The sequence below is a fragment of the Convolutriloba macropyga genome, chromosome 3 (assembly GCF_964194025.1).
Source record: "Convolutriloba macropyga chromosome 3, txConMacr16.3, whole genome shotgun sequence".
In the NCBI taxonomy this organism is placed as follows: domain Eukaryota; kingdom Metazoa; phylum Xenacoelomorpha; order Acoela; family Convolutidae; genus Convolutriloba; species Convolutriloba macropyga.
Window position 1 is genome coordinate 68,520,171 of NC_134470.1, and position 144,179 is coordinate 68,664,349.

The window sequence follows — 144,179 nt, forward strand, 5'->3', positions numbered from 1 at the left end:
GTTCAGACAACAATTTTTTTCGTGAATTTGCCATGCACAGTCTGTTTTGATTCCTTTCTGTGTTCATACGAAAGTCGTAATACATTTTGCAATTTTCAAAAAAAATTCTGAATTTTTGGACGATGCACATGAATGATAATTGAAAAACTCGGGAAGTTGGCAAAATCGAGGGTTTTGCAGACAAAAACCAGTAAATAACAGGCAAAACCAGTGCAAAACAGTCAAAGACCAGTTAAAATGATTGAGATATGAAATCCAACAGTGAGAATGAAGTCCAGCAGAGAAGGAAACGGTATGCCAGAGGGCATGTCTTAAACTCCAGAAACGTTTATAACAAAACTGTATAAAAAAATCATTATGATAGTTTCTGTAATCAAAATTAATTCAATTGTTATGCCTCTTGTTTTTATGTAAGCTTGGCTTTTTACCGGTTTTTTGCTGAGAAGGTTTATATTACTCTGATATGAGCGCTGATCAGAGAGTGAACAGACTGAAAATCAATTCTAGCCAGTTTTAAAATTCAATGCTGATTTTCCTGTACAGTCTTTGCTATTTTTTGTCTGAATTTACGATTTTCGTGGTAAAAAGTGACATGATCAGAATAAGCTCATAATAAAAAATACAGACTGAGAAATACTATAATTCAGCGCTGATTTACATTGTTAATTACTATGATCCGTGAAGCTAAAGTTTTGCAAAAATTGCTGTTAATTGACCAGTTTCTTCTATTCACCTGACGAAAATCAAAACTTATACTGGTATAATAGTTGCCAACATTGGACCTTAACAATTAGAGTACAGCTCAACGGGAACGAGCTTGCAAAAATTTTTTGAAACCACAATGAGAACAGGCCATATATGTTAACTATCAATCTAACCACAAAATGAACCAAATATTGTTCCTTAGTAACCAGAATACGAACCGTTAAATTGCTTGACCATAGAGACTTCCTCGATCGTTTGAGAGCAAACTGGTCAAACTTCAGTTCATTTTTATCAACTTAATTTAAACCACTCAATGTTAAACTCATTAAACTGAGGTAATGTGCTAACAACTTCTTACCTAATATGTAACATTAAAATGACTTGGATGAAAGCAACAAAAGGCTGATAGCTGATCATTGTTTGTATAAAAGTGAATTCATCTAAAACTTTATGGCTGTTTTAAAGCAATATTATAACGGTTTAATTATAGTAATGACATCTTAGCGGGTGTGTGACAATTAGGCTTCGGGTTTGAGAATAAACCACGAGAATGCGATTTTAGAGATGGATTTGTGGAGGTTATTGTTCCGTAAAAATAAACTTAAAGGTAAACTTAAAATAAACTTAACCTCAAATATGGGAAAATCAACACTAGTTCAAACTTTGCTCAACAAAGTTTTAAAGAAACTTAAAATAACTAATATGAATCACGTGCTGCGGTGTGATCAAAAAAGTTTGAAACAATAGCCAAACTTTAACTATTTTGTTTTATAATCCATATTTTACGGAATTTCTATCCTCCTTTATTAATCGTTCCTATAAATAATTATCTTAACAAGTATTTAGGCTTTTCGGGAGAAAAACTGTGTTGTGATTACAAAAAATCCAATCAAGTATTTTTTAACTTTCAACCAAGTATTCAACTTCTAAAGAAGCTCATGTACTTTTTTTACAATTCGCGATCAAAACTCGCAGCAGTGATCAACTATTCCTACCCTTGGCTCTGTAGTTCTGATAGATATGTTTATTGGCAAAAATAAAATTTTTGGGCACCTCTGGGTGTTCTGTTTAATTGAGATAAATTGCAGATTTGGATGGACGTTTTTTTTGCTCTGAAAGAAAGTTTGAAGCAATTATTTGGGCATTGTTGGTCTTCGTGATGTATGTTTTTCTCGTGATCTTTTTTCGTCTGACTGACTGGATTTTTCATCCTCTGATTATTTAAAACCTTTTAAATTACTACTAATCTTAAAGCTCAACAAAATCTGCAGAGGAGGCAAAATTTTTAGCTTAGAAAGCTCTTTCGTACGTAGTATTGAACGATAGCTGATTGTATTGAATTTAGCTGATCTTTTAAATTTCGAATGTTAGTTTTTGAGACCTAAACAGTTCAGTTTAATGCGCGCAAATATAACGTAAAATTTGAATTCAATTTTTACGTTATAATTGCGCGCATAAAAATGAACTGTTTAGGTCTCAAAAACATTCGAAATTTAAAAGATCAGTTAAATTGATGTGCGATGAACTCGACGGGCACCTAAAACTAATAGTTTTAGGTTCTCGTCAAATTAAAAAATTTACTAAAGTATTTGTTCTAAACGAATCAATTAAAATGGTTTTTGTTAAAAGAGTTTAATAAAAAAAACAGCATCAAACCTTTATCGTCGCTCGGAAATTCTAAAGGAAAAACCAGTCATATAATACATCAAGTTTTCAAAGAAAACAGATTCCGGCCTTCTGAGTTTTTGTTCTAATTTGTACCTCAATCTTAGAAGCTCTAAACACTCCAAAAATGCTTCTTTAGGATAACGTTAAATGTTTATGTTTGAATTACCTTTGTAAGTACATTTTCAGCTAGTAGTTACAGTTTTGTAAAAAGACAATCAACAAACTTACAAGGTCTCTTACGATTACTCATAACAACTTGTAGCAACAATATCAGCCATGTGGTCTTTTCTAAATGCAATTTGTCCGTTGACCATGTTCATTTTTCCTCCTCAAAAACGGGACACATAGGTAACGAACGGAGTGCGTTAAATTCACTTAGATCCTTTCGACTCACTAGACTCTAAGCATGCGATTCACCGAAACCATCTTGGAGACATGAATTTAAGATGTGAAGAGCAGTTCTTAGGGTTTGACCCATCTTTCAGCCCCCACCCCCAATTCACCACCTCAATCGCCGCACTAAAGTACATCAATCCACACGTATCCCAGCGCCCATGAACCCACTGGCCCAAAGCCCCCTAAAACTAGTATTCTTAACCTAGTCTCCTTTTAAAGGCTCCCCAAAAACTCTCCCTTGTTGTTTGAGAGCAATTGGCTTGTTGTCAGTCGGTTATGTTACTTTTAATTGATCTGTGAATTCTCGTATAATTTGGTGAAAAGTCAAAAACCGCGCGTAAAAACAAGTGTTTAAGTCAATCTACTGAACGAAAGTTAAAATCACAGAAAAGGAGAGGGTGGTTTTTGTTAATGCAGGATTCTGAGTGAGAGCAAGAAAAGTGCAGATTTTTCAAAACGATATTATTTCCCACTGAATCTGTTCGTTACAACGATTTTGGATAGTATTAGTAATAGTATTAGTATGTTTGGAACCATTTTCGACAATCTGAGGCAAAATTTAGACATTTAGATGATGTTTTCAGCTAATTTTGCCTATTTTACCTGTTGAACAATTTTATAGCACTTTTTCCAATCTTCTTCAGTTTTTATTGTAATTGTTTTCTTTTGTTGGTTGAGGTTACTTTTTTATTGTTTTTAGTGATCTAGGACTTGGTAAACGACAACTTTGAGTTTTGTTTTCTTACAGAGAATGGAGTAATTTGCTCAACTTTGTTTTCACTTTTGTCCGTTTTTTTATATTTTTGCTTATTTTTTCTGACTTTGAGCTCTTTTCTGTAGTTTTCTTATTTGCCCGTTAAACAAGAGTTGTTCTGTAGATTTTTTATTAAAGGACGGCAGTTCAGTGTGAAACAGTGCAGTTAGTGTAATGAAAAAAATTAGAAATTTTGTTTTTTTAGGTTTTTTTTGTTTGCATACTTTATTTATTGATTAAGATGTGTCTGACAAGCATTGGGTGGGTCAATGATCTAGCAGAAATATTGAAATTTTGGAGCAAAATTTTTAAAGGGTCGGCTCTGAATAATTGTTCGAAGCATCTTTTTATCTTTTGCAGATATTGTTCCGAACAAAAAATTTTATTATTACTTTTTATTTCTCGGTTTTGATAAAGTATACCTTTATTCTTTTTCAAAATATTACCCACAAATGACTAAAGCTCATTTTGTTCAATGGCAAGTTGGTTTAAGTATCGTCAAATATCTACTTTGAGTTAGTTCTGGAGTTTTTGGCAATATTTTTTTTCTGCTGGTTTTTCATCTGATGTTTTTGACTTTTTGTTCTCAAAAATGGGATGAACTGGTAATGCTCAGAGGGCACAAAGTGCTCTTAGAATCTTGTAGCTTACAAGAGAAGACTCTAAGTGTGCAATTCACCGAAACTGTTTTTCAAACATAAAGTTATGTTGTGAATGACCCCCACTTCACAACCCTGTTTGCTCCCCCCCCCCACCACAACGTCATGCAACCCCCCTCCCCACGCGCTCAACCCTCGCCCCTTCAATTAAACTAAAGTTAGCCTCCCTAAATTGTAGCTAGCTATTGACGAAGCCAACCGCTCGCAAGTGGTTTGATAGCAATTTGCCCGACAATACTCGGTTATGTTTATGTATCGTTATTCATATCTTATTTAGGAAGCAATAGTGTGAATGTGTTCCTTGGGCTGGGTGTGCCGTGGGTTATCTCTGCAGTTTACAATCTGTTCACGACAGGGCAGTCCTACAAAGTGAAGACTAGCAATCTCTCTTTCAGTGTCACTGCATTCCTCATCGTGGGTGTGGTCTGCCTTGGCATCATCATTGCACGCAGATTTGTTAGTAAACATTTTTTATTTTGTCATCAATCTAAATTTATTCCTCTTTCTTTTCAGATAGAGGTTTTTCGTTTAAAAAATGGAGTCATTGCACCAGAAATTTCCAAATCTTGGCAACTACATCCAAGACATAAATGGAGACAAAGAAAACTTGAGACCAAATAATTGACGATGAAACAAACCGTCGAGTAACCATAATCAGAATGCAGTTAAATTGACTTCTCTATACATTCTCGACAAAAAAATCAAAGCCATTCAGAAAAGTCAATAATGGGATCTTTGGCGACAAACTATGCGAACACCCATATACGAATCACAAAAGCTTAACAATCAGTGTTACCAGCTCGACAAGAACTCGACAATACAGTCACTAACATCTGTTTTCCAACGTTAAGCATAAACATTCATAAAATCATTAGGTTGTTTCTAATGTCCAATAGTCACTGTCGAAATTATTTAAAGTTTAGGTCAATTTCACTCATCAACCTTTCTACCCCAACCCCGCGAAATGTAAGAAAAAGTTCTGCCCCGATTTTAAGGTTTTTCTATAGTACTACTAGACAGGAGTTTTTATTACAATTCAAAGAATTTGAATTGAATTGCGGCGCTGTCTTTTTACGACTCGAAGAGGAGTATTGGAGAAGTCCTCTTTTTAATCAATTTTATTGGAGTGATTTTTGAAGCGGGAAATGAAACGCGTGAAAAAATTTGGAGTGATTTTGGTGCTGAACAAAAGTGAAGAGCGGAGCGAAAAGAGAGTGGTTTTTGTTCATACCGTTGTTTTTGAGAGAGCGAAAAATTGATGTGTGAAAACATTTTCTCTAAGCAAGCAAAATTTTTTTGTTCACGTGCGGCATTTGAAAGCAGTTTTTTGCAACTTTTTGATGGTTATCAGGTTTGATTATGATATTGCATTAGTTTTAGACTTGTTTCGATAGGAACTGAAGGTTTCAAGTAGTTAATTTAAGTTTAATGCTAATTTGGAGGTTTTTAACCAGTTTTGCTGATTTTCAGACGAAATTTAATGATTTTTTGCCTGTTTTTTCTTTTAATGCTTTAAGTGGGATTTGAATAGAAGCTTGTTACTTAAGGAATGTTCAGGTACCAATTGACTAAAGTTTTCTTGGTATAAACTACTTTTTTTCCAGAAAAATTGACAGAAAAATTGAGAAATTTTAAACCATTTTTCTTAATTTTTTGCATTTTTTTCTCTTTTTTCAAATCTTAGACAAGTTTCTTAGCCTATAATGACTTGCTCATCGTTTTGCGAGATTTTCATTGCTCTAGTTGCAAACGAACTTTACTGGGCTTTATGTTTCCTTGTACTGTTAAAAAACTCTTAAGTTTTTCTAGTTTTTTTGTTCAATTTGTTTTTGAATGCCGTTTCTATTCTTCCTTAAATTTTTGTGACATTTGTGGGGATTCAGTATTCACAATAGTTGTTTAGTTGTTAAGTCATAAGCATGGGCAATTTTATCGTTCGAGTCGTTTCCGGAACTCTTCCGGCTATGTTTTTTTTAAGATGTGTTCACACATTTTCATGATTTTTGAAGTCAAATAGGAGTAGTGATTTTGGTCACGCCGAAACAGGAAATGGAGCGAAAAAGCGAGTGGTTTTGCGGCGTGAAATTTTTTGCCCTAAATTTAAAGTAGAGTGAGAAAACGGTGTTTGAACAAAAATTCGCTTTCTCGCTAGTGTTTTTTGTTCACATGCGGCAATTTCACTTTGATTTTTACTGTTTTTTCGATTTTTTGGATCGGATTTTTTTTCTAAATGGTTTTCCGAATCCATTCATAGTCCGTTCTAGGTCTAGTTTTCTGTTTAGTCAATAAAAATTCTTTGAATTGTAAGTCAGGACTTGTCCTGCTATGCTTTTTCTATTTCCTATTTTGATATGTCGGTTTTAACAATTGTTGTTTCAGGAATCTAATTTCCTCAAGTCTGAATAGTTTCAACTGTTGTACCTTTTATAGTTACGATTTTGCGGTGACTTAATTTTAGTATGATAAAGAAATTAAGTTACAATTGGTAGCGGCTTAGAAATTAAATCCAAGTGAATTATAGGTTGAAGCTTGTCTCTGGACCCAGATTCTTCTTCCTCATCCATACATATATTAACCCATGAGCTCACCACTATTTCTGATCGGATCATATTTCGAGACTTTGTTTGTGAGCAGATTAAGAACTTTTGTTTCTAATCAGAACATCTTACAAACTTTGTTATGCTATCAGAATGCCCATTCCAGACTTAGCACTTTGATCACACTGTTCCCATTCGTACTTTTTATGCCCTCTGAATTCACTACCTTTGAGTCTTTTGTTTGCGAGCAGAAAATTCGGCATACCTTGCTATATGATGAGGTCGTCTATTCCAAACGCTGCCATCTAATCAGAACGTCCTGCTGAGACTTTGATTGAATATTTATACGCTCATCAGACTACGCCAGACTGTACTCTCTGATCAAATAATATCAAATTTTGCATTATGTCATTTTTCGAATGTCAGACTGTCTATCCCAGACTTCGTCCTATGGAAAGGAAATTTTTATCAGATGGCAAATTTAATCAGTCCAATATATCCCACCAAAGCTAACCAGAGATGTATGATCAGTACATATACAATCAGTACTTCTATCTGTGATTAGAGACTTTGGTGCAACATAATATCAGAACACTGGTCTCACTCTAGTCTCTCGTAATAACTTTGTTCATCATACTTGCCGTGGTCGATAACACGGGTCAAAAGAATTCAATAAATTGAATTTTAAATTAAATTCGGAACTGAAAATATACAAAAATTAGCTCGTTTTTATATTAGTTATCTATGCAAAAAAATATAGAGAAAGTTTAGATGAGCTAAAAATATTTTACTTGATGGACATGTGAATAGATCTTAGTTCCGAATCCCGGAGGTCATTTTCTATTTTCATCAACAAATCATGAGAATCATATATGGCCTAGGTAGAATCGAGTTCAACAGTTGGAGGTCAGTGGACGTTAGAATCAGGTTTCTGTTGGTGGGTGAATTTACTTCTGACATACGATCGATAGGTCAATAAGATAATGATAGCGCCAAAACAAAATTAAAATTGAGTTTAGTTTTGTGGTCATTACTTATCGATATAGCAACAAAAGTTCTTCTTTTGTTCTTTGAAACTTTAATAAAAAAACTTCTAAGTTTCTTGATGTTTCTCTGAAATCTTCACATCCTCCCTCCTTTTTAAGCGAGTTTTTGGGTATAAGTTCTCCAAATCTGTCGAGTTGTTTTTTGATTCTTGTTGATGTTCGTGAAGGCTCTGGTGGTTCGAGTTGTTGGTGCTCTGCATCTGATGTGGCTGCAGAAACTTCATCCTGATAAGAAGGTCCCACATCTGTGTTCTGAAGTTTGAAGTTGTGGCTCTGATTGAGATATGGTCTCCTCCACTGCTGGTTCGGTTTTCAAATTGTCCTCTTCTAGTCTCGCAGTTTGGTTGTTGCTCACTAGAAGAGTCCGTGTCGAGTGTTTGGGATGTATGGAAGATGTGTTCAAGCCCTTCCTGATGATGAAGGTAGCAGGAACTGTCTTTGTCTTTTCATTGGCCCTGAATAGAATGGGTTCGCACAAGTTGAAATCTGCTATTGCTGGTAGTCTCACTCTGCGTCCCAACAGGAGCGCAACTGCAGTTTGGCTCCTCGTCTTTGAGGTGTTTCGAGTTGTCATCAGTGCCCTTTGCAAGAAATCTCCAAATGATACATTAAGATTGGGACTCCAAGCTTGAAGTGCACGCTTAACTGTCTGAACTGCTCTTTAAGCTAGTCCATTAGCTCTTGGATGATAGACGGGTGATTCAATTTTCTTCATTCTAAGTGATTCACACCATTGTTTAAGGTCACCACTTACAAATTCAGGACCATTATCTGATACTAAAGTTTTTGGTATTCAGAATCTTGTAAAGATTTGACTAATATACATTTTAACTGCTTCTGATGTCCTTTTTCCCGCGGTAAAACTTCTATCCAGTCAGAATCCGCGTCAACAATTACTAAGATATTGCCATGGTCCTTAACATAACCCCAGTCCATGTGGAGACGTTCCCAAACGTCGGCTTCTGGCCACGTAGAGACTGCTGTTTTTCCCAGGCTCGGCCTCTTCATTTGACAAACTTTACATTTAAAGATTAAATGTTGAACGTCTTGGGTAATGTCAGGCCACCATGCTATCATTTTGTTTGATGCCTCAGTTGCATTCTTCCCAGGATGTGAATCAGGCGCTTTTGACAAAACCAAGTGTAGATTGGGTGGAATGAAAGGATCGACACCTCTGAAGATAATCCAATTCTGTATGGTCAGTGCATTTCCGTGTTGATCGAATCCTTTTTCTGCTTCTGACCATTGTTTCGAATTGCCCTTTTAATTCGTTTCATTAAATCCCGGAAGAGTCTGTTTGTTCCAAGTTCTGTTTTGATTTCTGCTTGGGTCATCAAATCACTCTGAGCGAAGTAGACCTTATTGATTGCAAAGCCTTCGTCAAAATCCATTCTGCTCAAAGTATCTGCTCTCCTGGTATGTACTTCAATTCATAATCGAAGCCCATTAGAGCTATGGCCCATCTTGTGATTCTAGCTGATGCTGCCTTCGGGATCTCTCCGTCTGGTGCAAAGAGATATTTGAGTGGTTTGTGGTCCATTTGTAGGGTAAATCGTCTTCCAAGAAGGAATTGCTTCAATCTTGTGACCACAAACAAAAATGCCAGTGCTCTCCGCTCTAGGTTTGAGTAGTTTTGCCCCGCTGGAGTTACCTTTTTCGATACATATAAGACTGGATGTCCTTCTTGCAAAAGAACCCCACCAATTGTTTTTTCAGAGGGGTCAGTGGTAACTGTTGCTTCTTTTCGTAAACTATATGGCTGTACAAGTGGGTTAGCTTATAATTCATTTTTTATGTCTTCAAAGGTTTTTTGTTGCATTTTGCCCTATGAAAAATCGCTATTTCTCATGTTATTTAAGGGTAGCATTTTTGTTGCAAAATTAGGGATCAATCCTCCGTAAAAAATTTGTTAGCCCGACAAATGATTTGAGTTTTTTGTTGTTATTTGGTGCTTATGCATTTTTTGTTTTTTCAACAAGTTTGGGATCTGGTGCTATTCCCTCCTTTGAAATGGAGTATCCCAAAAGCTAACGCTATCATCTGGTTTTGAGTTAGACCTTTTCTCGTTTATAGTAATGTTTTTCTCACGTAGTCAAGTCTTGACTGCAAGCATTCTCTTGTCGAAATGCTCCTTGGTAGTTCCATAGACCAACACATCGTCTTGAAAGGTTGCAACGCCTTTGATTTCTCTGAGTGTTGATTCGATGCAATTCTGGAAGATTGAAGACGAGTTTTTCAATCCCTGGGGCAGTCGGTACATCTTGAACAGTCCCTGAGATGTGTTGATTATGCATATATCTTTTGCTTCTTCGTCAAGTTCAATTTGATAGTACAAATTAGTCCAAATTCTTTATCAGACTGCACAACTGCTAGTTGTTTTTGTGTGAGTCTGCTTCCATTCCACTCAACGTCACAAATAGGTGATCCCAGGAGCGTTAATTGATGACCATCATAAGCTTCGAGATGTCTTATCTTACGATCCAACTCAGGTTAACCAAACTCAGTCCATATTTTTGATGATATCATTGTGCTATCTGCATCTGTGTCTAACTGCATTTTTATTTTGCAGTAATTTATTGATATATATTCCCATGTCGCAGAACTGTTAAAGATCTGTTCTTTAGTATAAAACATTTCCCATCCCTGATTGCGGAGATGCTGCTCTGAAGAAACATTTTCTTCTTCGCAGAAGTTATTCTGTTTATTTTACTTACCTGAATTTGGTTGGGGTTTGCTTCTACAAATTTTGAGAAGTGTCCCACTTTTTTGCAAGTGTTGCATTTTTTACTTAGCGCTGTACAAAGTGTACTAGAGTGAGTTTTACCTCCACACCTAGTTCACATGTTGTTGCTTTTATTAGCCGTAATTTTTATATTTGATTTTCGAAATGTCTTTTTGAAGTTGAACCCAACTTCTTTGTTCACAGTAAATGGCCTATTACCTGATGAAGAACTTGCAAAAGCCATTGCTTGACTTCTTAACTGTAAGCTCTCGGTAATTTCACTAACCGACATTGCTGGTTTTTCTTTAATACCGTCTAAGAGTCTAAGTTTTGCTTCAGGGTCCCTCAAACTTCAGATAAACTTTATTTTTACCAACTCCTCTTCGGGGTTGACCGTTGTTTTGAGTTTTTCAAAGTCACAGTAGCGTGCTTCCTCTCTAACAGGCGCTAGGAAATCGTCGTCTAACTCCACTACACCTTGTATTAGGGACAAAAATTTAGCCCTTTCTGCAGTTACTACTCTCTCTTTAGGAGAAATATAATTTTGAATCGCCAATCTGATGTCTTTATACGGAATGTCTTTTACATTTCTAGGACTAATTAGGCTCCTAAGTTGAATAATTGCTTCTTGCCAGCACATACTAAGAAAGAGATGGGTTACCTGTAGGTCTTGTCCAGTACCATCGGTGTTGATTTTGTCCTCTTTATTCTCTGCTCGACATTTCGCCACAAAAGACCTTATCAACGCAGTAGCTGATTCTACATTCTGTATATCCAAAATTTATCTGTCTGTATTTTGACTGGACGCCATTGTCGCGATCGATATCACGGGTCAAAAAAATTCAATAAGTTGAATTTTAAAATAAATTTGGAACTGAAAATATACAAAAATTAGCTCGTATTTATAGTATTTTTCTATGGGAAAATATACAGAGAAAATTTAAATTAGCTAAAAAATATTTTACTAGATTGACACGTGAATAGATCTTCGTTCCGAATCCCGAAGGTGATCAAGTTTCTTAATGTTTCTTTGAACAGACCAAACTGTACTCTCTGTACTCTGTACTCTCTGATCAGACCATGTCACGTTTTGCATTATGTCAATTCCGGGAATATCAGACTGTCTATTCCAGACTTCGTCCTATGGAAATGAAATTTTTATCAGATGGCAAATTTAATCAGTCCAATATATCCCACCAAAGCTAACCAGAAATGTTTGATCAGTACATACATAATCAGTACTTCTATCTCTGATTAGACTTTGATGCAACATAATATCAGAACACTGGTCTGACTCTAGTCTCTCGTCAGAACTTTGTTCATCATACTATCATCTTACGGACTTTGCATACTATCTTGACTGCAATTTCCATACTATACCATCTGATCAGACTATTTGGCAGACTTTGTTCCATGACCAGACCTTGTTGGTGCAACATTTGTCCACACATTTATGATAGCAGTTTATCAAGACATGGCTCATCATTAACAGATGCTTCTCTTAATGCAAATCGCATTTTCACGACCTTTAATTTGAAGTTTCTTGCACAGTTGTAACGAGTGTGTTTCATTCCGATCTGAGGCAAACAACGGGGCGCAATTGTACATAGTAAATAGTAAACAATTTCTGTTTTGTTAACAGGTGATGGGTGGAGAACTGGGTGGGAAGAAATTAGCCCGATGGGGTTCGTCTGCCCTTCTGCTTATTCTCTGGCTAGGGTACACCACAATCTGCAGTTTGAAAGCACTCCAATATTTCTAAAAAAAAACGTCTCTTTACCTGTTGAAACTTCCCTTCGATTAGGCTACATAATCATGTTCTTAAACTATTATCAGCACTTTTTTGCCATCCTTGTAATTTCTACGATGACCACTTTACCGTTTTCACTATGTTTCACTTTAGAAATTATTTGATAGATTGTTTACAGCTAGTTTCTAAATTTACTCTCACATAATTTAATGAAAACCTTGACGGTGGTCATTGTTGATGAGAAATAATGCTTTCTGTGTCTTGAAACATTTGGTGAAATAAGAAAAGGAACCGATATTTTAGTTTAACCTTACTTAAGTGTGATCTAAATGAAATACGTGCTTCAGTTGAGAGTAATTTTTTATCTGTTCATATGCCACTAATCTATGTCGCAAAAAATGTTATTGCCATTTTCATATCATTGTTGCTTCTATTTTTTACCCGAAATCGCAGCACAAATTTTAAAAGGCTTAAAAATTAGTTTGAGCTCTATTCTAACCAAAGAAAACCTCGCCAAACAAAACCAAAAATATTACCAATTTACTACTTTTATGTGAGCCATTTCCACCATTTTCACCTCCAGAAACCAACCAAACCACAAACCCTCTGTATCACTAATACTGAATGCTACTTATGTGCCAATTGTATAAAGAATTCAAATCGGGTTGAAATGATAGAGGGGTAGAATTGACATGTGGTGTACAGAAATGACGTTTTCTTGGAGAGGTAAATGGTTTGATCATCAAGTATATTGAAATTGCCCAAACTGAGGTGCCAGACGGAAACCAAATATGTTTACACCGCCCCAAAAGGAAAGTAACAATGTCCAGACCGATCCAGATCTAAAGACCCAATGTCCAGAGCCTTGTGCACTTCTCCTGACGTTCGTTAATTTTTCTATTATTGCAAATTATGTAATTTTAGACGAACGACGCCCTATAGAGCGTCCATCTTTGGTCTGGGCATAATTGATTTCGTCTGCGACCTCGGCCTGGGTGTCATTTATGATTGTTGAATAAAAAGTCCTTTTCAAACCTGTTCAGCTAATGTGAAACCCGCAATATTTTTGTACTCTTACCCTTCCCCCATAAATATGGCGATCAGAATACGGTCATTCATATCATTTCTGTAACTTGAAAATTTTGACGTATTTTTGAAATCAAATGTTAATTTTTCCAAAAGCACGAATTTAATTTATTTTGATAACTTTTGGTTCTTGAACGAGATGAAGAAGTGATTGGTAGAAATCAACTGATAACACAGTTGTTTGTCACTATACTTTAACCTCTAATTGTTCATGTCTTGCTTGAACGACATCTTTGAGTTCTGATCTTTGATACGCTTATAGATTACATTGCGATAAAAAGACGTTTTCAGTCATTTGATTAAATTTTGACAAGGGAATGTACTTGAGAGCATTTTGGAGCATTATAATTTCCCGACGAGGATCTAGATTGTATAAAGTTTAACTGATAAGAAACGATTGACTTAAATATTGAAGGAAGAATACATTTTTGAGTTTTAATCGAAGACTGATAATTGCCTGAACTTATCTGAACTGAGCATCGCTGTGGCCAATCCAAGATGATTTTTAAAAAAGGAGATTCGGTAATGTGCGCTCTCACTTAATGTTCCCACGTCTCTATAATCAATAAATGTATGAAAACGAAACACTTCATCCCACTTTTGTATAAAAAAGTGTGACAAGCTTCCCAAACTATCGTGAATTTTAGTAAAGTTTTAGGTAGCCATCTTAAACAAAAAGACTAAAATATTATAAATAAAAAATTTGAAAAATTGACGCTGCAATAGATTAATAATTTGGTAAATTGTTTACTCATTTTTTAATTAAAAATTTGTCAGTCATTAAACAATTAGTTGCTTATTGAACTTTTTAATCTAGGTAGTTGGTGGATCATTAAAAATCGCGTATGATCTATCATCAAAACGGCAAAAGGACAAATTATTAAGAAGAACAAACCAGCGCGGGAAAAATCTCAATGTTGTCAAAATTTCATTATCGTTCACATACCATATTTCGTAAATGAAAAAACGGCAAAGATGAGAGGAGCGCAAAATGCAGGGATAACTTTAAATAAACTACTTTTTTTAAATTAATTGTTTTAACAGCCAATAAAAAGCATTAGCTGCGTATTGAAAGTCTTAAACAGATGATATGCAACATTAGAAAGCACAAAAATTAATTTAACTAAGATTACGGGGAGAAAGTAACAAAAAAGAATTTGAAATGCGGGCAATCCTCAAGCGTTCTATTTAATAATTTTAAACGATGTCGAAGCCCCACCAATACAATTAAGTGCATTAAAAATTTTTCAATCGAATAAGATAGCGAGTCATAAGGTATTTTTGACATATTACCAACGCGAATAGGTGAAAAGCTAACAAAAAAAACGAAATATTGTCAAAACTTACATTATTTACACCTTTAAAAAAGTCTTTAAAATGTTCGGCTGTGCATTGAAACCCATTAAAGAGATTTATTTATGAGTCAACGATTGCAACTTATCAATAAAACAACAGGGGAAAACAGATAAAACGGCGAAAAATTCAAAAACCAAAAACAGTTTTGAAACTTCTTTCTGACAAAAGCGAAACGAACAAACCTTGCTTATGAGATCTGCCAATACTTGGTACAAAGCACATTACAAAATTTGCTGAACATCCTTCAGCCTTTGTGAGAAATGCGAAAATATATGTCAAACAAGGAGGCTCGGTAATGTGCGTACGCACATAAGGTTCCGACACCGCTCGTCCAAATTCCTGACTTAATTGGCTACCAAATGATGAAGAGATAAAAACTTTCAAAAACATACATATCGTTCGATAAACAATGGAATACAATAATGCCATCCTAAATAATGCCGATGAACGTTGTTGATAATGGGACTACAAGAAAGGACAATATATATAAAAAAACATACAATACTTACGACAAAAAATCGATGTCTATAATAAATAGAAACATAACAAAATCATCAAATTCGCTTCGGATAAAACCTAAAGAAAACAATTTCACCTATATTTCTCTAGCAAAATTATGCGACTGTCTAACAGGTCGACAAAAATGAGCAAAGAGGTGCGAAATTCAAAAATAGGTTTCTAATTTTGAAAACAATTAATTTCACCGTTATTAATGTCATTAGATATCAATGGAAATCCCTACAACGTTCATTTATATCTCTATAGGAAGCAATTGAGACATGTCACTATCCAATGTTCGATTGCCCAAATTTTCAAAGATAATGGGAGCTATGCTTATTGTCATAAAAGAAAAAGAAAACAAAAATGCCATAAAATGTAAAAACACAAAAAATCTCAATTTTTTTTAATGAAATCTCCTAGTAACAGTAGTAACAAAGCCTAGAAACACATGTTCGAAACTAAAACTGTTAAAAAGATTAAATTAGAGTTACCTGGAAACTGGTTGCGACCTGTGTTTACAGAGACTGAGCTACACATCGACCAAAAAACTATTTAAAAAATGACAAAGCTCAAAAACACAAATGTGTTTTGACAACAAATTTTTTCAAAAGTCATAACGGACTTGAGATTTCATCACACAGCGATGGATTAAGTTGCAAAACCCAAGGAAGCCGGTTGGGCCTGTTAAGAATGAGACTAGGTCGCAACGTCACAAAAAACAACAAATATATCAAGAAGCCAAATCTTCAAACAATTTTACAATTTCACACTGCTCAAGGCACTATAATTATAAGATGTTACCTGCAAGGAGTGTCTTTTTGATATCGTCACTTTTTCCTAAATAAACATCAAAGAGTCTTCCATATAATAGGACTACGTAGACATGACAACAAAATGAAACCCAAAAAATGAGCAGAAAATAAATTTCGAAAATCTTTATTAAATTAATGGTCCAAGCAATCAGTCACAACGTATAACCAATCAATGAGTTATAGTTGAAATGTGTTTTGTCATAAATGATATAACAAGCACATACATTTAAGAAACCATTGTTAATTGCTCTCAAAAGCAGTTTGTACAAAATATATTAATTCTGTTTGTCTTTTATGCAATTTTTCGCTGGGCCGAATTTTCGTCTGACTCATTTGAATTTCGTTTTCAGAAACGAGATAAAGAGGTAGCACCCTGAGGACACTAATCCGTGGCTAGCTGTTGACGAAGTAAATCACTCGCCGGTCGTTTAGGAGCAATTCGCCCGACGTTAGTCGGTTATGTTTAAACTTTTTAATCTAGGTAGTTGGTGGATCATTCAAAATGGCGTATGATCTATCATCAAAGAGGCAAAAGGACAAATTTTTAAGAACAACGAAACAATGCGGGAAAAATCTCTGAGTGTTGTTGAAATTTCATTATCATTCACATACCATATTTCGTAAATGAAAAAACGGCAAAGATGAGAGGAGCGCAAAATGCAGGGATAACTAAGAGAAAACTTTTTTAAATTAATTGCTATAACAGCCAATAAAAGCATTAACTGCGTATTGAAAGTCTTATACAGATGATATGCACCATTAAAAAGCACAAAAAATTAATTAAACTAAGATTACGGGGAGAAAGTAGCAAAAAAGAATTTGGATTGCGGGCAATCCTCAAGCGTTCCATTTAATAAATTTAAACGATGTTCGAAGCCCTACCAATCATTATCTACCGACAGAAAACCTCAAGCAAAAAATGACTTTTAAAACCGTTCCACATGAATCATCTAAGTGCATTAAAAAATTTTCAATCGAATAAGATAGAGTTATAAGTTATTTTTGACCTATTAACAACGCGAATAGGTGACAAGCTAACAAAAAAAACGAAATATTGTCAAAACTCACACTATTTACACTTTTAAAAAAGCCTTTAAAAAGATCGCATGTTCAATGAAACCCAATAAATAGATTTATGTTTGAGTCAACGATTGCAACCTATCAATAATGCAACAGGGGAAACAGATAAAACGGCAAAAAATTCAAAACCCAAAAACAGTTTTGAAACTTCTTTCTGACAAAATGGAAACAAACAAACCTTGCTTATGAGATCTGCCAATACTTGGTAAAAAAACATTACAAAATTTGTTGAACATCATTCAGCGTTCGTGAGAAATGCGAACATATATGTCAAACAGGAGGCTTGGTAATGTGCGCACGCACATAAGTTTCTGACTCCGCTCATCCACATTCCTGACTTAATTGGCTACCAAATGATGAAGAGATAAAAAACTTTCAAAAACCTACATATCGTTCCATAAACAATGGAATACATTAATGCCACCCTAAAGGGCTGATGAACGTTGTTGATAATAGGACTACTATAAAGGACAATAACAAATATGAAAAAAAAAACAAACATTATTTACGACAAAAAATCGATATCTATAATAAATAGAATCATAACAAAATCATCAAACTGGCATCAACTAAAACCTAAAGGAAACAATTTAACCTATTTTTCTTTAGCAAAAATATGCGACTGTTTAACAGGTCGACAAAAATGAGCAAAGAGATGCGAAGTTCAAAAATGAGTTTCTATTTTTGAAAACAATTAATTTCACCGTTATTAATGTCATTAGATATCAACTGAACTCCCTAAAACGTTCATTTATATCTCCATAGGAAGCAATTGAGACGTGTCACTATCCAATGTTCGATTGCCCTAATTTTCGAAGACAATGGGACCTATGCTTATTGTTATAAAATAAAAAGAAAACAAAAATGCTATAAAATGTAAAAACACTAAAAAATCTCAATTTTTTAATGAAATCTCTTAGTAACAGTTGTAACAAAGCCTAGAAACACATGTTTGAAACTAAAACTGTTAAAGCGATTAAATTAGAGTTACCTGGAAACTGTTTGCAACCTGTGTTTACAGAGACTGAGCAACACATCGAGCAAAAAACTATTTAAAAAAAAAGACAAAGCTCAAAAACCCAAAAGTGTTTTTGACAACCAATATTTTCAAAAGCCATAACGGACTTGATATTTCATCAAAAAGCGATGAATTAAGTTGCAAAACCCCAGGAAGCCGATTGGACCTGTTAATAATGAGACTAATTCGCAACCCCACAAAAAACAACAAATATATCAAGAAGCCAAACAATTTTACAGGATCGCACTGCTCAAGGCACTATAATTATAAGATGTTACCTGCAAGAGGTGTTTATCGTCACTTTCTCCTCATTAAACATCAAAGAGTCTTCCGTATAAGAGGACTACTTAGACATGACAACAAAAAGAAACACAAAATATGAGCAGAAAAGACATTTCGAAAATCTTTATTAAATTAATGGTCAAAGTCAGAACGTATAACCATGCCCCAAAATATTTAAATCAACAAAAAAATGAGACCTCCAATTAGTGAGATTAAGTCACTTGGTTTCGAAAATGAAAGCAAAATGGATACATTTGAATAAAATACTTTAGTTTCAATTTTAAAGTCTATAAAACCAACAGCTATAAACTCGAATCGCTAACAACTTTGAGATATACGTAAAATACACAAGCGAAAATTGAGACGAAAAATTATCAGGCAAATGGCGTACAACAACAGAAAGAAAGACAAACATAGCTGGAAACAAAAAAATCCATAAATTTTTGCGAGATAACTATGTCTCAGCCCAAAAAGCATAAACTATGTAACAAAAACAATTAACATATACGGATCCCCTTTTTTTCAAAATGCTGTGCATTTTTCCTACTATGCGTTCTATTAGTTGGATTTGTCAATATAGTGATAATTTGACAAGGAAACAAATGAACTCATAAAGTATGCCATTATGCTAAAAAAAAATTGAAAAGGCGTATTATCAGAACAAAGAGACCATTAGTTGAGCATAAAACTGTTACGGATAATAATTTATGACCCACAGGAAATTAGTTGCTGCCTTTTTTACTGAGATTGAACCCGAATTTGAGAGAAATAAGATAAAATAGTCGCAAAGTTCAAAAATTAACGGATTTTATTTTAAAACAAATATATCCAAAGTCATAGCAGACATTAGATAAAAACTGAAAGATGTCTAGTTCATTTTTACCTCCTAAAAAGTAACTGCTTACTTCACAGGGGACAATAAGTCATTGGGCTACAAAAAAAGATAACAAATGAAAGCAAAATTCAAGAAGTACACAAAAATTTTTTACGAATCAACTGGACAGAGCCATAAAAATCAAGAGCTTAACTCTGAAACCGTAATAAAATCTCTTTGGGCCTCATTTTTTTGTAGATAGTATTTGCCATTAGTTAAACTCTGATTTGAAAATGTTATAGGTCAAAAAAAATTACATAGAAAACATTTATATAAGAGAAATTTTGTGAAAATTCGAGCCCCATTAAAATTGAAACTTTTTTTATCATAAGGATATATATCCAGATCAAGATCAGTACAGATGTTGCTGCGCATCTAAAAAAATACTTTTTTCTTCAAATGGTTGCGAAATAGATCAATTTTTTAGCAAAATTTTTTAGTTTGTCAAAAACAAAAATGCATTTTGTATAAATATCGGTTTAAATTTGCAGAAAAACTGGCAAAAATTTTTTCCAGAAGACTCATCTCAAGGCAAGTGTGTGTACAACTAACTCGTTAATGAGCGTAAGAAGAAGATGGCTAAAGTTTTAAGGTATCTAGTTCCAGCAAAATGAAGCAAGTGGGCAAAAAAGCATATTTGGTCCCAAAAAAGGTCGAATTTTGAAAATTTTGGCATACATTTTAGCCAAAAAACTCAAATAGAACAATTCAGCAACCCTACTCTATCTTCAGAGATAAGATGAATAACATTACAGTTAACAATTTTGATAAATTTTAGCAAAATTGTCAAAAATTATGTCAAAAATACCGAAAATGTGAATAAAAGCATCTGAATTACTTCTAATATTCACAAGACCTTAAACCTCAAAAACTCCTTATAAAAACCAAAGATTAAAAAAATCTTTTTTCATTCCATATTCTACACTGGACGGTCTTTATAATGACACCACTCATATTTCTCTACGGTTATAATATCGATCGGCCAAAATTGTCTGAACAAATAAAACCCTTATGAGTATATAGTTCCCCCCCCCCCCACTAAAGAGGGTCGGAACAAAAAATTTTGAAATATTACATAACAAAATCAAAATGCGTTTAACCAATCACCTAGTGATCGCTTGTTCGATCCCTTTTAAAGCTGTTTGTTCTATATCATACAAAAAAGCTAATAAAGAATTAGAACAGTTCATTCACAAAGCAAAGCAACGCTACGAACCATTATTTTTGAATAGAACAAGCGAAACATCCAAAAATAAGACTATTAGTACTTTCAGCTAGCATCCTTACATTGAACTATAACATACTTACAAGTACTCTTTGTCACTGATAACGGAACATAAAATAATCTTATTAATTTATCTTCCATTACCGAAATGTCCTTTAAAGAAGAACGTAGTAAAGTATGCCATTATGCTAAAAAAAGTGAAAAAGCGTAGTATCAGAACCAAGAGACCATTAGTTGAGCATAAAACTGTTACGGATAATAATTTATGACCCACAGGAAATTAGTTGCTGCCTTTTTTTACTGAGATTGAACCCGAATTTGAGAGAAATAAGATAAAATAGTCGCAAAGTTCAAAAATTAACGGATTTTATTTTAAAACAAATATATCCAAAGTCATAGCAGACATTAGATAAAAATTGAAAGATGTCTAGTTCATTTTTACCTCCTAAAAAGTAACTGCTTCCTTCACTGGGGACAATAAGTCATTGGGCTACAAAAAAAGATAACAAATGAAAGCAAAATTCAAGAAGTACACAAAAATTTTTTACGAATCAACTGGTCAGAGCCATAAAAATCAAGAGCTTAACTCTGAAACCGTAATAAAATCTCTTTGGGCCTCAGTTTTTTGTAGATAGTATTTGCCATTAGTTAAACTCTGATTTGAAAATGTTTTAGGTAAAAAAAAATTACATAGAAAACATTTATATAAGAGAAATTTTGTGAAAATTCGAGCCCCATTAAAATTGAAACTTTTTTATCATAAGGATATATATCCAGATCAAGATCAGTACAGATGTTGCTGCACATCTAAAAAAATACTTTTTTCTTCAAATGGTTGCGAAATAGATCAATTTTTTAGCAAAGTTTTTTAGTTTGTCAAAAACAAAAATGCATTTTGTATAAATATCGGTTTAAATTTGCAGAAAAACTGGCAAAAATTTTTTCCAGAAGACTCGTCTCAAGGCAAGTGTGTGTACAACTAACTCGTTAATGAGCGTAAGAAGAGAATGGCTAAAGTTTTAAGGTATCTAGTTCCAGCAAAATTAAGCAAGTGGGCAAAAAAGCATAATTGGTCCCAAAAAAATCGAATTTTGAAAATTTTGGCATAAATTTTAGCCAAAAAACTCAAATTGAACAATTCAGCAAACCTACTCTATCTTCAGAGATAAGATGAATTACATTACAGTTAACAATTTTGATAAATTTTAGCAAAATTGTCAAAAATTATGTCAAAAATACCGAAAATGTGAATAAAAGCATCTGAATTACTTCTAATATTCACAAGACTTTAAACCTCAATAACTCCTTATAAAAACCAAAGATTAAAAAAATCTTTTTTTATTCCATATTCTACACTGGATGGGCTTTTTAATGACACCACTCATATTTCTCTACGGTTATAATATCGATCGGCCAAAATTGTCTGAACAAAAAAACCCTTATAAGTATATAGTTCCTCCCCCACTAAAGAGGGTCGGAACAAAAAATTTTGAAAAATTACATAACAAAATCAAAATGCGTTTAACCAATCACCTAGTGATCGCTTGTTCGATCCCTTTTAAAGCTGTTTGTTCTATATCATACAAAAAAGCTAATAAAGAATTAGAGCAGTTGATTCACAAAGCAAAGCAACGCTACGAACCAATATTTTTGAATAGAACAAGCGCAACATCCAAAAATAAGACTATTATTACTTCAAGCTAGCATCCTTACATTGAACTGTAACATACTTAGAAGTACTCTTTGTCACTGATAACGGAACATAAAATAACTTTTATTAATTTATCTTCCATTACCGAAATGTCTTTAAAAGAAGAACGTAGTAAGTAACAAGCCAAAATCCACGTTATGTAACGGATGGACGTCCCCTCGTGACGATCCGTGTTCACGCTTTGTCACGGGGAGGGACGTCCCCACCCGTGACAATCCGTGAGGTATATTTTTTGGGGTCGAAATTTTTTGTCTCTCAAGTTTGCCGGAGGAACATTAACTTGTAAAACTTTCCTCGATTTGTGTCGGGAGGACAAAAACTTGTAAAATTTTCTCAAATTTGTGGGAGACAAAAATTATCTGTCAGTTTTTTGCGGTGAGAAAAACTTGTGAAATTTTTGCCAAATTTGGTCGGTGGGCAAAGCTTTGATATATTTCCAGCCATTTCGTGCGGGGTATAAAAACTTGTTAAAATTTCACATATTTTTGAAATTTTTAAAAAATTTTTTGAAAGATCTTGCAACTCAAAATTGATTTTAAAACTTAAAGCTTCTGAAAACCCTTTTTTCTGTATAAAAAGACTATTCACGGGATTATAAACGACATATAACTGACTTAACTTTTCTTTCTTTCAATCTCTGGGCAAGTTTAATGTAATACATCGACAGTAACACGAATTGCAGTCAAATTTTGGTGACTTTAATTAAACATCTGGTTTTAATTTGATAGTTTCATTGACCATATGTTATCCCAGATTAATGAGTGTGGGCAGATTAGAAAACCAAAAAAAAACTTAAGTATCAGAGCACCACATCGAGAATTATTGTGTCTGGTAAGAAATTCGCAGCGTCAGAGGTGAAAAAATTGCAAACTTGCAGAGAACAAGGAATAAATATACGTATGAAATGGACAAAATAATTGCTCAAAACTAAATGAAATCTTCCAAAAAAGTGTAGAAAAAATGTTTGAAAATGGGCGGTAAAGCAATTCATATACCAGGTTCAAATGACGGGAGATTTAAAATTGAAGGAAAGATTGTGCGTTTTTTGTATTTTTTAAAGTAAAACTGTTATTTTTGGACAATTTTATGCAAAATAACGTCCACAAAAAGCGATTCCATGATATAAAAATTGTTTTCCATTGTGAATGACAAAAAGTGTAGGCCGGTAAATTGTGTTACACAAGGTGTGGTAAAAGGCAATTTTGAACACATAATATAGTGTAAATCTTTACTGCGTAAATTAGGCCAAATGATAGAACGATCATACTGTTTTCTTCATATACTCTACAGAACTAACCTCTCTTTTTTTGTGAAGGAAATTCTTTTTTTACTTTAATAAACAATTTTCCTGTTCTGTTTTTGTTCTCCTATTAGTTTCATAGCACTCACAATAACAATAGCTGTATGTCTACAGTGTTGGTCTATTTTAATCTAATCTGTATTTATTTTATCATTCACTGATTGATTAAAGGCTGGCTGAATGTTAGTTTTTTTCTGGTACATGTGACAACATATGTTTTTGATTATTGTTCCACAAGTTTTAGTCTCAGCTTTTGTGATTGGTTGGCCAACTCTTAGAAATTTTTGTGTCTACTATACGCGCCAACATGTGTCTTTTATTACCATGAGCAGTTCAGTGCGGTCGTCTCAGCTTCTCTTATTGGCCAGTCGAGTTCAAGCTTTTTTACAGTCTTGCACATGTTTGATCACGTGTTTTTTTACTATCAAAGACAAGGTGTGGTCACAAATTTGAGCTTGTGTTTAAAAAGAAATCAGTATGTCGTAGTCACAAGATTAACTTGATTTTCATCACGATATGGCGCGTTCTGAAAAACGATATGTAGTGGACTGCGAGAAAATATATGATAATACAGGAATTTATATATATATCCCTGAATCATTTAAAAGAAATCGGTGCCAACGAATTTCGTTTCCAGCAAAAACTCACTCTCTCTATGCTAGAGAAAATAATGATGCTATCAGAAGCTCAGAAGCATAATTTTTTCAAAATTTGGGCAGGAGCAGAGTAGCTCTGGCAAAATGAACTGGTTCCAGTTTAGGAACGAATAGTAAAAGTTGTAGCAGCAGATTCAAAAAATCAAAAAGCCCTCAGAGAGTGATAAAGAGAAATAAATAACAACAGAAAATGGTTTAACAAATGTCTGAGCGTACAACTGTATATTTTCGACAATTCGATCAACTTTTTCGATTTTTTATTTGTCCTACAAAAAACTTTGCAAACAGCCAGCACAAAAAGGTAGATCATTGCGACATACAACAATTTCGTTACCATTTCAATAATTCTGTTGATCAGTTACCAAAATGCATCAGGGATACATTTTTTAAACCATATACAATAACATGTCTCTTTACTTGTTTTCAACTGCTCATTCGGGGGTCTTCTCACATAGTGCATTATAGTGCAGTTAAGTAGCAACTTCCAGAAGCAGTCAGTTACAACTATTAGCGCAATCTAATATTTCAAATTCTACAAAAGAATTACCAAATATCAACATGACAATGAAACAGGATGTTCAAACTCAAAATGATTTTTTGCCTACTTGTACGCTTGGCAGATTTTATATTATTTATAATGGTGTTCTATACGGTGAGCTTTTCAAAACACTTGATATATTAAACAAAGGCTATGCTTGTTTGCATATTGACAATAGTTCAATTTTAATAAATTTTGTGTGGAATCAAAATCTTTTAATTAGGAATCGTGTTCACTTGTTGTCTTTAAAGATTTGAACAAAAAAGTTAACTAAAAATGTCAGAGCGTATGATTAGCAAAACGTAGCAAATCATAATCGTTGATATTCAACATCAAAGAATATTCGGATATTCATAAACAAACATCGCATGCGCAATATAAATCAAAAAAGTCCACAGAGTTTTGAGTTTTGATTTTGAATTGGCTTAAGTTTGAGTATTTTATTTACTTCAATGTAAAATGGCAACAGACAGCATTACATTATACAGTAGTTTTGTTTCGGGATTCCAAGTGAATCTGCCAAATAAACTTTGTTTGCGTGAAACGAAAGAACCATCTAATGACTTCCTGAATGTTGCAACGGTGAAACTTTGACTTTGATAAATGCTTCTCTTGTTAGCTTTGGGAAATTATCTGCTGCAGAAACTCCATAAAAATAAAATTTCAAATGAAAAAATTTTCCCAACAAATATCGTATTTCATCACTATCCATTCGGTGGGGTAAGTGATAATTGAGCTTTTTTTTATCTTTGATTGGGAATTTACATGAAAAGTTGAGCTTCTATAGCCCAGAAATTAAATTTCTACGTTGGCTGCCAATGCTCCGTCACATGTAGGTTGAACCAAATTGAGCCATTTGTAAATTCTGTAAGAATGAAATCATGAGAAGCCTCTTGCGTTGACGTTAACACAAAAGCTAAAACAAAGTGATTGGAATAATTGCACAAAGCTATGCCGTGCTCACATTTTTCAAGAAAATCCAAGGCTTCCAGAGTATTGAAGTTAATGCTGTGGCTAAAAGTTGTTGAGACCAGAGTTTCAACAACAGATTCAACATTTTTCCATGCAACAATTTTGCTCAAAATATTTTACGATTAGTGAAAATGTTAGTGCAATTGGTTCCAAGGTATGCTTGACTTGTTGCCAATGCAATTATCATACGTCCTGCTAGTTCTTTCGAAAAAATGTCCACATGGCTCCAACTTCCTATTCCAGTTCTAGCTAAAAAGTTCAAGGCAATGCTTCTGTATAGCGATACACGGCAAGCGTTTGTAGTAGAGTTTTCTTATTTGCCGTCAAAACATGATCCGCTACTGTCATCTTTCTAGCATACAGATTAGCCTCAATTATTTTAACTTTTTAATGTTTTTTTGACTCGAAAACAACAACAAAATCATTTGCAGACCTTCTAATGAAAATTCGCAAGGTGACTGCATCAAGTAAGTGTTTATCACAAGTTTAAGTATCACTCTCCAGCTTTCCAATAAAATAATTTCTCTGAAAGTTAGCTAGAAGAGCTTTTCCGGCTGCTACGTCGTCCTCACGACCGTCAGTGCCGTCAAATTTAGCTGGCTCGTCATCGTAATATTATCCCTCACAAACTAGCCAAGTGTTTTCTGCAATTTTTCCTGACAAAAATTCCGTTTCAATGAATGCTTTGAGCGCATAGTTTTTGTTTGCTTTGGAAAGTTTAACACCATTAGCAGATACAGTGCAATCTTTAAAAAATGAATGTAGAGCGTTGTAGCTTAAGAACGGTGCGTCTCTATTTGCAGCGTCAGTGCCTGTCGTTAATAAGCCCTCATTGTTTCGGCAGATTTTAGATTTAATTTCAAGGAGAAGTTTTTATAAATCTTTGAAACTGTTCCTATCGCCCAAAACTTCACACTCAAGCATTGGATTGTCCGGGGTACATGATGGTCCAATTTTTTGAGCAAAAACATTGTCAAAAACAAAAAAGCGGAGGATGTTTTCCAAACAAATCAAATGTGGTGCGCGTTGCATCCGCGGGCAGTTAATTAATAATCATTTTGAACATTACAAAAAAAATTTGACCGAACTCTTGTCAAAGGTTCTTCTTACGAATGAGTTGATTTGGTTTTTTACCGTTGGTTTTCAATTTAAGCAACCTTTTAATTTCGAAATCTTTTATATAGAAAATGTGTTCATTTGTTGTCTTTGAAGAAATAACTGAGCAAAAAAAGGTAATAAAAAGTGTTAGAGCATATTATTAGCAAAGCGTAGCAAATCATAATTGTTCATATTCATTATCAAAGGATATTCGGATACTCATAGCCAAACATCACATGTGCAATATAAATGCAAAAAAAGTCCACAGAGTTTTGAGTTTTGATTTTGAACTGGCTTAAGTTTGAGTATTTGAGTTACTTCATTGAAAAATGGAAACAGGTAGCATTACATTATACAGTAGTTTTGTATCGGGATTCCAAGCAAATCTGCCAAATAAACTTAGTTTGCGTGAAACGAAAGATTCATCCAATGACTTCCTGAATGTTGACGGTGAAGCTTTGACTATGATAAATTCTTCTCTTGTTAGCTTTAGGAAATTGTCTGCTGCAGAAACTCCATAAAAATAAAATTCAAATGAATTTATTGTCCCAACAAATATTGTATTTCTTCACTGTCCATTCGGTCGGATAAGTGATAATTGAGTTTTTTGTTACCTTTCTTTCGGAATGAACATAAAAGGTTGAGCTTCTTTACCCCAGAAACGAAATCTCTACGTTGGCTGTCAATGCTCCGTCAAATGTAATTTGAACCGAAATTGAGAAATTTGTAAGTTTTGTATGAATGAATTTATGAGAAGCTTCTTGCGTTGAAGTTAACACAAAAGCTAAAACAAAGTGATTGGAATGATTGTCCAAAGTTATGCCGTGCCCACCTTTGTCAAGCAAATCCAAGTCTTCCAGAGTATTAAAGTTAGTGAAGTGGTTAAAAGTTTCTGTGACCGGAGTTCCAGCATTAGATTTACCATTTCTATAAAACAACAACTTGGCTCAAAATAAATTTCTCGTAGTGAAAAAGTTTAGTGCGATTAGTTCCAAGGTATGCTTGATTTGTTGCCATTGCAATTATCATACGTCGTAATGGTTCTTTCGAAAAATAATCCTCATAGCTCCAACTTGTTCTTCCAATTGTAGCTAAAAACTTCGTGGCAATACTACGGTATCGCGATACATGGCAAGTGTTTTTAGTAGAGTTTTTTAATTCGCCGTCAAAACATGATTCGTTACTGTCATGTTTCTAGCGTACCGATTAGCCTCAATTATTTTAAATTTGTAATGTTTGTTTGACTCGAAAACAATAACAAAATCATTTGCAGATCTTCTGAAGAAAATTTGCAAGGTGACACCACTAATTTAGTGTTTATCACAAGTTTAAATTTCACTCTCCGATTTTCCAAAAAAAAAATTTTCCTGAGAGTTAGTTACAAGAGCGTTTCCGGCCGCTACGTCGTCCGCGCGGGCGTCGGTGTTGTCAGTTTTGGCTGGCTGGTCCTCGTAATAATATCCCCGACAAACTAGCCATGTGTTTTTAGCAGTTTTTCTACACAAAAATTCCGTTTCAATGAATGCTTTGTTTGCATAGTTTCCGTTTGTCTTGGAAATTTTAACACCATTAGCAGATACAGTGCATTCTTAGAATAAAGAAGGTAGTGCGTTGTAGCTTTAGTGTGACGCGTCTGTATTTGCAGTGTCAATGCCTGTCTTTAATACGCCGTCATTGTTCCGGGAGATTTTAGGTTTAAATTCAAGGAGATGTTTTTGTAAGTCTATGAAATTGTTCCTCTCACCCAAACTCAAGCACTGGACCGTCCGGGGATATGATGGTCCGACTTTTTGAGTTAAAATATTGTCGAAAATAATAAGCAGAGGCTGTGATTCAAACAAATCAAATGTAGTTTGTGTTGCCTCCGCGGTCAGTAAATTAGTAATCATTTTTAAATTTACAAAAAAAAACAAATTTGATTGACTTCTCGTCCGTTGTTCTTCTTACGAATGCCTTGATTTGGATTTTCACAGTTGGTTTTCAATTCACGCATTCTTCTTGTTTTTGATCCGTCCACTTGTTTCCTTACAGTTTATTGCACAATTGTTCTTTTTGCTTGTTTTGGAGATTTTTTCTTTTTAACTACATCTACCAGCTCTGGAGCTGCTTGAATAATTAATTCACGTCCAATTTTTTTGGCTACAAGCCGAAAAATTTTCTTGCAAAGGGCAATTCGTAAATTGATACTCAATTATGTTAACGTATAAAAAATCAGTTGCTTCCCTGCAGATATATCAAAAGGATAATCACCAACGAAAACTTTTTCTTCGTCATCTGCCATGGTCAAATTTTCAAAAGTGTCCAACATCCTGTATCCAATTTTATAACCAGACCCATCATGAATACCGTTGAAACCCAGTTTACTAAGAGTTTCGTTATCCAAAAAAACTAATTTCTTCGCTTGTTATAAAAAAACAAAAAAACTCCATTGATTTTGTTATATTGATAATCAAAATGACGTAATCCGGTTTTTAAGAATCTCAAACGATGGTCACTGTTTTCATAAGAACCAATTCCGAAAAAACACCGTTTGCCTCCGTAAGGTCTTGAGACAGCATCTAAAGCAATATTTTCCCATAAAACTCAAGGCCTTCAGAACAAAATATCTTCAGGTCGCTTTTGTTCACTTGATTTAATGTTTACTGGAATATAAATTCACTCGGTGCCACTCGCCAATCCCCTCCAGATTAATTTCTTAATTGAAATAATTGTTGAATGAGGACAAAGAGTTTTTTAGGAAAAATATTCATAGAGTCTGATGAAGCAAATGAAACCTGAATTCTTTCATGTTTTGCTATTTCACTACTATTGTCTCTAAATTTTACCAGGTTTATTTCATAGAATTTTACATTGACTGGCTCCTGAGATGCACCAATGAGACAAAAAGTTGGAGGATTTAATGTATATCGTAAATCTCAAAAACTTCGTTGGTAAATATTTGCCTATATCCTTTTCTAAAAATAAAATCCGTTTTCATACTCAAACAAAGTCCCCAACGTAAAACTTTGGTCGACGAACTAGTTTTGTTGACGCATTAAAACCTTGTGATATCGAGTAAAGAAATTATTTCTTTGTCATTTTATTTGACGCCAAATTCGTTATCTTGTTGACTATAGAGTTAATGTTTTGTAAAAAGCTCTGCAATTGATTAATATACGAATATGTCCATTTGTTCTTTAAATACTTGTATATCGAATTCTTGAGCGACCGTAAATTTCCTTCCGCAAATACTAATTTTTCTCGCTTAAAGTTTCAAAAACTTCAATTTAATTTTTCTGACACACAGTGCTGAAGGAGCCTTTAAACTCTGTACCAGCATCTACCCACAACTTTTCAGTAGGTCTCTTGATTTTTATCATTTTCTTGAACACATCGGCTTTTTTTGTGTTGTACTTTGATTTCAATGGTTCGATCCTTATATAACTTGAGAGACAATGAAGAAAAGTCAACAATTAATTTACATTTTTGTTCTTTTTTGCTTACTTATCCACATGAGCCAAGTCTAGCGACCAAATTTCGTTTTTATCTTAGGCTATAATTTTCATTGTTGGAATTTTTTTTTCTGTATTTTTTATGATTTTTGGGCGCACTGGGGCCATCCAAAAAAAATTTTTTCCTATTTGGTTTCAAATTTGTGCTTTTTTGTAGGTTTCTCACGCTTCCGTATGCTGGGGGACCTTCGTAAATTGTAACTCAAGCTGTTTTTCTCATTCGTCGAAAGGCTCCCAGTTTTTTTCCTCTTGAGTTCTGTCTTCCTTTGAAGTTTCGATACCGCTTCCGGCTTCTGAGGATTCCTCTGTAAGTAATTAAGTAATTGGCTGGTTTCTTTTTGCTTGATTCTTTTTGGAGAAAGAGTTTTCTTTTTATTTTTTGGCAACTCCATGAGTTTTTTTTTCGCATTTTTAGCAACACTGTTGATCACCAAGTCTACTTTTATGTTTTAGACCTCTAGAATCTTGAAATAATCGAAATTAATTAGTTTTTTTAGTTGTTTGCTCCAAATCAAAGAGAAAAATGGGAACAATTATTTCGTCCATAAGAACCTTTTTTGACTACATAATGCGGTTAAATATTTTCTTGTCCTGGTAAATTTTGCTGGCGCTAGCACGTTAAAATTTCGTTTGTAGGATCAGTTGTTTCCCTTGTATCCAAAATGTTCTGATGCTCTTTGTTAGTATTTTCTTTTCGTCGCATTCGGTTCAAAAAGGAAAATTGAGCATCTGCATGCTGAACTCTGTGATCATTTAGAATTTGTGAGGAATATGTTTGCTCTTTCATAAATTGATTTTTTAGAATAAAAAAAATTCTTCGGCAGTTGACATGGTTTATCTCAAACGGATGAAACAAAATATAATAATGAGTTGAATCAGTTCGAAACCGGTTTTTGTTAAAGCGCTTGTCGTTTGTCCATTGATAGCTTTTTCTTGGAAACACCTTCAAATAAGTGTCTGTATTTTTCTAAGTCTCTTACTCTGACTCTAACATGACCCAGTAAAAAATTGTGAAGACGTTCACATAAAACCAGTTTAGCATCACTATCACAATTACTCAAAAATTATCACAAAACTCAATACCATGGCAATCGGGTTTTACAAATGTATCTTTTTTTGCTCTATGAACTCGCTAAAAGCTTTTTAATGAGCTTACATTTAAATGGCCTAACTTTTAAATGAGCTTATGCTTTTCAAATTTTGACATCAAAAACAACAATTTTTATATATATATATATATATATATATATATATATATATATATATATATATTATCTGAAGATTTCAAAAATTTTTGAGACAACTCAATTTGACTGTGGAGTGTTTTTAAGGAGTAATATTATAGTTGATGCAGTGTTGATAACATCAGTTAGTACTTTCGCAAATTTGTAAGTGAAAAATTGTTCGATATGACTTAAAAAAATTTTGTTAAAAACTAACTAACAATTTTTTTTCTCATAATATTTTCAATTGATTTCAATACCTATGTCCTATGTCTATCATTGAATTTAAAACAATTCAAAACATCAGGTTTTACAGTAAATTGTTCTATGTGTTTGAAAAGGCATAACTGTAATATTTTTTCTAATTGATCTGAAATGAACCTATTCACGGAAATCTAGAAAATCGAGTGATTAAGTTGAAATTCTTCTTCTTCTTGAAGTGCCGTGTCAAAAGACTTTGGCAACCGTTAATGTCCTGCTTCTGACTCTGTTCATGACATCAGCGACGCTTTGAGAATTGGTCCATCGCATTATCTGATCCACAAACTGTGTCGGGCGTCTACCACGTTTCCTTTTGCCGTCGATTTTGCACGTTGTCACAACCTGCTCAATACCTTGTTTGCGCATGATATGTCCGAAGAACGATGTTTGTCTTTAACTGGATGTAAAACAGTCGAAACCAATTGTAAAAAGATAAAACGTTAGAAGACAAAATGACATGTTAATGTGGCAACAAACCCACCAGAAATCAGGGGAAAAACTGGAAAAATTAGAATTCGAAGCAATTGTGCTAGAAATTAAAACAAGAGGCAAAATCGTTAATTAAAGATTTAGTCAATGTTTTGGTAACAAAATTGCATTAAAAGGAGAACAGATGCGCGATATAAGCAACTCCGTTATATCTTATAAGGTTTTAACAATCATGCAACGATAAAAATGGGCTAAAACAAAAAAAACTAAACCTGTAAATTCGCGAAAAAAAGAAATGGCCTCCAACTAATGTAATACACACTTAACGGCTTTGGAATGGTGTACTCATAGGTTTCCAAGCAAAAAAACTGATCGGCCAACATTGACTGCACCAAATATCCCCTGAGAACATAGTTACTTCCTCACAGATGGGATCACAAAAAAAAATTTTGCAAAATCTTTCAATGTTTTTGTGCCCGTTTGTGGACAGAGTCAATTTTTTTGCCCATTCTGAAAATATGGTCGCTTTAAGTGGAACACATGTTTTAACAAACATGCATTGGGAAAATTGGAGTGTGGTAAAAAACTAAACCTCAAAAAATTTGCGAAAAATAAAAAAAAATTGGAAAGGCCTCCAAGTAATATAATGTATGCTGGACGGGCCTGCAAATTATAATACCAATAGTTTTTCTTACGGGAACGATATTGGTTGGCTAAAATTGTTCAGAAAACAGTTGAGCATAGATTTTCTCACTGGAGTTTTTCCGACGAGAAGCAGTTGTGATTTCAGTAATAAAAATAAGTTTCAACATGCTCGGAGCAATTCGAGTACATTTTTCATGATGCAATTCACTAATTTTAAAAATACACAGCCAACAGTTCGATAGTTTTAACATATTGTAGGACTATATGAGTTTCCTATAATTCAAAAAAACAGAAGTTTTTCTTGTTAAGTGCCAAATATATATAGGAGTAATTAGCCCAAAAATACTTAAATTGATTAAAAAAGACAGTCTACCTCGCTTAAACTCCGTCCGCGAAAAGCGGCCAAAAACAGCAATCAGTAATTTGCTAAATATCTTATTTTTGAACAGTTTATCAGCTGATGCAAATAAATCATTCAATGTGGTAGATTTGCACAGTTTCCGTGAAAACTTTGAAATTAATTTAGAGAATTGAAGCAGATTAAAAACTGAAACCACAGAGTTTCAGAAAACCGCGAAATAAAAAACTTAATTATACGTTCTGCCCATTGCGTTTCAATGTAGTGCATTAGATACCATTGCTTCAATTTAAATTTAAAAAGTTTTAAGTAAAAGTTTTAAGGAAAATTGAAAAAAGCATAGTACAAAAAATTTTAATATTGAAATGTTGTAAAGAAAATCAAATTAAGGTATAATAATTTTAAAACTTAGTTCGGGCCGAACTTGTACCAGCTCTCCCTGGACTGAACTAATGCAAGTAATCTTTTCTCTTTAAGGAAGACATCAAAAATGCAAGAATCGTTCCTTTTTACTTAATATCTACTGTTGTGCTCTGCCGCGAAAATTATTGGTGAGCATTATATTGAGAATTTCTCCAGTCCAAATCCGACGGTTATCTTGCGAGATCTTTTAGGATTCTCGCAAAATTCTTCCACATGATCATACCAGTCTTGAAAAATTTGTGCAAGATCTTGCAAGATAAATATCTTTTGACAAGAAACTTGCAAGACCATTGTCTTGCAAGTCCTTGCAAGGTAGCCATCTAAATTTTTCAAGAGTCATGCAAGGAAACCATCTAAGTTTTGCAAGACCCTTGCAAGGTATTCTTCTAAATTTTGCAGGATTCTTATACCTTCATAGAACTGCTACATAGTATTCTTAGTAGCATTGAACAAGAAAACTGAAGCAACCTATTCCGAATGTTTTTCTTTGTAACATGTCTATATTGGCAATGATATCATCGATGTGCTGATATTAATTTTCCAGAAAAGGCGGTTATCTTTTAAGACCTTTGCAATATGTTGCGAGATAACCCGTTAGAGTTGGACTAGAACTGTTCAAAGCAAAACTGTAACTCTAAATGTCTAAATTTCAACAGAAACTTTTATGAAACATTTAAAAAAAACGATGAATATTAATATTCAAAAGACGACTAATATCTTTTTAGTTTTGGATGTCTGTGGACCAGAGGGTTCTGAATGTTATTTGCAACCGCACATTACCGAGCTTCCTTGTTATATTCAGTAATCATTAATTGTATAAATCTGAACACCCTTTCTTCAGCTAGCTTCTCAACACTTGTGCAAGACAACAGTTTATAATGAAGTTGAAGCTGAAGTCCACAGTTTTTTCAGAGAAGTTTATCATCTCAGTCGACACTGATTAAATAACGAGAAGAAAAAAGAAACCTGTGAAAAGAACTCAGTCTAATTTTGTTAAGTCGTTCAACCAATTTAACTACAAAATGAATATGCAATACTCTCAATGATTATTGAGACAAATTGATCATAAAATATTGACCATATCTCAGTCAGATTGAGATCTATATGACACATAAGATGTCAAAAAGTCAGCCTACTGGAAAAAAAACGGGAAAATGATGAACATTCAAAAAATGATTACTTCTCAATATTGTATCTGAATAAGCAACTCAAATATATAGTATATAATTTGTAGCATAAGTAGGATAAGGGTGGATATCTTCTGAATCTTTCCTTTTAACCCACACCCATCCAGTGAGTACTTAAGTTAGAAAGATGCCGATCAATTGGATCTTAGTTTTATTACTAATCCATATAGAATGTAGTTTTTCAAAGCCCACGGGAGCGGCTGTTAACTATCGCTTACCAAGAAACTTTTACCCAGAGAAACAAGATTTGAGGTTTGACTATTACTCCAACGACCGAAAGATTGTCGGAAACACGAGGATTTACGTCACAAATGTCAAACCCAACAATTACAAAACTATAATTCTTCATGCTTTTGAACTCAGCATATCCAAATTACAAGTTGCGACGCTAGAGGGCCGAGTAATTCCTAGCACGTTCAAATATGATGTCGGATTCGAAACCTTGACGATAACTTTGAACAACAGAAAACAGATAGCCAATCTAACGATTTCCATAAAATACGAATTCAAGGTTAGCAGTATGTCGTTGCATGGCGTTTATGTACCTTATGAACGCGCCGCTAGAAGTCCTTACGAGATTGTCACCTTTTTCGAACCCTGGTTCGCAAGAATGGCTTTTCCCACTTTTGACGATCCCTTTTTCCGAATCAAATTCACTATGACTATGAACATTCTACAAGACCCCGAAGACAAATTGAATATTGTTTTATTCAATTCCGAACAAATTTTGCAAAGCAAAAATTCTAATGGCAGTGTTTACATTTTCAATGAGACTAATCCAATTCCGGCGTATTTAGTGGCATTTTCTGTTCTGAACAAAGATAACAATATGAAACACCATGAGTTTCACTATTTTGACATTCCGATTCGGTTTTTCGGCGATAATTCCACAAAGTTCTTCCAGAACCCAGAACTTCTCGAAGATGCAGAACAGGTCATTCTTTTCACGCTTTCTTACTGCGAGAGTCGATTCGAGATTCCATGGAGAACTTCAGCGAAAATCGATTTTTTGTTTACCCAATTGCCAACACAAATTGGGGGAATGGAACAAGTAGGTCTTATAACAGGGATGTTTAACGAAGTTTATGCGGTTGTCTTATTCCGGGGCAAGGACTCAAATTTTGCAAAGGTTTTTCTGATATTGCCGTTTAGCATACTTGCCAAAGAATTAAGTACCCATTCATTTAAGGTTTCTCCACTGAGCTGTCTCCACAATGGATTTTAAACTCTCGAAAACTTCTTTGCGGCCAATTTTTCTTGGACGAAACTGACGAAAATAAAAGCGCCAAAAATTAAAAATGATAAATCGCATTAAAAAACTTCAGCTTTCATTGCCACGTTTTTTTTGCTGCGGTTCAAAGATTCAAAAATAAGCTAATGCTTCAAAAATTCATAGGCCTTCTCCAAAAATGTTGCATCAGAAACAATTCAGTTACAATAGTTTTATACTACTCTAAACCAAAACTAATCTGATATAAAACCTCTATTATAGGGTAACAGAGAAAAAAAATGGTTCCAGTTTAACCTGGATAACATAGGCAATTATACTTCAAATTGCCGTATTTCACACAAAAAGATTCGAGTAATACTATTTTGCTATCCATTACAAAAGGCAGTACAAAAGTTTCTGTTATAAGCTCAGAGTTTTTACTATATATCCAGCGTTCCTTTCATAGCAAGTAGGAGCATAGTTTATAGACATCGCGTTGCTGTATTGTTTTTTTAATTATTGCCAAATTTTGAAGCCATTGTTTTCGTATATGTATACATATAATATATATATATATATATATATATATATATATATATATATATATATATATATATTATATCTATATATTTGGAAATAAGGGTTAAATACTAAATAATAAAATTAAATACTAATAACCCCACAAAAATGCAATCCTCGGCTCATGAAAAGACCACGCTCAATCTATTTAAAAACCAAGCTCGAACTAAATTTTTTATGAAAAGATCTTATCTGGACTCAATAAAATGACTGTACCTCGACTTTAACTAGGAGCTTGACAGTGTATTTATAGTCAATATTGGACCCCCTACTAGAACTATATAGTCTATTCATAATTCGAGGTCTAAACCTGGGCTTTTGTTATGACCAGATTCCTGACTCCGAAGTTTGTCAGCACTAATAAAAGGTGCGAATAGGAATAATAAAACTGAACGCTCAGAGAATTGTTTGAAGTTAAGTTTTCTGGTAGCGTGAAGGAACTGAACTTTCGACAACTTAAGGCTAAAATTTTTCGCAAGAAATCATTGCAAAACTATTTTTCCAAGAATCCAAGTTCAGGTTTTCAGGAAGCTCCGCGAAGTGGGGTTGGTATCATTGTGACTCTGGTTTCAACCAGTTTTGGTTAATTCATATTGGTTGCTGAGACATATAGCACATCTATTGTTGACATGTCAACAATACATGTGCTATAAGTCTCAGCAACCAATATGAATTAACCAAAACTGGTTAAAACCAGGGTCACAATGATACCGACCCCACTTCGCGGAGCTTCCTGAAAACCTGAACTCTGATTCTTGGAAAAATAGTTTTGCAATGATTTCTTGCGAAAAATTTTAGCCATATGTTGTCGAAAGTTGAGTTCTTTCACGCTATCACAAAACATAATTTCAAACAATTTTCTGTTTAAAATTAAGAAAATTTTGCTTGATGGGAGGTAATATTAAATAATCTACCCACATTAATTTACTATTGTTCCAGATTTCACAAGCATTTATTTTACTTCCATCAGCAGTTTTGAACTTTAAGTAAGATGTTTGTAACAATGACTGCATGGGTTGACGCAGCCTTGCTGAGTTCTCTGATGATAGGTTGCGCACTTCGTTACATAATTTTCTAAGATTGTTGGAAAAATAAACATTTCAAAGAAACTCCAATATAATATGCATTGCAGGCATAACCTTTTCGTTACCAGTTCCAAAAGCTTTTATATATCAACAAAAGTGAAGAAAATTAACGACGGAAAATTGAAATCGTGTAATTTTTTTCCAAACCAGTGAAAGGCAACCGTGTATAGTCGGACCCCGTTTAATCGACGAATGTGGCAACAAAATGACAATTATGAAGCACGGGTGTGAACATTTGTATCAGACACTTGCTCATGAATTAATCCATCAATGGACTGGGGGTCTCATCACAAATGAGTGGTGGTCCAATTTCTGGCTCAATGAAGGTTAGACTACACTGATATTCTTACAAACAAAAAAGATGGGCAGTGTCGTGGTCGTTAACACGGGTCAAAGAACTCAATAAGTTGAATTTTATATTAAAATTGGGACTGAAAATATACAAAAATTAGCTCGCATTTATAGTACTTATCTATGCGAAAATATACAGAAAAATTTTAGATTAGCTATTATATTATAGATAAAATTATTTTATTGATTAACATAAGAATACATCTTACTTCCCAATCCCAATCACAGACGTGATTTTATATTGTCGTTTTATCTCTTGAGAATCACGTATGGCCCTAATATCATCGAGTTCAACAGTTGGAGGTCATTGAAACTTAGGATCAGGCTTCTATGGGTGCGAGCACTTAATTTCTGATAATTGATAGGTCAGTAAGACAATGATAGCGCCAAGAAAAAATTAGAATTGAGTTTAGTTTTGTTGCCCTTACTTATCGACATAGCAACTGATTTCGTCATGTAAGTTCTTCTTTTGTTTTCGGAAACTACAATAAAGTAAATTCTATATTTCTAGATGTTCTTTCGAAACCAACAGATCTGCCTTCATTTATAGGTAAGTTTGTGGGGATAGGTTCTCCAAACACATCTGGTTGTCTTGTGTCTACTTATGTTCGTGAAAGTTCTCAGGATTCAAGTTAAAGTTGCTCTGCAGTTGATGTTGCCACAGAAGTTTAATATTGATGTTTACGTCTCACATCTGTGTTCTGAACTAGAGATTTTGAGTGGGATATGGTCTCCTCCACTGCTGGTCCAGTTATCACATTGTCTTGATATAGTTTGGCAATTAGATTGTTCCTCAATTGAATAGACCGAGTTGAGTTTTCAGGCAGTATGAAAGATGTGTTCAAGCCCTTTCTGACGATGAAAGTCGCAGGAAATGTCTTTGTCTTCTCATTGGCCTTGAACGCAATTGTTCGCATATGTCAAAATCGGCTTTTGCTGTTAGTCTAACTCCGCGTCCAAGAAATAATTCAACTGGAGTTTTGACCCTCGTCATTGAGGTGTTGCGATTTTTCATCAATGCCCCATGCATAAATGCTCAGAATGACCCGTTCAGATTGGGACTCAACGCCTGAAATGCCCGCTTTACTGTCCGAACTGCTCATGCAGCTAGTCCGTAAGCTCTTAGATGGTATATGGTCATTCCATTTCCTTAATTTAAAGTGGTTCACACGACGGTTTAAGATCATCACCACCAAGTTTGAGATCATTTTCAGTTATTAAGTCTTTGGTATTCCCAGTTTTACAAAGATTTGCCTAAGGTAAGCTTTGACTTATTCTGATTATCTATTTCCCGAGGGGAAAGCTTCTATCCAGCTTGAATCCGCGTCAACAATTACAATGATTTTACCTCGATGCTTAAAGGTAACCCAGTTTATGCAGAACCGTTCACAAACGTCAGACTCTGGTCATCTAGAGACAGACTATACCCTGTTAGCCTTGTTTATTTGACAATTCTTGTATTTACTAAAAGTTGTTGAAGTTCTTGGTTAAGTCCAGGCCACATTGCTATCATTCGGATTGATGCTTCGGTTGCATTTTCCCCAGAATGTGTCCAGTATGCTTTTGTTGGAAAAAGATATCTGAGTTTGGGTGGAAATAATGCAACAACACCTCTGCCTTGTAGATGAATCTATTGTGCATGTCCACTGCATTTTTCTTTTGTACGAATCCTTTTTCTGCTTCAGAACATTGTTTCGATTTTTGAATGTCATGTCAGCTTTAAATCGTTTCATTGTCTTTAAACAGTTTGTCTGTTCGAAAAACTTTCTGATTTCTAGTTCAATCAGGTCAACAATTCAAATTGAGCGAAGTAAACATTGTTGATTGCGAAACGTACTCAAAGTAGCGGCGCTGGGTATCTGCTCTCCTGGTGTTTAAATCAACAAACAGTCGAAACCCCTCAGAGCTATTGCCCATCTTGTAATGATAGCTGGTGCCTTCTTCCAGATCTCCTGGTCCGGCGCAAAGAGATGTTTGAGTTGAGAGATGTTTGGAGTTTTGATCTGTATTTGAGTTAAATCGTCTTTCAAGAAAAATTGGTTTCTATAATGTGACCACCAAGACAGTCGCCAGTGTTTTCCACTCTATATTTGAGTAATTTTGCTCCATTGGAATCACTTTCCTTGAGACATATAATAAAGGAGGTCCTTCATGCGAAAAAAAACCTACCAACTGCTTTCTTCAATACTTAAGGTATTCAGCAAATTTAGAGTAGTCCCGGATATTTGTTGACTGTGCGTATGCCCATTGCCTCTTCGTCAACTTCAATCTGATAGTAAGCGTCTGAGAGGTCAATTTTGCCAAAGTAACAGGCCCCATGAGTATTATAGATTATCGTGGAATATCTATGTCTGGTATCGCATTGGCCTCCTCCATGACTTTACCACTGATATATTTTGCATGTGCACGCACAGTCTCAGTTCTCTACTCTTCTTTCTCTGCCACAGCAATGGTGATGCATTCGTGCCTCCTCTTGGCTGAGCAGGCTCCAAGAAGGCCTAATTAGCCATCTGCTTCAGCTTCTCGTGATCTTGTCTTGAAAAGGTAGAGGTAAATTACTGGCTTTGCAGAGCATTGCTTGTCATCCTGGTTTTATATATACTTGAACTTTTCAGCCACTCACAACAATTAAGCGGGTTTTGATGTTGTTCACATCGTGCACGGGTATTGGGTCTCTTCCAAAAAGTCCAAAATCTTTTTGAGAATGCACAACTGCTAGCTGCTATTGTGGACACATGCTTCCATTCCTCTCAACTTCGCAAAAAACTGATCGCACAATTGTTAATTGATGGTCATCATCAGCTTTAATATGTCTTATTTTACCATATAACTGAGGCTTTCCAAGCTAAGTCCATATTTTGGATGGTATCACTTTGCTATTGCACCTGCATCTTCCTGCTTTATTAATTTGCAGATATTTTTTTAGTTAAAATCCCGCGTCGCAGACAAGCTGGAGATTTCTGCTTCAGTTTAAAACATTCCCATCTCCGATCCCGCAGATACTTGATCGGAAAAATTATTTTCTCTTTCACAAAATGTTCTTTTTATTACACATATCTGAATATGGTTTACTTCTAAGATTTTTTGAGAAACGCCTCACTTTTTCAGAGCTGTTGCGTTTTTTGTTTCGCACCGGACTAGTTCTGCCAAAATCTGGTTATTCTTCAAATCTAGTGCAAAAAGTTTTGCTTTTGTTGGCTTTGATTTCTTCGATTGCTTTCCGAAATGTCTTCTTGAAAATTTTACCAAAATCTTCTTTTAGAGTAAAAGGTTTATTACCTAACGGAAAAACTTTCAAAAGACATTACATCACTTCTCAGTTGACGACTCTGTCATTCCAGCTATGGATGCTACTGATTTTGCTTTAATGCCGTTTTGTATTTTAATTTTTGGTTTCAGGGTCCTTCAGTCGTGAGGTAAATTTTTTCAAAAACTCCTCGCGGTTTGTAACTGGTTTAAATTCTTCGAAGTCACAGTAGCATGCTTCTTCTCTGAGACTTGCTAGTCACTCATCGTCTGATTCCCCTCTCATCTAAACTACCTACAGTACTTTAGCCTTTTCTGCCGTTACTTCTCTCTCATTTTGAGAATTAAATATTTGAATTGTTTGTGCAATGTCTTCAAACGGAGTGTCTAATAACATTTTACGACTCATTAAGCTCCTAAGTTAAAAATTTTTCTCTTGCCGGCACATGCTCGGAAATAGTTTCTTCACCTGTAGGTCCTGCATAATACCATCTGTGTTGATTTTGTCCTGCACAACTTTTCGCCACAAATGTCATCATTCAGGCAGTAAAAGATTCAGCATTCTGTACTGATTCAGCAGATCCAAGTTTTGTCGGTCACTCAGTGGTCTGAACATCATTGTCGCGCTCGGTAACCCAAATATAAGAACTCAATAAGTTAAATTTGAAATTGATATTTGACTGAAAAAAATACAAAAATTAGCTGCTTTTCAAAGTACTTAATAATTAAAAAATATACAGAGAAACGTTAAATTAGTTTAAAAAAATGTTTTAACTGATTGGCTTGTGAATACATCTTAGTATCAAATCCCGGATGTAGTTTTGTATTTTTGCTATAATTCATGAGAACCATATATGGCCCTGGTACCATTGAGTTCATCAGTTGGAGGTCGGTGGTTCTGATTCAGGCTTCTATGGGTGGCAGAATTTTATTTCCGGCATCTAATTGATAGGTCAAAAAAGATAATGATAGCACCAAGAAAAAAATAAAATTGGGTTTCGTTTCATGGTTTTTATCTATCGTCTTAGCAATAGAGTTCGTGAGGTAAATTCTTCTTTTGTTTTCTGAAACTTTAAAAAATATATTCTAAGTTTCTTGATGTTCTTTCGGCATCTTTCCGCCTTTTATAAGTAAGTTTGTAGGGATCGAATTTTCTAAATCTATCTGGTTTTTTTCTATTTCTTGTTGATGTTCGTGAAGACTCTGATAATTCAAGTTGTGGTTGCTCTTGCAGTTGATGTTGCTGCAGAAGGTTCTTATTGATTTGAAGGTACCACATCTCTCTTCTGAAATTGTGATTCCGTTTGAGCAACTTGATTATGGCAACTTGATTGTCTCGTACCAGAATAGTCCAAGTTGAGTTATCAAGCTGAATGAAAGATCTTTATAAACCCCAAAATCCTTTTTGGCAGGTGACCCTTCTGTTGTCTATATCGCAGAATTGAAATAGTTGAAATAATTGACATCGTATAAATAACCGGTAATCATTTTCTGTTCAATTAATTAGTATTTTGAGGAACTATTGTCAAATCCACAGTTATAACATTAATTGCGAAAATAGTCGTCTGGCATCTGTCAAGTCATTTTAAAAAATTGGCGATTTTTTAGCCATATTATTTGACGTTGCAGGCTTCCTTGCAAGATCATGCAAGACTGGAAAGGTAGGTGTCTGGACCTTTTATTTTGCAACATAAGGGTTATACGCAAGAACCTTACAATTTCGTCCACGATAAACGACATTTGCCTTTTCTTGCAAGGTTCTTGCAACCTAACCGGGTTGTTCAACTAATGGCGTCTCTAATAGATGGCTAATTTTTGTTTCAGGGTTCACCACTTTCTTTCAAAGCGAGGTGGCGCGACAGCTTATCATTTTCAAACGAATGCCTCTGGACTCAAACGAGGTGATGAAATCTCACGACTTGCTTGAATTCACAATTCTTGAAAATGTGACCTCTTCAAAAGCAGCACATGACATGGACTTTTTCGGATTTTCGGCAGAATTTTACCAGAAAGCCAGCACTGCTGTGTCCCTTTTAGACGCCGCAATGGGTAACAATTTGATGGTTTGTTTGGGAATTATTTTCGACAAATTTGCTTTCAAATCTCTCAAGGCTAAAGTCGTGGTTGACGAATTGACTGAGTGTCCCTATTCAACTGTAAACGTTACAGAATTTATGCGCTATTGGCTTTTCGACGAAGAAGTTCCAATTCTCAGAATTAACATTGATTATAAATCGGAGAAATCTGAAGCCATTTTTACTTATAGTTACTTGTGCAACATAACTCAAATGCGCCAAGGTACGTGTTATGATGAAAAACCGGATTTTAAACCTCATTTTGCGATCGTTATTCGTGATCCGAGAAACAGAATTCTTCAAAATACAATTATGGTCTCAAAAAACGGAACAAAGGCAGAACTACAATTCGATTACAGGAAAATTTATCCTTTATTTTTCGTAAACGCTTTTGATTATGGAAACTTTTTAGTCCTTTATCCGCATGAAGTTTATGCTGCCTTTTTCAAGTGGGTCAATGAAAAGATCTTTGCAAACAAGATAAAACTACCGCCATTTTATAAAGTTTTTACGATGGACTTGTTTGAGTTATCTCGTAGAAACAAAACTGATATGATTTGGCTATATAAAATCATGCAAAACCAGAATCGATTAGTAAACGCCGGACTTTTAGACGAAGCAGACATTAGTGAGTTTGAAAAATGTTTGGATGACGAATTTTTCCCTACAGTTCCGAAAGAATCGAAGATCCAGGAATACTCGTGTAAATGGAAACCCTATCCTTACGAAGTCATCACAAACTGTACCGCGAAAGTGGAAGATATATACGAATTTGCTCATTATGGAACACAAGAATGTAAGGATTGGGTGGCAATGTTTGGTCAAATATTTAAAAAAATTTTGGAAGCAAATATTGATAGTGCAAATTTTACATACTTCCAACAAGAGAACATTGTTTAATTTTTTATTCTCAACCAAGCACTACTTGAAATTGTCTTCGGACGTTAAAAATTAAAATTGATTTCTGTTTGATCACGTGACCCGCTGTAAAATTTCATGAATGCAATGAAAAGTTTAGAGTTCGTTTTCGCTGTTCAAAACAACGCTGCCTGCATTTCTGACCAGCTTGTCAAGATTGGTGATTACTTTTTCTCGCATCTATTTTGAGCTATCTGTGTTAATGCAATGTCGTGTTTTTCTTTTTTTTCAAAAATGCGTCATTTTTATGGTCATATATGTGGATCTTGAATCGAATAGCGGCCGAACAAAAACTTTTTGAATTTATCTATATAAAAACTTCAATAAATATCATTCTACCGTCTTCCGTTCCTATACGAATAAACATAATGAGAAACGTGCATTTCAAGGTACTGTAAAAATTATTTTGAAGCGTTTGAAAACAGAAATTGCGAATACAAATGGAAATTTCTCTCGATTTTGCATTTCCCAGCAGCTCAAAAATATTTTTGTAATTGTCAAACTGTTCAAAGAGAGTTTTTGTTACTACGCGTGTACGTCACTCATATTTGTTTTAAACACGCCTGTTTTGTCCTTAAAAAATGAGCTTCCGAGTCTACTTTGGAAGGTCTTTTGTCATGTTTAACTTTAGTTGGCTTTACTGACCAGTTTGATTGTCAGCATCACATGAAAACCACTTTGCACATTCCCCCACAAATTGAGTTGAAGTATAAAATGATCGCTGTTGCCTCCACTCTAATTAGATGCGACCAAATTGCTTCACGCCCCCCCCCCCCCCCATTATTTAGTGAGATTTCCCCCACGCCCCCTTAACAAAATTTCCCCTACCATTGCGAAGATTTAATGACAAAATGGCTCTCATTGAGTTGGGCAAGTACAGTTTTCCAATCGAGTCAAGTTGCGTGCATCAGACTCTAATTATGGGGAATGGACTTCTAGCATTGTAGCTGATCAGCGAATCAATCGAACAGACAATGACTGTGTCAATCAAAGCTTTCGAGCATCTTAAAGTCTGTTAAATTTGGCTGTCCGTTAGCAGCGCCATGCCTTGCAACACTTTTTAAATGTAGTGGAAAAACGGATCTATTCTGTTCCCCCCCCCCAGCGTAGTGAGCATAACTTTTTACGGCCCCCAGGCGCACGTGCTATTTTCTTACATAGTAACGTGCTATATAACAACATATAATCTGTAACTGGAGGTTAAAACAAACTGGGGCGACCGAAACATATATATCTGGTGTGAGGACGAGTGGGACTTCCTCGGGACGAGTGTTGCCTTCTTCTTTTGAATATGCAACTCTCTATTAAATTACCTCTTGCCTGGATATGATGTATCCCGGTATATCACACAAACATCGTGAATTCTTTTCAGGAAACCTATGCAGCAGGTTTACAGTACGGGCTGACCATAAGCAGCAATAACAGAACTGTATTTGGCAAACAGTTGAATTTCATTACGAGAGAGATGAAAATCCAGAATTCGAGGCTACTGCTAATAATCTGCCTTATTGAGGCAACCTCAATGGCTGAGGACGCGCTATTTCTGGCGAAGAATTGCTCTGTTTCAGTTCAATGAGATTGAGTTTATCAACTTCTTCTTGAGTTTTTATTCCATACAAGGCGGCTCGGTAATGTGCGATGGCACATAAGGTTCCGAACCCGACCATCCACAATTTTGGCATAATTGTCTACCGTATGAGGAACAGATAGAAAAACCCAAAAATTATTTTTTGCGAATCCCAAAAAAGCCCAAGTCTTTTTCAAAAAATTCTGTATGAACGATAAGATAGCCTCCAAAGCAAATAACTCAGTGGAGTAAAATTGATGCATTAGATTGCTGTAATATGTCAGTATTAAGAAAGCGAGTCAAGACGAACAGCAAAATCAAACAACAATAACAACAAACATTAATTACATCAAAAAATTTATGTCCCTCTTAAAAACTAAATTTAATAACAAAGTCAACAAACCGTCAGATAAAACTAAAACTAAACAAAAACAACTTATAAATCACCAGAAAACATATGCGACCAGTCCATAAAAAGGTTTAGTAACAATTATACAAAAAAGAACAAAAACAGTAAAGTAAAAAAATTAAGTTTTTTTTTGAAACAGTTAACTTCAAAGTAATAAATACCAGTAGGAATCAATTAATATTACCACAAATTTACGATTTTCACTACTTCTATAGAAGGGCATTAGGACCTGTCCTTATTCATTTTTTAAAGCGGCTAAAAAGAACAACAAAGAACAAACAAAACTTCAATTGAAACTTGCCAGAAAACGCTGTCAAAACCGTCAAGCCAAATTTTGGCACTCCAAATATAATTGATTGCGCCTTCTTCAAACAGCTATAATGTAGTACGTGGCCATTCATAAGTAAGACTAGGTAACAAGTAGACAAAAAAGCGAAGTGCTAAAGTATGTAATACTTTTAATTTTTTTTTTTCGAAACAAAATTACATTCAATGTCATGAAAGGCATTAATTACAAAAAGAGCTGTTTAAATGGGGTCGTTTATTCATGAAAGGGAAGCCCTCGAGACTTTTAATTATCCAGAATATTTCTTGCATCTACAAAAATAACGTCAAATATGACAAAAATCAAATTAATTTACTTTTTTTTGTGAAAAACCGGTGTCGAAGCCAGTAAGGTCATAACAAATTCTTTAAAAAAAAGATTTTGGGACACCAATCCCTTTTATTCCCTTGACACCCATAATTTCATTTTTGACCTGTAATTAACTAACGAGATAAGGTATCAAAAAGAAACATAAAAAGCAACAAAATTGCGAAGTTAAAAAGTCTTTTTTTTAATTTTGGAAAACGATTGTTTTCAAAGTCATGAAAGCCATCAGCTATCTACTAACATCAGAATATCGGTTCTTCTATTCTTCCATAAAAAGCCAATGAAAGCTATCACTATACAGGAAACTTCATACGACCGAAACGACAAAGTATAAATGACAGTTAGAGACAAAATTAAAAAATTCAATTGATTTCTTCAAGAAAGAGGCGTCGAGGCCGTTAAAACGATGATGTATATCTTTCAGGATTTTAATATGTTCAAATATTTTGCCTTATTCTGAATGCTAATAAGGTGACATGAGAACTGTCAATAATGTGATAATGTGACAAAATTAGAAAACGTGAAAAACTGGCAAATATCAAAACAAACAAAAATCTGAAATCTTGTAGTATCAAAGCCAGAAAACAATAACTTCAGGCTTAAAACTGCAACCGCGAATAAATGTTAAATCAGTAGAAATAAGAAGCAGTCTTTCTTTGCTGACACTAAGCTGGAAGTTGAACAAATTAAGAAAAAAAATAGAGGAAAAGTTATTTAAGCTATTATTTATTGAAAAGTCAATTATTTTTAAAAAAGAAACGACCATAAACTTTCAATTAAAAAACTAAATGCATTAGCTTGGAGCTGCTTAGCAAGCGAATTGGCTGGACCTATCACTCCTGAGCTTTGATTTGATATGTTCTGTTCTTTATTATTAAAAAAGGTCTTTTTTTGAAAAAAAAGACCGACTGATTACAACCCGATTTTTTTTTGGATTGTAACAGTCCAAGAATGGCCCAAAACTAACCCTGCTAATACATATTGTCCGTTAGGAACAATTGATTTTTCGAATGTTGTAGATATAGATAATTTGTTAGTTGAAAACTCAAAATAAATTCTGCATTTTTGATAATCAACGAGTAAAATTAGCAAAAAACGGCAGAGTGTTAACTACAGTGCACTCTCAGAGGACTCTGAAGTAGAAATAGCCCCCCTCTAAGTCTACAAAGATTGTATGAATGTTGTTTGGGGGTGTACTGTCGGCAAATTTAATCAAAGTGGACTAAAGTAGCTTATTTCGTGCTGTTTTTGATGAAAAAGGCTAAATTTTGAAATGTTTATCCAGATTTTTTGGCCAAAAAAATTAAATCAAAACAACCAACAATGCTTGTTTGTCTTCAAAAATAAAATCAACGACACTATTCTTAAAAATTATAACAAATTTTAGCAAAATTTACGAAAATTTAGGCAAAAATTCTGGAAAATGTGAATATAAACAACGTGAATTCACTCTTCTTTTCTCAGAAGTTTAAACCTCGATAACTCCCTGTAGAAAACGAAAATTAAAAAAATATTCTACGCTGGACGAGCTTTCTAATGATACCAGTCTCAACTCTCAACGATGAATATATCGAGCGGCGAAAATTCACGGAACAAAAAAAACCCATTTGAGTATATAGTTCCTCCCCCCTCAAGAGGGTCGGAACAATAATTTATAATGTTCGGGGCTCTTGCGGAAAATTTTAAAAATTTAGTTCTCGGCGCTCTGATTGGTGGTTTTATTAGCTTGATGTTATAACTGATACCACGTGAGCGTCCTTAAATTGTCCACGCGAAAAACTGACGCCTAACCTCAAAGCTAAGCTGCAAGAAGTCGAGCCAAAACAAGAGCAGTTTTTGCTGATCTGATTTTGACCTACTGCTTCCCTTTGGAGATCTAAAAGTTGAAGATTTCAGTAGTTTTTAAGAACGTTTTTTAGAACGTTTTCATGGAGAGAGAAATCAAGTTTTTGAGCTCACAAGTACAGGTGAAAAACTCCCAGAACACAATGAAGCTCGTACAAACAAATTAGATCTTCAAACAACTCACATTTTTCAACACTTAAGTGACAAACTTTGGTCTTAATTTTGCTGGAATCAAGATTTAGAAACGTTTAGTTGAACTGCGCTTCAAATCTGTTTTAAAATCTGGTTTCTCCAAAAACCATTAAGCATGCATTTGATTGTTCTCAAAAAAAGTTTTTCTTCCGAAACATTTTTGACAAGAGCGTCTGATTATTGGCTTTCGTGACCTAGTGACGAGACAGACATCCAGGTACCAAGTATGTTGGGAGAGGTCCGAACTCATTTCTGGATTTAAAATATTTGGTCGAAACTGCAGAGGAAATACTTGGCTTCAAGAGGCCAGATTGATGAATATTGTTTTCAATTTGAGTCTTTAGAATTATTTCTAAAGGAGAGCGTTTTGTTGAAAATAACAAAATTTTGTAACATCTGCAGTACCTATATTCCCGGCAGTGGTCATAGGGAAGAATGAACATTTAAGTATTGGTTGCCATTCTAGAAATGAAATTGGAATATTCCACAGCCACATCAGAGCATGAAATATCCTCAGTTGATTGTGACGAGTGAACAGCATTACTGTAAAGCTTAATGTAGAATAGCAAGCAGCTGTGGACACATTATATTGTTCAAATCCAAACAGTCTCCATTCAGTGTTCTTCTGAATGTGTTCATTCATTCACTTTTTTTCAATAATAAGTATTTAAAAGAGTTCTAAAAAACTTGTAGTAACTGAAGTTGACTATTAAAATCACGTACTTTTACGTCTCCTTTTTGGAGGTACGACTGACAAAAGCAAAATTCTTGCTCCGTGGAATTTTCTTAAAATCAAGTGGTGCATTCGAATTCCAAAGGAGTTCCTATCGAAATCTTGATACCCAATCATTTTGTATTCGATAGTAAAGGCACTTTATACTCAGCATTGAAAACTGCAGGAACAGGAAGGAGCTTGTTATTGTCAAGCGAACAAATGACCTCGGACAATTCTTTTCGCGTAATTGCTCTAAAATTAAATTCCTCTTTTAAATCAACAGCAGAATATTTTGAATACATTCTGCTTCATTGTACATGCCTAACTTTTGAAAATGTCTGATCAAGCAACTTACTATATTTAAATTGTCGTCTTAAATAATAACACCATCTTGATTTTTATCGACTAAATTATTCTCTTTTCCAGTCCAATTCTTTTGACAAAACTCCTGTTCCTTGTTGGAGGGTCACGGTAAAAGTGCAAAACTCGTACACTTCGTATCATAAGCTTCACTAATAACGTTTATTTATGCAAAATTTCCCGAGCGTCTCTATTTGGAATCCTATAAAAACTGGATCCCATAAAAATTGGTGAAGCATCGGCATCTATAAGTTGGGAAAAATTTGGAAACCAATGTGAAGCAAAAACTTCGCCGTAAAAATAGCACTCATCTGATAAATTTCGAAAGATTTTTTTAATAAGGGGGGTCGTATCATTAAGTGACATTACTAGGCCTTCTAGCTCACGCCTCTTCAATAACGAGCTTTGTATTCACATCTTAAAGAGTCTGTGAACGAGCTAAATAAGGGTGAAGTTGCTCATCTGATTTTGTAATCATTTTGAAAACTGTTGACTAAATTCGCAAAATTCAAGTTTTATCTGAAATCAAAGCAAAGCAATATGCACCAAGCAACATAACATCATATTATTATTCACACTTATCATCATCCCCGATATATTAACAGTACAAATTATCTTGCGGTCATCAGAAGACAAAATCGAGTTCAACAATGGTGCTTCAGTTGTCTGATTTTTCAAACCGGCCAAATTGAATCGTGAAATTGACTGAGGAGACTAGTTTCACAAGTTTAACAACCATTCGGCTTTGCATCTCCCGTAGCTCCAGTTGCCGTGGGATTCGGATTCGGTTCGTCTGGTTTCATTGCCGGGAACAGAAGCACTTCCTGAAATAATAATCATTCCTATTATACTACATTGCAGTCAAAGCATTGTTTAAGGCAAGAGGAATCCGAAAACTTAATTCGCCCATAAATTTATAACTAGCTTGAGGAAACGAACGACATTCACCCGCAGAAAAATACTCAAACCTCAAATTTGATATAAAAACTGACAGGTTATTAAAGAACCTCTCAACATCCGACTTTTAGAAAGTGCCGATAAAAGTAAACTGTACCAGAACTTGCTCGAACATATCAAGATGGCCTAAGAGCACCTGACCTTAATATTGTTCTGATTGGTCAAGAACATAGTCAATCTGTCAATGCCCATGCCCCAGCCTGCAGTAGGTGGGAGACCATACTCCAAACTGGTGCAGAAGTTCTCATCCACCATCTGTGCCTCGTCATCACCTGCCTCCTTCTGCTTTGCCTGCTCTTCAAACCTCTCTCTTTGCACCACAGGGTCATTCAATTCAGTGTACGCATTGCACAGTTCTTTGGTTAACACGAACAGCTCGAACCTCTCCGTAAGGCCAGGTTCCGATCTATGCCTAAATAAGGTTCAATTGAAGTTAACTGTAACACAAGCAAGAACGCGTTCCGATCTATTAGTTACAAATGTATAAATTGCTAAAAATCGGGACTACTTTATGCTTTCAAACATAGCCGGCAGATTGCCAGTAAATAGCTTCGATAGCATTGAAGATCCCGGTACACCGAAAATATAAAAAATAACAGCTGGAACTAGAAAAGCATATTTAAACCTTCAACACTATTCCAATGTCAGAACTTGGTACCTCTCTGAAGCAAAAACATACTCGCCCAATTCTATATGGCACCGTTGATTCCTATGACCCAGATTGGGATTGATAAAAAAAGAACATAGTCGGCAGATTGCCCAAAAATAGCCGCGAGACGCTTGTGGCCTTCCATGGAATAGAAAAAACTAAAGAAATAAGATAGGCAGATTGAATACCAGTCATTGAAAAGATCACTAGACATTTTGGGTTAGATTCGGACTGTCATTTTTATGAGACATATACGCTCTATAAGGAAAAAGCCCGGATTGATTTTTGAAAATTAATATTTGAAATCAAAAACTCAAGACTAATACTCAAAAATTAGGACATACATTTGGCACTACTTAGATGCATACTATTGATCTTTAACCAGTTAATGTTCATAAAATTTAAAGATCATTAATTGAGTTCAGAAGTCAGTTTTTGAGTGAGGTAAATCACGCAATTGACGTAAAAGAAGAACAAATGACGTCAGGCACACAAATTTCAACTGCAAATCACTAGAAGCCACTGAAAATGAAAAAGTCAGTGGTCGCAAGACTAATCGATGTAAACGACGAATTAAAAAAAACGCGATGTCCCCAATAATAGCCACCATGGCTCGCGGCTATTTAAAATAAAAATTGATTTTGGTACAAAAAATTATTCAAAAGCGACATCTTTTACTTCATTTTGTAGTTAAAAAAGTCTGTTCCTTAATGAGAGGGTATTCTGGCTAGTATCAGTACAAATAAGCATTAGGCATGGTATCTAAGACTTATAAGAATGAAGTTCAGGTAGCTAGCATCTAAAATTGGGCTTTAGGGGTTATCCTGTTTAGTTTTGATTTCGCTTTTTTTAATCCGTTCATTTAGAATTGCTTTGCTGAGCAACTGCTGTTTCAAAGCACTTCGAGAACAATTAGCCCAGAATGCATCAAACCAAGAGAAGTCGAAACGATTGCGCGCAAAATGTCGAAAAAGCGGTTAAATGAGGTAAAGCGAAACAAATGTTTATTCGACGAGGTTAAAAAACATAGGAGGACAAGTCCTGAACTAAAATCCAAAGAACTGAACTATCTGAAGACAACACTACCAGGCCTCCTAAAAGAACCACATTTGATAGTAAATAAATATATATCAAGCCAATCACGAAAAAAAAATTTACATGTCCTAGAAAAACTAATTAACAGTAGTATAAAATTCAACTTCCAAACCATTACCTTGCAGAAAAATTTAAATAAAAACTTTTGCTAGATCAGTCACGCACACAATACGTTGCAGAGAAAAACTAAGCTGCAAATTGGATAACCAATAAGAAAACGACTGAAAAAATGTATAATTCGTTTCAGTGAAAATGGCCCTGTCTGGCCTTTAGGTGTCACAATGGCAGCAACACCTGAAGAATTGGCCTCAATTAAGATTTTTCAGTTGGAAACCATCAAAAGAAGAAAAATAGGCAACAAATTCAAAACATAGCGGGCAGATTGCCAGAAAATGGCCGCAATAGATTCGTAGATCGGCAGTAAAAAACAGTAAAAAAGACAGACAAAAAAAATCGTCTTTTCATTGAAGGCTGATCTGTTATATTTTGATTAAAAATCTGTATAAGTTATTACTGCCTCTATTAGCTGATCTCAAATAATCTTCACTTAGAGTGACACACACCCATTTGACCTTATCTCTTTGAATTAACGTAAATAAAAGTCAATTTCAAAGTGAGGAAGTCATTTTTGAGAGTGAGGTAAGTCAAGTGTGACCAAAAATTTAATCACGCGCATGAACAAAAAAACTCGCTCCACTAAGAGCGAAAAATGATGTCACAAATGCAATTTAGTTGAAATTGCATGAACGAATGAACGAAAAGTGGCTGTGACGTCATATGGTCGTAACAAAAATCATGACGACGAAATAAAAAAAAAACCAAGAGAAGGCCAATAATAGCCCCAGCTATCGCTGTGCGGCTATTAAAAATGGACAAAAATTGACAGAAATTTACTCACATGCACCCGATTTTCTTCTTGAACAACTTGAAACAACATGAAATTGAAGTCAATCAAATTGAAAGATTCAAAATTGATAAAGCAACCGATTTAAACAAAAAAATTCCAATGCAATCAAAAACGAAACATAGCCGGCAGATTTCCGGAAAATAGCCACAGTAAACGCGCTTGACACACATAGCGATTGAAACTCTAAGCTGAAAGCTATTAAGCTTAATACTAATGTCAGCGACCGCTCACAACAATCACTCTGATGAACTTTGATAACTTTAGTTTGCGCGGTAAAAATTTCTTTCACGCCTAATTTTCTCTCAACTAAGCGACATGAACACAAAATCACTCTGCCTTCTCCCAGCACTTCAGCAATTTCACCTAAACGCACTTCACGCATTTCACTTCCTGTTTCAAATACACTCCAACTAAAACATAGCTGGCAGATTGCCGAAAAATAGCCGCGATAGACGCTTGTGGCCTACCATGAATTGAAACAACTAAAGATATGAGATACAGATTGACCACACGCTAATACTCAAGAATTAGGGCATATAAGTTTGGCACTAATTAGATTCACACTATTGACCTTCAATTAATGAGTTAAGAATTCATTTTTTTAGTGAGGTAAGTCACGCAATTGACCTAAAAGCAGAAATGACGTCACGAACACAAAATTTAACTGCAAAGCAATAGAAGCCACTGAAGTCATTGAAAAAGTCAATTCCAAGAAATCAGGGTAAGACAAAACAAAAATCTGTTGGACGATGAAAAAATATTAGGAGCGTAATAGCCGCCAGGAATTGCTGACGCGGCTATTAATTACCGATCAAAAAAGACGCTCCACCAATACTCCTCTTTGAGTCGTAGAAAAGACATCACACCAATACAACTCAAAATCTTTAAATTGAATAAAGATAGCAGTACAGTCCTGACACAGTTCAAAGCATTTCCATTGAGCAAACCAAAAAACTAAACCTTGAATTGACTTGGAAACCAAATTTAAACATAACCGACTAAATGTCGGAAGAATTGCTCTCGAACGACTAGTGGGAGCACTAATCAATTGCAACCTGCTTCAGTCGGGGGGGGGGTCTAAATGGGACTAAGAAGTTCAATAGTGGGCTTCAAATAACCACATTAGAGGTTAACATATACCACTATTAAGATTTAAATTTAAAAATGACACCAGTTTCGGCGCACTTTTCATTTGACTTTTAGTATTAAATTGCCGCCAATTGAGTTCAGCTACTTGAAATTGTGATTGAGAGAGAATTTTAGATCACGTGAAACGCAAAAAGTCAAGGGCGTAAAAGTCACCCGAAAAGTCCAAACGGTCAAGCAAAAATTTTGCATAAAAAAGACGTTTACACAACTTACTATAATTGCTTCGCTACGAGAGCAATTAATATATCGCGTAATAAAATATCTCGAAAAGAATACATGATATCAAGATTATTAGTTAACCATTGACAGATAGAATACCGTTAACGATACAACTAGAACACCAACTTCATTAAAAACATCACTTCAAGACGAGCCAAATATCTTACGTCTGTGGAGTCACAGGGTTTGCAACCTTTTCAAAGAAACTGGACATGAATATCTCGTTTGTTTTGGATACTATCGATCCACGGTTACTTCCACTTCATTTCAAAAAGTAGTCTGAGCTGAATGTGTTCCCCATTTTCGAATAATTTCATATAACATCTGCTTTAAACAAACTTTAATATTCCGTAAGAATAACGTAGATCTTATGTGACATATTTTAAGTATGGCACAATAACACTACGGCTAAGCAATTATGCAAAATTATTTTACAAAATTGCTTCGTACAAAAAATCTGCTGAACGTACAGGCCCGTAACAAACATCAAATCGTTCACAATTGTTCCATCTAACTAAATGTCCAGGTGTTCTAACCCTATTTTATCATTCTTTCAATAATTTCGAGTAAAAAACAGCAGCAAGTCTTTAATTTTTGTCGAAAAACAATATACTATTTTTGGCAATAATCAAGAAACTTTCATTATTTGAATTTAGTAAGATACATAGTTAAAAAGCTCGAAATCTTGCCGTTATTATGATGTTTTTGTCTTTCCTGAAAAACTAATTCATACGAAGATCTCGCCGTTTCTGATAGTGAAATTCAGCAATTTTTGAGGGTAGAGTCGGTTAAACTCAATTGCGCGCGCTCATTTTTCGTTCCGGTCGAGCTCCCCAGTATAAATACAAAGCAAATTTCTCTAGCATTATCATTTTGCACAATTCGCTTTTATAATTTAGTACAAGTTATACTCAATTAAACTTAATTCCATTATCAACAATATGCCTGCCGCAGTTGCTAAGAAGACCACTACCCCCAAAAAGGCTGTAGCCAAACCCTCGCACCCAACTTACTCTGCCATGATCAAGAAAGCAATCAAAGAGCTGAACGAAAAAGGAGGATCAAGCAAAGTCGCCATTGAGAAATACATCAACGCCAACTACAAACTATCCGGAAATGTTTCCAATCTGGTCAGACTGGCTCTCCGACGAATGATCACCAAGAAGGAACTGGTCCACGCCTCAAGCAAGAGCACCGGAGCTAATGGCAGTTTCAAACTTCCAGCTAAAGAGCCCGCAGCTAAGAAATCGAGCCCTAAGAAGAAGGCAGCAAGTCCCAAAAAGAAGAGCCCAGCTTCACCAAAACCCAAGAAAGACGCAGCACCCAAAAAAGCCAAGAGCTCGACAAAACCCAAGGCCAAAAAAGCACCAGCAAAGAAGACGCCTGCTAAAAAGACCGCAGCAAAGAAATAGCGTTTCAAACTGAACTTATCAAACTGCGCGTTTTCACAAACATTTTTTAGATATTCTGAAGTCTTATTCCATGTTAGATATGAACAATATCTCTTTTGTTTAGAATTTTAGATTTGTTGAGATACAGTTCTGTATCAAGTTTGCTTTACTGAATTAAAATATTGTAAAATATTGACTCATTAAATAGGTGACGCGTTGAACAGACGAACTTATAGCTACCCAAGTCTTCGAGCTGTGTTTTCAAATTGGACTGAGCAATCGGGTTAAGCGTCTAGCATGCATAAACAAATTTTTACGAAAAATTGTCCACAACTTACTTCAATTCAAACTGACTTCAAGCGAACAAAAACACAGTCAATCAAAAGTGTAGGAAAATTGCTTAAATAATGTGAGATCAAATTATTGTTTCTCGCCATTTTTAAGAACATGAATTTACGCATAGTTAAGATAAAATTAATGAACTAAATAAGATGACAGACTGCAAAATCTATCAAAAACCGGTAATTAGAATAAAACAATATTCAAGTAACGAGGAACATTAAGAAACATGATGGAACTAACAAGTTCAATAGTGGGCTTCAAATAACCACATTGGAGGTTAATATATACCACTGTTAAGATTTAAAGTGAAAAATGGCAACAGTATCGTCGCACAACAGCATTGACAAAATCATGGAAAGACAATGAAAAAAAAGGTGCCAAAAACAAATTTTGCGAAAATCAACCTTTTAGAAAATTAGTGGCTTCAGCGCAAAAAACATACAACAATACTACAAAATCAATAAACACGGCATAGCTTACATCTTTAGATTTTTTAAAAAAACTTAATTTCATTATTTGGATAAAGGACAAAAAAATAAAAGCAAGATTCATAAATTCACTTAAACTTTTTGAAATTATTTTGTATTAAAGTCATCAAAAAAGAAAAAAGTAGTTAAAAATAGGCTAATACATTGAATTGAAAGTACGCCGCACTCTAAGGCGAATAACAAATGTCATTGTGGTTTAACTACAACAATATAAGCAACAAAAACGGCCAAACCTCCAAAATCCACCAACATTTAAAAAATAAGTAGTGTTAAAGTCATGAAACCCACTGTTATGATTTCAAGCAAGTGATTAAATCCATCTACGCCTCAGTAGCAACTGCTTAGACATGTCATTAGTGGAACTATTTGAACATAGCTGGCAGATCGCCAGAAAATAGCCGCAATAGCTTTGTAGATCTGCAGTCTCAAAAAAACATTAACAAAGAGAGACAAAAAAACGTCTTTTCATTGAAGGCTGATGTTATATTTTGATTAAAAATCTGTATATGTTTTTGCTGCCTCTATTAGCTGCTCTCAAATAACCTTCATTTAGAATGACACACACCCATTTGACCTTATCTCTTTGAATTAAAGTAAAAAAGTCAATTCAAAGTGAGGAAGTCATTTTTGAGAGTGAGGCAAGTCAAGTGTGACCAAAAATTTAATCACGCGAATGAACAAAAAAAACTTGCTCCACTAAGAGCGAAAAATGACGTCACACACGCACTTCATTTGAAATTGCATGAACGAATGAAAAAGCAGATTTTAAGTGGTTGTGACGTCATTTGGTCGTAACAAAAATCATGACGACGAAATAAAAAAAAAACCAAGAGAAGGCCAATAATAGCCCCAGCTATCGCTGTGCGGCTATTAAAAATGGACAAAAATTGACAGAAATTTACTCACATGCACCCGATTTTCTTCTTGAACAACTTGAAACAACATGAAATTGAAGTCAATCAAATTGAAAGATTCAAAATTGATAAAGCAACCGATTTAAACAAAAAAATTCCAATGCAATCAAAAACGAAACATAGCCGGCAGATTTCCGGAAAATAGCCACAGTAAACGCGCTTGACACACATAGCGATTGAAACTCTAAGCTGAAAGCTATTAAGCTTAATACTAATGTCAGCGACCGCTCACAACAATCACTCTGATGAACTTTGATAACTTTAGTTTGCGCGGTAAAAATTTCTTTCACGCCTAATTTTCTCTCAACTAAGCGACATGAACACAAAATCACTCTGCCTTCTCCCAGCACTTCAGCAATTTCACCTAAACGCACTTCACGCATTTCACTTCCTGTTTCAAATACACTCCAACTAAAACATAGCTGGCAGATTGCCGAAAAATAGCCGCGATAGACGCTTGTGGCCTACCATGAATTGAAACAACTAAAGATATGAGATACAGATTGACCACACGCTAATACTCAAGAATTAGGGCATATAAGTTTGGCACTAATTAGATTCACACTATTGACCTTCAATTAATGAGTTAAGAATTCATTTTTTTAGTGAGGTAAGTCACGCAATTGACCTAAAAGCAGAAATGACGTCACGAACACAAAATTTAACTGCAAAGCAATAGAAGCCACTGAAGTCATTGAAAAAGTCAATTCCAAGAAATCAGGGTAAGACAAAACAAAAATCTGTTGGACGATGAAAAAATATTAGGAGCGTAATAGCCGCCAGGAATTGCTGACGCGGCTATTAATTACCGATCAAAAAAGACGCTCCACCAATACTCCTCTTTGAGTCGTAGAAAAGACATCACACCAATACAACTCAAAATCTTTAAATTGAATAAAGATAGCAGTACAGTCCTGACACAGTTCAAAGCATTTCCATTGAGCAAACCAAAAAACTAAACCTTGAATTGACTTGGAAACCAAATTTAAACATAACCGACTAAATGTCGGAAGAATTGCTCTCGAACGACTAGTGGGAGCACTAATCAATTGCAACCTGCTTCAGTCGGGGGGGGGGTCTAAATGGGACTAAGAAGTTCAATAGTGGGCTTCAAATAACCACATTAGAGGTTAACATATACCACTATTAAGATTTAAATTTAAAAATGACACCAGTTTCGGCGCACTTTTCATTTGACTTTTAGTATTAAATTGCCGCCAATTGAGTTCAGCTACTTGAAATTGTGATTGAGAGAGAATTTTAGATCACGTGAAACGCAAAAAGTCAAGGGCGTAAAAGTCACCCGAAAAGTCCAAACGGTCAAGCAAAAATTTTGCATAAAAAAGACGTTTACACAACTTACTATAATTGCTTCGCTACGAGAGCAATTAATATATCGCGTAATAAAATATCTCGAAAAGAATACATGATATCAAGATTATTAGTTAACCATTGACAGATAGAATACCGTTAACGATACAACTAGAACACCAACTTCATTAAAAACATCACTTCAAGACGAGCCAAATATCTTACGTCTGTGGAGTCACAGGGTTTGCAACCTTTTCAAAGAAACTGGACATGAATATCTCGTTTGTTTTGGATACTATCGATCCACGGTTACTTCCACTTCATTTCAAAAAGTAGTCTGAGCTGAATGTGTTCCCCATTTTCGAATAATTTCATATAACATCTGCTTTAAACAAACTTTAATATTCCGTAAGAATAACGTAGATCTTATGTGACATATTTTAAGTATGGCACAATAACACTACGGCTAAGCAATTATGCAAAATTATTTTACAAAATTGCTTCGTACAAAAAATCTGCTGAACGTACAGGCCCGTAACAAACATCAAATCGTTCACAATTGTTCCATCTAACTAAATGTCCAGGTGTTCTAACCCTATTTTATCATTCTTTCAATAATTTCGAGTAAAAAACAGCAGCAAGTCTTTAATTTTTGTCGAAAAACAATATACTATTTTTGGCAATAATCAAGAAACTTTCATTATTTGAATTTAGTAAGATACATAGTTAAAAAGCTCGAAATCTTGCCGTTATTATGATGTTTTTGTCTTTCCTGAAAAACTAATTCATACGAAGATCTCGCCGTTTCTGATAGTGAAATTCAGCAATTTTTGAGGGTAGAGTCGGTTAAACTCAATTGCGCGCGCTCATTTTTCGTTCCGGTCGAGCTCCCCAGTATAAATACAAAGCAAATTTCTCTAGCATTATCATTTTGCACAATTCGCTTTTATAATTTAGTACAAGTTATACTCAATTAAACTTAATTCCATTATCAACAATATGCCTGCCGCAGTTGCTAAGAAGACCACTACCCCCAAAAAGGCTGTAGCCAAACCCTCGCACCCAACTTACTCTGCCATGATCAAGAAAGCAATCAAAGAGCTGAACGAAAAAGGAGGATCAAGCAAAGTCGCCATTGAGAAATACATCAACGCCAACTACAAACTATCCGGAAATGTTTCCAATCTGGTCAGACTGGCTCTCCGACGAATGATCACCAAGAAGGAACTGGTCCACGCCTCAAGCAAGAGCACCGGAGCTAATGGCAGTTTCAAACTTCCAGCTAAAGAGCCCGCAGCTAAGAAATCGAGCCCTAAGAAGAAGGCAGCAAGTCCCAAAAAGAAGAGCCCAGCTTCACCAAAACCCAAGAAAGACGCAGCACCCAAAAAAGCCAAGAGCTCGACAAAACCCAAGGCCAAAAAAGCACCAGCAAAGAAGACGCCTGCTAAAAAGACCGCAGCAAAGAAATAGCGTTTCAAACTGAACTTATCAAACTGCGCGTTTTCACAAACATTTTTTAGATATTCTGAAGTCTTATTCCATGTTAGATATGAACAATATCTCTTTTGTTTAGAATTTTAGATTTGTTGAGATACAGTTCTGTATCAAGTTTGCTTTACTGAATTAAAATATTGTAAAATATTGACTCATTAAATAGGTGACGCGTTGAACAGACGAACTTATAGCTACCCAAGTCTTCGAGCTGTGTTTTCAAATTGGACTGAGCAATCGGGTTAAGCGTCTAGCATGCATAAACAAATTTTTACGAAAAATTGTCCACAACTTACTTCAATTCAAACTGACTTCAAGCGAACAAAAACACAGTCAATCAAAAGTGTAGGAAAATTGCTTAAATAATGTGAGATCAAATTATTGTTTCTCGCCATTTTTAAGAACATGAATTTACGCATAGTTAAGATAAAATTAATGAACTAAATAAGATGACAGACTGCAAAATCTATCAAAAACCGGTAATTAGAATAAAACAATATTCAAGTAACGAGGAACATTAAGAAACATGATGGAACTAACAAGTTCAATAGTGGGCTTCAAATAACCACATTGGAGGTTAATATATACCACTGTTAAGATTTAAAGTGAAAAATGGCAACAGTATCGTCGCACAACAGCATTGACAAAATCATGGAAAGACAATGAAAAAAAAGGTGCCAAAAACAAATTTTGCGAAAATCAACCTTTTAGAAAATTAGTGGCTTCAGCGCAAAAAACATACAACAATACTACAAAATCAATAAACACGGCATAGCTTACATCTTTAGATTTTTTAAAAAAACTTAATTTCATTATTTGGATAAAGGACAAAAAAATAAAAGCAAGATTCATAAATTCACTTAAACTTTTTGAAATTATTTTGTATTAAAGTCATCAAAAAAGAAAAAAGTAGTTAAAAATAGGCTAATACATTGAATTGAAAGTACGCCGCACTCTAAGGCGAATAACAAATGTCATTGTGGTTTAACTACAACAATATAAGCAACAAAAACGGCCAAACCTCCAAAATCCACCAACATTTAAAAAATAAGTAGTGTTAAAGTCATGAAACCCACTGTTATGATTTCAAGCAAGTGATTAAATCCATCTACGCCTCAGTAGCAACTGCTTAGACATGTCATTAGTGGAACTATTTGAACATAGCTGGCAGATCGCCAGAAAATAGCCGCAATAGCTTTGTAGATCTGCAGTCTCAAAAAAACATTAACAAAGAGAGACAAAAAAACGTCTTTTCATTGAAGGCTGATGTTATATTTTGATTAAAAATCTGTATATGTTTTTGCTGCCTCTATTAGCTGCTCTCAAATAACCTTCATTTAGAATGACACACACCCATTTGACCTTATCTCTTTGAATTAAAGTAAAAAAGTCAATTCAAAGTGAGGAAGTCATTTTTGAGAGTGAGGCAAGTCAAGTGTGACCAAAAATTTAATCACGCGAATGAACAAAAAAAACTTGCTCCACTAAGAGCGAAAAATGACGTCACACACGCACTTCATTTGAAATTGCATGAACGAATGAAAAAGCAGATTTTAAGTGGTTGTGACGTCATATAATCGTAACAAAAATCGCGACGACGAAATAAAAAAACAAGAGAAGGCCAATAATAGCCCCAGCTATCGCTGTGCGGCTATTAATAACAACAAAAGGCACAACATATAGATGCAAAACTCAAACGTTCGAAAGTATCTTTTGAAGACACAGTGTAAAAGTTATAAAAGCCACCAGCTCAACCTGAATTATTTAGTAGGTAAATCGATGGCTCACTAGTAGCTAATGAGACTATTTGATAAGACTACGAAAAGAAGAAGAGACAGGAAAAACATAGCCGGCAGATTGCCGGAATAGCTGCGAAAGAATAGACCTGCGTGCCATATAATAGAGATAGAAACAGATACAGATCTAAATAGAAAAAAATCGACGCTGCTCAAAAAAACTAGGTAAGAAACATTCAGCGATAAATTAGTAAAGCTTGTCAAAATTCATTCCGCAGAAGCCTCTTATTAGGGACCTTTACTGCACAAATGAGTTCCTTTGACCTTAAACAAATTCAAACTAAACTTAAGTTTTAAAGTGCAAAAGTCATTTTATTGAGTGAGGTAAGTCACGTATGATCAAAATCTAATCATGCAATTAACCTAAAAACTTTTGCTAAAGCGAGCGAGAAATGACGTCACGCGCGCAAATGCCGTTAGTGAGAGGAGGAAGTCATTCAGAAAATTTGACTTTTTCAGCTTTGCTGTGTGAACAAATGTAAAACGAAAAAAGCGTCAGACGACGAAACAAAAAAAACCAAGAGCACCGCAATATAGCTTCGCTCAGCTTACAGCTTCGCAGCTATAATAAAAAAAAACCGCTAATATTTGTTGACAATATGTTTCTAAGTCAACGAAACATTTAGCTCTGAACTGAAGCGACTGATTTGATTCGAATATGCCTCAGAAGCAACAGTTGAGAGCTAAAATTAATTACGGTAAAGGATAAGACAACAGAAACAACAAAGATGACATAATTTTTTTTTAAAAAAAAGCACTAGATTTCATAGGAACAAATGGTTTCAAAGTCATAAAAAACATTAGCAGCCATTCAGGGATTCAAGCAATTGCAAATAGATGCAAATAGAACACATGCAACGGAACTTTTGAATATCACCCAAGAGAAAGCACTAAAAACAGAAGTCAAATTGCCGGACCTGAAAAAATTTAATCTCATAACCAAATATTTGTTCAAACAGCACATTCTCATATCACTTTGAAGGCAGTTTGAACAAAATCATATTTCAAACCAATCAACCATTTCGCTCCTTTTACTACTCCAACGTGATTTAACGCACCACTCCAATTTGACTTCTTTTTGACATTAAACCGTCAAAAAGTGAACAGAACTAAAAAGGCGACGCACCAATGCAATCCAAAACTTTGGATTGTAAAAAAGTGTGCCTAAATTGACGGAAGAGGGAAAACTTGACGGAATTTGTTTCTAAGTGTCAAAACTTGTTCTAATTTGATGAGCAGTTGTAGTTAGAATCGAAAATTATACTTGATTCTACTTCTGAACAGAAGGCTTTTGAGCTCAATACAAATGCTAGCTAGCAATCGCTCTTATGAACATTGATAACCTAATTCACTGTGAATTAATAACCGGTCTATCAGTTTATCCCATTTTTTTATTTTGCTCTTTTTACCTTTACCGCACTCACTTTATTGCGTTAATCAATGAGTTAATGGATTCAAAATCGATTTAATTGGAACAATGACTGAGGAAGGTAAATGACCAAACGTGGGGTCGAGACTTAACGAGGACAGCACCTGAATAATAGCTGTTGGCAGGCTGAAAGCGGTATTAACTAGCGGCTATTAACTATCCTCAGGGCTTTATTTCTGTAGAGTTATAATTATTTCTCCAATTCTTCGTTCTTTAATAAGAGCAACAAGCAATGAGCGAGTCCTTGATATAATCACAAAACACAACCGACACGTTGCCACAAAACAGTCGCAGTTGAACCCCTTGACTCATATCGGGATCAAAACAGTCAAAAATGGAAAGATAGAGATTGACAGATTTTTTTAAAAAATGTCTAAACAAAAAACAGAAGTGTCAAAAAGCGTCCAAACAAAAATACAGACCTAGAAGTGACTAGGATTGGATAAGGAAAACCACTTAACAGCAATCAACAATTAGAAAAGCTGGTTAAATTTAACTTTTAAAATCAAGAAAATGTGTGAACAGATCTCAAAGAAAACATAATTGGAAGCAATCTGGAAACGACTAAAATAGTCATCTTTGTCAAAAAAATACGTATAACATAACCTCTAACATACGTATTATCCACTAGATCAAATCAGGAAGGCAACAAAAAGTCGTCCTCCGCTTACTCCCTCATATAATACAGACACTGAAAAAAAACGTGAAACTTTGTCTAATCCAAATGAGACACATAGGTTGCTCAAGTTACACTAAGTATACCCTCAATAGGCACACGAAGTTCTCTTATTCTGAAGGAAATGAGAAAATACTCATCTATGAGGGAGAACATGAGTTCCCTCATGTATAAGGGAGAATCCCTAGTAGAGGGAGAACTCGCTACAACATCTTTAAAATCAGCGAAAATGATGTAAAATCTCAAAATTGGCTTAAACTCATTTTTATGACTAAAATACTTCAAAAATCCTTCAGAACAAACTTATTATTGTCACAGCCAATTTAAAATCTTTCTTAAAAAAACCTCAGCTAAACTAATATGAAACTGCTTGAAAAAGCCGCACGTTCAGAATTCTCGCTCACACAATTTTTTCACAACTCAATTTCTTACTCTCGAAAAAACCGGTATAAACAGAAACCAACTTTTCGCTCAGCCCTTCTGTTTACCAGTCAACTACTACAACTTCTCCCACGCCTTCCGTTTCCTCTTCCAAATTCTCTCAAATAAAATTGAGGTGGAAATCCGGAAATTACTCAAATACGTTTTCGACAAAAACACTAGCCTTTCAAATAACTATTTTCTAATATACTATTTCAGTTTGAAATAACGTTTTAGACAACATAGCAAAATTAAAACAAGAGAAGTCAGCTTGACAAAAAAGTTAGCTAGGCAAAAATTTTTCACAACTAGATTTTCACTGATTAAAAAGACGGTAGGAAAAGAAAACCTTTATTCTCTCCAAATTTGTTCACCAAAAAACTCTTTACTTTATTCACTCCCTGAACTTCCGGGTCTCCATAGCGGAAAGACTACTGCAACGACTCGAAGTGTCAAAAAACAACCCTTTCAAAGAACTATTACATACTGAAACCGCTCAGAGAAATTTTTTAAAGAGCAATTTAAAAAGGAAAAAAGTATGTGAACCTTGTGAACTAATAACTAGAGAAATTCATAATAGAAAAGACATGTAAACTTTTTAGCCGGCTTGATTTCATTAAACTAGTCATTTTAACAATAGAAAAGCCAAATAAAGCTTGTCAACAAAACCTGTCTAATTTTAAAGAAAAAAAACAAAGAAAACCTGACTGCAAGAAATAGAAACTTCAAATTTTTCGATTTTTGTTTTAAATTTCTCAAACATGGTGGAGATGTTGTTGGACAAGAAGGGGGTGGAGTGGAGGAGAACAGTATGTGGGAGAGGGGTGCGGATGGACTGAGGTGGCCCAAGCTGTCCAAAAAAGGCCCTTTACACGGTGATGTGTATTCTCAACAGTCGGCAGCTTTAGGGAATTGAACACTTAGAAGACTAGTAGCGCTCTGAGATAGCTGCTTAGCAATTTAATGCTTTCCCAGATCTAGCTCTTTACCCGTTTTCGAGGGCAAAAAGTCAGAAGCGTCAGACGAAAAATCGATCAAGCGAAAAATCACAAAAAGATAAGTCCACCGGTATAATATACATGTTACAAATTTCATTTGACAATTAATTAGCCAAGTCCTTGTTAAGCAAAACTTTGTGAGTAACTGAAGTTATCTATGACCAACATACAGTTCAAACACGGACAAAAGCCTCAACTTGAGAAAAAAAATCAAACCACGCATTTAATTTCCTGCTTCAAATTCACTCCAGTAATATTTGTAATATTAATTTTAACATAGCCGGTAGATTGCCGGAATAGCTGCGAAAGAATAGACCTGCGTGCCATATAATAGAGATAGAAACAGATACAGATCTAAATTAAAAACAAAATCGACGCCGCTGAAAAAACTAGGCTGATAAATTAATAAAGCTTGTCAAAATTCATTCCGCAGAAGCCTCTTATCAGGGACCTTTACTGCACAAATGAGTTCCTTTGACCTTAAACAAATTCAAACTAAACTTAAGTTTTAAAGTGCAAAAGTCATTTTATTGAGTGAGGTAAGTCACGTATGATCAAAATCTAATCACACAATTAACCTAAAAACTTTTGCTAAAGCGAGTGAGAAATGCCATCACGCGCGCAAATGCCGTTAGTGAGAGGAAGAAGTCATTCAGAAAGTTTGACTTTTTCAGCATTGCTGTGTGAACAAATGTAAAACAAATAAAAAAGAGCGTCAGACGACGAAACAAAACATAGCCGGAAGAATTCCGGAAGCAACTCGAAGCGTCAGATTTTCACTAACAAAACTGTAATTGCAACGGAAGCCACTACCTTTTGTATTAAACCATTAACTCACTACCTCCCCAGGTCTGCTCTAAAAATTGGTGAAACTTAAACTACTGTCAACAAGAGAAACCAAATGCAGCAAAATTTTATATTATTGAAAACGTTTGGTAACGTTAAAAAATAATTAAAGTGGTCAAAAAACTGATAGTCTGAAAAAGCTGACAAGGTTATCAATAGCCCTGAAATAATTCATGAGTCTAATCTGAAAAAGATCGCGAAAGCAAACGGCAGATAAAAATCTTAGAAATTAAGTTAAATCTTTTCAAAAAAGAAAGCTCAAAATTAAGAATCAGAAAACACCTATAAATACACTTCTAATCACTGAGATTAAGACAAAAAACAACACACACCTGTTCCTTCTTGTACAGAAGCTAGACAACATGATTTCATACTAACTCAAAAATAAAATTGATCATAGAAAAGACATAAGCAGCAGAATATTCAAAGGCAAAAAATCGTTTTAACTAATACCAAGGCCGGAAGAAAGCTGCAGTAATTAGTCATAAAAGGAAATTTTGGAAAAAGCTTGCTATCAAACTCTCTCTACTGCCTTATGTTGAATGAAATCAATTGAAACCAAAGAAATGACGAAAATCTAAGAAAAAGCTGAAATCATTCATTTTTCACAACTGATCAATATACCGAAAACAAATGTAGGTGCCAGGACAAAAATAGAATGATACTAACTGGAATGTAAATATTGGCACAATGTATGGAACACCGTAACAAAAAGACATTCTTGATTTTTGAAAGTTGAAAATCAATTTAAAAAAATCAAAAAATTCAATTAAAGAAAGCGAATCCATTTCATTGCTCAGTGTAAAATCGTAACCAATGGCCTCAAACCACAACTATCAGAATTTTAGGTGTGAAATATTTTTTTAAGTTGAACGGACAATTATGTAATGCAACTAGAGACAATATAACAGCTGCGAACGCCAGACAACCCTTAAGAGAACATTCAGCTCTGTCTTGGGAACAAGCTACCAAGTAGATTAGGTTCAGTAATGACTTTAACGAGAATCGGAAAGTGAAGTAATTTTGTTAGAGCGGTTACCTTGAACTCTCGGAAACTGCGGGTATTCTATTTGGGATCTGCGGTGCACTGATTGAGAGTTGGCAGAACCTTGGCGCTTGCTGCTATCATATGTACTGTTATCATAAAGTGTGGAATCATAATAAATGTCATAATTGAACTGTTATCATGAAAGTCTCTGTAAAGAGGTTAAGCCATCTTTTTCAATCTCTTGCGTGATTTATATGTAGATATCCTAGCTCTCATGAGGTCCAATAAGAGAATATAAAAAGCCATTGCTACGTAGCTTAAGTTCATAAACCAATTAAAGCGTATTACTGACCTCAATGCATTTTACGGGGATTTATATGAAATTGCGTTCTATACTGAATACTAGCTTGCTGTAATCCGCGAGTAGCTTGTTGCAACGAAAAAACTGTTAGTAGTCACTGACATCCATTATAACTGAAAGAAATTAGGATTTTTAGGAACTCTCGATTTTGGTCAAATCTGAAAACTTTTACAAGTTGGGACTGAAAATTTGTCCACCCCCCGATTTTGCGAAGCCGATATGGCCGAACCAAACCGGGATTGCCAACACACTAGGGGGCCCCTAAGCAATTTGTGGATAAGGATTGGTGGTGACAGCTTATCTAGGTGGGGAGCCATTAACACTTATATGGGGAAAAAGTGATAAATTTGGGGTAAAATCCGAAAACGCTGATTTTTGAGTTTTATGAACGCCACCTATTACAGGGCGTAATAAGGCCTTGAGCCCATGCCTGATTAGGCCGAATGCGAACCGTACCATTATCGATTGTTTGGCATAGTTTGCCGGTACTATTGAGCAAGAGGCTCTTGTTAATCGTTATTAAGCGTCGTTGCGTTAACTTTGCCGGAGCGATTGAGCGCGATGGTCTGAATAGTCGCTGTTATAGAATTAGAGTTATTTGGCTAAGTTGCCTGATTTGATTGAGCGAGAAGCTCTGAGTAGTCTTTGCAGTTCGGTTACATTATTGAGCACCGATTGCTGTTGTAAGTGAGCGAGAGGCTCTGGAACTTGCGTTATTTGATCGAGCGAGCGGCTCGGATTAGTTATAGTTATTTGGCAGAGTTGCCTGTGACGTTTGAGCATCGAGCTCGGATTGTGGTTTAGCGTGTTTAAAATCGCTAGACGGTTAGTTAAGTAATAGAGCGATCGCTCTGATAGTTTGCGGGATTACCGACGTTTATAGCGGGTAGATAATCGTGTAGGATCGTTTCGTTCCGTGGGAATTTGGTTAACACGTAGAGTTGTTGTGCTTAAGGATTACCAGTCAGTGCTCTGAGTAGTTCTTAAGTGTATTCTAGTTAGTGCTGTTAAACTAGTCCTTTAGTTGGACTACAGTTGTATAGTTTTGATTGCTTTGAGTTATAGTTACTATTATTCCGTTAGTTATTTACGTATTTGGTTTATTAATTAAATAGTTGCACTAACTGTCTTGATCAAGCCGGAAGAGCAAATAAACGGGGCTAATAACAAGAACGAACCACCAAATAAAAACCTTTCGAATTGTGAGATCTGGGCGCTAGTTCCCGTTCTAGGCTGCCTAATAAAGTTCAGAATCTTACAGTGGCGCTCCTGGGTGGGCTTCTTCTTCAGTGGGACACAATAGAGCGGAAATCTACGAGTGGTGATAATGTATCGGAACAACGACAGATGCGAGGGTGATGGCATCGGTGTGACTTTGGCTCAAGTCCAGGACAAGTGGCAAGTGAGAACGGCGAAGAGAACGAAATAAACAATCGACAGAGGAATGAAGAGATGGAACTGTTGGAGATGGGTAGACAGCTCTACAAAATGTTTCGATCATGTTCTAATGGACGTGTTGTGGATTTGGAGCAAGTAGATCGCTGGATTGCGGATAATGGACTTAATTCAACAAACGTGTTAGAAATGATGCGAGAACAAGTAGAGGCGAAACCAGCCCCCGGTTTCCACACGCAGCCGTGGGACATAGAGGGACGTGAAGACTATAGAGCACCGAAGGTGAGCTACGCCAAACAGGATGTTGAGACGAAGACTAACCTGGACGAGATAAGTCCCAGACTGCAAGCCATTCAACATGGCATCCACGCATTTGAAAGACAGGAACCCTTCGAGATGGTAGAAGACTTCGCACAACGTGTTCATCTGTGGAGTTTAGAATCGAGTTGCTTGGATGAAGGGGAACGAGATAACATAACAATCGACGTGATGTGCACAAAGGCTCGCGAGGAATTGAGGGCAGGACTCGGAGCGAGCAACCACTAGAGCTATTTCGAAGAAATTGTCTGGGAGCTCCAGAGATTAGAAATAGAAACGGGAATCCTCGTCCCAGAATCAGAGACCCTAAGTGATGGCAGTGAGATGGCGGTGTACCAAACATCGAACGAGTGGTTAACCCGTAGCAAAGAAAATGAGACCCAGCAAGGGAGAATACTTGAAACTGAAAAACTTGTAGAGGAAGCCGTCTCCTCCAAAGACAGTGGCAATTCCACAGCACAATCAATTCCGAGCACGGAGAGGGAAGTGGAAAAGGAGACTGATGTGACTCTCAACAATCTCGAACTGGAGGACACAGTAGAGGCAAGTGCCGAACCTGGAGTACTAGACATCGACTGCTCCAAGAGTATGGAGCTAGAAGGAAGCGAGCATGAGTTGGACCCGCTGATAGAAGACGAGTTAGAAAACTTAACTTTTCAAACACCAGAGAACTGGTAGCCGATTTTGCAAAGCGGGTAATTGCTTGGAGCACCAATCTTGATCTCAATGAGGCGGACATAGAGTACGCCAAGATTCAAGCACTTTGGCTCAGAACGACAGATCAAATCTACCTTCAATTGCCTAGAGACAAGAACTGGAGCCACATGCCAGATCTAGTGGAAGACATGGAGGTGGTGGAGCGGCAGATCAATGAGAGACTGCAAGAGTCGGTTACATGCAACGAATTAGTGGAACTGAATCAGCAGCAGCTAGTGCAGTCCTGGAGACTGAGGAGCCCAAAAACACTGATCAGTGGGACGAACGAAACCAAAGAAGGTCTACTGAAAACATTCTGGGTGACAGTAAAGAATCAGAAATGAATTATTTAGCTCTACCCACCAGTGAGGGGACAAAAAAACCTACCCCTTTCCCCACAGCGATGAGCGAGTGGACGAAGTAACCACGTTGTGCACTCAAAAATGTCCATTATTGAAAGTAGTGGCAGTAACAGACGGAGACGAACTGAATTGCGAAATTCTTGCCTCCCAAATTGGCGCGCAAGAAGACAACCCTGACAATCACAAGACAGCTGGTCCGTCAAAGGAGAAGGGAACAAATGTGAAAGAAAGAAAAGCAAGTAGAGGATGCAGAAAACGATTTAGAGTTTGTCACCAAAAGAAAAGGAGGTCGAGCGCAAGGCAATGCTACCGGAGCCTACCGCAGAACAAAAAGAGAAACGCTGATTCCACAATAGGGAACTGCCAATTGCTGAGGTTTTCAGTTTCTGCAATTCTACAAAAGACTTTGCTCATTCTGACTACACTGATGGAGATTGTATTTCCTACGGCTGCATGGAATGAGGAACGGCAAAGCTCTGCAAATTTTATTTCAGACGCTGAACAGGACAAGGCCCGGGATGTTACAGACGAACTGAACGCAGACAACAAAGAAAGCTTATCTGAGGAAGCCTTGCACTCTGACTTAAGCGACAACACTGCTTCAGCAGAAGGAGAATTAGATGAAGGAAAGACAACTCAGCTGGTCCAAAGCAATTTGCAGCTATCCCCAAGACTCCAGACGAACGAGGGGCCTGATGAAGGGCCGCAACACATCCAAGAACACGCTGACCTCAGCCCTCTGACCCCGGATTGCGCGGAGAGCTACAACAGATTGGGAGCGTCCACCCTCTTCCCCCGTTTTGATAGATGAGAGGCAAGGCAGTCGGAATCTGGAGGCTGCACAACCACAGGGAACAAATTTTACGGTCAGAGAATTAATTGATGTGAACACGTCGAACGAGCAGCTAGCCGTCGAACATTTGAGTGCACATCTTGGCTCAGGCACAGACCATAAAATTGAGTTCAAATCTCAGTTGCATGCGGCTGACCATTGGCGGGAAGCGATTGGTCTGGAGGTACCAGTGGTAGCTAACAGTCAGAAATTGTTCTCCAGTAGTACCACGGAAGTTGATCCGGCAGGTAGCGAGAGAAGCGGCTGCCAATAGGAAAGCCCTTACCAGGAGGAGTTGACGACAGAACAGAACCCCACAGGACCTAACCAAAGCAGACGAGCGAACCTGGCTGCGCAAGAAGCAGGAGCGACGGACAATCAAAACTTTCTTCCAGCGGGCGGGTGGGAACAAAACCACAGATGGAGTCAACCCCTACATGCAGGCCAGCCAAATTCTGGTCAACTTCCGGACGGGAGAAACATGTCACTCAGCCGATGGGCAACAATGAAGGGAACACAGTCAGAGTGTAGAAGGAGGGAGAAGCAGGAACAAGAAAGAGGAATCATGTGGGACATTTCAATGGAAACTCAGATCCTTGGTGTGGCTTGTGAGATCCCGCTTGATCCAGGTCCTTCACAAAGTCCGTAAGACTTTTCAAACTTCCTGCTCTTTCAAACTTTTCAAACTTTTTGTTCATCCATTCATGGTGCTATAGATCATCCACTGGTGCTATAAATATTATTAGAGCGGTAATTTGTTGCCTTCAGGGCCAATTGACAGTAAGCAATCACAAGCTAGAACTCAAATAGGACTAGGCAAACAAATAGTTAAGGTGATATAGAAACGTGTATTGGTTTAGCAAATGTCAAACAGCATATGCACTCGCTAGTTAAACGTAAACACACCAGGGATCATTGTTAAGAATCAACAGCCTGGAGCCGGTTATCACTCAGTTGGCAACGCGAAACCGCTTAATTAAGCTACCTAGAGAAAATACGGAGAAAACGAAAACTATAAATGGATCTGCAGTTTAGCGTGAGGCAAGTACTGCAGGACGATGGAATCTTCTCATCAGAAGAAGTCGAAGCCGCTGCCAGAAACGTAGGAAGGGACCTTAAAACTGATGTTGACCCGGCGATGCTCGAATTGAAAGTACGGCATCTCAACACGTGCTTCTTTGCCCATTGGGATTATTCTATCCACCAAGTGCTCCTCTATATGGATCAATCGTACATTGGACAACCAGCATTGATGGCCAATGAGATACACAGGCTCGATGTTTTCCAAAGGAATGGGGGTACTTCAACTAAAGATGGGAATATTGGAGGAGTCTCTGAAGAAACACTAAAAATACTGGGATTTTTTGAGAAGAGTGCAAAGTTGAAGAAATATAGAGAAATATCAAAGGTGTGGTGGAGCCCAAGCGAGGGAGAGCTTTATCGGAGTATGTACGACACTCTTAGGGAAGGGAATGTTAAAGGGGTCAATTTGGAAGACGATACAATCAGGAGATTGCTTCTGAGACATGTGATAGAGCGAGCCGATAAAGAGGCGGAAGCTTAAATTGGACATTTAAATAGGATGAAGAATATTGGCCTAATCGAAAACTTTTTGTGTGTTCGAAAAGTCTTGGGTTAAAAGTTACAATTTTATTGATAGTGCATTTTGATTTGATGTTAAATTTATCCAGGAGGATAAAAGGTATAGAAGGGAGGTATGTAAAATCGTAACCAATGGCCTCAAACCACAACTATCAGAATTTTAGGTGTGAAATATTTTTTTAAATTTGAACGGACAATTAAGTAATGCAACTAGAGTCAATATAACAGCTGCGAACACCAGACAACCCTTAAGAGAACATTCAGCTCTGTCTTGGGAACAAGCTACCAAGTAGATTAGGTTCAGTAATGACTTTAACGAGAAACGGAAAGTGAAGTAATTTTGTTAGAGCGGTTATATTGAACTCTCAGAAATTTCGGGTATTCTATTAAAGATTTAGGATCTGTGGTGCACTGATTGAGAGTTGGCAGAACTTTGGCGCTTGCTGCTATCATATGTACTGTTATCATAAAGTGTGGAATCATAATAAATGTCATCATTGAACTGTTACCATGAAGGTCTCTGTAAAGAGGTTAAACCATCTCTTTCAATCTCTTGCGTAATTTATATGTAGGTATCCTAGCTCTCAAGAGGTCCAATAAGAGAATATAAAAAGCCACTGCTACGTAGCTGAAGTTCATAAACCAATTATAGCGTATTACTGACTCAATGCATTTTACGGGGATTTATATGAAATTGCGTTCTATACTGAATACTAGCTTGCTGTAATCCGCGAGTAGCTTGTTGCAACGAAAAAACCGTTAGTAGTCACTGACATCCGTTATAACTGAAAGAAAATAGTTTTACAAAATTTGTAATTTTGGCCAAATCTGAAAACTTTTACAAAGTTGGGACCGGAAATCTGTACACCCCCCCCCCCCGATTTTTTGAAGCCGATATGGCTGAACCAAGCTGGGGTCACCATCACCCTAGGGCACCCCTAAGCTAATAACAAACCAGGATTGGTAGTGTCAGCTTCACCCAGTCCGGAGCTATTAACACTTATGAGGGGAAAAAGAGATAATTTTGGGGTAAAATCCGAAATTCGCAGTTTTTGAGTTTAATGAACGGTAGTCATACTAGGGTGCAATAAGGCCCTGAGCCTACGCCTGATTAGGTGGAATACGAACTATACCCCCCAAACCGCCCTATGTAAACAAAAGACCCGGAAACACATATTTAATAGGTAACTAAGTATAAGTTGACTTGTCGGCCATTTTGAACTTTTTGCTTGTTACGGACGTACGACGCAACCGGACCGTAACCCTACAGCGCATAAGCGGACGTGCGGACGGTACCCTAGGAATTCCCCTATGTAAACAAATCGCACGTAAGAACCGAAATATCCGGAATTCGCATATACGTATACTTGGCGGCCATATTGGCTGATATCTAATAATTAAGTTGGTATTCGACACGTTGCGGTTTTACGGCATTGGTATGACGGAATATAAACAAAGTAGCCAATAGCATTATAGCAAGTGGAAAACGTGGTGCAATAATGACGGTTGTTTGGTTTGAGTAAACAAACTGTTTGCTCGGCTCAGTATATAAGCGGCTTACACTATAAGCGCAGCGCAGAAGTTGCAAATCGCGAACGAGTTAATTATCGATTGTTTGGCATAGTTTGCTGGTACTATTGAGCAAGAGGCTCTTGTTAATCGTTATTAAGCGTCGTTGCATTAACTTTGCCGGAGCGATTGAGCGCGATGCTCTGAATAGTCGCTGTTATAGAATTAGAGTTATTTGGCTAAGTTGCCTGATTCGCTTGAGCGAGAAGCTCTGAGTAGTCTTTGCAGTTCGGTTACATTATTGAGCACCGATTGCTGATGTAAGTGAGCGAGAGGCTCTGGAACTTGCGTTATTTGATCGATCGAGCGGCTCGGATTAGTTATAGTTACTTGGCAGAGTTGCCTGTGACGTTTAAGCATCGAGCTCGGATTGTAGTTTAGCGTGTTTAAAATCGCTAGACGGTTAGTTAAGTAATAGAGCGATCGCTCTGATAGTTTGCGGGATTACCGACGTTTATAGCGGGTAGATAATCGTGTAGGATCGTTTCGTTCCGTGGGAATTTGGTTAACACGTAGAGTTGTTGTGCTTAAGGATTACCAGTCAGTGCTCTGAGTAGTTCTTAAGTGTATTCTAGTTAGTGCTGTTAAACTAGTCCTTTAGTTGGACTACAGTTGTATAGTTTTGATTGCTTTGAGTTATAGTTACTATTATTCCGTTAGTTATTTACGTATTTGGTTTATTAATTAAATAGTTGCACTAACTGTCTTGATCAAGCCGGAAGAGCAAATAAACGGGGCTAATAACAAGAACGAACCACCAAATAAAAACCTTTCGAATTGTGAGATCTGGGCGCTAGTTCCCGTTCTAGGCTGCCTAATAAAGTTCAGAATCTTACACTCAGCATTCAAATAGAAAAGATAGTCATCCGATACAAAGATCTATCCTCCTGAAGAGAACAGAAAAAAGGAAAAAGCAGAATTCATAAATACGAAACATTGAAACAATTTGCAAAAAAATGGTCAAAGAACTTTTAAGACTGCATTTAAGAAAAAGTTTTAACTGTTTTTTCAAAACTTAACGCCAAAAAATGATTGAATTTTTATTGAAACAAAATTAAAGTCCCTCATGTTGCACAAAAAAAACTATTTCTAGCAATTACAAACAAAATACAAACGAAAGACTGACAAAAATCGAAAAAAACTACCAAAATCAGATTAGCATATGTACAATTTTATTAAACAAAATTACATCGAGGTAGAAAGAGGCATTGAGTATAGGAATTATCAAAGAGAAGTTGCCATATTAACTGATTTTTGACATAAAGACGGTTAAAAGATCCAAAAATGAAGAAGTTAATATTAAAAAAAAACAAAAATTAACTAAAAAATCAAGAATTATGTGCCAATTTTTAACTTGAAACGCATTTTCAGGCTCTGCAGAACACTGTGGTATCAATTTCCGAGGTTGAAAATTCAATATAGTATTGAATAAAAATTATTTTTACAAGAAACCAAATTAAAAGCAGAAAAATTGGGCCACTTAGACGAAAAAACGGCTAAAAACGGTCATCTATATGTGCAATTCAGTCAAAAACTACTTTTCAAAGTTAAAAAGCAATTCACTAAACGCAGCGCATGATCAAAAAACTTCTCTCGCTTAGCGAAAATCTGTTCACCAAGACAGGTTTTCTCACTTTCGCTTTAAGGTCAAAATGCCGCGTGAACATATCTACTTCCTGTAAAAAAAAAACCGAGAGAAAACCAATACTCCTCTTCGAGTCGTAAAAAACCAAGAGCACCGCAATATAGCTACGCTCAGCTTACAGCTTCGCAGCTATAAAAAGACGCTTCTCTTCGAGTCGTAAAAAGACAGCGCCCCAATATGATTCAAATTCTTTGAATTGGAAAAAAATGAGAGCGCCAAAATAGTAGCCGTTGAGACGCTGACGGCGGCCATTAATATAACAAATTAAGAAGGAAAAAATGAGTTAGCTCCCATAAACCTAGGAGTGGACGTTTATAGGGAACAACTAACCATTTGGCAAGAGGTGACATTACGTGTGGGTGTCCCATCAAAAAGGTTGGATTGATGAATGTGGGCTCCAGGTACTCTCCGACTAACTGAAACAATGACATTACATGACAACACATTTACAATTTCTAAAGCTTATTTGTAAAGTACGTATCCATTAAGTGCTTATCCATTAGGTTTATTCTTAATGCATGCATTCCTCTCAAAAGTTATATATGTTTTGGTTTGGACCGTTCTTTCCAAATGGATGAAAGTTTCTCAATCCAAATCTTTTCAGGAACAAGATTTTGAATTGTATCCATTGCTATAGAGTATTTGCTACCACAGCTGTTCATAATCACACAAATTTGAGGAACAGACCTTGTCCAATAGTCTGGCTGTTGTTCTGGGGTTGCTACACTCGACGCCCTGCTTCACACAGACATTGTCCAAAAATTTGCGAGCCTCTAAAACCAAAAAGCAGCCACGTCAAAACAAACAGCCAGTACAAACTGCTGCCTTTCCCCTCAAAAAGAGCAAGACTCAAAAAGTTACGAACATAGCCCTCAGATTGCCGTAATAGCTGCGAAAGACTTGCTTGCCGGAGAATACAGATAAAATACTGAAAAATTTATCGTCGCCACTTTAAAACTGTGAACAAACATTCAGTGATATATCGATACGGCTTGTCGGAATTCACTCCACAGAAAAATTTTTATTAGGAAACTTTATTAAACAACTGAGTTTCTTTGGCCTTAAAGTTATTAAAATTAAACTTAAGTTTTAAAGTGCAAAAGTCATTTTGTTGAGTGAGTTAAGTCACATTTCCTCCAAATCTAGCCACTCGAATGATCTAAAGCTATAGAGAGAGAATAAGCAATGACGTCGCTCGCAAAAATACAGTTAGTGAGAAAAATAAGTAATTCAGAAAAGTTGACTTTTTTAGTTTTGTTATATGAACAAATGAAAGAAGAAAAATGTTATAAGAAGACGGAACAAAAACAAAGCTGGAAACGTCCTGAAAGGAGCATTTAGAAAAAAAAACTGTTGAAAAACTCGAAAAACAGTAAAAGAAGTCGAACTGCCGCATGTGAACAAAGAATCACAACAGAGAAAGCGAATATTTGTTCAGATGCTATTTCCCCGCTATTTAAAAATAAAGTAACATTTACGCCGCAAAACCACTCGCTTTTTTGCTCCATTTCTTGTTCCGGCGAGACCAAAATCACTGCTCAAAAAACATAACCGACAAACGTCGGGCGAATTGCTCTCAAACGACTGGCGAGCGGTTGGCTTCATCAGTAGCTAGGCACGGTGAGGCTAGCTAGCTTTAGCTTAATTGAAGGGGCGCAAGTGAGCGCATAGGGGTCGGGTGCACCGGGGGGCTGATGAGGTGGCAACAGTTGGGGGGGGGGGAGACGCCCTTCAAGCCATAAGTATAAGTCTCCAAAACAGATTCAGATTCTGAGAATCGCATACTTGAAGACTAGTGAGCTGAAAGGCTCTAAGAGCAGTTAATATGTCCGCTGAGCGCTACCTGTTTGCCCGTTTTTGAGGACAAAAAATCAAATGCGTCGGACAAAATTGATCAAGCAAAAAATCGCATTAAAAAAGACCGTCAGGACTAATATAATTACTACACACTTCGTTTGAGAGCAATTAAACAGTTAGACAAAAATTCTATCCAAAACCTTGAAATATTAAAGTCAAATTGCCTGTTCCTGCTAGCCCAAAAGTTAATACTCAAATTCGACTTCAAAAAACATAAACCGACTAACGTTGGATAAATGTATTTAAACGACAGGCGGGGCAATTTAATTTATAGGGGGCGTTGCTTAGAAATATATTATGGATGCAAAGAACAATCCCACAGGGGTTCGAACCCCTGACCTCCATGATATCAGTTTGACATCTTCATCACTAAGCTACAATGGAATTGGTTCTCTTTAGCGCACAATCGCTTTGACACCAGCAACAAGCTTTAATTCAAAATGAAACCAGCTTATATCACTCAAAAAAGGAAAAACTCAAGCATGAAAAGGTCACTCAAGAAGTCAAAGAATGTTCTAAAACAACAGCGCAAAAAGGGCCAATAATAAAATTCACATTCCCGTATACAGTAACTGCTTCAAACTTCGTTCGAAAGCAATAAAAACCTTACATTTGGGCGCAAAATTTTCTGCAACATCTCGGTAGCGGCTCTGTGAAGCACTGAACGCAAGTTAATACACTCCAAAAAATTTCTACTGCGATGAACTTATGAACGTATTATTATGCTGCAGTTGCATCTCCTCAGCACGCTTACCAGCTAAAGAACTCCAGCAACAACCAAACTGTATATCGATTGCTATAAAAGTTGACAAATGGTCGAGATTATTATCCCCGCAACGGACTACGAAGAGGCAGTTCATCATTGAAAAACATAGAGGGCAGATTGCCGGAAAATATCCGCGATAGACGCTTGTGGCCTTCCATGAATTGAAACGAATAAAGAAACAAGAGACAGATTGGCCAAAAGTTCTTTAGTTGACCAATAGATTTTTTGGGTTAGATACGTACTGTCAATTTTATGACACATGCGGTCTATAATGAAAAAGCCCTAAAAAATCTTTCTCAAAATTGATATTCGAAATAAAAAACTCAAGACTAATGCTCAAAATTAGGGCATAAAAGTTTGGCACCACTTAGATGCAAACTATTGATCTTTAACTAGTAAATATTCATAAAAAAAATTCCATAAGTGAGTTCAGAAATTATTTTTTTGAGTGAGGTAAGTCACGCAATTGACCCAAAAACAGAAATGACATCACAGTAAGACGAAACAAAAATCTGTTAGACGAAGTAAAAAACATAGAAGGACAAGTCCTCACGTACAATTCAAAGAATTTTCATTGACTAACAGAACCGACTATTAGTGAATTGGGAAAACCATTTCTAAAAAATCAGATCAAAAAAATAAAAAAAAAACAGAAAATCAATATCAAAATCCCGCATGTGCACAAAAATCCACTAACGAGAAATGGAAGTTTGGTTCAACCAAAAACTAATGAACTATGAATTGATTAGGAAAACCATTTAGAAAGAAAATCCTATCCAAAAAAGCGAAAAACAGAAAAAATCAAAGTGAAATTGCTGCATGTGAATAAAAAAAATCACTAGCGAGAAAGCGAAATTTTGTTCTAACACCGTTCTCTCTCTACTTTACAATTAGAGCAAAAAAATTTAACGCCGCAAAACCACTCGCTTTTTCGCTCCACTTCCTGTTTCGGCGTGACCAAAATCACTACTCCAATTTGACTTCAAAACTCATGAAAATTCTTTGAATTGTAAAATAGGAGCGCAATAATAGCCGCCTGGAATTGTTGACGCGGCTATTAATTATATATAGTTTTGTAAAGACCCTTGAAGCTGAAATTACCGATATCCTCGACTAACAAATATTACCGACAAAGTTGAGCGAATTGCTCTCAAACGGCCTGCGAGCGTTTGGCCTGTATAATATCCAGTTTGGGTTTGAGGAAGCTAGCATTAGGCGGGCGGAGCACAGCACTTGTCTCTCGTGCCAGGTTCGTGGTGGCATGAGATGTGGTTGGACGAGAAGGGGGTGGAGTAGGGAGAACGAGGGTGCGGATGGAGTGAGGGGGCTCAGACTGTAAAAAAACTGCATTTTATACCATGATTTTCTGTATTCTCAACAGCTTTGGAAATTCTACAATTCTACACTTAGAAACCAGCAGCGCTCTAAGATAGCTGCTTAGCTATTTATACTTTCTGGGCACTAGCTGTTTAACCGTTTTCGTTGACAAAAGGTAAAAAAAAACCGTCAGTCGCATGAAAAATCGATCATCTCACAAACGGAGGCAGGGCCCCAATACAATTTAAATTCTTTAATTGGAAAGCCACGAAGAGGCTAACAATAGCCACGCGATCTCTTCGCGGCTCCTATTCAGATAGATGCGACCAACGGTCGTCAAATTTCTCTTCAACTACAAGCAGAGACATGATTCTACTTGCTTTAAACCGGAGGGTGGAAATTGACTCTAGCCCGGCTTAGCAGGGTGGGGGTATTATAAAGAGGCTCATTGACATTAGAATTTCATAGAAAACAGTACCATCATCATTACTGATTATTTGGCATTCTTCTTTGTACTCAGATATGCTTCCGTCTGAGATCAAAAATTTGCAAAGTTTTTATATCATCGTACGATCCGTAATACTAATTTTATTTTACTGCACGATCTGATGATATCTGGTTAAACCTTCTCGTTAAAAGCCACAGATTTAAATTGCAAAGCCAGAAAGACAAAACTTAAAAATAATGATACAACACGGACAGATAACGAAGTCGGTAGACCATCTCTTTCAAACTGCCCTTATCCAAAATAAACTCTGACATATAGATTTTTAAATTTCAAAATTAACTATTTTGGTGCATTTTTCATCAGACTTTTAGTAGTTAATATCCGTCTACGGAACTGAGCTGTTCAAAATTATGAATTAGAGCTTTCGAAATCACGCGTAACGCAGGAAGTCCAAAGCAAATCAAAAGACACCAACGACTACCATCGCTTCGAGCTTCGCTCGAGAGTAATTTAAAACATCATTTTGACTATTTAATCATCAATCTCGACCATTTAGGTCCCTTTTAAGCAAAAAAAAAATCATTAAAAAATTGAAAAATAGGAAATGAGATAGCGTTGAAAATTTTGCTCATATTCTCTCTCAAACAAATATCCGGTCGGTACAGAAATGCTAACAAAACTGTTATGAGGTCAATAAAAATTTTCTGATGGCACCATCAGTCACCTTCAGTGTGGAACTGAGTAGCATTTGGTAGCGTCACACCCAGTATCTTCTCCAAATCTTTAATGATATGGACTCGTCTGAAGGGAGGGGAGAAATCCACCTCCTTAGCAGGTCCCTCTTCCCCATCTGGCTTGTAGGTTATGGTAGATTTGCCAAACAGTGCTTGGACCAAACCTGTAAAAATCACGAAGTCAAACAATTCGATCATTTGTTGTGATCGCCAAGTTAATTACTCCTACAAAAAATGAATTTTTAGAGGTCATATTTCACTTCTAATTAATTCAGTGAAAACAATTTTTGGACGAATATATCCCGACAAAATTAATTTCAAAGCTCAAAAGCTTAGAAACATTAAATCAGTTTTAAAACGCATTAGGAATCAAAAACTGCATTTTTGAGAACAGTGGCAGTAGTTTGCTCGAATTCGTAGAAAAAACATTACTTTATAAACAACAAATTAAGCACAAACATCCTCCGTGGGATCAACAAAGCATTTTTAAACATTTTTTTGAAAGAACTTGTATATCCTCACCATGAAGCATTTCCTCGGTGATCTTCATCAAATCCTCGTAGTCAGCATAGGCCATGTAAAATTCACAAGTGGTGAATTCAGGGTTGTGTGTCATATCTATGCTCTCATTTCTGAACTGTCTCCCAATCTCGTACACTCTGTCAAACCCACCAACTACAAGCATCTTCAAGTACAACTCAGGTGCCACTCGCATGAACAAATTCATGTGCAGGTCGTTGTGGTGTGTGATAAAAGGCTTTGCAGTTGCGCCACCTGGAAAAATAAACAGTTATTCAGGATTAACGCTGTTGAACAAAACTGGGAAGACTTAACTGTGAAAGCTATGAATAACATCATGAGCCATGCTGTTACGAATACAGGACAATGTACAATAACTTATCCTGATTTATTGGTTTTTTCCGTGAGAGCTCATTTATTCAACAAAAAATTGGCTTATTACAGAATGTCCTTATCAACAGCAAATCTGTGCACACAATGAGATTTAAAACAATGAAATTTGAACCCTGTCGTACCAGCAATCATATTCATGAGAGGTGTCTCCACTTCGAGGAAGCCCATGTTGTCAAAGAACTGTCTGATGTAAGAGATGATTTTGGTTCTCGTGATGAACACCTCCCGCACTTGCTCATTAATGATCAGGTCAAGGTATCTCTGTCTGAACCTCGTTTCCTGAAACAAATCAATTCGAATTTCATTGTCCGCTGCATCTGTTTATCACATGTTCAGAAAGCTGATTCGGCAAATTAACCATAGATTTCTGCTGCTTTATAGATGTTTTTGAAAAAAATCAAAGGATATTGAATCAAACCTTCTAATCAAGAACTGCTCTCGAACGACCAGAGAGAAATTTAGATCAAGCAAAAAGTCGAAGTACTGGAAACGACTCGAAGTGTCGTACAATATAATATCGAGTCGTACTAACAACATAGCCGGCAGATTGCCGGAAAACAGCCACCGTTGACGCGCTTGATGCACAGCGGAATTGAAACAGAAAAAGAAAAGGAAACAAAAAGATAAATTCACCAAAGAAAAAGATAAATTGACCAAATTTATTTTAGTGTCAAAAAGTGCACTAATTCAGGGTACAGCTTCAGTTGATTCTAAAACTATACTTAATTCAGCTTCTAAACTAAAATCTTAAAAGCTCAATACCAATGTCAGCTAGCAAACACTCTAATGAACTTTGATAACCTAATGCTCAATGATTTAATGACCGGGCTTTATCGGATTATCCCGTCTCTTTTGATTTTGCTCTTTTGACATTGACTGCATTCATTAGCTTATGTAATTCATTGAGTGAATTCACTGATTAAAAACCATTCAGTTTAACCAGTGAGTGAGGTAAGTAATTTAAAAACCATTCAGTTTAACCAGTGAGTGAGGTAGGTAATAAAAAAACATAGAAGGAAAAGTCCTGACGTACAATTCTAAGAATTTTCACTGACTAAACAAACACCTGGACCTAAAACGGACTATGAGAGAATTGACAAAAAAACATTTCCAAGAAAATCAGATCGAAAAAAATTTTAAAAGCAGAAAACCGAAATCAAAAAGCCGCATGTGAACAAAAAACCACTAGCGAGAAAGGGAAAAGTGGTTACAACAAAACACTAGGCCTAGAATGAAAACCATTTAGAAAAAAAATATTAACCAAAAAATCGAATAAATAAAACTCAAAGTGAAATTGCCGCCTTTGACGCGCTTGATGTACATCGGGATTGAAACAGAAAGAAAGAAAAAGATAAATTGACCAGAGAAAAAGATAAAGCGACCAAATTTTTTTTTCAGTTTCAAAAAGTGCTCTAAGTCAGGGTGCAGTTTCAGTTGCATTCTGAAACTATACTTAATTCAGCTTCTAAACTGAAAGCTAATAAGCTTAATACCAATCTCAGCTAGCAAACACTCTAATTAACTTTGATAACCTAATTCTCAATGATTAAATGACCGGGCTTTATCGGTTTATCACGTCTCTGTTGATTTTGCTCTTTTGACCTTGACTGTATTCACTAGCTTATGTAATTCATTGAGTTAATTCACTGATTCAAAACCATTACGTTTAACCAGTGAGTGAGGTAAGCCAGCAGTCAAACGTGAAAGTCGTAATTTATGTAAAAAGAAAATCGTGATACAAAAGCGCAATAAAAAAACATAGAAGGATAAGTCCTGACGTACAATTCTAAGAATTTTCACTGACTAAACAAACACCTGGACCTAAAACGGACTATGAGTGAATTGACAAAAAACCATTTCAAAGAAAATCAGCTCGAAAAAAAATTAAAAAGCAGAAAACCGAAATCAAAATGCCGCATGTGAACAAAAAACCACTAGAGAGAGGGAAAAGTGGTTCAAAAACACTAGGCCTAGAATGAACTTAATGAAAACCATTTAGAAAAATATTATCCAAAAAATCGAATAACTAAAAATCAAAGTGAAATTGCCGCTGTTGACGCGCTTGAGTACATCGGTATTGAAACAGAAAGAAAGAAAATGATAAATTGACCAGAGAAAAATATAAAGTGACCAAAATTATTTTTATTTTAAATCAGTTTCAAAAAGTGCTCTAATTCAGGGCGCAGTTTCAGTTGCATTCTGAAACTGAAAGCTAATAAGCTTAATACCAATCTCAGCTAGCAAACACTCTAATTAACTTTGATAACCTAACTCTCAATGATTAAATGACCGGGCTTTATCGGTTTATCACGTCTCTGTTGATTTTGCTCTTTTGACCTTGACTGTATTCACTAGCTTATGTAATTCATTGAGTTTATTCACTGATTCAAAACCATTACGTTTAACCAGTGAGTGAGGTAAGCCAGCAGTCAAACGTGAAAGTCGTAAATTATGTAAAAAGAAAATCGCGATAAAAAAGCGCAATAAAAAAACATAGAAGGAAAAGTCCTGACGTACAATTCTAAGAATTTTCACTAACTAAACAAACACCTGGACATAAAACGGACTATGAGTGAATTGACAAAAAACCATTTCAAAGAAAATCAGATCGAAAAAAAATTAAAAAAGAGAAAACCGAGGTCAAAATGCCGCATGTGAACAAAAAACTACTAGCGAGAAAGAGAAAAGTGGTTACAACAAAACACTAGGCCTAGAATGAAAATCATTTAGAAAAAAAAATATTACCCAAAAAATCGAATAACTAAAAATCAAAGTGAAATTGCTGCCGTTGACGCGCTTGATGTACATCGGGATTGAAACAGAAAAAAAAAGAAAATGATAAATTGAGAAAAATATAAAGTGACCAAAATTATTTCCATTATTTTTCAGTTGCAAAAAGTGCTCTAATTCAAGGTGCAGTTTCAGTTGCATTCTTAAACTATAATTCATTCAGCTTCTAAACTGAAAGCTAATAAGCTTAATACCAATCTCAGCTAGCAAACACTCTAATGAACTTTGATAACCTAATGCTCAATGATTTAATGACCGGGCTTTATCAGTTTATCCCGTCTCTTTCAATTTCGCTCTTTTGACCTTGACTGTATTCACTAGCTAATGTAATTCATTGAGTGAATGGAATTAAAAACCATTCAGTTCAACCAGTGATTGAGGTAAGTCAGCAGTCAAACGTGAAAGTCGTAATTTGTAAAACGAAAAACGTGATAAAAAAGCGCAATAAAAAACATAGGACAAGTCCTGACGTACAGTTCTAAAAATTTTCACTGACTAAACAAACACCTGGACCTAAAACGGACTAGTGAATTGGGAAAAACCATTCCAAAGAAAATCAAATCGAAAAAAAAATTAAAAAGCAGAAAACCGAAGTCAAAATGCCGCATGTGAACAAAAAAACACTAGCGAGAAAAGGAAAAGTGGTTCAAACAAAACACTAGGCCTAGAATGAACTGAATGAATGGGGACAACCATTTAGAAAAAAATACTATCCAAAAATCAAATAAATAAAAATCAAAGTGAAATTGCCGCCGTTGGCGCTCTTCATGTATATCGGGATTGAAACAGAAAGAGAAGAAAGAAAGAAAATTATAAATTGACCAGAGAAAAAGATAATGTGACCAAAAATATTTCTATCTTTTTTCAGTTTCAAAAAGTGCTCCAATTCAGGGTGCAGTTTCAGTTGGATTCTGAAACTATACTTAATTCAGCTTCTAAACTGAAAGCTAATAAGCTTAATACCAATGTCAGCTAGCAAACACTCTAATGAACTTTGATAACCTAATGCTCAATGATTTAATGACCGGGCTTTATCGGTTTATCCCGTCTCTTTTGATTCTGCTCTTTTGACCTTGACTGTATTCACTAGCTTATGTAATTCATTGAGTGAATGGAATTAAAAACCATTCAGTTTAACTAGTGATTGAGGAGAGTCAGCAGTCAAACGTGAAAGTAGTAATTTATGTAAAAAGAAAATCGTGATAAAAAAGCGCAATAAAAAACATAGAAGGAAAAGTACTGACGTACAATTCTAAGAATTTTCATTGACTAAAAAAACACCTGGACATAAAACGGACTATGAGTGAATTGGGAAAAACCATTCCAAAGAAAATCAAATCGAAAAAAAAATTTAAAAAGCAGAAAACCGAAGTCAAAATGCCGCATGTGAACAAAAAAACACTGGCGAGAAAAGGAAAAGTGGTTCAAACAAAACACTAGGCCTAGAATGAACTGAATGAATGGGGACAACCATTTAGAAAAAAATACTATCCAAAAATCAAATAAATAAAAATCAAAGTGAAATTGCCGCCGTTGGCGCTCTTCATGTATATCGGGATTGAAAGAGAAAGAGAAGAAAGAAAGAAAATTATAAATTGACCAGAGAAAAAGATAATGTGACCAAAAATATTTCTATCTTTTTTCAGTTTCAAAAAGTGCTCCAATTCAGGGTGCAGTTTCAGTTGGATTCTGAAACTATACTTAATTCAGCTTCTAAACTGAAAGCTAATAAGCTTAATACCAATCTCAGCTAGCAAACACTCTAATTAACTTTGATAACCTAATGCTCGATGATTTAATGACCGGGTTTTATCAGTTTATCCCGTCTCTTTCAATTTCGCTCTTTTGACCTTGACTGTATTCACTAGCTAATGTAATTCATTGAGTGAATGGAATTAAAAACCATTCAGTTCAACCAGTGATTGAGGTAAGTCAGCAGTCAAACGTGAAAGTCGTAATTTGTAAAACGAAAAACGTGATAAAAAAGCGCAATAAAAAACATAGGACAAGTCCTGACGTACAGTTCTAAAAATTTTCACTGACTAAACAAACACCTGGACCTAAAACGGACTAGTGAATTGGGAAAAACCATTCCAAAGAAAATCAAATCGAAAAAAAAATTAAAAAGCAGAAAACCGAAGTCAAAATGCCGCATGTGAACAAAAAAACACTAGCGAGAAAAGGAAAAGTGGTTCAAACAAAACACTAGGCCTAGAATGAACTGAATGAATGGGGACAACCATTTAGAAAAAAATACTATCCAAAAATCAAATAAATAAAAATCAAAGTGAAATTGCCGCCGTTGGCGCTCTTCATGTATATCGGGATTGAAACAGAAAGAGAAGAAAGAAAGAAAATTATAAATTGACCAGAGAAAAAGATAATGTGACCAAAAATATTTCTATCTTTTTTCAGTTTCAAAAAGTGCTCCAATTCAGGGTGCAGTTTCAGTTGGATTCTGAAACTATACTTAATTCAGCTTCTAAACTGAAAGCTAATAAGCTTAATACCAATGTCAGCTAGCAAACACTCTAATGAACTTTGATAACCTAATGATCAATGATTTAATGACCGGGCTTTATCGGTTTATCCCGTCTCTTTTGATTCTGCTCTTTTGACCTTGACTGTATTCACTAGCTTATGTAATTCATTGAGTGAATGGAATTAAAAACCATTCAGTTTAACTAGTGATTGAGGAGAGTCAGCAGTCAAACGTGAAAGTAGTAATTTATGTAAAAAGAAAATCGTGATAAAAAAGCGCAATAAAAAACATAGAAGGAAAAGTCCTGACGTACAATTCTAAGAATTTTCATTGACTAAACAAACACCTGGACATAAAACGGACAATGAGTGAATTGGGAAAAACCATTCCAAAGCAAATCAAATCGAAAAAAATTTAAAAAGCAGAAAACCGAAGTCAAAATGCCGCATGTGAACAAAAAAACACTGGCGAGAAAAGGAAAAGTGGTTCAAACAAAACACTAGGCCTAGAATGAACTGAATGAATGGGGTCAACCATTTAGAAAAAAATACTATCCAAAAATCAAATAAATAAAAATCAAAGTGAAATTGCCGCCGTTGGCGCTCTTCATGTATATCGGGATTGAAACAGAAAAAGAAAGAAAGAAAATTATAAATTGACCAGAGAAAAAGATTATGTGACCAAAAATATTTCCATTTTTTCAGTTTCAAAAAGTGCTCCAATTCAGGGTGCAGTTTCAGTTGGATTCTGAAACTATACTTAATTCAGCTTCTAAACTGAAAGCTAATAAGCTTAATACCAATGTCAGCAAGCAAACACTCTAATGAACTTTGATAACCTAATCCTTAATGATTTAATGACCGGGCTTTATCGGTTTACCCGTCTCTTTTGATTCTGCTCTTTTGACCTTGACTGTATTCACTAGCTTATGTAATTCATTGAGTGAATGGAATTAAAAACCATTCAGTTTAACTAGTGATTGAGGTGAGTCAGCAGTCAAACGTGAAAGTAGTAATTTATGTAAAACAAAAATCGTGATAAAAAAGCGCAATAAAAAACATAGGACAAGTCCTGACGTACAATTGTAAGAATTTTCATTGACTAAACAAACACCTGGACATAAAACGGACTATGAGTGAATTGACAAAAAACAATTTCAAAGAAAATCAGATCGAAAAAAAATTTAAAGCAGAAAACCGAAATCAAAATGCCGCGTGTGAACAAAAAATCACAAGCGAGATAGGGCGAAGTGGTTCAAAAAAACACTATGCCTAGAATGAACTGAATGAATGGGGAAAACTATTTAGAAAAAAATACTATCCAAAAATCAAATAAATAAAAATCAAAGTGAAATTGCCGCCGTTGGCGCTCTTCATGTATATCGGGATTGAAACAGAAAGAGAAGAAAGAAAGAAAATTATAAATTGACCAGAGAAAAAGATAATGTGACCAAAAATATTTCTATCTTTTTTCAGTTTCAAAAAGTGCTCCAATTCAGGGTGCAGTTTCAGTTGGATTCTAAAATAATACTTCATTCAGCTTCTAAACTGAAAGCTAATAAGCTTAAAACCAATGTCAGCTAGCAAACACTCTAAGGAACTTTGATAACCTAATCCTCAATGATTTAATGACCGGGCTTTATCGGTTTATCCCGTCTCTTTTGATTTTGCTTTTTTGACCTTGACTGTATTCACTAGCTTATGTAATTCACTGAGTGAATGGAATTAAAAACCATTCAGTTTAACTAGTGATTGAAGAGAGTCAGCAGTCGAACGTGAAAGTAGTAATTTATGTAAAAAGAAAATCGTGATAAAAAAAGCGCAATAAAAAACAGAAGGAAAAGTCCTGACGTACAATTCTAAGAACTTTCACTGACTAAACAAACACCTGGACCTAAAACGGACTATGAGTGAATTGAGAAAAACCATTTCAAAGAAAATCAGATCGAAAAAAAATTAAAAAGCAGAAAACCGAAATCAAAATGCCGCATGTGAACAAAAAACCAGTAGCGAGAAAGGGAAAAGTGGTTCAAACAAAACACTAGGCCTAGAATGAACTTAATGAAAACCATTTAGAAATATTATCCAAAAAATCGAATAACTAAAAATCAAAGTGAAATTGCCGCCGTTGACGCGCTTGATGTGCATCGGGATTGAAACAGAAAGAGAAAGAAGTGATAAATTGACAAGAGAAAAAGATCAAGTGACCAAAATTTTTTCTATTTTTTTCCGTTTCGAAAACTGCTCCAATTCAGGGTGCAGTTTCAGTTGGATTCTGAAACTATACTTAATTCAGCTTCTAAACTGAAAGCTAATAAGCTTAATACAAATGTCAGCTAGCAAACACTCTAATGAACTTTGATAACCTAATGTCAATGATTTAATGACCGGGCTTTATCGGTTTATCCCGTCTCTTTCGATTTTGCGTTTTTGACCTTGACTGTATTCACTAGTTTGCGTAATTCATTGAGTGAATGGAATTAATAACCATTCAGTTTAAACAGTGAGTGAGGAAAGTCATGAAGTCAAACGTGAAAGTCTTAATTTATGTAAACCTTAACCTTATGTCTTACACTAGCTTATGTAATTCATTGAAGGAATGGAATTAAAAACCAATCAGTTTAGTAAAAGTAGTAATTTATGTTAAACTAAAATGGTGATAAAAAGCGCAATAAAAAACATAGGACAAGTCCTGACGTACAATTCTAAGAATTTTCATTAACTAAACAAACACCTGGACATAAACCAGACTATGAGTGAATTGACAAAAAACAATTTCAAAGAAAATCAGATCGAAAAAAAATTTAAAGAGAAAACCGAGGTCAAAATGCCGCATGTGAACAAAAAACCATTAGCGAGAAAGGGAAAAGTGGTTCAAACAAAACACTAGGCCTAGAATGAACTGAATGAATGGGGACAACCATTTAGAAAAAAATACTATCCAAAAATCAAATAAATAAAAATCAAAGTGAAATTGCCGCCGTTGGCGCTCTTCATGTATATCGGGATTGAAACAGAAAGAGAAGAAAGAAAGAAAATTATAAATTGACCAGAGAAAAAGATAATGTGACCAAAAATATTTCTATCTTTTTTCAGTTTCAAAAAGTGCTCTAAGTCAGGGTGCAGTTTCAGTTGCATTCTGAAACTATACTTAATTCAGCTTCTAAACTGAAAGCTAATAAGCTTAATACCAATCTCAGCTAGCAAACACTCTAATTAACTTTGATAACCTAATTCTCAATGATTAAATGACCGGGCTTTATCGGTTTATCACGTCTCTGTTGATTTTGCTCTTTTGACCTTGACTGTATTCACTAGCTTATGTAATTCATTGAGTGAATTCACTGATTAAAAATCATTCAGTTTAACCAGTGAGTGAGGTAAGTCAGCAGTCAAACGTGAAAGTCGTAATTTATGTAAAGAGAAAATCGTGATAAAATAGCGCAATAAAAAAACATAGAAGGAAAAGTCCTGACGTACAATTCTAAGAATTTTCACTGACTAAACAAACACCTGGAGCTAAAACGGACTATGAGTGAATTGGGAAAAACCATTTCGAAGAAAATCAGATCGAAAAAAAATTTGCAAAGCAGAAAAGCCGAAGCCAAAATGCCGCATGTGAACAAAAACCACTAACGAGATAAGGCGAAGTGGTTCAAACAAAACACTAGGCCTAGAATGAACCGAATGAATGGGGAAAACTATTTAGAAAAAAAAACTTTCCAAATATTCGAATAACTAAAAATCAAAGTGAAATTGCCGTCGTTGGGGCGCTTGATGTACATGGGGATTAAAACAGAAAGAGAGGAAAGAGAGAAAAAGATAAATTGACCAGAGAAAAAGATAAAACGACCAAAAATATTCCTATTTTTTAGTTTCAAAAAGTGCACTAATTCAGGGTGCAGTTTCAGTTGGATTCTAAAACTATACTTAATTCAGCTTCTAAACTGAAAGCTAATAAATATAATACCAATGTCAGCTAGCAAACACTCTAATGAACTTTGATAACCTAATGCTCAATGATTAAATGACCGGGCTTTATCGGTTTATCCCGTCTCTTTTGATTTTGCTCTTTTGACCTTGACTGTATTCACTAGTTTGCGTAATTCATTGAGTGAATGGAATTAAAAACCATTCAGTTTAAACAGTGAGTGAGGAAAGTCATGAAGTCAAACGTGAAAGTCTTAATTTACGTAAACCTTAACCTTATGTCTTAACCTTCACTAGCTTATGTAATTCATTGAAGGAATGGAATTAAAAACCATTCAGTTTAGTGAAAGTAGTAATTTATGTAAAATGAAAATGGTGATAAAAAAGCGCAATAAAAAACATAGGACAAGTCCTGACGAACAATTCTAAGAATTTTCATTGACTAAACAAACACCTGGACATAAACCGGACTATGAGTGAATTGGGAAAAACCATTTCGAAGAAAATCAGATCGAAAAAAAAAATTTACAAAGCAGAAAAACCGAAGCCAAAATGCCGCATGTGAACAAAAAACCACTAGCGAGATGGGGCGAAGTGGTTCAAAGAAAACACTAGGCCTAGAAAGAACTGAATGAATGGGGAAAACTCTTTAGAAAAAAATACTATCCAACTAAAAATAAAAGTGAAATTGCCGTCGTTGGGGCGCTTGATGTACACCGGGATTAAAACAGAAAGAGAGGAAAGAAAGCAAAAGATAAATTGACCAGAGAAAAAGATAAAACGACCAAAAACATTCCTATTTTTTTAGTTTCAAAAAGTGCACTAATTCAGGGTGCAGTTTCAGTTGGATTCTAAAACTATACTTAATTCAGCTTCTAAACTGAAAGCTAATAAATATAATACCAATGCAGCTAGCAAACACTCTAATGAACTTTGATAACCTAATGCTCAATGATTTATTGACCGGGCTTTATCGGTTTATCCCGTCTCTTTTGATTCTGCTCTTTTGACCTTGACTGTATTCACTAGCTTATGTAATTCATTGAGTGAATGGAATTAAAAACCATTCAGTTTAACTAGTGATTGAGGTGAGTCAGCAGTCAAACGTGAAAGTAGTAATTTATGTAAAACAAAAATCGTGATAAAAAAGCGCAATAAAAAACATAGGACAAGTCCTGACGTACAATTCTAAGAATTTTCACTGACTAAACAAACACCTGGACCTAAAACGGACTATGAGTGAATTGACAAAAAACCATTTCAAAGAAAATCAGATCGAAAAAAAATTTAAATAGCAGAAAATCGAAATCAAAATGCCGCATGTGAACAAAAAACCACTAGAGAGAGGGAAAAGTGGTTCAAAAACACTAGGCCTAGAATGAACTTAATGAAAACCATTTAGAAAAATATTATCCAAAAAATCGAATAACTAAAAATCAAAGTGAAATTGCCGCTGTTGACGCGCTTGAGTACATCGGGATTGAAACAGAAAGAAAGAAAATGATAAATTGACAAGACAAAAAGATCAAGTGACCAAAATAATTTCTATTTTTTTCAGTTTCAAAAAGTGCTCTAATTCAGGGTGCAGTTTCAGTTGGATTCTGAAACTATACTAAAATCAGCTTCTAAACTGAAAGCTAATAAGCTTAATACCGATCTCAGCTAGCAAACACTCTAATGAACTTTGATAACCTAATGCTCAATGATTTAATGACCGGGCTTTATCGTTTTATCCCGTCTCTTTTGATTTTGCTCTTTTGACCTTGACTGTATTCACTAGCTTATGTAATTCATTGAGTGAATTCACTGATTAAAAATCATTCAGTTTAACCAGTGAGTGTGGTAAGTCAGCAGTCAAACGTGAAAGTCGTAATTTATGTAAAGAGAAAATCGTGATAAAATAGCGCAAAAAAAAACATAGAAGGAAAAGTCCTGACGTACAATTCTAAGAATTTTCACTGACTAAACAAACACCTGGAGCTAAAACGGACTATGAGTGAATTGAGAAAAACCATTTCAAAGAAAACCAGATCGAAAAAAAATTTAAAAAGCAGAAAACCGAAATCAAAATGCCGCATGTGAACAAAAAAAACCACTAGAGAGAAAGGGAAAAGTGGTTCAAAAACACTAGGCCTAGAATGAACTTAATAAAAACCATTTAGAAAAATATTATCCAAAAAATTGAATAACTAAAAATCAAAGTGAAATTGCCGCCGTTGACGCGCTTGATGTACATCGGGATTGAAACAGAAAGAGAAAGAAAGAAAATGATAAATTGACAAGAGAAAAAGATCAAGTGACCAAAATTATTTCTATTTTTTTCAGTTTCAAAAAGTGCTCTAATTCAGGGTGCAGTTTCAGTTGGATTCCGAAACTATACTAAAATCAGCTTCTAAACTGAAAGCTAATAAGCTTAATACCGACCTCAGCTAGCAAACACTCTAATGAACTTTGATAACCTAATGCTCAATGATTTAATGACCGGGCTTTATCGGTTTATCCCGTCGTCTCTTTTGATTTTGCTCTTTTGACCTTGACTGTATTCACTAGTTTGCGTAATTCATTGACTGAATGGAATAAAAAACCATGCAGTTTAAACAGTGAGTGAGGTAAGTCAGAAGCCAAACGTGAAAGTCGTAATTTAAGTAAAACGAAAATTGTGATAAAGAACAAAAAAAAAATTAGAAGAACAAGTCCTGAAGTGCAATTCTCAGAATTTTCACTGAGTAAACAAACACCTGGACATAAAACGGACTATGAGTGAATTGGGAAAAAAATTTCGAAGAAAATCAGATCAAAAAAAATTTAAAAAGCAGAAAAACCGAAGTAAAAATGCCGCATGTAAACAAAAAACCACTAGCGAGAAAGGGAGAAGTGGTTCACACAAAATACTAGGCCTAGAATGAACTGGAGGAAAGGTGAAAACCATTTAGAAAAAAATACTATCCAAAAAATCGAATAACTGTTAAAATCAAAGTCAAATTGCCGCCGTTGACGCGCTTGATGTATATCGGGATTGAAACAGAGAAAGAAAGAAAAAGATAAATTGACCAGAGAAAAATATAAAGTGAACAAAACTTTTTCTCTTTTTTTCAGTTTTAAAAAGTGCTCTAATTCAGGGTGCAGTTTCAGTCGGATTCTAAAACTATACATAGATCAGCTTCTAAACTAAAGCTAATAAGCTTATTACGAATGTCAGCTAGCAAACACTCTAATGAACTTTGATAACCTAATGCTCAAAGATTTAATGACCGGGCTTTATCGGTTTATCCCGTCTCTTTTGTTTTTCTCTTTTGACCTTGACTGTATTCACTAGTTTGCTTAACTCATTGAGTGAAAGGAATAAAAAACCATTCAGTTTAAACAGTGAGTGAGGTAAGTCAGAAGCCAAACGTGGAAGCGGTAATTTAAGTAAAACGAAAATTGTGATAAAAGCACAATAAAAAACTTGAAAGAAGAAGTCCTGAAGTACAATTCTAAGAATTTTCACTGACTAAACAAACTGGACATAAAACGGACTATGAGTGAATTGGGAAAAAACATTTCGAAGGAAATCAGATCGAAAAAAATTTTAAAAGCAGAAAAATTGAAGTCAAAATGCCGCATGTGAACAAAAAACCACTAGCGAGAAAGGGAGAAGTGGTTCAAACACAATACTAGGCCTAGAATGAAGTGAATGAATGGGGAAAACCATTTAGAAAAAAATACTATCCAAAAAACCGAATAACTGTAAAAATCAAAGTCAAATTGCCGCCGTTGACGCGCTTGATGTATATCGGGATTGAAACAGAGAAAGAAAACGATAGATTGACCCGAGAAAAATTTAAAGTGAACAAAACTATTTCTACTTTTTTTTCAGTTTCAAAAAGTGCTCTAATTCAGGGTGTAGTTTCAGTTGGATTCGGAAACTTATACTAAAATCAGCTTCTTAACTGAAAGCTAATAAGCTTAATACCAATCTCAGCTAGCAAACACTCTAATGAACTTTGATAACCTAATGCTCAATGATTTAATGACCAGGCTTTATCGGTTTATCCCTTCTCTTTTGTTTTGCTCTTTTGACCTTGACTGTATTCACTAGTTTGCGTAATTCAATGAGTGAATGGAATAAAAAATCATTCAGTTTAAACAGTGAGTGAGGTAAGTCAGAAGCCAAACGTGAAAGTCGTAATTTAAGTAAAACGAAAATTGTGGTAAAAAGCACAATCAAAAATTAGAAGAACAAGTCCTGAAGTGCAATTCTAAGAATCTTCACTGACTAAAAAAACACCTGGACATAAAACGGACTTTGAGTGAATTGGGAAAAACCATAGCGAAGAAAATCAGATCGAGAAAAATTTTAAAAAGCAGAAAAACCGGAGTCAAAATGCCGCATGTGAACAAAAAACCACTAGCGAGAAAGGGAGAAGTGGTTCAAACAAAATACTAGGCCTAGAATGAACTGAATGAATGGGGAAAACCATTTAAAAAATACTATCCAAAAAATGGAATAACTGTAAAAATCAAAGTGAAATTGCGCCGTTGACGCGCTAGATGTATATCGGGAATGAAACAGAGAAGGAAAGAAAAAGATAAATTGACCAGAGAAAAAGATAAAGTGACCAAAATTTTTTCTCTTTTTTTCAGTTTTAAAAACTGCTCTAATTCAGGGTGCAGTTCCAGTTGAATTCTAAAACTATACTTAATTCAGCTTCTAAACTGAAAGCTAATAAGCTTAATACCAATGTCAGCTAGCAAACACTCTAAAGAACTTTGATAACCTACTGCTCAATGATTTAATGACCGGGCTTTATCAATTTATCCCGTCTCTTTTGACCTTGACTGTATTCACTAGCTTATGTAATTCATTGAGTGGATGGAAGTAAAAACCATTCAGTTTAACCAGTGGGTGATGTAAGTCAGAAGTCAAACGTGAAAGTCGTAATTTATGTAAAGCGAAAATCGTGATAAAAAAGCTCAATAAAAAAAATCATAGGACAAGTCCTGGAACGCAATTCTATGAATTTTCACTGACTAAACAAACACCTGGACCTAAAACGGACTATGAGTGAATTGACAAAAAACCATTTCAAAGAAAATCAGATCGAAAAAAAATTAAAAGAGAAAACCGAGGTCAAAATGCCGCATGTGAACAAAAAACCATTAGCGAGAAAGGGAAAAGTGGTTCAAACAAAACACTAGGCGTAGACTGAACTGAACGAATGGGGAAAACCATTTAAAAAATACTATCCAAAAAACCGAATAACTAAAAATCAAAGTGAAATTGCCGCCGTTGACGCGATTGATGTACATCGGGATTGAAACAGACAAAGAAAAAGATAAATTGACCACAGAAAAAGATAGTGACCAAAATTTTTTCTCTTCTTTTTTAAGTTTTAAAAAGTGCTCTAATTCAGGTGCAGTTTCAGTCGGATTCTAAAACTATACAAAAATCAGCTTCTAAACTGAAAGCTAATAAGCTTATTACCAATGTCAGCTAGCAAACATTCTAATGAACCCTGATAACCTAATGCTCAATGATTTAATGACTGGGCTTTATCAGTTTATCCCGTCTCTTTTGATTTTGGTCTTTTGACCTTGACTGTATTCACTAGCTTATGTAATTCATTGAGTGGATGGAATTAAAAACCATTCAGTTTAACCAGTGGGTGATGTAAGTCAGAAGTCAAACGTGAAAGTCGTAATTTATGTAAAGCGAAAATCGTGATAAAAAGCGCAAAAAAAAACATAGGACAAGTCCTGAAGTGCAATTCTATGAATTTTCACTGACTAAACAAACACCTGGACCTAAACCGGACTATGAATGAATTGACAAAAAACCATTTCAAAGAAAATCAGATCGAAAAAAATTTAAAAAGCAGAAAACCAAGGTCAAAATGCCGCGTGTGAACAAAAAACCATTAGCGAGAAAGGGAAAAGTAGTTCAAACAAAACACTAGGCCTAGAATGAACTGAATGAATGGGAAAACCACTTAGAAAAAAAATACTATCCAAAAAATCGAATAACTGTAAAAATCACAGTGAAATTGCCGCCGTTGACGCGCTTGATGCACATCGGGATTGAAACAGAAAGAAAAAGATAAATTGACCAGAGAAAAAGATAAAGTGACCTAAATTTTTTTTCAGTTTCAAAAAGTGCTCTAAGTCAGGGTGCAGTTTCAGTTGGATTCTAAAACTATACTTAATTCAGCTTCCAAACTGAAAGCTAATAAGCTTAATACCAATGTCAGCTAGCAAACACTCTAATGAACTTTGATAACCTACTGCTCAAGGATTTAATGACCGGGCTTTATCGTTTTATCCCTTCTCTTTTGATTTTGCTCTTTTGACCTTGACTGTATTCACTAGCTTCTGTAATTCATTGAAAGAATGGAATTAAAAACCATTCAGTCTAAACAGTGAGTGAGGTAAGTCATAAGTCAAACGTGAAGTCGAAATTTATGTAAAATCGTGATAAAAAAAGCGTAGAAAGGACAAGTCCTGACGTACAATTCTTAGAATTTTCACTGACTAAAAAAACACTGGACTATGACTAAAAACTGGACCTAAAACGGACTATGAATGAATCGAGAAAAACCATTTCGAGGAAAATCGACTAAAAAAATTTAAAGCAGAAAACCAAAGTCAAAATGCCGCATGTTCAAACATCGTTTGTTCAAATTTTTGTTCAAACGCCGTTTTCTTACTCTACTTTAAAATTAGAGTAAAAAAAATTCACGCAGAAAAACATCACGCTTTTTCGCTCCGTTTCCTGTTTCGGCGTGAGCAAAATCACTACTCCAATTTGACTTCGAAAATCATATTCATGTGTGAACAGATCCTTAAAAAAAGACAGCACCCCAATACAATTCAACCTCTTTGAAATATAAAAACGAGAGCGTCTAAATAACAGCCGTTGAGAGGCTGACGGCAGCTATTAATAACTAGAAAAAATTAAATGCCTGATAAAACCAGAGAACTTTTCAAGAATTTTTAGTTAAGGGTGTTGATGGATCGGTGGGAGGAGCGCTGTTTATCAACGTTCACTTCGGAAGCGATGATAACTAATTTTTGAGTCAGTAGGATGAATATGGAAGCTGATTATTTGTTTGAAAAATAAATCCAAGAAATGTGCGAAAAAACAGATAAGCTCTTCCGCTTTGCATGTTTAATGTCTGTCTGACATTGCATGGTTTAAAATGAATTAAAAATCAACCTTCAACATTATTACCAAGAAAGCTTTAACCACTAGAAGGAACTGTTGATAATAATTCTACAAAAGAAAATCCTCGAAAAATTTCTTTAACCATATGTTTACTTTGCAGATGGTGAATCTTTTGGAGCACATTTTTGCGGTGAACATTAAAAAAAACTACTAAAGTTATTCAGACTGAACAGCAAACTTGTTTTAAATTACAAAAATTGTAGTATTTTATATTTTTCTAAATTAGATACAGTTAAAATCAAATTCAGAAAGCCTGAGCAGAGAAGAGATTTAAATCCATTATTTACGCCGACACAAATAGAAAAACGCTTTAAGAGTTTTCGAAAATTTTCTGAAAAAAAAAGATTTGATAAAATCAAAAGTTAGCTGGGTTTTTAAACCTTAGGGTAAATATCAGCTTCGAAAAATTCTGTTTTCTGTTTTTAAATAACTAAAGGATGATATTTTGCAAGAGTTGAAAAATTGAGAATACATGAAAAATTGTCGTTCTGGGCACCGATTTGTTCAAATTAGCCGCTAACGCAGCTAGCTGGCTTCCTCATTCAAAAAATGAAACTAAACTGCGAAAAGGTCAAGTGACTCCAGCAGATATTATTTTTATCCATTACCATAGAAGAAGATAAATAATTTGCTTCTCCTAGCTCTGAAAACGAGCAAACTTGGAAAAAAAAACTTGACAATAAAATTGCTGTGTTGTCGCCAATAGCCGCTTCGCGTCCCTGATTTTCACGGCACAAAAAAACTTTGGAAAACTATTGGAAAAAATTGCCTCAGCGCCCGCAAACTGCCAATTGGTACAGATAAGGAAAACATCCATGAAAACTTAAACATACCCGGCAGATTGCCGGAAAATAGCCGCCGTTGATTCCAATAAGCATGATTGGGATTGAAAGAATAGAAGATATCGAAAAAAAAGATTTTTGTACAAAAAAATTTTTAAGTCCGATTTATTTTGATGGCATTTCGTAGTTGAACATACTTCTGTTTCTTAGAGAGAGGCTACAGGGGCTACTATCATTACCAATGAGCATAAGAGATGGTAACTAAGACTTATAGGAACGACGTTCAAATAGCGGGCATCTAAAATTGGGCTTTATGGGTTTATCCCGTTTCTATTTCTGACTTCAATTTTTTATACCGACTCTGTTCATTTTGAATTGCTTTGCTTAGCAACTGATGTTCAAATTTACTTTTAGCAGAATGAGAGAAGAGAGAAACTAGCCTAGAGAAGTCAAAAAGATTTCACGCAAAATGTCGAAAAAGCGGCAAAATGGTAAAGCGAAAAAAAGTTTGACGAAGTAAAAAAAATACGAAAGCAATAATAGCCGGCTGAGAAGATGAGGGCGACTATTAATAAGCAAGATTGGGATTGAAAGAATAGAAGATATCGAAAAAAAAGATTTTTGTACAAAAACATTTTTTAAGTCCGATTTATTTTGATGGCATTTCGTAGTTGAGCATACTTCTGTTTCCTAGAGAGAGGCTACAGGGGCTAATATCAATACCAATAAGCATAAGAGATGGTAACTAAGACTTATAGGAGCGACGTTCAAATAGCGGGCATCTAAAATTGGGCTTTATGGGTTTATCCCGTTTCTATTTCTGACTTCAATTTTTTATACCGACTCTGTTCATTTTGAATTGCTTTGCTGAGCAACTGAAGTTCAAATCCACTTTTAGCAGAATGAGAGAACAGAGAAACTAGCCTAGAGAAGTCAAAAAGATTTCACGCAAAATGCTGAAAAAGCTGCAAAATGGTAACGCGAAAAAAAGTTCGACGAAGTAAATACAATCCAAGGAATTGAATGAAAAACAGACCTAATGTACCTAATGCAGATCAATTGAACAATCCCAGCCAAAAAGATGAAATCTCGAAAGTTGAGAAACTAAAAGAATTAATTTAAACAAAAAACTCTTGAAGCTTTTAACAAAAAACTCTTGAAGCTTTTAACCTAACGCCCATTTATGACACAATGCAATATAGTCATTAACTCAAGCAAAAATATTGAAAGAGATTAATTTGACAATAAAGGTAGATAATCTCAAAAAAATGACAAATGCTTCGAAAAGAAATGTGACAAATGCTTCAAATGAAAAGGAAAATTTTTCGAAAGATATTTTTCGAAAATGTGTCTGAAAAAAATGTTCAAATTCATTTTTTCTCTGTGGAGTTCTGTCTTGCAACTCACCTGCAACATTTAAAGAGTTTTGCTGTCCAATAAAGATAGTTAAACTCAGAAAATGACAAAAAAATTCAAAAAATTCGAAAACAATCAAAAAATTTTAAATTGCAAGCTTTATTTAAATATTTACTTATATTTGCAATCTAAAAAAACAGAAAACTATTTTGTTGCCATTAGAAACTCTGCAATAACATACCAGCAAACTCAATAGCAGCAAACCTCTGACCACTGAGGATAAAGACTAAAAATTGAGGAAGTAAAAAAAATTACAATTTGAAAATCGCTAAAATTTGTAATATTAAAATCTTGAAACACATTCTCCATTACCACTAGAAACTATGCAGTAACCTATTATCAAAACCTAAAGGAAATATTTTGGCTGTTCAGGTTGGAGAAACCTGAAAAATTGACAACAATTTTCAAAAATTTGAAAAAATTGGCTCATGCCATGGCCAATAAAAATTTTGCAGTAAACTATTAGCAAATCCTAGACGAGATTTCTTGCCCCCTGGAGCTGGAAAACTTGAATAATGACAATTAATGTCTGAAAAATGGAAAAAACATGCAAGTTTTATAGAAAAAATCAGTAAAATTTGTGAAGTTGAAAACCATTTCATTACCACTAGAATCTATAAAATAACCTATCATTGTGACAGCGAGAGCTGAAACAACAAAAATATTCAAAAAAACTTGAAAATTTTTTTAAAAATTAGAATAAATTACCGTGTTTATGGTTGGTGTAGCAATACATATAGCTCCTAAAATGGCCATAAAAATTAATTACCTCTTGCAAAAGACCTTTACCAACTTTCACAAACCTCAATTTCAGACTGGTCCATCAAAAAATCCGAAAAAAGACGAAAAAATTGCAACAATTTGGGCTCAAAAACTTCTGAAAGTGACCTGTTAAACTTGAATTACGGCCTTCCCAGTAGCTTCACCACTCTAAGTACTTGAAGAACTACTAAAAGCGGCTAAGGGCCTCTAATGAAACTTGATGCCCGCTGAGCTTTACCTGTTTATCCCGTTTCGAAAGCTCAAAGTCATGAAAAAAGGTGTGAAAACATCTTACAAAAATAAAAAAAACATAGCAGGACAAGTCCTGACGTACAATTCAAAGAATTTTTATTGAATGAACAGAAAAACTAGACCTAGAATGGACAATGAGTGAATTGAGAAAACCATTTTTAAAAAAATCAGATAAAAAAATTAGAAAAAAACAAAATCAATGTCAAAATGCCGCATGTGAACAAAAAACCATTACCGAGAAACCGAATTTTTGTTCAAACACCGTTTTCTCACTCCACTTTATATTTAGAGCAAAAAAATTTCACGTCGCAAAACCACTCGCTTTTTCGCTCCATTTCCTGTTTCGGCGTGACCATAATCACTACTCCAATTTGACTTCAAAATTCATGAAAATGTGTGAACAGATCTTAAAAAAAGACAGCGCCCCAATACAATTCAAATTCTTTGAATTGTAAAAAACCAAGAGAAGGCCAATAATAGCCCCAGCTTTCGTTGTGCGGCTATTAAAAAACAAAAGTTAAAAAATAAACAAATCCAACACAAGCAGCAAAAAAGTGAAAAACAAAACATGCAAGAGTGCAAAACTTCGACTAATTTGTCTCATTTTGCCTGTCATAAGTTCTCTGAACTATAAAAAGATTCATCTGATAAACGATCCCTTTCAGAAAACTAATTTTACATTATATGTAATCAATTGACCTTAGATTGAGTTGTTTTCCCAAAAAAACATCAAAGTTGCAGCATCTCAAAATAATTTTTCGGCAAAAGGAAGTCCACAATGATTTAAGAAATCACTCTTTTGACTGGTGATAATAAATTATTATTATTGGTGAGAATAATTATCGAATAGCATAGCCGGCAGATTGCCGGAATAGCTGCGAAAGAATAGACCTGTGGGCCATATATTAGAGATAGAAACAGATACATATCTAAATTGGAAAAAAAATCGACGCCTCTCAAAAAACCAGGTAAAAAACATTCAGCGATAAATTTAAAAAGCTTGTTTAAATTCATTCCACAGAAGCCTTTTATTAGGGACCTTTACTGCACATATGAGTTCCTTTGACCTTAAACAAATTCAAATTAAACTTAAGTTTCAAAGTGCAAAAAGTCATTTCATTGAGTGAGGTAAGTCACGTATGATCGAAATCTAATCACGCAAATAACCTAAAAACTTTTGCCAAAGCGAGTGAGAAATGACGACACGCGCGCAAATGCCGTTAATGAGAGGAAGAAGTAATTCAGAAAATTTGACTTTTTGAGCTTTGCTGTGTGAACAAATGCAAACGAAAAAGGAGCGTCAGACGACGAAACAAAAAAAACATAGCAGGACAACTCCTGACGTACAATTAAAAGAATTTTCATTGACTAAACAGAAAACTAGACCTAGAACGGACTATTAATGGATTGGGAAAACCATTTAGAAAAAAATTCTATCAAAAAAATTGAAAAAAAAAACAGTAAAAAATCAAAGTGAAATTGCCGCATGTGAACAAAAAACCACTCGCGAGAAAGCGAAGTTTTGTTCAAACACCGTTTTCTCACTCCACTTTAAATTTAGAGCAAAAAAAACTCACGTCGCAAAACCACTCGCTTTTTCGCTCCACTTCCTGTTTCGGCGTGACCAAAATCACTACTCCAATTTGACTTCAAAAATCATGAAAATGTGTGAACAGATCTTAAAAAAAGACATCGCCCCAATACAATTCAAATTCTTTGAATTGTAAAAAACCAAGAACACCGCAATATAGCTCCGCTCAGCTTACAGCTATATTAAACGACTAACGTCCAAGGTTAAAGGGGAGGGCACGGGGGTTGTCGATCGGTTGGAATGATGTGCAGAGCGTAGGGATTAGGGGGTTGTGTATATGCGGAGAGGCGTGAAGCCCAACTACTAAAAGCTTTCATTTAACAAGTATCCCTTTTTGGAATTTAAATTGTGCTTCCTGAATAGAACCTGCTTCTTAGAGTTCAGTTAAAGATTGAGTTAGTCATTTCATCGCCACATATCGCAAAAATTTTTCACGCAACCTTTAAACAACTTAAAAGTGGAACTTAAAAGAAGTGTATCTAACAATCGAAGCACTTTCTTCGGTTACTGAGACGATTTGAATTAGATAAGCGATATTTTGGTAAGAGAGGATTAAAGAGGGAATTTGCTGACCTTATCCTTGACACCGAAGTGTAGATGAGGCAACATGTGGAGACAGGGACTGAGCAGAGTGATCTTCTTTGGCACTATGCTCAACTCTCCCAGCTTTGTACGACCTATAATGAAATGGGTACACAACTATAATAATCAGGCCTTGAAGTCCTTTTCGAAAATATTATTTGTTTCACTTGCAATTTAACTAGAAGATGAAAAGTAGTACCTAAAAACTTTCAAAACCCTAAAATTAAATGAAGCCGAAAAAAAATCTTATTTAGCGTGAGGGAAGAAATTTGCGGAATCTTTGAATTTTTATTGAAGCATTTACCCTTAAGCGCATGACATCATAGCTTCAAGATAAAACGCACGTTCAAGGTTAAAAATTGCAGTTGAGGGTTTTAAACAAGTTGACGTGACTCGGAAGTCACTTAAAAATACTGGCTTTTAGAACATTAATTGAGAACATTTTGTTGATATTAATTAACATGAAGCACAAAAATTGCTGAAAAGCGTTTTGCGCGTGCTGTCTTTCCGAAAAGATTCGTGAGTTACAAGACTGATTCCACAAACCTGGATGACCTCTGACACCAACGATGTCTCCTCTGTGCAAAGTGTCAATATCCTTCTCAAAGTCATCCCCACTCTCATAGTACTTCTCATTAGCCATGATCTGGATCTTCACTGCCTCGCCCCTCAAGTCGTAGAAGACCAGCTTCTTACCAGAGGCACGTTTAGAGTGAATACGACCTGAAATTTATAACATTAGGGTTAGATAATGGGTACATACATTTTGGCACTGATTTGACGGCGGGTATTTTGTACTGACACCATTCCATAACAAACTCAACATTTTTTAATACTGATTTGTAGAGATGAATACTGTCTGGTTGTTGAATCATAGTAGTTTCTTGTTCAAGCTCGGAATTCCATGCTTTTTTAAATACCAGAACTCAGTTTTAACAATCCGTTTTAAGAGGTCGGATTCACCATACTTGGCGGGACACGAATTACAAACTCAACCCGCTTTCCATAAACTTGTTTGGCAACTCATAATAAATTTAGTTAAGCAATAAAAATCGAAGGAAAGTTGTATAACTGCAGAAATCACAAGGCAGGTGGGCTACGAAAACTAAGACTGCAAGCCCATTAAGCCAATCTTAACCTGCAAGAGTGCATGCCAATCTTAACCTAATTGCGATTCAGCTCTTACAAGTTTTACGCAGGCGTTTTTCGACGGCAAAAGATAACTTCAATTGGTGAACAGCGAATGACACTTCAAAATATCATCTGATTGGCCACGAAAAATGACAATTTAGGGCCTCGTTCTATCAATTTTCTCTTCGCGGTTTTGAGACAAACATATCCAACTAATTCACGAAAAATTGGTTTTCGTGATTATTAGACTAGACTTAGGGAGCCAATCTTCACTGGGAAGGGAGGAATCCACAGGTCGGGAGGGATAACGCATAAGCTACGAGGGGTATCCAAACCACATAACATTGTCCTTTACCCTTTAAATCGTGGATGTATACCTACACAACAGAAATCAGCCGGGAAGTTGGAGCTCCAAAACTCCAAGAATTGCTCTTTACACCATGAGTTCTCTCAGAAGTAGCTCAGACGAAAGTAAGACTAGTAAGGCTCTTATAGAACTGATCAGCGACTTACTTAACGCCCTCGGACTTTGCTTGTTTATCTTATTTCTCGACGATACATCACAAAAATTGGGTGCTCAGACAAAAGATCAGTAGTAAAAATCATCGCATAAGAAAAGACAAAAAGGACTAAAATAATTACTCCTAACATTGTTTGAGAGCTATTCATGAAGGGCATACATCTAAAAGCTCAAAATCTTGCCAAGATGCAATGCATAGAAATGGATCCTAACCTGCTACAGAAGTGATCACAGACTCGTCGACTTGTCCATTCTCGACTGACCCGTAGTTCTTAATGAAGTCACTGAGGGACACTTCAACATGATACTTGTGTGGGTATGGATTTCTGTTTGTGTCCTCTTTCAATTTCTGAATGGCCGCCGACCTCAGCTCAAAGTATTGCTGAAACATGATCAATTTACACCGATATCTAGAAACTGCCGATTGCGCACCCTCAATTGTTAAGCTTTATTTTAGACGCAAATTTCAATCCGATGTAGCAAAAAGCATAATTCGTTACATATTTCACTTAGGAAAAATGAAAAAAATTCACTTGTCCCACTCATCAGTATTTACGATATAAAACATAACCGACTAACGTTGGGCGAATTGCTCTCAAACGACCAGCGAGCGGTTGGCTTCGTCAACAGCTAGCCACGGTTTAGTGACCTCAGGGCGCCACCTCTTTATCCCGTTTCTGAATACGAAAGTCAAATGAGTCAGACGAAAAATCGGCCAAGCGAAAAATTGCATGACAGGCAGGATTAATATATTTGCTACAAAATGCTTTTGAGAGCAATTAACAATGGTTTCCTAAAACTGCCTGTTAGATCATTTATGATAAAACATTTCAACAATAACTCATTGACAATGAGAATCAGAGATGGTGACATTACGCCACATAATAGCAGCTGAAGTGCCGAATCAACAAAGAGAGAGAGAGAGAGAGAGAGAGAGAGATAACACGTGAACGAGAAAGAGAATGAAAGGAATCCTAACCGGAAGAGAGATAAGGAGACAGGAATATCTTCCATGATTGAATTCGACACTGCAGCATCTAGTTTTCTAACCTTGTTAATAAATAAATCATATAGAAAAAAACTGACAAAGGCAAAATTTAAAAGTTTTCAACTTCGCAATAAAAAAATCAACACCATTTTTTGTCTCAAAAGTTCTGTCAAGTAACCCATCTCCAAGACTTGAAAAGTTTCGTTGGCCAGTAATGGGCGTTAAACTCGGAAAAGGAAAAAATATTGAAAAAATTGCAAACTTTAACAAAATTTTGCTAAAATTCAAGACATTAATATCTTAAGAACCATTTCATTGTCTCAAGAGACTATCCAGTATCCATGTTTCAAGCCTGAAATAGTTTCACTGGCTCAAAGATCCATACGCTTGAAACAAAACTTTTCCAAAAATTTGAAAAGTTTATATTCTTTCCACATATTACTAAAACTGGAGTCCAAAAATCATGATCACAATCCCATGAACTCTACCGCAGCTTATTATTACGCCTTGGAGGAGGTCCCAAGGCCTCTGTTGCCAGAAAAAACTCAAAAACATGAAAAAGTTGCAAATATTTTAAAAAATTGCTTAAATTCGTGATATTAAAATCATTCCATTTACATCTAGCAACAATGCAGTACTATCTTATCAAACCCTAGAGAAAGTTCTTATTATCAAACCCTAACGGAGGCTTTTTTGACCCCTGAGGCTCAAAAAATCTGAATAATGACTATAAATGTTAAAATTGGAAAAAATGGCAAAAGATATCAAAAAAATGCTAAAATTCTTGATGTTATTAAAATCTTGCAACACGTTCCACTTAATCAAGAAACTATTCAAAAATCTAATTTCAAACTCTAGAGGAGGTTCCTTTGCTCTTAAGGCTGAATTAGTCCAAAAAAGACAAAATATTTCAAAAAACGTGAAAACTGGAAGCGGATGTGGGGGGCAACAGCCCGATGGGGGGGGGGGGGGGGGGCAATAGGGGGTCAACAGTGGGGGTGTCTTCAACCTCTAAGAACCGTCCTTCACACCATAAGTATAAGTATAAGTCTCCAAAAAAGTTTGAGCTGAAACAGAGCTGAAAGGCTCTAAGAGCACTTAATCCCCGCTGGATGCTACCTGTTTATCCCGTTTTTGAGGACGAAAAGTCAAAAGCGTCAGACGAAAAATCGATCAAGCGAAAAATTGCATAAAAAAAGACCGACAGGACTAATATAATTGCTACAAACTTCATTTGAGAGCAATTAAACAGAGGTCGTTTTAACAGATCAATAAAGTAATAAAAATCGACTGTATCCAATTAGTTAATTGCTCAGAAGGGAACATCGAAACAGTAAACAAGAAAATTATTTTTTGGCCCTCGCAAGAAAATAAATTTGGGATCTGAGTTCCATGCAAGGTCTGAAACCCTCACATTGGGGTCCAAGTCTGTTTCTGAAATTGCTGTTGAAGGTTTCCCCTCGCTGGCATCGACAGACGAACCATCTGCACTCTGTGTAGCTGCAGCCCTTTCCTCCTTCTCCTTCGCCTTTTTTTCTGCCTTTTGTCGCCTCTTCAGTTCACTAAAAAATACATTACAAACAATAACAGAATATAATAAACTAATATCGGACGAATTGCTCTGAAACCACTGAGGTACCGTTGATTCTATTGTAGCCTACAAATTATATTAGGTGATCATTTTTAAGCGGAGATTTCTCAATCCTCGAAACTGAATAAAAAATTGGCACAACTTTTTTCTTTCCTCAATGTGGTTAGATTTGGCGGTAGGGGCAAGATTGGAGAGCGCACTTGAAGATGGAGGCGCCGGGATTTAAAAAAAAATTGAAACTCCAAATTATGGAAAAGCTTAAATCAAAAACATTCTCAGCCGATTCTTTCACAACCAATAGTCATGATTTAAACTCAAGTTGATGCTCGATACAGTCATTTTTCTGAAGGTGATGGGTTAATAAAACTTTTTTGCTTGGAGGTCAAATACGCGAACGTACCGACCTAATAAAAAACAAAGCCGACAGAAAACTAATACTCACCTTCGGCTCGGCTCGTAAAGACTCACAATTATGTAGGATGATTTATGTTATATGCAAAAAAAAACGAGCTGCTGTGGCGTAAAAAATTTCGTCGAGTTAATCAACAATTTGTAGATTTTAATGAATTCTCTGAAATTTCAATGAATTTCATTGAAAGTTATTTAATCTTTGTCCTCCAAGCACAATACAGGAACATTCTAGATATAAAGCAGCCTTCCTAACAACTCTTATGGATGAAAACTGGTTCCTCCCTTCATTGTTTTTGTCGTTCGACAATTAAACTAGAGCTATTAAGTTTTCTTGGATATTGTAATGAATTTTTTCTTTAGTTTCTATTAAGTACGGTTTTTTCATGATGAGCACTTGAATCAATTCAAAAAAACTATCCTTACTCAACTTTTATCTTTACAGAAACGCTTGGTTAAAACGTCGCTTTTTGAAATAATAAAAGACAGCAAATCATTGATTGCATCGTAGATCTAAAATTTAAAATACTTATTTAAAATAAGAACCGACACCAGCCAAACTATTTTATTGTTTTAATTGCTGTGATGTCTTTCTATTAGAATTTGTCAGGCAAAATTGTTTCTGTGCTAAAACCCACATAAAGTTCACTTAGAGTTAGATATCATCATTGTCCAAATCAAAGGTCATTTTGAAAGTAACTAGCCTTGTAAAACCAAAACATTTTCCCACAAATAAATGAATTTACACCACTTAAAATAAATAACTGACACAAAATTTTAAGTTTTAAGCTTAATATTGATGGAGGCGAACACTTGACGAATAAAAAACCTTTTCTATGTGGGCTTCTTGAAGTCGATCGAAAAACTGTCAAGCGAATTTTACTTGCGTGCAATAAAAATTTTCGAACTAACCTTATCTGATGCAATAAAAATTCTAGAACTAACCTTATCTAAAACAGAGAACACAATGGCTTAAAATTTACTGAATCAAATTACTCTAGAACGCTTCACGTGAAAAGCAGGCAAAAATTAGCAATAAAAAACAACTGTCCGATAACTTCGGCTCGAACGTCAAGCGAGGGGTTCGCTTTTTGGTATCTTAAGCACAGGGAGGCTACGATCAGAGTTGGAGGATAAAAGCAAATTAGTGTACAGTCAGAGCTCGGTCAAGCTAGTCTTAACGCTTTCGGACTTCACTAGTTCAGTTTATCCAGTTTTTAAAAGTCGACTCAAATCGCTTAAGCAAACGCAAGAAAATTCTAGAACGTTCTATCTAAGAAGTCCAAACAGTTAAGCAAAAATTTTGCATGCATAAAAACATAGCTTGCAGATTGATAAAACAAATCCGCTGCATTAGCTTGTAGTCTCAAGAATATCAAGAAAATGAGACAAAATAAGTTTTTTTTTATTTTTATGACTTACGTATTGTTTTCATTAGCTGCCCTCAAATGACCTTCAATTAGAATAACATACACTCAGTTGACTTCGTCTCCTTCAATTGAAGTTATCAAAACCAATTGGAGAGAAAAGGCCATTTTGAGAGTGAGGTAAGTCACGTGTGACCAAAACCTTAATCACGAGAATGAACAAAAAACTCGCTCCGATAAGAATGAACGACGTCAAGCATGCAATGCAGTCAAAATTGCACGCATTAAACCAAAAAAGCAGCTTTGAAGACAGCGTTACCTTATCTGGTCTTAACAAAAATCTTGACAAAATGAAAAAAAAACAGCAAACGATAGCCAATCATAGCTCCGTTCAGCTATCACCATCGAAGCTATTAAAAAGACACACATATCTACAACACACTTCCGTTCAGAGTAATTAATAATAATGGTGAGTGGAGAGTCTCGATGTGGGTTTTGTACAGTTGTGAGAGTGGTAGATTTATTTCATTGCAATAAGTAACAAGGGGCGCGGGGTAGAATGATACGTGTAGATATGTGCCAGAAGAGAGGTAGTTTGGGTGAGATTAAGTGGGAACAGATAGGTGGGGTTAGTAGTTTGGATAGGGACCGGGGCTTTGATGGGGTCAAATCTTGTCAAAACAACCTTTTTCCATACTCCTAGAGGGTACCATCTACTGAGCGTTCGAAAAACAGATCAATCTAAATATTGTTGCAAAATTCAAAAACAGAAGTCAATGCTCGGAAAAAAGTCAAAGTTCAAGTCATGAAAAGATATTCTTCAGCTAAAAAAAACTGTGCAATGCTAATACTCCACTTCGAGTCGTAAAAAGACAATAATTCCTTCAAAATTTGTTTGACGGAAATTAAAAATTAAAATTGTTGTACATGCAAGATTTACCGAGTTTTCTGCAAAGCGGTGGTAAAAATGGCGCAGTGATAAATCTCATGTTTTGTTTCTCGTTCAACACCCCTCTCTTAACCAACAAAAAATATAGACAAAAATTTAAAGCAGAGATAGTCCCCAGAGCAATCTAAATAATGGAAGTCTTATGAAAATACCCGTTTTCATGTGCAAATTCTCTTAACCATCTATATATTAATCGCGTGAACACATAAGGCGGCATGTTTTAGAGGAATTACTGAGCAGCATGTTTTAACGGTACTACCGAAGAGCATGGCCAAGCGGTTGCTTAATTGGGGTTAATGACCGAAAACGTGTGCTTCAGGGTCATTGACCCATTAATGTTTCTAAAAGGCCATTGATCGAAAAAAGTTACAAAAAGGTCATTGACCGAAAAGTGTTGCCAAAATGTCATTGACCTAAAATGCTGCTGAGACGTCTTGTCATCTATCGAAAAATGCTTTGCGAAACAGCCTGTTGCGGAAATTGTTTTTTGAAAGAAGAAGGCAAGCAATAATGGTGTTTCAAACAAAATCAAGTGTCGAAAAAATCATTGGCCGATTAGTTGTTCAGAAACAGGTCTGTGACCAAAAACTTCTTCAGAAAACGGTCTGTGACCGAAAAGCTTCTGATACTGACATTGTTTTTCGTAATTCATTGTCCAAAAATTGTTATTGATGAAAAAAGTTGTCTTTGAAAATTTGTGAAGGAAAAGTCACTCACCAAAAAGCCGAGGATTAAAAGATGGATGATGGAAATTTATTTTGTCTAAGTTTCACTGTACGAAATGTTTTTGATACAGAAGAATTGAAAACAAAATTTTTAAAGTGTAAAAGACCCAAAAGGTACCGATGCAAAAACCAATGTTAGGCGCCAATATATATGACAAAACTGAGGTCTTGAAATAAATACAACTGTTTTGGCGCTCAGTAGATGATGCAGAAACATTTTGGCGCTCAGTAAAACATGATAGGTATTTAATTTTCCTTCTATATTTTCTTCGAGGAAAATTTATTTGGTGGCATTAGCCAGCCCTTCATTTCTGTGTTTGTTGATTTCGTAAAAGCATTCGCAAAGGCTTGCCAACGATTCCTTTTTATCAGCACATTCCTCGTTTTGGGCACATCCATCGTGTTCTTTATGCGTTGTCTCACCCAGGATCTGTTTCTCTTCTCTTTTGAGCTGTTGAATCTCTCCCTCTCCTCAGTTGCTTTATTTTCTTTTTGTTGTGCGATATTCTATTTTTGTTCTTCTTAACTGTTTTCTCTGATATTTTCTTTTTGCTCTCTAATTTTTACTTTTTGCGCTTACTCACTATCTCGCTGTTCTTGTGCTTTCTCTCATTTCGGCTTCTTTCTCTTTGCTGTAACATTTTCCTTCATTCTATCGCTTTTTGCGTTCTTTCTTTCGCTCACTTTCTTTTTCCTCCTTTCTCTCTCTCTCTCTCGCTCTCTTTCTGTTTCTTTTCTCGATTGTATACTAACTTCTTCTTTTCTGTTTCTTTGTGTGTATTTGATTCAGGTTTTTGGTTCCTATCGTTTTTCTTACGGTTGGTTCCTGAAGTTCTTATGGCTTCTGTTGCATCGTATATTTTCCGTTTTCTCTCATCAATTTCCGTTTTTTGCTTATCTTTTTCTCGTTAATTCCCTTTTTTGCTTTTCGTTCCCGTTGGCTTTCTCCCAGACTCTTTTTTTCTGTTTTCCTTCTCTGCTTTCAACTTTTTTTGTTCGATGTCTTTTAGGTTTCTTTTTCGTTTTTTTTTAAATCTATTTGCTCTCCGACTCATTTTATATTTCTGCTGCCATCGATTTCTCTCTTTCTGTCCCTCTTTATACCTCATTCTGTCTGTTTTGATTTTTTAATGCTCTGTGAGAACGTCTGTTACTCTTAACTTGCATAAAGCCTTTCTTTGACATATCTGGCTCTCTTCATTGTTTGTTAAGGTGTCCAAAGTAGTTTTGCAAAAAAATCATTGAAAAGATCGCATGTGCACCAGTTATCACGAATAAGTTTTCAATGAGAATATCAATTCTTAAAGTTTCAAGATAAGATGCCTTCAGATAGCCCTTGCGACCTGCTAGTTAATGTTGAAACATATGAAAGCACCATATGAAAAAGAATGGTTAACATTCAATTTCTAGTCCGTGTATTAAATAAATTTAATTTACTGAAGGCCCAATTAAACAAAAATTTCATTCATACAAAGGGCCTCCAAAAGATTGCCAGACGAACTTTTGAACTCGCAAGCAGGCTGCCATAGTAAGGCCATATCGCATTTCTTTGAGTATAATGTTTTGACGGAAAAATCACAACCAATTATATCCATTCAAGGGCTATTTATATCCAATATTGATAGCAGTGAATACATAAATGCACTGCATGACCACGCTACCCAAAAATATTTGATGCAAAGAATGAGTTGTTACCGTTTCCGTAAACCATGTTTAGACAGTTGCAAGGAACTTGACGAAACTTCGTTATTTAGTTGAGTTTTCTCAACTCAATTATGGTCATATTATAAAAGGCTCACTGAACAGATTGGTTCTTTTCTACTGTACAGACAACCGTCTTAAAAAAGTTTAAAAACTGATTGACTGTAAATATAGTCAGTCCCACAAAGTTGCAACGCTATCGGTTTCAGAGGTCAACGTTCAATTTTAAAACATAGAAATATCTAGCAAGACACTGCCCATTTGCATGCCCCGAGCTTTTCGAACGTTACCTTGCGTTGCAACTTTATGGGACTTACTATATAAGAGCTCACAGAGAAGATGCAGAAAAGCTCTAAATCTCAAACGCGCTGAACAGCTGGACATTAAAAGATTAAAAAACACTTACTTTTTGCTGATAGTTTCCTCTGCAGGATTACTCATTGTTCTTTTTAGTCTACAATAAACAGAAGCAGTCTTAACGACAGTCTTCAGATGGTACTGATGTCTCAACGCACAATTCACACTCAGATATCTAAGCATGAACTAAAAAGCACACATTTGTGCCAACAACAAGCATCTGAAAGATATTAATAGTTTTTCTGAGAAACCAAAACTGAATGTTCAATTAATTGAAGCCGAAGACAAAAATAAATGCATGTAATGTATTAAAAAAATTGGCCAACTTGTGCCAAAAACACCCAAAAGCAATTCGTAGTTTTTGAGAAACCAAATCTGAATGTTCAGTTAATTTTCACTCGTTGAGCTGAACAAAAAACAATACAAATGTACGTAAAATTTGAGCCAACAAAAAACAGCTGAAAGCAATAACTATTTCTCAGAAAAGACAAATGAATGTTCAGTTAATTAGTATACATACAGTTTTGGTTAAAAATTGAAAATAAATGCATACAATGTACGAATGAATGGCCAATTTTAGTTTAAATTTTCTTAAGCTTATCTTTTGATCAGGTAACAATTATGAGATTCACAGAGCAGAGCTATAAACAGAACAGATGAACAATACAACAACAACGGTCGGAGCGAGGTTCAGTTACGTCATATAATAAATAAACATCGGTCACATCACGACAAATCAGATGATGCAATATACCACAGACATTACGTTACTTTTAACAGAAAATCAAATGCCTTTTCGCTTCCTGGTATCAAAGTATTCGGATTTTTTCACTTTGTGCCCCCCCCCCCCCCCCCCCCGTTACAGAGCACGTGCTATTACATAGTAAATCATTATGTAAAAATGGAAATAATACGCTTTCATTAAGCTGGTGGCGGGGGGTTGCACAAACGGAAAACATCCAAGTATTCACTGAAGGAATTAACGTCTTTCCCATTTTAATCCCCCGGCTAGTGGTTATAAAATGTATAGCCCTCCCCAATCATGGTAATTATGCCATAATGGAGGCTATATTTTCGTTGGGAGTTGTAATGGGAAAGACACGGGAATTACTACCAGCAACAATGCAAAAAAACCTGTCGTTGCAGTAGCAAAGGCATTATCACCAATGAATCTGCCGAGAAAAATTTGTCTAAAAAATCTAAAAGGTCTAAAAAACTCTAGAAGGTTTAAAATATCTTAAAGTTGTCTAAAAGAGTTAACAAATGTCCGTTAGAGAATTCTGTGGAGCAGGAACAATAATTTTACGCACGATATTGAAAAACAATAAGAATATATAACCCTTTACTATACCAAAAACTGCTTCTAGCCCATACAGGTTGTTAAGAAAGGGGCTTAAGTGCAATCCATAGACCTTTAATTCTAAGCAAAATCCTGGCCTGTGATTGCGATTTCCTGGATGTAGTAGTAGTAGTAGTAGTAGGAGAGTCTTTAGGGTCGGAGCCCTCGGGTGTGGAACCCTTCAGTTTTCGTTTGGCACGAGTTTTTTCATTGGATTGCAGAATCCACGGTTGCATAGAAGTCTCCAAGTGCAGCTGTAAACATGACGATTAGGATATTTCACCACACCTTGAATTAGACATTTCAGCAAAGCAATGATGAGAAGAGTTCCCCAAGCAGAGAGGTTGAGAGCTAATCTGATTACTCTTTATACACTTAACTAAATTGATCCTACAAGAAATCCCATTCAAAAAATTAAAGAACCTGAATGGTTCAAACCTTAGTCTGAATGTAAAGCGATAAACAACGATATTTCGTTAAGAGAACTTAAAGATCTAAAATTGCATTCGGAAAAATCTGGTTTAAAAAAGTCCATATATATGAACAAACCAATATCAGAAAGTGTCCATCAAATCAGAAGAAGGATGACTCAATTATATCAAACGAGAGACTGGACGAGGCTAGCAGATTAAAATAACAAAGGTTATAATATTCATTGACCACCGTAAAACTTTCCAAAAACTAATTGCACAGGATATAACGGAAAATCCTGCATTGAAACTCTTTGGATTAATCTCTAATTACTTTAAGAAAATTACTTAACTGAAAAAAAGTACTTACTCATTTGTACTGAACTGAAAGATGGTGCCTAAAGATTATTTAATTGTTCTTTTTCCTTTTTTCTTTAGAGTTGGTGAAATCTTGGTTCACGGCCGATAACTGCTATTCATATCAGATCAGTTCGAATCATCAATTGAATCACTCAAGCTACCTCTTAGGAGAAATCTTGTTCACGCACTCAAAACTTTCTGGCAACCGATTTACGATTCAAAAAATGAGACATAAAATTTTGAGCTTCACTCTTATTGGGTGAGACGTCAAAAAGTAATCGGTATTGATTAAACTGGTCATTGGGTGACACAAGATTCTGGACTCCCCTCCTGAAGGGTGAGAAAAGGGTTCAAAGCTTAGCTCGCGTTTCATATGTGGCTATAATCTTGCTTCCCTTGCGATCAGAACGATTGCGTACCCGCGGATTGCTGGTAACAAAGACTGATCGAGAGAGCTTACCAAAATATACGGATATTCCCGCAGGTTACAAACTTCTGTTATCGGCCAGAGAGCGATACCTTTGAGGGTTTTTGAACTGTTTCTAAAAATCCTTCAAACTACTTGACGACCAAAGGAATGAACTGAATTCCGACTTCGATACACTTCTGAGCTCACTGTTCGTACTTTTTGTCCTCAGCAGCTGATAGAATTCATCTCCACCGCAATTGTGATAAGGCTTGTTTGCAAGGGAAAAGTGATCGTAACAACCAATGTTGATGGCTGACCCGCAGTCCAGGAGGGAAAGAATCTCGCCCGGTCTGGAGTTGTTGGGGAGAAGTAAACTTCTGCTCACAGAAGGGGGAAAGGGCCACCGCGCCAGCTCATATAATTATGTCTCGTATACGATCATGAAGAGCAATCATATCACCCAACCATTGCACGACACAGCATAAACTCCCATCACATCAAGGTTCGCCGATTAACAGAATGGGTATTTCATCTCGCTTTTGTATAATTCAACTCCCAGTCGATATTAAAGAGCAACACGGAACTCATTCGAAAATAAGTGTAGCCCTGGACTTAGAATGGGGCTACGAGCAACAAGGCAACTAAATTGATTCACAGAAATGTGAAAACATTGCCGAAGAAAGATGTACACCATTGACTGAAAAAGCGTCATCCTAAATTTTGACGAAAAATGCCTTTTTTTTCGCTCATTGAATTATTTCCCAAAACAGTGATTTTTATCCTTGTATATCCGTCGAAAAAAAGGTTTTAATTTGCCAATTCATCTGCTTTTCTAGCATTAGTTTAGGTTGTAAGCTGCTCGGTGAAACCGCAATGTAATCAATACGTGAGATAACCAAAGATGTGCATAGAATTTTTGAGGAGGACGTCGAGAACTGAGTTTGATGCAAAAATGGATTTCAGTGTTACAGACATTTTTGGATAATTTTCTCAAATGAGATGAAAGGAATTGAATTTTTTTCTTTTGAATTTTTTCCAGTTTCACCATATCTGTTCTTTTGATCTGCGCACAATTCAGACCACACATTAGGACTGCTAACACCAGCAATTTGTACAAACAGAGTTTAGCGAATAGCTTTAGTTCTTTTGCTACATTTCTATATAACACTTTGATCACTTTTATCAGCTTGTTTTCAATATAAATCAGCGTATTGAATCACCGCTTGATATAAATAAGTCGTCCAACAAATTGTTGTTACCATAGAAATTTCAAACGTGAAATTTAGTTTCCCCTGATTTTGGCGTTAAAAATTCTTTAAAAATAGTTGCTTAATAATTCCGTGCTACATTGGAAATCATTTAGATTGTTTCCGCGAACATCGCGGAAAAAAGAACAATACCATTGCGGAACTGCAATAAAGTATTGCGCTTCTTTTCGCATAATTTAAGCTAAATTATTTGCACATTGTTGATCGTTAGATTTCTCGATGCATAACTCTTCCAATTGTTTTTGATATTGTATTAATGATTGCAATCGGTCTATAAAAAGATTCAGCTAATGGATCAGTGTTATGCATCGTCAAGATTTCTGCCTGTTTAGATTTCTGGAAAATTACACTACCCTAAATATTCGTTTAGAAGGAAAGTTCGATGAGGAATTATCTTTTGACCATCTTTGCGCGCGAAGGCACAGCAGAAGGTCCCAAAGGATACCTCCTACGATTCGGAAGGTCCCAAATGGTACCTCCTACGGTTCAGATAAAGAACAACTTCAAAATGTAGTTCGAAGTTAAGGTCCTGAAAAACTAATTTTGGATGGATACCAATTTGAGAGGCGGGCAAATTTTACAAGGGTTAAAAACGTACCAAGATTAGAGAAAATATAATTAAAATCTTTTGCTATTTGAAAAAAAAACAATAAAAATGTCGTCTAGTGTTTTGGATTGCGGTCGTCAGTTCTTCTGGATCCTCGTATGTGCCGTAAGATGACACACTTCAATTAATCGGTTTAAGTGTTCAAAAGCAGACCTACACAATGTTTCTCAAGGTTTTATTTGATCAATATCGAAATTCTTTTGTGGTAGCAAAGATAGTTACACCAATTACTCGGGGATTTAATTCTTTCTGTAAAAATCCAATTGCAAAAATTTGCATTCATGGCCATTAACTTTTTCAGAATGATTTGATTTGTGCAATAAAATTACAATTCGTCACTAGAGGTGCGTGAATTCTTACAAGGGTCATGAAACGAAAAAATTAAAAAAGTCTTTCAGGCCGTTAGACGTTAACCAAAAAGTTCAGGGCATCCGAAACAAATATTAGGACTTTTTTTGTGGTACAGTTGACAATTGAAACGTTTTCTAATCAAAAATCACACAAAAACTGGAAATATCAAATTACTGCCAAATCTTGTTTTTATTATTTACTTACGAAATTCCAAAAGACAAGCTTGCATTTGCTATTAGAATTGAAAAATCGATAACCTGAAGAAATAACTTATCGGTTTCTTATCTGTTTATATTACACTGCTTGAGCTCTAAACCAAACTCAAGATTTATTACTTCACGCTAGTTGCCTTTGGAGACCTCTCGTCATTCGTTTAGAGACTTCTTGGAGCCTTTGTAGACCTCTCGTCATTCATATGTTTACATAATCATTCTATTGTTCAAAAATTTCAAAAAGAGGTCAAACAAAAGAAAGGTCATTTCTCAAAACAGAAAATTTAAAAGCAAAGAATGTGGAATCCTCTTCCGCCATTCAGATTGAAGATATGAGACTCCGAAACGGTCCATCAGAAATATGACAGCAGACTCAAAAATGAATCAAGAATAACATTTGCTGAAATTTCCAGCACAAGAAAAGGACCCTGAGACGTTTTTGAGTAGAGATCTCATTGTTTTAAAAAAGCGGGAAGAATTGTTTCTGAAAACCACCGCCTTCAGAAAAGTTACACTGCTTTACACATTGCGTTACAAAGGATGACAGATGAGAATTTAACACCTAGCTTCCTTCGCCCGCGAAGGCACAGTGAAAAGCCTCAATTGATACCTGCTACGACTCAGGTAATGAACAACGTCACAATATTTCTCATACGTAGGTCCTCAAAAATGAAGTTTGGATGTGTTACCAAGTTGAGAGGCGGGCGATTTGAACTAGTGTAAAAAAACCTACCAAGATTAGAGAAATCATAGTTAAAGTGATTCGCTATTTGAAAAAAAAGACAGTAGGAAAGGCGTCCAATGTTTTGACGCTGGAATACTGTCTTCATTTCTTCTAGATCCTCGTATGTACCTTAAGAAGACTTATTTCATCTATTTTATTTAACTGTTCGAAAGCAGACCTAAAAATTAATCAATATGTCTTGATTTGTGCGATAGAGTTATAATTTGCTACAAGAGGTGCGTGAATGCTTACAAGGGTCATGAAACGAAAGAGTAAAATAATGTGTTTCAGGTTTTTCGAGGTTAACAAAAAAAATTCAGGGCATCCGAGACAAAAATTTGTATTTTTTTGCGGTACAATTGAAAAAGAAACGATTTTTGTTACAAAAATTACAAAAAACACAGGAAATATCAAATTTCTAAAAAGAAAACTTTTTTTATGAACTCACAAACTTGCAAAGAACAAACTCAAAATTTCTAGTAGGATTGAAAAATCAATAAGCTGAGGAAATTACCCATGGTTTATCATCTGTGTATGTCATACTGCTTGTGCGCTAAACAAAACACAAAATTTAATGACTTGACACTGGTTGCAATCAAAGACTTCTCGTCATTTGAATAAAACAAATAGATTTACAAAACCATTTTATAGAACAGAATTTTTACGCCTTTAAATTTCTGCAAAAATACACTGCCTTAAACGTTCTATTACAAGAAAATTTAGACGAGGAAACATCTTCCGACCTTTTTTGCCGACTAAGGCACAGTAGAAGGTCCCAAGTGATAACTCCTACGATTCAGGTGAAAAACAACGCCAACATTTTGTTTGAAAGAAAGGTCTTGAAAAATGAAGTTTAAATGGATATCAATTTTAGAGGCAGCCGATTTGTGTTAGGTTAAAAAAATCTGCTAGTTAAAATGATTTGCAATTTCAACATGTACAGTAATAATTGAGTCTAAAGTTTTTGATGCTGAAATGCGCGGTCATTCATTCTGGATCTTCGTTTGTGCTTTAAGAGGACACGTATCATCTAAATGGTTTAAATGTTCGAAAACAGACCTACACAATGTTTCTGTTTCTCGTGCTTTTGTTTTATCAAGATCGTAACCATTTTGTGATAGGAAAGAAAGTTACAACAGTTCAACAATTCGTCAGAGATTTATTTTTTCTGTAAAAAACTAGACTGTTCTAACAATCCATTTGCTCTATTTTGCATTCTTGGTGCATCCATTTTTTTCAGAATGCTTTCATTTGTGCAATATAAACATAATATGTAAATAGAGGTGGGTGAAGGCTTACAAGGGTCATGAAACGATGAAGTATATGAATTACATTCAGGTTGTTAGAATTTAGCCAAAAAAATCTTGGCATCAGAGACTACATTGTGGGATTTTTTTGTGGTAGAGCTGAAAAAAGAACGTTTTTGTTTACGCAAATAACACAAAAAGGCTGAAAATATCAGATTTCTACTAAAAACTATTTTTATTTCTACTAAAACCTGACCGCGCTGTAAACGGAATACACAATCTAATGACTTCACGCTGGTTGTCATCGAAGTCTTCTCGGCATTCGAAGAAAATAGATAGAATTACAAAACAATTTTTTTTCTATAGAACAGAGTTTTTAAAACAGATCATGTGAAAGAAACGTCATTTTCCAAACCAAAAATTTCATCAGTAAAAAAGTGGAAACCTCTTCAATAAATCAGATTGAATTTATGGGACTCTGAAACGGTGCACCAGAAATATGATAACACTCAACATAGGCCAGTACAACGCCTTAAGTTCTAATGAAGATTCAAAAATGAATCAGTACAAACAGGTTTTAAAAGTTCCAGCAAAAGAAAAGAACCATGACTAGATTTTAAGTAGTAGAGATGTAAAGTGTTTGAAAAAGCGAGAAGTTTTTTTTAAAAAACTCTTGCCTTCTTAAAGGTTACAATGCTGTAAACATTGCGTTACATAGAATGATAAGGTCGATGAGGATTTAATTCCTGTCTCCCTTTGCCTACGAATGCACAGTAGAAAGCCTCAATTGATACCTGCTACGATTCAGGTAATGAGCAACGCTACAATGTTGTTCAAAAGTAGGTCCCGAAAAATGAATTTTGTATGTGTTACCAGTTTGAGAGGCCGTCGATTTGTACTCTGGTCAGAAATTCTACGAGCATTAGAGAAGTTATAGTAAAAAATTTTTGCTATCTGAATAAGTACAGTAATAATTGCGTCTAATGTTTTCAACGCTGCGGTCGTCATTTAGTTTAGATCCTCGTAAGCGCCTTAAGAAGATATATTTCGTTTTTGCGTTTCAAAGTTTGAACGCAGATCTACAAAATAATCCTCTTGTCTTTGTTTTTATCAAGATGGAAACCCTTTAGTCGTAGCAAACATAATTACACCAATTGTGCTGTGATTTAATTTTCCGCTTTAAAAATCCAGACGGTTCTAACAATCCAATTGAGTTTTGATTTTAGCACTAGAAGTATAATTTGTTACTAGAGGTGCGTGAATGCTTACAAGGGTCTTGAAACGAAAAGGTAAAAAAATGTTTTTCAAGTCGTTAGACGTGAAACAAAACAATTAGCGCATCTTAGACAAAAATTTTTTTTGTGGTACAGTTGAAAAAAGACGTCACAAAAAACATAAAAAAACGTCACAAAAGAAAACTCAAAATACCAGATTTCTAACAATATAATTTTTATTATCTACCTACAAACTTGCGAAGCTCAAGCTCACAATTGCTAATAGAATTGAAATTACTTATGATTTTTCATCTCTTTTTATCATAAGGCTTATGCTCTAAAACAGAACACAAATTTTTATGACTTCACGCCTGGTGCCTTCAAAGACTTCTCGTTTTTTGAATAAAGTAATTAAGTATACAAATCCACTCTACAGAACAGAATTTTCAAAAAGAGGTCAACTGAAAGAAATGTCATTTTTCAATATAGATTTTTCAAAAAAGAAAAATGTGGAATCTTCTTCAATCATTCACACTGAACTTGTGAAACTCCGAAACGCTGCATCCGAAATATGATAACACTCAACATAAGCCAGTGCAATGCTTTAATTTCTAATGTAGATTCTGAAATGAATCAGGACAAACGTATAATGGAAAATCCAGAAAAAAAGGACCTTGACAGAGTTTCAATTATAGATCACATGATTTTTAAAAAAGCAAGAAGATTTAATTGTTGAACAACCATTGCTTTCTCACTCTCAAGGAAACCAAATTTGCTTGCCGAAAAACAATTAAAGAAGTCACTATCATTTTACTGAAACTCTCACATTAAAAAAATTAAAGTGAATTTGAAGAAATAGTGGATTCTTTTCAGTTTATGTCCTCCAGTACGTTAGGTGCCACCCAGATACAAAGCACTTGCCACTACATGGTGAATCAATATGTAAAAGTATTACACATGCGTCAGGGGCGCAATTAGTATGCACCCACTAAACTGGGGGCACAAACGGAAAAGATCCAAATTGTGAACCATTGTCCCGGTTCAATCGACATCATAGAGACCTGATTAAAAATCAAAGTGGACATCAATAGAGAAATTCAGAAAAAAAAGAATACCTACAAGAAGAACAAAACTTTTCGAAAACGACCAATTTCGTGATCGACCCAGCAAAAACGCTAGTTAATTTAAGACTAAAGGTGCTTCCTAGAAAACTGTTTGGCAGACTGCAAAAATGTTGACGAGGGGAACACCAGAGACGTTTACAGCCTAAGAGCTTCAAAATATATAATATGCACTTTTAAATCTTACAATGCGCTTCAAAAACAAAGAAGAATCCGCAGGTTAATGATATTGACCGTGGACATATTGCTGGTACACGGTCAAGACTGGTTCCAAGGCAATATGATGTTTGTCAACATTGCCGCAAAGCAGTGGAAAAGAACTGGCTTCTATGTGGGTGCGGCCACAAATCTACACAGACAGTGATTGTCCTGGTTATACCAAAGATGAGTTTTAATTGCTGGAAAAAGCAGGAAACATTGTGTTCTTCTGTGACCCAGTTTACGAGCTCAAACAAGACACATGTTCAGATTGACGATTCGCTGAAAACTCGCGTAGGCAAAAACGTTACGTTTGCTACAATATACGCAGTTTGTTCATTTTAGAAAGAAGACAAAAATTTGCCAATTTTTAAACCATACATAATTTTGACCTCATCTGCGTCTCTCAAACGTGGCTTAACGATAGTTTTGCAGGAGCAGATCTCTTTTCACAAAAACTATCTGTGGTTTTGCTTCAACAGAAAAACTTCGACAAAATCTACTGCTCACGGCGGAACAATCTTTCAATTAAGATAGAAGTATTCTCGATTGCGAAACAAATGGATAAACTAATTTTTGATTGATATCCTTGGGAAAAAAATTGGCTTTTTCACTCTATACTCCTACGTCCAGTAGCAATTATGCTTATTGACAGAGCCAACTGATTGATTTATTTTTTAACAAAATCAAAGCCAAAAAAACCAGCCGTGGAAATCATATTTTATGGAGATTTCAGTATTCCAACCATCAACTTGTCGAGCTTGCCGTCAAATCATCCAGTTTCAAATATTTTCCTAAACACACTCCAGGCAAATAGTTCGCAGCAGATTGTAAATTTTTCAACTGCAACTACAGGAGTTTTAGACTTATTTATGATGAGCAAAGATAGTAATATTTTTAACCTAGAAAAGCTAACACGGAATTCCAATTTTAAATTTCTTTCAAATCATTTTCCCTAGTTTTGAAGTTGAATGAAGTAAATTTTTGCTTAACAAGAGGAAACAGTTCCGCACAAAATCTTTTTAGTTTTCGCAGACGAGATTATAATAAGCGCTTTCAAACGTTACTAACTAACAAACTTATTAGCTCTTGCTGGAGAAATCCAAACAAAGTTCTCAAGTTCTGGTACAAATGCCGGGAAGATAAATTGGAGGCTTGTATACCCAAAAATACGATTGAAAGAGCTTCCTTGTCCCCATGGGAGTCTCAAGAAATTTCGCAACTGTTGAAATGTTTGAGAACAGCGAAAAAAGTATCCGGAATCCAGATCCAATGTTCATTTACTGGTTGAAAAAGCAGCGATCGAAGCAAGCAGAGACAAATTTGAGTACCACAGAATGCTTGCTGTTAGAAAAATTACAATTAAAATTAAAGTATTTTAGAGCTCTTGGTTAAACACAATTGCCTGACAAAATGATTTATCTAGGCTCCTTAGCTAATGACGGCAAATCGAAAGCAGACTCAATGGAAAATTTTCTCGTCTTGTTGCATCTTTTCCTTAAACTGAGTGCAAGATATCTGAATGCAGTGAGCTGACAGCGATAATCGCTCTTGGCAAGATGGAAGTAATGGTTATCTGTTCTAGGTTAGACACGCAAAGATGCAAAATTGCCGATCGGTTACCACCAAATCTTGTTCAGGAACTATGTATTTCTTCAAATCACTCTGTAGCTAAAACTTTCACAAAATAGTTCAGACTTGCACTTGCCCTAATTTTTGGAAAACAACTTCAATCAGCCCTCATTTTAAGCGAGATGGCTCATTGGACATTCAAAAATTATTGATCCGTTTCGCTTCTGTGCATTCTCTGCAAAAATTTTTGAGTGTGTATTATCAAACAACTCTTTGAGCATTATTCACCCTATCTGTATGTACCACAAATTAGCTTTCAAAAAATGGATATACAGTCACGCAGCTACTAGTTTTTCTTTAGATAGTCTACGAAGATTTCGAACCGCAGAAAACAAAGAGACTATTTTTATTGTTATTGGTTAGAGTAAAACTTTCAATTGTGTAGACCTTGGATTTTAGAACTGGTTTGCAAGTAAAGTTTCGGAAGTTACTAGAATCATATCTTGCACGTCGTTGTTTGTTTGTTAAACTCGATAGCAGTTATTCTTGGGAGTTTAGGGCACTCAGTGGACTGCCTCAGGGTAGCATTTTAGGGCCTTCATTCATCTTAGTTTCTGAAAACAACTTAACAAACTCATTACCAGGCCTTTTTCCTTTGCCCTTTGCCGATGCTGCAAAGTTTTTGAGTGTTGGCCTAGAAATATTAAACCTCAAGCTGACCTTAATGATCTCTCCTGCTGGACGTCTGAAAATTATATGCTTTCCAACTAGAAGAATGCGCTCACGTCAAAATTGTTAAAAGAGATAAAAATTATCTTTTTGGAGAAAACAATTTTCAATCATCGACTACACAAAAATATTGAGGTTTTACTTACTTTTTCAAGGGAGCTCAAAAAAAATTTGCATATCGATAAGGCCTGCACCAAAAGCTATTAATGTCGTTTTTATTATCAAAAGGCGTGCCTATGGTCTGCCAAACAAATTGCAACTGGAGCTGTATAAGTCAATGATTGCAATAATTTTTATTGTACGGCAGTCCTTGTTATGATTGAGCTGCTAGGTTATGACACAACTTGGAAATGTACAAAAAAGAGTTATCAAACGATTGCCTTTTGTCCCTGTCCAAAGTACCACTGCCTCAGTACATACAGATAAACAGCTTCTCAATATAGCTAAGTTAGTTGAAGGTCGCTACAATACTATTTGACCTACGATACCACCTAAAAATTAAGAATAACCCAGAATCCTCCAGCTGGAATCTGTTGCAGCATTCAAGTCCCGCGAGAAAAAAACCTAGAAGAGAACTTCTTTTTTCAAATATGACGATTTTTTGATGTTCTCGGCGTTGATATTCGTGAAACAACTGGGTTGAAGAAACGATTGCTTCCTATTTTCTACGACAAAATCAACAATTACCATGAGAGGCAAAATGTACCTAGAAACTGGAATGCGATTGGACGACAAACAACTGTAGGAGCAAACTTACTTTTTAGAACCCGCAAATGGAAAGAGTACCATTTCCTGTGCAACATCACAGGAGCCCAACTACTGCTGCTACTACAACTACCAATACTACTTCTAATACTACTACTACTACTACTACTACTGCTACTACTACTACTACTACTACTACTACTACTACTACTACTACTACTACTACTACTACTACTACTATTACTACTACTACTACTACTACTATTACTACTACTACTACTACTACTACTACTACTACTACTACTACTACTACTGCTACTACTACTACTACTACTACTACTACTACTACTACTACTAATACTACTACTACTACTACTACTACTACTACTACTACTACTACTACCACTACTACTACTACTACTACTACTACTACTACTACTACTACTACTACTACTACTACTACTACTACTACTACTACTACTACTACTACCACTACCACTACTACTACTACTACTACTACTACTACTACTACTACTAATACTACTACTACTACTACTACTACTACTACTACTACTACTACTACTACTACTACTACTACTACTACTACTACAACTACTACTACTAATACTACGACTACTGCTACTACTATTACTACCAATACTACTTCAACTAATTTTTTAGCTTGAGCTCCCGTCCGGGATATTCTTTGCCTGGAAATAGGCCTGGTAATGACTTGCTGATGTTTAAATCATCAATAGTCATAAGATTTCTACTGTGCGGCAGGTATGCAGAGTTGTCGATTCAATCTACTCGTCAAGCCAAAGCATTCAACATGGAGTTAACCCACCTGTGAACCCTTCTTTGTATGTTTTGATATCATTGAGATAACGTGACAACTTCTTTGCCCAACATAATTAAAGCCGTGTCCAAGAAATTTATATACCACGTGACCTCAAATTTTTATCGGAAGCTTAATTCAGGGTGGCTAGGCTTGATCTTAACTTTCAGGTTGTGAAAACAATTTGCTGTGAAAAAAGTTTATTCTAATTGCTCGCAAAATTGTGTGCTCGTTTGCTATAATGCAGAAAAATTGTTGGTTTTTCATAAGTTTTGTTTCATGCAGATTTGTTTAGTTTTCCATTGACTTTAATGCCAGTTATTCACATTTCTGATATCTAGTTCACTGTTTTAGAAGACCACTCGCTTTTTTTGCTGGACTACTGATTTTTGGTCCAGCATGCCTCGTTTTCCTCCAGCGCCTGATCGAAACCAACCCTTTAATTGATTCTTTAAAAACCATGTAATCCGTCACTTGAACGAAGATAGTCGAATGCTGAAGCAGTGCACAGCTACAAAATTTCAAAAATACTACCCTGTCAGTTGGTTTTTAATGACTATATCACAAAATTAAAATATTGTTGCTAATGATTATGTTGAATTTAAGAAAAGCCAAAACTTCTCTTCTTTTTTTTCAAAGGGAAATTTCTGATTTCTGTTTATTGGATTTGCAAATTTTAAGTACTCCACCGGGTCACCACTAACTGTCAAAAACAATTTTATCCATATAGCTTTTGAAACACTTCCTTTAACTTCCGCCACTGGTTGTTTATTGTTGCAGTACGTATTAATCCAAACAAGAATCTGCTTGATGACAAATTTTTTTTTGTTATTTTTCTGCAACTTTTTGGAACCATTTTCTTCGGTACTCACGTTCCACTCTATTTGCCGCTACGCTCAAATTTAGAAACCGCTATCCGTAATATTTTTCCACTTCGTGCCTTGGAATATCTGGTACCAGGATCATACATGGAGTTTTTGTGACAGCAATAATGGACACTTTCATAGCTATTTTGAAAGAATGTTACCCGCTGTATTTCTGTGCTGGGTGAGGTTAATAATAGTTTGGAAAAAAATTTTGTATTGTGCTTCCAATATTGTTCCTGGGAACACCGTCCTTTAGACAAAATAGATTTGAAACAACTCAAACTACGTTTAACACATTTTGTAGCAGAAATTTGCACTAGATTTGCTTGTTTGTAAAAAAATTTCAACATGAAACTTCTCACTAAATGATCTGGCAGTGATTTGAAGATTTCAGATGAATGGTGCAGAATTTTGCGCAAAAATTCCACTAATTTTATCGTTTGCGTTGCAAGTACGCAGTGAAATATAGGATATTTTTTGATGCTCCTGATTTTTATTGATACTTTTTGAAACAAGACCAATGTTATAGGAGAGAAGCTTGTCCTATAATCCAGATATGACTTGTAGTTTGTTTAAGCAAGATTAGTATAAATTATTTACAGAAAGAAGTGGTTCTCAAGTACTATAGTTTTTTTATGAACAGCCAATATGTCATCTTTTCTTAGCCTTAAAAAAATTACACGCACTCATTGACAGGATCGAGGTTGGATTTAATTTCGCTATGATTTAACGAACTCTCTAGTAAAATATGTAGAATCTTTAATCCAAATTGACAAACAGTTAAAGATTTTATCTCAGTAACCGAATTTGATGAATTTTAATAACTTTTTTTCGGATTCTCAAACAAATTTGAAAACTCGTAGCTTAACTGTTTTTTTTTCGCATCCATTATAAACATGTCTTACCGTTTTTCTCACAGCAAGATTTTTTCATTCTTGTATTGGGCACCAACATTACTAATTGAACTCGGATAGGCACTGTTAATTAGAAGGAAACAAAACTAATCAGATGGTTTTTCTCACAATTTTTAAATTTTGTTGGCATTATGTTTGATGTTTTCCTGCACAACAGAGAATCGTGAGCGTTAAATAAAAAAAATATTTTTTAGAACGAACTAAAAAGTAGAAATTAAGTAGCATGACAAAACTTTTCGACATTAAATCAAAGCCCAATCAACGCGTTCACGATTTTTAACCATAATAATTTGTTTACTATTATCATTATGTATCTGTTATGCATGCTGTGTAACTCAAACTTGAATGACCTCGGTATCACTAGAGTAGCAGTATCAGTATGCACGAAACAGAAAATCAACTTTTTTCCATCAGACTCCGTACAAATGAATTGCTATGGATTTGCTTATCAGAATAGAACACTCTAAGCAAGTGCTAAATGATTAACAACCGTACATGACATCGAAATTACTCTTTAAAAGCAAAACTATAGAAACGGTTTTTTTCTGTAACAAATTTATCTACAGCCAATCTACAGCAAAGAAGCTAATCTGGTAAACGATTCAGTGAATACGGTTTTTTAAAAAATACAAAAATAAAAACTCCAACGCAAAAACCCAAAACTGTGGTTTTCATAAAATAACATACCGTGCACACCAAAAAACAATTCAAGGCTAGTAATTTTTTTATTAATGTGTACCAGTATGCTTTTTTTTAAAATAGTTTAGTGATTGCACACTTTGACTTTTTTGACATTCAAAATCAATTCAACCTTGATAATTCAACCTTGGCCTTTCCTACGAAAAAAAGTTCCTGAGTTAATTTCCTAAGTTTTTGCAGTATTTGATTGGGATGTTAATAAACTGAACTGAATTTGATTGAGAGGTTTGCTGACATTTTATTGTGCATTTAATTTTGTAGTTCAGATGTCTTTACAATAATTTTGCGGTTGTCTGTGATCTTTGTTACAAGCTTTGTATAACAATAGTGATATTTCTACGCTACATATTTTTGAACGTGAGTTTCCTAGTTCATTTTTAAGACTGAGTTAATAACAGACTTCCAATGAAACCTGTCTTTGTTTCAATTTGAGATTATTTTGATAATCAGATTGGAGCAGTATTGTTGATCAGCAAATTTGAATGAGTAGAGATGATTAGAGAATATTAGTTTTTAAAATGTCAAAAGTAACTTACAGTTAGCAAAAATGCTGGTCAGAAACGGCGACTGAAAAATATGAGAGCAAACAGGTAGAATGTAAAGACCGCTTTAATTGGAGATCATAGTTTGCTAATTTCTGCACAATTAAAAAAGGAAAACTGGTGCTGCATAAGAGATGTCAGAATCTCTTGCTGAGACGATCGAATCCCAACTAGTCAACATTAGAATACAAAAAATGTTTTCAATATCAATACATATTTCCAGACGACTGATTGATAATTCCGTCGTATGCCTCAACGGCCTTCAGGAATGTTTTCAGTTGACCATTTCGGCCATCTCATTAAGAAAAGAAAGATTAAGCAAAGAAGAAATGGATTACTTTGACCGCTTCGAAGTTTTTAAACGTGAGATTGTTTGAAATGGATGTACTACCCTTAAAAATAAAACACAACTAAACACTGAAACAAGAAAACTGTCTGAAAACAGTGACGCGTTTTTGTTTTGCACCAAGATCAGCAAAAAATGATACCATGATCAGCAAAAAGATCAGCAATAAGATCAGCAAAACGATCAGCAAAAAATGAATAAAGTATGCGAAAAATCAAAAAACTTTTGCCGTCCACGCAAGGGTGAAAGACTCGAAGAATTTTTAATTCAGCAGGGAAAAGATGAAAAGTCAACCATTCAGCAGCAATACAATTTTCGTGAGTTTGAGTGCAATCGATCGAAAATTGCCAGAAGGAAAATACACAGTTAATATTTCCAGTATTATATTTCGCCGAATTTCTGTAATGTTTATTTGTTTAACAATCACTGAACGCAAAACTGTTGTTGACTGCTGTCAGATATTGTTGATTTGAACGGTTTAATTCGCAATCTCCTCTTGCTCGGATTATAGTTTGTTTTCTAATACTACCTACTATGCGCAGATAATTGTCAGTCATCAAAACATGTTTTCCTTCAAAAAACCCGAGCCTCTGCATTTCTGATAGGGGATGAACGTAGTAAAGAGTACTTGCTAACTCTAAATAGCGGAAAAAATGCTGGCCTACACCGAACGAAAATAAAAAAGAAGGCGATATCATTTGGTTAGGGGAAGAAGCAACAAACAGACATGATATAATTTAGGGAGTATTACGGAGGCAATACCATGATTGGATGGTGAGGTTGTATAAAGGAGAGCGTCCTCGGATTTGATGCGGTGATTCGATCAACCAATGTCTAAATGAACGGTTGACTCTATTCTAAGTATCAGTAGGGAAGCTCCATCCTGTTCTACTTATATAAATAACGTTTTAACAACAAAGCGAGTTCCGGAGAAATTAGAACAAATTCTGTGGAATGAACAATGGCATTCAAGAGCAAAATAAGCGTTAGAAAAAAAGGATCGCAAGCAAAATCTATTGCAGCCCCCAATGAAACCCAAGCCAATTGTTAACGATTTTTCACTATACCCAAATAATGAATATCATCATTAGTTGAATATCATACAAGAAGTCAAGGTAAAATTATAATTCGGACACAAACTACCTCAGTATCACGAGTTCATTAATGCCATTTACACAAGCAGAAAAAATCCATTTCAATTTTGCAACAGACTTCTCCCATTTTTTGTGACGTACATTGTAGTTGGCACTAAAAAGTCTACAAAAAGACTTTTTGGTTAAGGATTTTTCCATTAAATAATAACTGCACCAAGATTACTGTCAAAAATTAATATCTGCAACCAATCAATTACGCCATTTGGACAAATAAATGACAGATTACTTTATAAATTTACTTTGATTTTTGATATGAAAAAGAGAATTAGATTTGATATTCTAGTATATCTTTGGAACTGAAAAATTACAAAAATTTATAAGTCAGTTTTTGCTATTGGATTCAACAAGATTTATTCAAATTCTGTACTGATTTTACGGAACCCAATAGACAGACTCGAAAACTTTAAAATTTGAAATTTGTTATTGCCTTTACAATAATTTTGAACTTTTTGTAATTGCATCAAAGAAAACAGAAATTTTGCAATTGCTGTTTTTTGTACTTCGAGAGTTCCCAAATTCAATTTATAGTCCAAGTAAATAACATCTCTTTTGGTTAAATGAATATGGATATTTGATATTCTGAGCGAAGCAATTTTGTTGATCTGTACATCTGAAAAATTTTTTTTTTTGGGAAAACCCGAAAATCAGAAATTGCCTCTGTTAACTTCAGTAAATTGCCTAAAAACTTAAGTTAACGAAAAAACGAGAAAATGTGGAAAAGAATAGGCTATTTCCAAAAGGTAATGTCCGGAGAATGAAGTGCGCTCAAATAAACAGTGCAAGGAGCCGTTCCAATTGATGAACAGAACCTCACATTCAAAAAGAGTTTTTTTCCATCTGATGGAGAGAGTGCCAATGAGTGCCAATCGGAAGGAAACGCCAGCAAGTCAACTCAAAAAGCGACAGTCAAAAAGGAGCCTAATTTGCCCAACCTATCTAAAGGGATTAAGAAAGACCAAAGCACACGGCAAGAGTTTAAATCCAACAGTTTTAACAGAGCAAAGTATCAGCCATTAAAAAATAAATATAAATAGATGTTTAAAAAAACAAGAAAAGACAAGAAGCATCAAGTTGCAATGAATGAAGTTAACCATTAAAATAATTTACGTTAGAGTAAAACTGAAAAATCAGACCGTCAAAAAAACTAAAATATCTGTATCAACACTTTGAAAAAATCACAGTCGAACCAAAATTTCATCCTATGCACCAATCATTGTTGAGGGAAAACTAAATCAACCGAGAGAGTGCAGATCGAATTTGGATAATTATTAGCTTCATATACAGACAAAAACATATATAAAGAAATCATGCCCGGCAACACAATGCGAGTCTTACCTTGGATGAACGCTTAGATAACAGAAACAACGCCGACAATTGAGGTAACGGAACAGCAAATCTAAGAAAAAGGGAGCAACAAAAAGCCGAGCAACAGCAAGCATACGGGTTTCATGAAAAAGTTTAAGAAGCAACTCCACCAAAACTACGGCGTAAAGGCCGAGAGAAGACGTTCGTTTTTGAGTTCCGTGAAATTTTGCAACTTGAGCATTTACTATTGTAACGAAAAGAGGAAAATCAAAATTAAGCATTTGCTACAATGAAGAAGAGCGTATAATTGGAGCATGAAGTAAAATTTTTCAGCTTTTTCTAGCAAAGTGAAAAAAAAAGTAGGAATAGCAAGTGAAAAAAGAACGTTCGGCTTTTTGATTTCAAAGGAAATTTGAATGTTACTATAATTCCAAACATTATGTGACCTCAGACCTAGTCTTCAAAATCAACATTGTTGGGTAGTGCAAGACAAATCTGCAAATACAAATATGGCAGAAATTGTGATCAAGTTGAAAAGTGAGTACTTTAGATTGGGACTTTTTGCTGGTAACCGAATCCAACCCTACAAAGCATCCACATCTCAGCGTTGGGTGTTTTATTTTTTAGAACCACAATTCAAAGGGGATCCAAACTTGAAAATATTGAATCAGCAATAACCGAGGGCAGATGTTGAAAAACACTCGGAATGAGAAGGAATCAATTTGAAATTGGGGCACCTCTTTAGGACAAGCGCTCTTTGCCAGACCATTTGCTTCTCAACCAGAACAAAAATAGAAAAAATTTGGCATGCTTACAAAAGAACTTCAAATTATAATAAAGACGGCTTAAAAGACCAGCCGCTGGCAGATTCTGAACTAGAACACGGGTCTATTGAAACGAAAGCCAAATTTTTTCGAGACATCTTGGTCGGTACCGAACAGATATACCGTCAAAAGCTAGCTCTCGAAAAGCCTTGAAATTTCCTGAAGAGTGAGCTACGATAAAAAAAACATTATCAAAGACACAAAGGTGAGAGTCATTATATCAGGTTAAAACTCATTATACCAGCAACTAGCAATCTAAAGCGTTTGGTACTCAATCACAAAGAAAACAAATCTTATTGCAGGAAAACCAATAAAAAACAATTTCAACATCAAAACTGTATGGAGAACAAAATATAACTCAAAGTCCACTTTTAGCGGCCATTTTTTCTACTCAAAACATAGATTCGAGTAGTAAACGTACTTAAGCAATTTGGAAACGGTGTCTGAATTAATTCTAGAACACAAAGAAAGTCCAAGTAGAACCATAAATGCAGTGTTCACCAGAGGCAAAGAACACCAAATGAAAGTACAAACTTGCAAGTCTCGGACAAGCTCAGCTGGGGTGTTTCCATGAATATTGGTGTTTTGTAAAACATAACTGATTTCATCCAGAGAAGCAGCTTTATCAAAATCAACACAGATTTTGGCATAAGAGCAACCAAGGTTGACAAACTTAGGAGAAGTGAGTGGCTCAGAGTGGCCAACCGGGTTAACAAATTAAAGCTGCGAAAGAACAGAGCAAGCGAATGTAGTCTTTTCGTCAGACGAAGTGAACCCTGTTCTCATAACGTACGCTGGCGAAAAAAGAGCAATTTTAGTGGAGAACAGTTTAAGAAATTAAGCGGATTTTTGGGTTCATTGACATATGTACAGCAAACTTTGAGCAAACAAAAACTCTTCACAGCAAGAGTAATGCACACAACAGGAGTTTATATCCAGTAGTATTAACAGAGCAAATTGTTAGCCAATAAAAAACAAAAAATAGGTAAATGCTTAAAAAAAATAAGAAAAGAGAAGAATCATCAGGTTGCAATGAGTGAAATTAACCATTAAAATAATTTAAGTTAGAGTAAAACTGAAGAATAAAAAAAAATTGAACTTTCTGTATCAACTTTTAGAAGTAATCACAGTTGAACTAAAATTTCATACTATCCACCAATCATTGTTGAGGGAAAACTAAATCAATTGAGAGAGTGCAAACTTGGATAATCTTGGATAATCAAACTTGGATAATCTTCGGCTTCATTTATAGACAAAAGCATATAAAAAGAAATCATGCCCGGCAACACAGCGTGAATTTTACATCGGATGAACTCTTAGGTAAAAGAAACTTCTCAACTGATAATTGAGGTAATGGAAGTGCAAATCTACGAAAAAGGGAGCAAAAAAAAACGAGCAACAGCAAGCATACAGGATACATGAAAAACGCTAAAGAAGCATCTCTAGCAAAACTGCGACGAAAAGAATGGGAGAAAATGTTCGTTTTTTGGGTTCGATGTAAGTGTGCAACTTCAGCATTTATTGTTGTAATAAAAAACTGAAAATGCAAGGAAATCAAAACAAATCAATTGCTACAAGGAAGAAGAGCGTGAAGCATAAATAAAGAAAAACTGCGTTCGAAGGTTGAATAAACTAAAACAAATCCATTGCCCTTCATGAGAAAGTTCAACTATCGAATCAAAAGTTTGAGGAAATAAATTGACCACAAGAAAGTTCTCTAAAAAGAACGTCATCAAGATTAAAAATGGTATCATTCTGACTCTTGATGCTTGTGTTTTTGAGTTGCAACAACCACGGGACATTAATATAGCAGCATGAAATGAACTTTTTTCTCTTTTTCGAGCAAAAAGAAAAGGGATGGGAACAGCAAGTGATGAAAGAACGTTCGTCTTTTTGATTTCAAAGGAAATTTGAATGTGACTATAACTGCAAACATTATTTGACTTCAGAACTAGTTTTTGATAACAACATTGTTGGGTAGTCCAAGACAAATCTGCAAACCAAAATATGCTAGAAGTTGTGACCAAGTTTAAACGCAAGTGGTTTGGATTGAGACTATTTTGCTGCGAAACAGATCCAACCCTACAAAGCATCTACCTCTCTGCGTTGGGTGTTTTATTTTTTAAAACCACTATTCAATAGGGATCCAAACTTGAAAAATTTGAATCAGCAATCACCGAATACAGATGTTGGAAAACACTCGCAATGATAACGAATAAATTTGAAATTGAGGCACCTTTTTAGGACAAGCGCTGTTTGCCAGACCATTGGCCTCTCAACCAAAACAAAAAAGGGAAAAAATTTGCCTTGCTTACAAAACAACTTCAAATTATAATAAAGACGGCTTAAAAGACCAACCGCTGGCAGATTCTGAACTAGAACACGGGTCCATTGAAACGAAAGCCAGATTTTTGCGAGCCATTTTTGTCGGTACCAAACAGATTTATCTTCAAAAACTAGCTCTCGAGAAGCCTTGAAGTTGCTTGAACTGTGAGCTAAGACATAAAAATATTACCAATCACAAAAAGGTGAGAGTCCTTATATCAGGTTAAAAAATCATTATACGAGCAACTAACAATCTTAAGCGTTTGGTACTCAATCACAAAGAAAACGATCTTATTGCAGGAAAAACAATAAAAAACAATTTCAACAACAAAACTCTATGGAGAACAAAATACAACTCGAAGTCTACTTTTAGCGGCCATTTTTTCTACCCAAAACATAGTTTCGAGCAGTAAAAGTACTTAAGCAATTAGGAAATGGTTGCTGAAATAATTCTAGAACACAATAAAAGTCAAAGTAGAATTATATATGCAGTGTTCACCAGATGCATTGCACACCAGAGGCAAAGAACACCGAACGAAGGTACAATTTTGCAATTGTCGGACAAACTCAGCTGGGGTGTTTCCGTGAATATTGCTGTATTGTAAAAAAAATTAACTGATTTCATCCAGAGAAGCAGCATTATCAAAAACACAACAGATTTTTGCATAATTGTAACCAACGTTCAGGAACTGAGGAGAAGTGAGTGGTTCAGAGGTGAGTGGAACAGAGCAAGCGAATTTAGTCCGTTTATCAGATGAAGTGAACACAGTTCTTATAACGTAGGCTGGCAAGAAAAAACAATTTCAGTGGAGAACCATTTAGGAAATTTAACTGGCGATTCGGTTCAATGACATAATTACAGCAAGCTTTGAGCAAACACAAACTCTGCACAACAAAAAATGTTGAAGAAGGAGAAAAAGCAGATCGTCGTTTTCCTAAGGCGCAGAACAATTTGCAGAAGAGGCGAGATCTCTCAAAGTTCGTCAACACATTCCGAAAAACGACAAAATTATACAGTACTCAAATTTGCCTTATGAAACAAAACCTGTTCCTGCCAAGAGATAGAGCTCAATTGGAAATCAATGCTAAACCTCCCATATTGTTACATTGAAATGTCACGAAGTAATTCTAGCGAAAGATGCACGAAAACAATAAAGAAGAAAGTATTGAACATGCAAGGAACATTGATCAGTAAAAGCTACGGATTTTACTCATTCTGATTGTTTAAATTCAATTAAATGTACCACCTCTAGAAAATGCAGAGCACAAGCGATTGCACCAGTGATAACAGGTTTGCGCAGAGAAAGATTAGATGCTACATAAGATTTTAAGAATGTATGAATTGTCATTTTTTCGTAGTTTTGCTGTGTACTCGAAGGAACAAAAAGAGACAGTTTCGCCAGTTTAGGTGTCTAAATGGGAGAACGATGCAATTACATGTACGGTAAGGCCTATGTTAAACAGAGATAAGTTTTTCAATTCACTTACAAAAAATAATTAGGCGTAGAGGTAAGCCATGTAGAATAATTAACAATAAATGGAAAGTATTTGTTTAAAAAGAACCAGCAATTGAAGGCTAGATCGCATCTCGGAACAATTAAAGAGCTTAATTAGCTGGGAAATCAGAATGTTTGTTAGCCCTAACTACCATTCGCAGGGTAGGTTTTGATTGTCAATAGATCTTTCGGGAAACTCAAATATGCATTCTGATATGCGTGTTGATCTGGTGGATAATAATTTTTGACTTTCAAAAATTTGCAAGAATTTTGATCTACTGTAACTTTAAAGAAGTCCTGTACTACCATTGTAAAAGTTGTTTTCACAACGAAAAGCAAAGCTGGTAATATTATGGTCAAGTTGAAAAAAAGAACAAAAATTGAAGTGAAAACTCAACATTAGTCTGCGAAATGCATGAAAAACAAAATTAAAAGCAACGTTTACTCAAAACCCAAATAATTTGCTATTATCAATCAGAACTTGCATTACAAGCGTAAATTTGATTTCAAACTATAACTCAATGAAACTCAAACCACCCAGCACATATGCACAAACTACGAAATCAAACTTAAAACTGCATCAGATTTGTTAAGATTCCCTCGCGATGGATCTTGTTGTCGGCATAGATGTTCTGCATGTCCAACAAAGTTACTTAAATTAAAATTACATTGAAATAATCACGCTATGAAAAAGGTGGAAATTATATCTGTACCTTTATCTACAGCCAAACAGAAAATGCTAACTGAACAGATAAATTACATGATTAGCCGACTAGCTGCTTAAACAGAGCATAAAACTACTAACAGAGTCGGCAACACAAAAATTTGGAAAACCATCCCAATGAAACACAATTCGTAATTGGGAGATAATTGGTATTGTCTCTTGTTTTTATAATTTAGTTTGGTTATTGTACTTTTTATCTTTACTTTGATTATGAAAACGATTAATCAATGATATTCTCAATCTCTCTTCCTGAGAAAGAAAATTTGTTCAAACCCAGAGTCCATTTCTCTTTCTGGACTCCCAAAAAGCTACTCTGGGTTGATACTAATCATAATGACAGCAATATATAGAGAGAAAGGGACTTGCGTACATTCAAGTGAGAAAATTATTTTTTAGCGCGGCCAATTTGCAACAATTTTTGCTATATATTTTAGAGAAAGCAGAAATTTTATGTAAATATAGCAAAATTAAGACGCTACACTTTGTCGAAACGGGAGGTTTCATATTTGATTAGTAGGCTTCGAAAAAAGGAAACTCTTGATTGATTCAACCTGGAAATATTTTGCTGTTCTGAGCGAAGCAAAATTGTTGTTCTACAGAGCTCAAGGCTCAAGAATTAGTTATCGGTGAAGTTGAGTATTAGTTAGCGCAATGATAATATATAATAGAGCAGATGATACAGATTACTTCAGCTAACTGCAAAAGATGAAATAAAATGTACAGCCAATGAAGAGGGCATTAATTAAAAGCCAATGGTAAGCTAATTTCTGCACTATTAATACTGGACAGTTAGTTGTACATAACTGATGTCATAATGACTGGCTTAGACAACAACGACACAAATTACGACTATCTATAAATAATATGAAAAACTTGACGACTGCGTTAGAGTTAAAGACGTCAAACGAAAGAGTTTATTTATGGTTTAATCAAATCGATGAAGCGTTGTCCAAGAGGAGGTGCAAGACCCAAGTCATCTCTGATCGATCTACTAGGTTGTTGCGAAGGGTAAACCGCGATCCGTTCAAAATCTGATGGGAACCGTCCAAAAAGTCTGATCAGGTCTCAATCCAGAGTCTGCACTGTCGGATCAGCGCACTACTTGTGGTCTGGAAAATTGGATCAGAGCCCAAACCAGGTTTTGCATAGTGGGATTATATGATTGTATACTGCATGGATAATTCCATATGGTGTGATCTGGATAGCTGAAACGGACAGGAGAAATTCATGTACAACCATAAACAATCAAGTTTATTACAATAGCAGTTTCGTGAGTTTTTGACTTTGAGTTTTTTGACTTTGTACACTGTTACTGGGGTACAAAGCCATTTTAAACACCGTGGACGGTTTTTACTGGCTTTTTTTTATTGCGATTACATGTCGTTGTGTGCTTCTGGCTAGCCGCGTTTGCAGTTGTTATTGGTCATTGTTTGGCAGGAATGTAAGTTTTGTCAGAGAGAGAGAGAGAGAGAGAGAGAGAGAGAGGGAAAGAATAAATAAGTAACAGAGGAAAAAAGAAATTGAAGGGCTGAGCATCAATCAGCTATGTCTGTTTACTCGAGACAGCTGGGGCGCGTGGGGGATCGAACTCCCGCTGTTTTTTTTGCATTTCGTATACTGATGTATTGCGTCAATATACACACGTTTTGGCTGAAGAATTGCATTTGCGGTACAATTTTTGTTCGTTGTTCGTGGCTAAAGAATTTGTCTCAAATTGATTTGAATTGAAAGTTGAATTGAAAGGATTGAATTGAATTGAAAGGATGTGACTCGAATTGAATTGACTTGAGTTGAATTGAATTGAATTGAAGTGGGATCTGGATAGCTGAAACGGATCTCTTTCCAGAGTCATTCCAGAGTATGTACAGTCTGCTCAGTCGCATTACCAGAGTCCGGAATGTCTGCTCTGAACCAGAAGGTCCGACCGAGAGAACGGCCAGTCCTCAGCAAAAAACCTGATTGTTCGGAACTATTCTTTTATTGAAGAGTACAAGAACCAAATAAATAATTTGACGTTGATTTTCAGAAAACAATACGTTATACCAATGATTACTGCTGCTACTTCAATGGCTAAAAAATCCAATCGTGGAAACCCCCGCGAACGACCCAAATTAGTTTGTCAAGCAATTTCGCAGCCGAAGTGGGTCTGATTCCCTGTGCTGGGCTGAGCTTGGTCTCGTCAGACCGCATTTCTGTCTGCATGGTCTGATACACCTTTGCACGACGCCTGTATGAGAGCTAGCCTGGGTCGCACACCTCAAATTGGGTGATAGTTTTTGTACCTGTGGAACTTTTTTTACGATGGAGCTAATAACACAAAGTCATTCTCAAATCGTTGCATTAAACTTTTGGTTTTCTGTTTTTGTTGACACTGTCTACTAGGCAGAGTTGTGTATGAGACGTTAAAACCATAACTCGCTCGTGTGTCTTCATGTTTTTCTCCTCGAGCCTTCGTTATTTTTGCTTGATCGAATGAAGCTGATTGGAAGACCAGCAAAATGACGGAATTAGTTTTACCAGATAAGAAATCAGATCTCGAGAACGCTACTTTGGACTTTTAAAGGGCTAATAGTTTCTGTTTTTTGAAAACAACAGTTCTGCAAGCTTTATTTATTTATCAAAAATAATACTGTTGTCAAAATATACTTTTGTGCTCAAAAAATATCATCATTAAATATCATTCCTCGCTGGAATAGAATATGTGCTTCTCCTATTGAAAAAAAAAACATAATTTTTGTTGTATAAATCTTTTCCATATTTAAAAATTCCGTTCGTTAATCGACGATATAACAATCTGAGTAAAATCAAACTGCGCGTTCATGGCCAAACTACCGTGCGTTTAAAGTTTCCTATGTCCACAACTTGTTGTGTTAGAATATCGATCAAACTATAGTCTTAAACTTAGTGAGAATTAGAAAGAAAGTTTGACTTACCAGATTAGAAAGACAAGCAATATGACTTCGATGAAAGAAATTAAATAAATGAATAGTCAAGAAATGGTGCTGAGAATCAATATTCGGTTCAAATTGGTGAATCTAGATAACTATTATTAGAGTTAGATTAATTAATCTTCCCAGCATGTAATAAATGATGATGATATCTCCGGAAGTGTGAATGAATTCTTAGAAAAGTGCAAATGCATTCCATTTATGGTTCCCTTTGCGACTGATTTGCAGAAGCAAACCATATTGGGTAACCTTTGCGACCCCCACTATAAATCACGGTGCTAAGATTAGTTTTGTATCTTGACTTTTTCACACTGACAATGGGTATATATACAGCTGATTTTTGAGTCCTTTTTCATCCCCAAATTCAAATCACCATCTTGATCTAATAATCAGATCTCTCCTGTAAATCTCTAAATTCTACTGTGAAATATCATTTTGTTATTCTCTCATTTTTGAGAAATTAATTCTTTTACTTAGTTAAAAACGCTTTTTATTCCGCTTGCGAAAGTCCATAACCCATCAGGTTATGGGCCCAGCAATTTTCTAAGTCATAAAATTGATTTCCAAATCAAAACCAATTTGTTGCTGACGGTCATAATCCTTTTCTGCTTAGTACCTTTTCTTTTCACATTTGTTTTGCCTGCTCAAACTTCAATGGATCAACAGACAGTGAAGCTGCTGACCTACACAGGAAAGGCACAGGACTTTCCAATCTGGAGCACAAGATTTGTGGCGATGATGCAGACGAAGGGACTCTACAAATCAATACTGGGGACAAAAGAGCAACACAATGAGCCTGCGCCACTGGCCAATGGGGCAACCAATGAGGAGAAGAAGAACCACAAGGTGCTGAAGGATGCATATGAGAAGGAAGTTGCAGACATCAAGGAGAAACGGAACAAAGTGTGGTGCCATTTGGCACTGACTCTAGATGCAACAACCCTCATGCTGATGAGACATGACTGTGTGGGAGATGACGGAACTGGAGATGGAGCAAAGGCTTGGAAGCTATTGCAAGAGAGATTTCAGAGTGTGGAGACGCCGACAGTGGTGACTTTAGTGGCACAGCTTGCTCGACTGCAGCTCGAGGATTCTGAGGATTTGGACATCTTCTTCATCAGAGGACAGGAGTTGCTCACAAAGCTACAAGAAGCAGGGGAAGCAGTCTCAGAGACCCTCTTCAACGCCTTGGTCCTCAATGGTCTGCCAATGAGGTATGAAAGCTTTGTTATACAGGAAAGCTTCAACCCGGCAACGAACTTCACAGAGTTGAGGAAAAGGCTGCGGAACTTTCATGAGAGCACGGTGCAGAGACACATGGGACAAAGTGGTTCAGTGGCACTGGCAGTGAAGCGTGACTTCAAGAAGGGACCCAAGAAAGGAAACTGCTTTGTGTGTGGGATCCCTGGACAATTTGCCAAGGACTGCAGGAAGAAGGAGACAGCACAATGCAGCAAGTGTGGTGAGAAGGGTCACCTAGACAGGGCATGCAAGAGACAAAGAGATGGAGGCAAACATGAATCAGTGGCAATGGGTCCAACATTGGCTACACCAGACGAGGAATGCTGGGCTGCTCTTGCCCAGTGGAAGATAGCAGGCATGCTAGTGGACAGTGGTTGTACAGATCACATAGTGACGAACATCGATGCGTTTCTGGACTTTGTGCCCATTCAATCAGTGGTCAGAAATCCCAACGGAGAGGCTTCCAGAGTGGTGGGCAGAGGCTGTGTGAGGATCAGCATACCCTCAAACAAAGGGGAATTCCAATGCAAACTCAAAAATGTTCTGTGTGTGCCGGACTATTCTTCAAACCTCCTATCAGTCTCAAGATGCACGGAGTGGGGACATAGCTTCACTTTCGAGAGAGAAAACAGCTGCATGAAACTCCAGAAGGGAACTCGGGTAAAACTAACACAAGAAAATAAATTGTTTTACTTACCCTGCAGCGTTCTAGAATTCAAGATGAGTTCCAACAGCGTGCAACTTGACAGTGCAAGGAAATGGCACAGACAATTGGGTCATTTGAATCAAGTGGATGTGGTCAAGAATGCACAAGAGACAGTGGGGGAACTCGATGATGTATGCAATGTGTGTGCATTGGCCAAGATCACAAAGACTCCAGTATCAAGAGTGGCAGAGACCCAAGCAGAAGAGAAGCTGGAAAGGGTGTTCACAGACGTGATGGGACTTTTCAGAGTAGAGTCACTGTCAGGGTTCCGGTTCTGCATAGTGTTTGCAGACCAGTACACGAAGTTTGTGTTTGTCGAATTGCTTAAGGCAAAGAGTGAAGCATTGGCCAGCCTGAAGAAATTTGTTCTCAGTGTGCGGACGCCCAAGAAGCTGAGGCAAGACAATGCG

The 144,179-nt window shown here is 35.6% G+C and overlaps 5 protein-coding genes across 8 annotated transcripts in view; 4 read left to right on the forward strand and 1 right to left on the reverse strand.

The window, feature by feature from the left end:
- The window catches only part of LOC142336398 (sodium/calcium exchanger Calx-like), a 91,877-nt gene extending 79,451 nt beyond the window's left edge, over positions 1-12,426 (forward strand). For both annotated transcript variants that reach the window (XM_075385199.1, XM_075385200.1), the window contains 2 exons: positions 4,460-4,638; positions 12,130-12,426. In XM_075385199.1, coding sequence (XP_075241314.1) covers positions 4,460-4,638; positions 12,130-12,249 — 299 coding nt within the window. In that variant the 3' untranslated portion in view covers positions 12,250-12,426. The remainder of the gene's footprint in view (positions 1-4,459; positions 4,639-12,129) is intronic.
- A 22,267-nt stretch (positions 12,427-34,693) lies between these two features.
- Positions 34,694-44,281, forward strand: LOC142337235 (aminopeptidase Q-like). 3 transcript variants are annotated; one of them, XM_075386378.1, is made up of 4 exons: positions 34,694-34,826; positions 34,871-35,828; positions 37,806-37,963; positions 43,059-44,281. In XM_075386378.1, the coding sequence occupies exons 2-4, from the start codon at positions 34,891-34,893 to the stop codon at positions 44,207-44,209; spliced, it is 2,247 nt and encodes a 748-aa protein (XP_075242493.1). In that variant the 5' UTR covers positions 34,694-34,826; positions 34,871-34,890; the 3' UTR covers positions 44,210-44,281. The 3 variants fall into 3 exon arrangements, with proteins under 3 accessions (XP_075242493.1, XP_075242492.1, XP_075242494.1); XM_075386377.1 differs by having other exon boundaries at positions 34,715-35,828; XM_075386379.1 differs by lacking the exon at positions 34,694-34,826 and having other exon boundaries at positions 35,692-35,814; positions 37,808-37,963.
- Positions 44,282-50,461: 6,180 nt separating this feature from the next.
- On the reverse strand, positions 50,462-114,632 carry LOC142336399 (lysine--tRNA ligase-like). The gene is made up of 12 exons (XM_075385201.1): positions 114,424-114,632; positions 108,691-108,838; positions 106,502-106,670; positions 105,184-105,360; positions 104,629-104,732; positions 82,970-83,126; positions 82,458-82,709; positions 81,926-82,099; positions 77,501-77,586; positions 77,144-77,229; positions 51,066-51,336; positions 50,462-50,791 (listed from the first exon to the last, which is right to left on the reverse strand). The coding sequence occupies exons 1-12, from the start codon at positions 114,555-114,557 to the stop codon at positions 50,696-50,698; spliced, it is 1,854 nt and encodes a 617-aa protein (XP_075241316.1). The 5' UTR covers positions 114,558-114,632; the 3' UTR covers positions 50,462-50,695.
- Positions 55,807-56,526, forward strand: LOC142337236 (histone H1-like). Its single transcript, XM_075386380.1, has one exon. It carries the CDS (start codon positions 55,885-55,887, stop codon positions 56,353-56,355), a length of 471 nt encoding a protein of 156 aa, XP_075242495.1. The 5' UTR covers positions 55,807-55,884; the 3' UTR covers positions 56,356-56,526.
- On the forward strand, positions 60,311-61,030 carry LOC142337237 (histone H1-like). The gene has a single exon (XM_075386381.1). The coding sequence runs from the start codon at positions 60,389-60,391 to the stop codon at positions 60,857-60,859; it is 471 nt and encodes a 156-aa protein (XP_075242496.1). The 5' UTR covers positions 60,311-60,388; the 3' UTR covers positions 60,860-61,030.
- Positions 114,633-144,179: the final 29,547 nt, after the last annotated feature.

What these genes read in the sequence shown, in the direction of transcription:
- LOC142337235 (XM_075386378.1), top strand. Translation starts at nt 34,891, where the DNA reads ATGCCGATCAATTGGATCTTAGTTTTATTACTAATCCATATAGAATGT. An exon ending in GAACAAGTAGGTCTTATAAC is followed by an intron (nt 35,829 to 37,805) that starts AGGGATGTTTAA and finishes GCAACCGTGTAT; the next exon opens with AGTCGGACCCCGTTTAATCG. An exon ending in CAATTTCTGGCTCAATGAAG is followed by an intron (nt 37,964 to 43,058) that starts GTTAGACTACAC and finishes TTTTTGTTTCAG; the next exon opens with GGTTCACCACTTTCTTTCAA.
- LOC142337236 (XM_075386380.1), top strand. Translation starts at nt 55,885, where the DNA reads ATGCCTGCCGCAGTTGCTAAGAAGACCACTACCCCCAAAAAGGCTGTA.
- LOC142337237 (XM_075386381.1), top strand. Translation starts at nt 60,389, where the DNA reads ATGCCTGCCGCAGTTGCTAAGAAGACCACTACCCCCAAAAAGGCTGTA.
- LOC142336399 (XM_075385201.1), bottom strand. Translation starts at nt 114,557, where the DNA reads ATGCTTAGATATCTGAGTGTGAATTGTGCGTTGAGACATCAGTACCAT. An exon ending in TCTCATGAATATGATTGCTG is followed by an intron (nt 82,710 to 82,969) that starts GTACGACAGGGT and finishes TTATTTTTCCAG; the next exon opens with GTGGCGCAACTGCAAAGCCT. An exon ending in CCAATCAGAACAATATTAAG is followed by an intron (nt 50,792 to 51,065) that starts GTCAGGTGCTCT and finishes TTATTATTTCAG; the next exon opens with GAAGTGCTTCTGTTCCCGGC.